General features: G+C 45.3%; 23 protein-coding genes across 23 annotated transcripts; 15 read left to right on the plus strand and 8 right to left on the minus strand.

The window, feature by feature from the left end:
* Positions 1 to 13896: 13896 nt before the first annotated feature.
* JR316_0008592 (uncharacterized protein) lies at positions 13897 to 18573 on the plus strand (the record flags this gene model as incomplete). The annotated part of the gene is made up of 9 exons (XM_047894305.1): positions 13897 to 15204; positions 15257 to 15427; positions 15613 to 15780; positions 15833 to 16002; positions 16051 to 16156; positions 16389 to 16898; positions 16947 to 17551; positions 17597 to 17950; positions 18372 to 18573. 9 exons carry the CDS (start codon positions 13897 to 13899, stop codon positions 18571 to 18573), a joined length of 3594 nt encoding a protein of 1197 aa, XP_047745764.1.
* Positions 18574 to 18665: 92 nt separating this feature from the next.
* Positions 18666 to 19049, minus strand: JR316_0008593 (uncharacterized protein; the record flags this gene model as incomplete). The annotated part of the gene is made up of 2 exons (XM_047894306.1): positions 18666 to 18979; positions 19037 to 19049. 2 exons carry the CDS (start codon positions 19047 to 19049, stop codon positions 18666 to 18668), a joined length of 327 nt encoding a protein of 108 aa, XP_047745765.1.
* A 4236-nt stretch (positions 19050 to 23285) lies between these two features.
* Positions 23286 to 23971, plus strand: JR316_0008594 (uncharacterized protein; the record flags this gene model as incomplete). Its single annotated transcript, XM_047894307.1, has 3 exons — positions 23286 to 23317; positions 23363 to 23577; positions 23880 to 23971. The coding sequence occupies 3 exons, from the start codon at positions 23286 to 23288 to the stop codon at positions 23969 to 23971; spliced, it is 339 nt and encodes a 112-aa protein (XP_047745766.1).
* Positions 23972 to 30215: 6244 nt separating this feature from the next.
* Positions 30216 to 34874, plus strand: JR316_0008595 (uncharacterized protein; the record flags this gene model as incomplete). Its single annotated transcript, XM_047894308.1, has 11 exons — positions 30216 to 30258; positions 30312 to 30465; positions 30545 to 30651; positions 30707 to 30933; positions 31097 to 31292; positions 31351 to 31482; positions 31538 to 31594; positions 31662 to 31832; positions 32187 to 32529; positions 32572 to 34783; positions 34839 to 34874. The coding sequence occupies 11 exons, from the start codon at positions 30216 to 30218 to the stop codon at positions 34872 to 34874; spliced, it is 3678 nt and encodes a 1225-aa protein (XP_047745767.1).
* A 1718-nt stretch (positions 34875 to 36592) lies between these two features.
* On the plus strand, positions 36593 to 36960 carry JR316_0008596 (uncharacterized protein; the record flags this gene model as incomplete). Its single annotated transcript, XM_047894309.1, has 2 exons — positions 36593 to 36790; positions 36850 to 36960. 2 exons carry the CDS (start codon positions 36593 to 36595, stop codon positions 36958 to 36960), a joined length of 309 nt encoding a protein of 102 aa, XP_047745768.1.
* A 9455-nt stretch (positions 36961 to 46415) lies between these two features.
* JR316_0008597 (uncharacterized protein) lies at positions 46416 to 47203 on the minus strand (the record flags this gene model as incomplete). Its single annotated transcript, XM_047894310.1, has 3 exons — positions 46416 to 46919; positions 46981 to 47034; positions 47138 to 47203. The coding sequence occupies 3 exons, from the start codon at positions 47201 to 47203 to the stop codon at positions 46416 to 46418; spliced, it is 624 nt and encodes a 207-aa protein (XP_047745769.1).
* A 2678-nt stretch (positions 47204 to 49881) lies between these two features.
* On the plus strand, positions 49882 to 51078 carry JR316_0008598 (4-O-methyl-glucuronoyl methylesterase; the record flags this gene model as incomplete). Its single annotated transcript, XM_047894311.1, has 1 exon — positions 49882 to 51078. The coding sequence occupies one exon, from the start codon at positions 49882 to 49884 to the stop codon at positions 51076 to 51078; it is 1197 nt and encodes a 398-aa protein (XP_047745770.1).
* A 469-nt stretch (positions 51079 to 51547) lies between these two features.
* On the plus strand, positions 51548 to 52654 carry JR316_0008599 (uncharacterized protein; the record flags this gene model as incomplete). The annotated part of the gene is made up of 1 exon (XM_047894312.1): positions 51548 to 52654. The coding sequence occupies one exon, from the start codon at positions 51548 to 51550 to the stop codon at positions 52652 to 52654; it is 1107 nt and encodes a 368-aa protein (XP_047745771.1).
* A 720-nt stretch (positions 52655 to 53374) lies between these two features.
* Positions 53375 to 54540, plus strand: JR316_0008600 (uncharacterized protein; the record flags this gene model as incomplete). Its single annotated transcript, XM_047894313.1, has 3 exons — positions 53375 to 53494; positions 53554 to 53729; positions 53790 to 54540. The coding sequence occupies 3 exons, from the start codon at positions 53375 to 53377 to the stop codon at positions 54538 to 54540; spliced, it is 1047 nt and encodes a 348-aa protein (XP_047745772.1).
* Positions 54541 to 55263: 723 nt separating this feature from the next.
* JR316_0008601 (uncharacterized protein) lies at positions 55264 to 56261 on the plus strand (the record flags this gene model as incomplete). Its single annotated transcript, XM_047894314.1, has 6 exons — positions 55264 to 55372; positions 55427 to 55481; positions 55538 to 55804; positions 55865 to 55914; positions 55969 to 56092; positions 56153 to 56261. 6 exons carry the CDS (start codon positions 55264 to 55266, stop codon positions 56259 to 56261), a joined length of 714 nt encoding a protein of 237 aa, XP_047745773.1.
* A 925-nt stretch (positions 56262 to 57186) lies between these two features.
* JR316_0008602 (uncharacterized protein) lies at positions 57187 to 58978 on the plus strand (the record flags this gene model as incomplete). The annotated part of the gene is made up of 7 exons (XM_047894315.1): positions 57187 to 57689; positions 57746 to 57870; positions 57931 to 58035; positions 58090 to 58144; positions 58201 to 58467; positions 58528 to 58572; positions 58633 to 58978. The coding sequence occupies 7 exons, from the start codon at positions 57187 to 57189 to the stop codon at positions 58976 to 58978; spliced, it is 1446 nt and encodes a 481-aa protein (XP_047745774.1).
* Positions 58979 to 61835: 2857 nt separating this feature from the next.
* JR316_0008603 (uncharacterized protein) lies at positions 61836 to 63465 on the plus strand (the record flags this gene model as incomplete). The annotated part of the gene is made up of 4 exons (XM_047894316.1): positions 61836 to 62007; positions 62067 to 62123; positions 62174 to 62707; positions 62774 to 63465. The coding sequence occupies 4 exons, from the start codon at positions 61836 to 61838 to the stop codon at positions 63463 to 63465; spliced, it is 1455 nt and encodes a 484-aa protein (XP_047745775.1).
* Positions 63466 to 66576: 3111 nt separating this feature from the next.
* Positions 66577 to 68613, plus strand: JR316_0008604 (Arginine--tRNA ligase, cytoplasmic; the record flags this gene model as incomplete). The annotated part of the gene is made up of 5 exons (XM_047894317.1): positions 66577 to 66801; positions 66854 to 67180; positions 67295 to 67706; positions 67757 to 68132; positions 68181 to 68613. The coding sequence occupies 5 exons, from the start codon at positions 66577 to 66579 to the stop codon at positions 68611 to 68613; spliced, it is 1773 nt and encodes a 590-aa protein (XP_047745776.1).
* Positions 68614 to 69100: 487 nt separating this feature from the next.
* Positions 69101 to 71074, minus strand: JR316_0008605 (Cytochrome P450 monooxygenase virE; the record flags this gene model as incomplete). The annotated part of the gene is made up of 8 exons (XM_047894318.1): positions 69101 to 69332; positions 69397 to 69501; positions 69554 to 69702; positions 69762 to 69920; positions 69976 to 70238; positions 70291 to 70391; positions 70445 to 70968; positions 71024 to 71074. The coding sequence occupies 8 exons, from the start codon at positions 71072 to 71074 to the stop codon at positions 69101 to 69103; spliced, it is 1584 nt and encodes a 527-aa protein (XP_047745777.1).
* Positions 71075 to 73123: 2049 nt separating this feature from the next.
* Positions 73124 to 74409, minus strand: JR316_0008606 (uncharacterized protein; the record flags this gene model as incomplete). Its single annotated transcript, XM_047894319.1, has 5 exons — positions 73124 to 73333; positions 73393 to 73745; positions 73798 to 73876; positions 73932 to 74089; positions 74316 to 74409. 5 exons carry the CDS (start codon positions 74407 to 74409, stop codon positions 73124 to 73126), a joined length of 894 nt encoding a protein of 297 aa, XP_047745778.1.
* A 3868-nt stretch (positions 74410 to 78277) lies between these two features.
* JR316_0008607 (uncharacterized protein) lies at positions 78278 to 79502 on the minus strand (the record flags this gene model as incomplete). The annotated part of the gene is made up of 6 exons (XM_047894320.1): positions 78278 to 78427; positions 78481 to 78833; positions 78897 to 78975; positions 79050 to 79267; positions 79319 to 79360; positions 79409 to 79502. The coding sequence occupies 6 exons, from the start codon at positions 79500 to 79502 to the stop codon at positions 78278 to 78280; spliced, it is 936 nt and encodes a 311-aa protein (XP_047745779.1).
* Positions 79503 to 83474: 3972 nt separating this feature from the next.
* JR316_0008608 (uncharacterized protein) lies at positions 83475 to 84026 on the minus strand (the record flags this gene model as incomplete). Its single annotated transcript, XM_047894321.1, has 2 exons — positions 83475 to 83648; positions 83703 to 84026. 2 exons carry the CDS (start codon positions 84024 to 84026, stop codon positions 83475 to 83477), a joined length of 498 nt encoding a protein of 165 aa, XP_047745780.1.
* A 1250-nt stretch (positions 84027 to 85276) lies between these two features.
* On the minus strand, positions 85277 to 86580 carry JR316_0008609 (uncharacterized protein; the record flags this gene model as incomplete). The annotated part of the gene is made up of 6 exons (XM_047894322.1): positions 85277 to 85504; positions 85559 to 85698; positions 85797 to 85932; positions 86099 to 86256; positions 86395 to 86436; positions 86487 to 86580. The coding sequence occupies 6 exons, from the start codon at positions 86578 to 86580 to the stop codon at positions 85277 to 85279; spliced, it is 798 nt and encodes a 265-aa protein (XP_047745781.1).
* Positions 86581 to 88474: 1894 nt separating this feature from the next.
* On the plus strand, positions 88475 to 88990 carry JR316_0008610 (uncharacterized protein; the record flags this gene model as incomplete). The annotated part of the gene is made up of 1 exon (XM_047894323.1): positions 88475 to 88990. One exon carries the CDS (start codon positions 88475 to 88477, stop codon positions 88988 to 88990), a length of 516 nt encoding a protein of 171 aa, XP_047745782.1.
* Positions 88991 to 90378: 1388 nt separating this feature from the next.
* Positions 90379 to 92659, plus strand: JR316_0008611 (uncharacterized protein; the record flags this gene model as incomplete). Its single annotated transcript, XM_047894324.1, has 6 exons — positions 90379 to 90590; positions 90853 to 90992; positions 91075 to 91504; positions 91563 to 92386; positions 92452 to 92540; positions 92609 to 92659. 6 exons carry the CDS (start codon positions 90379 to 90381, stop codon positions 92657 to 92659), a joined length of 1746 nt encoding a protein of 581 aa, XP_047745783.1.
* A 2319-nt stretch (positions 92660 to 94978) lies between these two features.
* Positions 94979 to 95401, plus strand: JR316_0008612 (uncharacterized protein; the record flags this gene model as incomplete). Its single annotated transcript, XM_047894325.1, has 1 exon — positions 94979 to 95401. The coding sequence occupies one exon, from the start codon at positions 94979 to 94981 to the stop codon at positions 95399 to 95401; it is 423 nt and encodes a 140-aa protein (XP_047745784.1).
* A 6562-nt stretch (positions 95402 to 101963) lies between these two features.
* Positions 101964 to 103149, minus strand: JR316_0008613 (uncharacterized protein; the record flags this gene model as incomplete). The annotated part of the gene is made up of 5 exons (XM_047894326.1): positions 101964 to 102080; positions 102132 to 102493; positions 102545 to 102623; positions 102678 to 102922; positions 103071 to 103149. The coding sequence occupies 5 exons, from the start codon at positions 103147 to 103149 to the stop codon at positions 101964 to 101966; spliced, it is 882 nt and encodes a 293-aa protein (XP_047745785.1).
* Positions 103150 to 106133: 2984 nt separating this feature from the next.
* On the plus strand, positions 106134 to 108846 carry JR316_0008614 (putative transporter; the record flags this gene model as incomplete). The annotated part of the gene is made up of 7 exons (XM_047894327.1): positions 106134 to 106274; positions 106379 to 106459; positions 106564 to 106639; positions 106693 to 106804; positions 106865 to 107039; positions 107091 to 108280; positions 108648 to 108846. The coding sequence occupies 7 exons, from the start codon at positions 106134 to 106136 to the stop codon at positions 108844 to 108846; spliced, it is 1974 nt and encodes a 657-aa protein (XP_047745786.1).
* Positions 108847 to 109221: the final 375 nt, after the last annotated feature.

The raw sequence follows: 109221 nt of genomic DNA on the forward strand, positions 1-109221 counted from the left end.
TTGCTCGACAAGGAAACAGGGCGTATATTCACGTCCCGGGACGTGATATTTGAGGAAGGAACTCCCCATCGTACCACCAGCACCACCGACGACGACGATGATATCGATATCAACTTCGGTGGCCCATCAGAACCAGAAGAACCAGAACTTGACAACCCGAACGGCACACACCATGAGAAATCCGAGGACATTGCTTCTACTCCAACACCATCCTTACAACCCTCAGTGCTCGTCGATGAACAGGCCACTCCTACAGGCACGGTTACTGCGGCTGCTGGGTCTGAGGAGGGGACTGTGACGACGCCGACAGCCAACGACCAACCAAAGACCTCGCGCCCACGAATCAAGTACCCACCTGCGTCAAGATCATCCGCTAGGCTCAGGTCCATCAATACAGACCAGTCACCACCTTCCATTGACGACGGTACTGGCAACTCCTCTATGCCAGGGGAACTTGCAATGGCCAGCCAGGCGGCTGACGACGAGACGTGGGTGCCAACATCATATAAGCAGGCGGCGCAGCGACTGGACTTATGGGGGCCAGCTATGGACGCAGAGATGGAGATGATGCGACGCATGGGCGTCTGGAGACTGACTGAGCGGCCCAAGGGTGCTAGGGTCATGGGTACAACATGGACATTTGCAGTCAAACTGGACTCCGACACGGGCGCGGTAATCAAACGCAAAGCGCGAATGGTGGGTCAGGGCTATACACTTGTGCCAGGGGTACACATTGCAGAATGCCATGCAGCCTCCGTGCGGAATGAATCCCTACGCGCGAATATAGCGGTTGGAGTCGTTAGAAGAATGTTCATATGGCAGGCCGACTACACAAGCGCATACCTGAATGCTCCAAACAAAATAAAGATCCTTATGGAACAACCTGAAGGATACAAGGTCACGTCGCTCTGTGGTTACATCCCATGTCCTGACAAGGTCCAGATCCCAAATCCTTATGGGCCGGTTTACGAAGTCACCGCGTATGTCCCCGCTGGAGGAGAAGTTCACAAGGTCGTGGACAACCCAGGTTACTCCGCACCGGCAGACGCTGAGGACAAGCTCGACCTCGTCGCAGTACTAGACAAGAGCCTCTATGGAGTTGGGGACAGCGGACGGAACTGGTTCAAGACCCTCCACAAGTCAATGTCCAAACTTGGTTACTACCAATCCCGAGCAGACCAATGCGTTAGGGCAAGGGTAATCAATGACGAACTAACCATTACCTGCACCTACACCGACGACGTTACAGGTATGAGTGACACCGAAGAAGGATATAGGAAGGCGGTGGAGGAACTGGGAAAGGACTTTGAATTGAAGGATTTGGGGGAGCTGAAGAGCGTGATAGGGTTGGACATCAAGAGGGACTGGGACAACAATGCCATCACCATCTCGCAGGAAGCATACATCAAACGATTCCTGAAGAAGTACGGTTTTGACGAGGCGAAGCCCAAATACACTCCCTTACCTCCGGGAATCGTTCTCCTACGCAGCCAGTCACCAAGCACCGACGATGAGCGACAATTCATGAAGGACAAACCGTACCGCGAGATTCTGGGATCCATCATGTATGCCCAGATGGGAACGAGGCCTGACCTATCCCATGCCGTAGCCTCGCTCTCGCGATTCGCATCCGACCCGGGTGTGGAACATTGGAAAGCACTTACTCATGTATTACGCTACCTGCGGGCCACATCGCACTTCAAGCTTCGCTATGGAGGACCGAACGTCAACTCCTTCACTCCCTCAATATACGTCGACGCTGATTATGCAGGAGATTCCGAGAAACGGCGATCTATGGACGGGTACATTGCTATGCAGGCGGGCGGACCAACATTGTGGAGTGCTAAGTACCAACACACAGTTGCAACATCAACCACGGAGGCGGAATACATGGCGCAATCGAGGGGTGCCCAACAACTTATGTGGATGTACTCATCCCTGGACGAGATCGGTCTCCAACAACCCCGACCCGCGCAGATGTACGGAGATAATCAATTGGCTTGCCACATTGCGAACAGCAGCACGGGAACATCGAAGGTCAAACTGTTGTAAGGATAGTGCGCAGTGGTGGTAAAAGGTATCAATGTTCACGACGTAACTATACACCTGTACCTACAGTAGCTACGGAACCTGTAGTAGAATGATCTAGAAAAATATGATAAGATAACTACAATAGAAAGATAATGACTTAGCGACGAAGTCGCTCGCCGACTATCATTCCAACACTCCCCCTTAGTCGGCCAAAACTCCCAACTGCAAAATGAAACCGTCGTGTGCAACTCGAGGTAAGGCCTTTGTAAATATATCCGCCAAATTGTTTGAAGTGTTGATGTAAACCGTGTCGAGCGTCTTCTTCTCCACCAAGTCGCATAGGAAATGAAATGCAATGTCAATGTGCTTCGTACGGGCATGGAATTCTGGATGATGCGCAATCGAAATGGCTGCCGTATTGTCGGTAAAGATGGTTGACGTCGACGGAATGTGGAAACCGAGCTCCGTAAAGAGTGAGTGGTGCCATAAGACTTGCTTCGCCGCATGCGTTGTGGAAACGTATTCTGCTTCAGCGGTTGAAAGTGCGACCGTATTCTGTTTCTTTGAGCTCCATGCCACAGCGCCGCCTGCTATCGTAACCACGTATCCGCTGGTTGATTTCCGATCGTAGTTTTCAGCCCAATCGGCGTCGCAATAAACATTGAGATTTACGTCCAAAACTTGCAAATCGCCGCCGTAAGTGAGTTTGTGATTGCGCGTGCCCTTCAGATAGCGAAATATACGTTTGACAGCGGTCCAATGAGTCGATTTCGGCTTGCTGGTGAATTGCGCAAGTTTGTATACCGCAAACGCGATGTCTGGACGAGTTCCGAGTGCCAGATACATGAGCGAGCCGATGACCGTTGCATAACTGAATCCTAAACGCGAATTAACCTCCCCCTGACCGTCTCCATCCTCCCGAACACCTTCATCCTTATCCAATCGCACGTTTGGGTCCATAGGCGTCGAAACGGGATTTGCGTCTTGTAAACCAAACTTCTCGAGGAGTTTGTCGATGTAGTGTGCTTGCGAGAGCGAAATGTAATGGTCCTTTTGCTCGAGCTTGAATCCTAGCATCATCGAGGGCTGACCCATCGATTTAACGTCGAATTTCGAGCCTAATTCTCGCTCCAGCTGGTCGTTGAGCGAGTCGTTCGTTGAGAAACTGATTATGTCGTCCACCCAGGTAACTAAAATCGTAAAATCGCCGTTTTCAGCTCGACGGATGTAGCAGCAGTAATCGCTCTTGAGTTTCGTAAAACCGAATGAAGTGAGAGCGTTATCGAGTTCATGGTTCCATACGTTTCCTGCCTGCTTGAGACCGTAAAGCGAACGAATGAGACGGCATTCCTGACCAGTGCCATCGTCATAACCGGGTGGTTGGACCATATAAATCTCCTCCGAGATGTAACCGTGCAAATATGCACCCTTTATATCGAATTGACGCATCTTGAGATTGTGTACGGCCGAATATGCGAGTAGCGAGCGTAGCGTGTCGAATCGCATGACTGGTGCGAATGTTCCGTCCTTGCTGTAGTCTGTACCAGGTCTCTGAGAGCATCCCTGAACGACTAGTCGGGCCTTGTACTTGATGACGTTCCCGTTTTCGTCCCGTTTCTTCGCGTAGACCCAACGGCATCCAACCAGTTTCCTTCCATCCGGAATCTTCATCATCTCCCAAGTACCCATCCGTAAAAGCGTCTCGATTTCTTCGTCCATAGCTGCCTTCCACGCAGCTGCCTCACAGCTTTCCAAAGCTTCTTCAAGTGTCCGAGGTACGTCCGATTCGCGCATGGCGAAGACACGTTCCGAATCGTCTAAAATCGCGCCCCACAGCTGTTCTTTGACAATGTTTGCTTGCTCTGTTGCTGTAGACTTTGCGCTCGAGGTCTCGGTCGATTTTGTAGCGATTTGTGGTGCGTTTGGAGTCGTTTGGGATCGTGTAGTCGGTAAACGAGCATTCGGGTTGTTTGCCTTCTTGTAATCGATGAAATTGTGTTCACGAGCTGATCGACGTATGCTGGGCTGTGGAATCGGTGCTGTAGACGAAATAGGTTCGTTCTTGACGGTTTCTGGCTCGTTTTCGCTGGATTTAACGTCTGTCGATTCGTTACGCTCCCCCTCAGACAATAATCCAGGAATTTCGACGTTCTGCGGCGTTTCGTTTTCATTAAACGATACGTTTCGCGATGACTTCACTGTGCGCGATTTGGGATCGTAATAACGCACAGACTTCGAGCCTTCATTAAAACCAACGAATACCTTCTTCTTCGACCGTGGCTTGAGCTTCGAAAGCCCCTTCGTCTCGTCTAACACCCATACATCGCATCCGAACTCCCGAAGGTGAGAAACATCCGGTTTCTTATTGTGCCAGCCTTCATATGGTGTCTTGTCGTCGAGTGCTCGAGTAGGCGCGCGGTTGCGTAAATAATTCGCGTAATTGACCGCTTCGTCCCAGAGAAAGAGAGGTAAATTCTTCGCAATAATCATCGCACGTGCTAGCTCCAACAGCGTACGATTGTAGCGCTCTGCGACGCCGTTCTGAGATGGGGAATATGGCGCCGTCGTCTCGATTTCAATGCCTCTCTCCGCCGCCCACTTCTTAATCCGCTCGTTCACGAGTTCCTTGCCATTGTCCATGCGAATGTACCTCGGATACTGCCCAAACCTCCTCTTCACTCGCTCCCCATGATTCTCAATCGCCTTCGCCGCCTCCTTCTTGTCCTTCAAGAAAACCACGCCGTTGTATCGCTTCGCGTCGTCCATAAACGTAATGTAGTAATAAAATCCATTTACCGAGCGTGTTCCGATAGGACCCCATATGTCGCTCATGGTTCGCTCTCCAGGAACCGTGGATCGATTTTCTGCTTCTCCAGGGAAAGGATTATGCGTCTGCTTCGCTTGGATGCACGCCTCGCACGATGGGGATGGAATAGATGTTTCGTCCACGGAAAGACCAACGACGAGATCGTTCCGGACGAGTTTCTGCAACGACGACACTGAGATATGGCCAAAACGACGATGCCATTGATCCCAGGTGAGTTTTGGCGAGACGTAGTTGACCTGTTCCCCTGAATTAAGCTGAGCGCGAGCGTGAAGAATATACATCTGACCGCGTTTCGACCCTTTTCCAATAACCTTATCCTTCGCATCCATCAAAAGAACCTTCCCATTCTTAAACGACGAGCTCCTCCCATCCCTCTCAAACCTTCCGAGCGACATCAAAGCATTTTCGGCTTCAGGGATGTGTAAAACGTCTTTCAAACGATGAGTAATCGTCTGCCCGTCGACATCGAAGTTGAGGATGACTGTTCCGCGGCCTGCAATGATAGCTGGACTCTTTCCGACACCACGAACGGAGGAATTAACGAGTGGCATATACTCGATGAAGGCTTCACGGACGGGACAAACGTGACTGGTGGTTGCAGAATCGTAAAGCCAGTCGTAACGAGAAAAGTTCGACGTCGAGTACGTGTGGTACGCAACCTCATCGTTGAGCGTAGTGTTGACGTCCTCCCGAGCCTGATTCGTCCGCCCTCTATTCTTCGTCTTCCGCCCCCTCGGACCCTTTCCTTCACGACCTCCGCCCTTCGCCCAGCAATCCTTCGAAATGTGCCCCATCTTGTTGCAATTATAGCACTCCTTCCCGCCGCTGCCATCCCTCGAACCATTACCCTTTCCATCCGACGACCCTTGACCTCCACGAACTTGAAGCGTAGTCCCTCCGGCACCATCACCTCCACGCTCCTTCCGACGACGAGCTTCTTCAAGAAGAACACCAACGAGCTCCTGCGAAGTGAGAGTAGGTCGGTTCCCACTCGAGCCCAAGAAAGATGACGCATAGTTCTCCCAAGATTCCGGCAGCGAGGTGAGCAAGATCATGACGAAATCTTTGTCCGAAACAATGCTGCCCATGATGTGCAGCTCCTCCTGGAATTGACGTAGCTTTGCGATATGCTCTGCCATGTCGCATCCCTCCTCTGCGGTTGCCCGGAAAAGTGCTCGTCGTGTCGCCAAAACACCAAGTCGTCCCTTGGATTCCTTCACTGTGCACAACTGCGTCCACATCTCGCGTGCCGTGCGCGCTCCCAGGACGTGTACCATTTCCGCATCGCTTAACGCGAGTTCGATCCTGCATCGCGCTTTCGCATCTCCCTTATCCCACGCTGTCTGAGCTGCGATTTCTTCCGCCGTGGGTGCGTTCGGTTTCGCTGATCCTGGTCGAAGCGACGTGCCGTCCACGTATTTCTCCAGTCCGAGGTCCACCAGTACTGCTAGCATGCACCGCTTCCACGGCATCCAATTGTGGGCCTTCAGTGTGTCGATGCGATATCCGCCGATGTTGACTTCCGCGGTTGTCGAGTCGGCCATTTGACTTCAAGTGCGAGTTTAGATATAGATCGATAAGAATAGAACGAGTTTAAAAACAAAGCAAGCTTTAGTTATGACCTTTCGGGGCCCATAACCTGTTGTAAGGATAGTGCGCAGTGGTGGTAAAAGGTATCAATGTTCACGACATAACTATACACCTGTACCTACAGTAGCTACGGAACCTGTAATAGAATGATCTAGAAAAATATGATAAGATAACTACAATAGAAAGATAATGACTTAGCGACGAAGTCGCTCGCCGACTATCATTCCAACACAAACACATCGATATACGGTCACACTACGTTCGGGAATGGGTCGAAGAAGGCGACATACGAATCGACTACATTCCTAGCGAAGAGAACTTAGCCGACCTCCTAACAAAACCATTGGGAAGATCACTCCACTGGAAATTCTGTGCTGCCATGCGTCTATGCGACCCGAGCGATCCACTTATCCGCCGTACTGAGGATTAGTCCGTCGGGGGAGTGTTGTAGGGACTGTCAGGGCAACACTATAATCAGTGTGACAAGGCCACCAACAAAGATTAAGCAAGAGAGAGAAAGAGAGAGCAGAGGGAGAGTAAGAGAGCAAAGAGAGAATAAGAGAGTGAGAGAGATTCAATGGTTCTAAGAGATCACACCAATGATAGTGGATATCCTAAGAGATTGAAGCTGAAGCTACAGCTACCTACAAGTCCAGTATTTATACTCTACAGCTATTCTAGAATATTCCCTACATTACATCATAAAGGAAGGTTAAAGAATAAAAGTGACATCATATAGAAAAAGGATGAGTAAGACTAGGAATCATATAGAATTTACTAGAAAGAAGTGGAGCAAGAAGGCTGTGATGAAAGAAATAAACTATCTAATCAGATAATTGATAAGATAATGAAAGAATAAGATAATTCTGTGAAGATAAAGAGGGGAAACTGGAGAAACCCTGACATCACCCCCTCTCTAAGGCACATTTTCCACAATGTGCACATGGATGGGTTAGTTTAGAGGGTTTAAGAAGAGGAGGAGGTTCAGTAAAGTTAATAATAGGAGTGAAAGAAAGTCTATCAAAGGTCACAGCAGAAATCCTTCTAGGTGCTGAAGGATGTTTGGCATGGAAGTCCTTGATAGCCTTAGAAGCATTTTTCAAATGCTCTGCAGGCTCCCAAGTGCATTCTTCATTAGGATAGTTCTTCCACTTGACCAAATATTGAAGTTTGTTTCTAAAAAGTCTGCTGTCCTTGATAAATTCAACTTCCCACTCAGGATTTTCTCCTTGAATGACAGGAGGTGGTCTAGAAGGAGGCTTTCTTCCTACAATATCTGGGTGATAAGGTAGAAGTTTAACCACATTGAACACTGGATGGATTTTTATGGTAGATGGCAGCTTAAGCTCATAGGCATTAGGGCTAATAACTTTGGTAATTTTGTAAGGCCCATATCTTTTATCATCCAATTTCTTGGAGGGCCTATCAGTTTTGAGGTCCTTGCCATCTAACCATACCAAATCCCCAACTTTGTACTGAGTTGGAGTACCTCTGTGTCTATTATAGAATTTAGCCATGTCATCAGAAGCTTTTCTAAGTGCAGACTCTGCTTCTTTCCTGGCTTCTTCCATATTTTTCACAAAGGTATCCACAGTGTCCATTTTACTATCTCTAAGGGGTTCAGTGCCCATTCTGGGATGTCTGCCATTATTGAGCATGAATGGTGTCTGCCTGGTTGAAGCCTGAACTCTATTGTTATAAGAGAATTCAGCTAGAGCTAACCATTCAACCCAATCATCTTGTCTATGGTTTATAAAGAGTCTAAGATACTGCTCAATTTCTTGGTTAACTCTTTCAGTCTGACCATCAGTTTGGGGATGGTAGGCTGTAGATGAGGCTGTCTGGATACCAAGTATTGAGTTGAGTTCTTTCATAAACCTTGAGACAAACTGTGGACCTCTATCACACAGAATTTTAATGGGTAAGCCATGGTGTTTCCAGACATAATCTCTGTATAGTCTGGCTGTCCCTTCAGAAGTGACTTCATCTGTAGTAGGGATAATGTGGATCATTTTACTAAGTCTATCCACAACCACCATAATAGCATTATACCCTTGACATTCTGGTAACCCCATAATAAAGTCCACAGAGATGCATTGCCAGACATCAGAGGGAATCTCAGTAGGAATTAAAAGGCCAAGAGGTTTGGCTGGAAAGGTTTTGGTTCTGTTGCATCTATCACAACCTCTGGTATAGGCTGCAATAAAATGTGACATTCCTGGCCACCAATAATTCCTAGAGACTAGCTCAATTGTCTTCCATTTCCCTGGATGTCCAGCAATGAAGGCATCATGGTGCAGTTCCACAATCTTTCTTCTAAGATCTTTGTCCTTGGGAACATACACCTTCCCCCTGTAGAGAATAAGGCCTTGTTCTTCTGACCATTCCTGTCCTTCAATCTTCTTGGTAGAAGATTTCTTGAGCTCCTGAACTGCCTTGACCACCTTTTCATCCATCTCCTTAGCTTCTCTAATCTTCTTAAGAAGATCATTTTCTGCACCAGTAATGGTAGCATGACCCTGCTTGAGAGCCTGGATTTTAAAGTAGGAAGGTTTGAGGAGAACTACATTTTGGTTATCATTCTCTCCCTTTTTATGATCTGGTCTCCTAGACAAAGCATCTGGCTTAAGAGATCTTTTACCAGGCCTATGATGAAGAGTAAAATCAAATCTGGACAGGAAGAGTGACCATCTGGCTTGCCTTCTGCTGAGCTTTTGGGCAACCATAAAGTACTCTAAGTTTTTGTGGTCTGTCCAAATCTCAAAGGAATGTTGGGTTCCTTCAAGATAATGTCTCCATTCATCTAGTGCTCTGATAATAGCCAGCATCTCTTTGTCATGGATCTCATAATTCCTTTCTACTTCAGATAGACTCTTAGACATAAAGGCTACAGGATGCCATTTCCCATCTGATCCTTCCTGAGATAAAACAGCCCCAGTAGCATAATCTGAACTGTCTGCTTCAACTTTATATGGCTTGTTATCATCAGGGAAAATCAAGACAGGTGAAGAAGTGACTTTCTTCTTTAACTGGTCAAAGGCTTCCTGCTGTCTAAGACTCCATCTCCAGACTGTTCCTTTCTTTGTCAATTCATGAAGGGGCTTAGCAATGTCTGCAAAATCCTCTATGAACCTTCTATAAAAATTAACAAATCCCAAGAATGATTGGACATCCTTGACATTTTCAGGTTCAGGCCATTTAGAAACTCCCTCTACCTTGACAGGATCCATCTCAATCCTGCCTTGTGAAATGATTAGTCCAAGATATTCAATCTTTTCCTTTTCAAATTCACATTTCTCTGCTTTAAGGTAGAGTTTGTTCTGTTCTAAGATTTGCAGAACTTGCTTGACTACCTCTCTATGATGATCAAGAGTCTCAGTGAAAATTAAAATGTCATCCATGTAGACAATGACAACATTTCCATCAATGAGCTCAATAAAGATATCATTCATCATAGTTTGGAAGGTAGCAGGACTATTGGTTAAACCAAAGAACATGACCAATGGTTCAAACAGCCCTCTATTGGTTCTAAAGGCTGCTTTCCATTCATCTCCCTTTTTGATTCTGACATTGTTAAATCCCCACCTAACATCAAGTTTGGTGAAGTATTTGGCTTTGCTGAGTTTGGTGATGATGTCAGAAATCAATGGAAGGGGGTAGGAGTTCTTGATGGTCATTTCATTCAGTTTCCTATAGTCCTGGACAAGCCTAAGAGATCCATCCTTCTTCTTGACAAAGAATACAGGGGAGGCCATAGGTGACTTGGAGGGTCTAATCCTGCCAGACTTCAGATTTTCCTCTAAAAAGGCATCAAGTTCCTTTTGTTCATTGGGAGAAAGAGGATAAATCTTGGATCTGTAAGGTTCAGAACCAGGTTTCAGCTCAATAGCATGATCCCAAGGCTTTCTGTCTGGTAGCCTATCAAAAGATTCCTTTGAAAAAACACCTTTAAACTGATGATAGTGCTTAGGAACAGTTTCTTCAAAGGTTTTCTTAGGGGAATCAGCTTGCTGATGAGACTCTTCTGCTAATCTTTGAGACATAGTAGAAGTAGCATTAATAGACTGCTTCTGAGGATGAAGGTATGAGATAAAAATTCTATCCTCAGGCTCAATCTCAGAATCAGAAGAATCTTCAATAGAATCATCTTCTTCTTCATCAAATTGAGGGAGTTTCCTCCTTTTGACTGCAGCTATTCTCTGCCTCTTTCTTCTGGCTCTTTTGGCTTCCATTTGGCAGTCAGAGGGACATCTAATAAACTGGACATCCCCTGTCTTCCAATCAACATCTGGATTATGGTGCCAAAGCCAAGTATGTCCAATGATAGCAGATTTGTCTCCCAAGTCACAAACAGCAAAGGTGGCCCTTTCTGTATGGTTTTTGTGTACCATAATTAAGTCTACTTCCTCATGGATAGAGCCACTCTTGTTGAGAGTACCATCAACATTATAGACTGGAATGGCTCTAGGAAGTTTCCTTGTGTTGAGATTATGATACTTCACAAAACCAGAATGCAGAAAGAGGCCAGTAGCTCCAGAATCAAGCAAAGCATCAACAGATAACCTTTTCTCTGTGTCCATTGTCTTTAAGATGACAGACAAATGGGTAGAGGTTTTAGGATTATGGTTGAGGATGTAGATCTTTTCAGGGAAGGTAGAAAGAGAGGAAGAAGAAGACATGATTTCTGCACCAGAATCTGAAGACTGAGGATCAAGTCTGTCAATTTCATTTTCTAGTACATTAAATCTATTCCATTGGGACATGTCTTTCACCAATGGTGCTTCTAAAAATTTTTCTTTTCCTCATCTTTCTGCTCCTTGCCTTCCAAGATTAATTTCCCAAAGTAGTCAGCCAGTTCTTCATGGGTCATAGCATTGATGTTAACTGATGACCTGCAGTTTACAGCCTTATGACCAGGCTTTCTGCACTTGAAGCAAACAATTGGCCTAACTGACTTCCATCCAGAGTCAACCTCCATGGGAACTACATCTGGTTGCTTTGCCTGAGCACCAAAGGTCCTTGAGCTGCTGTTGGAAAAGACTGGAGGATTTGGAGTAGGCTTAGGAACAGCCTTGGGAGTTGGGGCTTTAAGGAAGGGAGAAGAAGAGGAGGAGGAAAGAGACTTGGTAAAGGCCTCACTCTGTCTCCACTGCCTATCTAGCCTAGTACTCCATTTAATCCATCCATCCAAGGTTTTGGGCATGTCAGGAACATAGTAGACTGCATTCCTAAGATTTTCATTAAGCCCAGCCTTGAATTGGTCTACCAAAGCAGCATCATTATACCCAGTATCTGAGATCAGAGCCCTGAAGCTAGCAACATACTCATCAGCAGTCTGTCTGCCTTGCTTGAGCATGTGCATTTTATGCTTAGCTGTGTTGGAGGGGTCTGGATCTGCAAACACTTCCCTAAATTCATAAACAAAGTCAGCCCAAAGACCTTCTTGGGACTGAGCATTGTCTATTACTTTAGTCTTCTCATATGCCCACTTCCCAGCAGTACCTCCTTTCATATGAGATAGAGCACAAATAACTTTCTGAAAGTCATCTGTAATCCCTTTCCCATAGAAATATAATTTAAGCTGACTGAGGAAGTTTTCTGCCTTCTCCATAGAACCATCAAATGGATCTGGAGGTGAAACTTTAATGGCAGAGTGTGAACAGGAAGGGGCAACATGAGGGGTAGGGAAAGAGTGAATATCTAGAGCAGCAGGTGGTGGTGGTGGTGGTGGTGATGGTGACTGACTGACTGGTTGCTGAGGGTGTGGTGGAGTGGATAATGACTGCTGCTGCTGTCTAAGAAAATTCAACTCTTGGGTAAGGAGCTGGACCTGATGCATGAGCTTTTCCACAGAAGGAGTGGTGGGAGGCAATTGGGAGGGGTCCATGTCCATGGGTAGGGGTAGGTAGGCTCTCTGATGTGTGTGTGGGAGAAGCTATCTACTGAAAGTGCCCTTGAAACTATACTAAGTATTCTAAAAAAATATCTATCTACTGGATACCCAGTTGTCACACCACTCAGGGCTCTAAACCTAGGATCACAGGGTTACTGGATATTTCCTAGACCACCAAAAACAGAACACTAGTAGGACTGTGTCTGCCCCAACAGTTGGTATCCCTATCTACTAAGTTCACACACAGCACACAACAGAGAGTAGGAAAGATGATGAGCCAAAAGTCTTGAGGAAAGGTCTTGAGGAAAGGTTTTGAGGAGGATGTTGAAGATTGGTGGAGATGTAGAGATTGGTAAGAAGATTGGTGAAGAGGTTGATGAAGAGGTTGGTGGGTTGGAAGTGGAGGAAGAAGGTTGAGGTGATGGTGTTGAAGAGGTTGAAGAGGTGAAGAGTTTGGTGTTGAAAGAGAGATGGTGGAGTTGTCTTGAGAGAGCTTCAATCTTCTGTCAGGGCAACACTATAATCAGTGTGACAAGGCCACCAACAAAGATTAAGCAAGAGAGAGAAAGAGAGAGCAGAGGGAGAGTAAGAGAGCAAAGAGAGAATAAGAGAGTGAGAGAGATTCAATGGTTCTAAGAGATCACACCAATGATAGTGGATATCCTAAGAGATTGAAGCTGAAGCTACAGCTACCTACAAGTCCAGTATTTATACTCTACAGCTATTCTAGAATATTCCCTACATTACATCATAAAGGAAGGTTAAAGAATAAAAGTGACATCATATAGAAAAAGGATGAGTAAGACTAGGAATCATATAGAATTTACTAGAAAGAAGTGGAGCAAGAAGGCTGTGATGAAAGAAATAAACTATCTAATCAGATAATTGATAAGATAATGAAAGAATAAGATAATTCTGTGAAGATAAAGAGGGGAAACTGGAGAAACCCTGACAGGGACGTACCAATCCAGGGTACAGCGCCTATCAAAAGCACAAGCGGACTTGGCGTCGCTATATGTGCACGGCAGGCGCATCAAGCGCCTGCATCCAAAAAAGGACAGTGAGGATGATCGGGGAGGTCTGCCTCCCCAAAGGAAATTTTCATCTTTGTTTACTATTATTTCTCAGTGACTGCTTATAACCCCCACTCAGTCTATTCAACCACCTCAGTCGTTTACCATACTGACTGAGGTGGGCTTTACATTATCTTATCCCATTCAGTATATATTTACTTACATCTTACTACGTACAGTGCCTTGTACAACAGGTAGTCTAGATCAATATTAGTCGTTTACCATACTGACTGAGTGCCTTGTACAACATACCCCCTATCCAGGCTCATTGCTGGGATAAGGGTGTCGTTCGCCTGCCCAGGCTCATTGCTTGGGCAAGGATTTTCTACTCCCTATCCAGGCTCATTGCGTGGATAGTTGTACTTCAGCAGGCCGTAATTATGTCCGACGAAAAAAGACCCTGCTTAGGGTGCCATAAACTCTTTGTACCAGGTCGCTTCTTGAAGCAGCATACCAACAAATGTAAAAAATATCCTGCTGCAATGAGCAAGGTCCTGAAGGGGTTCCAGGAAAACTTCAGCAGGCAGAATCAGAACAGTAATGTTGCCAGTGGTTCTTCGCACCAGGCAACCCTGAATAATGAGCCCGGGCCTATGGACGTTGATGTCCATCATGAGTATCTTGATGTGGATATGGTACCACCTCCAATGCCCCCTGCGCCTCCACCTAAATCACCAACACCACCACCACATCCCCCGACACCACCACCTCCCATTGAACGGCCCAGAGGACTTCCTCCACGCGTTATTAGATTGCCACAGCGCTTCCGAGACGAGGTCCCACCCAAACCTCCTCTAATTATACCACCAGTCGTGGAGGAGGAACCACCTCAGCCTCAGGAACCTCCATCTGTGGAGAGTCTGTATCGAACACCAATGAATGGCTATGGGATATTTCGAGAGTATACCTATGGTCCCCCTTCTATTACTCCTGACGAACATTTCACACTGTCATCAGTGTCCGATTCTCCAAATATTGCCAAAGACCCAGCCGACTCTTTGAGAAAGGCGTCAGAGGGAACACCAATGGCCCTACCTTCGGATTGGTCCTTGGATTCTGAGCCAAAAGACGACAAGAGCTTGCTATTCAAAAATCGTTCTACTCAACTTATCATGTCTTGGTTTTACAACGGCCACGGTACTAAATCCTACGCTGATACCGACAAATTGATTCACCAAGTCGTACTGGACCCGGATTTTGACCCCAAGGACTTTGATTCCTCCTTTTCTACTGCTCGAGAGGCAGCGCGTCTGGACGAAATCTCTACCCAAAAAAATTCTACAGATCCTACTTTGTCAGAAGTGTGTCGACCGGAAGCTGGGTGGATCAAGGGCAGCTTTTCAATACCAGTGCCATGCGACGGTTTCATATTCGATTCGGAAGAGGAGGCTCCTCAATTTGTTGTTGAAAACGTCATGTATCGAAAACCTCTAGAAGTTATCAAACAGGCCTTTGCAGAATGCACCTCTGAGACGTATATGACCATACCGTACAGAGAATTTTGGCGTCCCTCACCCGACGAACCACCCAAACGCTTATTCTCAGAGTCCTACGTGGCGGACATTTTCAATGAAGAGTATGAAAAGATCAAGTCAGAGCCACGCACAGGTCCCCACAGACACCTGGAGCCCTTTGTCGTTGGTATCGGGATTTTTTCAGATTCTACCCACCTGACCAGTTTTGGCGATGCTTCTATATGGCCGATCCTTATGTATATCCTCAACCAGTCAAAATACACCAGAGGGAAACCTAAAGAATTCGCTGCGCATCATATTGCGTATATCCCTAAAGTAAGTTTGTATTGACTGGCATGTACTATTCATATTAACGTTTGGGTCATAGCTCACAGACACTTTTCAAGATTGGCATCAGCGACAGTTTGGCAAAGCTGCGACATCTGAAATGCTCACCCATATGAGACGCGAGGTCAATACAGGCGTGTGGGGGCTATTACTTGATGAGGATGTCAAACGAGCGTATGCTGAAGGAGAGGCCGTAGAACTGGCCGACAGAGTATGTCGAGCTATGTATCTCCGTTTTATTTTTAGTTCAAATGACTACCCCGAAAAGTAAGTCAACATCTACTCGTTATTTCGTTTGATAACTAATGTACAAGCAGAATGCTGCAGTCCTGCTGCAAGTGTCGCGGCACTTGCTTGTGTCCACGTTGTTTAATTCAAACTATGAATGTCCCAAAGGTTGGATCAAAGATGGATATGCGAAACCGGCTCAAGCTAGCTCGCGTTGACAGCGAAACTCGTCAATTTGACATCGAAACTGCCCGTAAAGCATTGTTCTTGGGGAAAAAGGTTAACAGCAAGGCGGTTAATGGCTCGCTGCAACAGACCTCTGCTTTTCCAACTCGGGTATATTTTTATTTCCTCATATCTACGTATTTTGTCTAAGAATATTACATAGAACGCTTTTTCCAAGGCTTTATTTGAATATGGCTTCAACTTTTATCGGATGTTTACTGTCGACTTCATGCACGAAGTGGAACTGGGTGTCTGGAAGGCCCTATTTAGTCACCTACTCCGGATTCTTTATACCTCTAGCAACCAGAACGCCATTGCAACTCTGAACGAAAGGTATTGTCGTGATATCTCGATTCTTACTCAAACTAACTATAGATTTAGATACCGCCAAGTCTCCCCTTTCGGCCTCACAACTATCCGACGTTTTGCTAGGAATGCTTCAGATATGAAGAAACTGGCAGCACGGGATTTTGAAGATCTCCTTCAGGTAGGCCTCAATTGCGTGTGATGTTTGATTTTAATTGTTAATGATTCCATAATAGTGCTCTATACCAGTCTTTGAGGGCTTGTTGCCAGAACCTGCACACAATAAAATTATTCAAAACCTCTTGTTTGAAATGGCAACATGGCACGCCCTAGCCAAGCTTTGACTTCACACCGATACCACTCTGGACGAGTTGGGGAATTCGTGTACTCGGTTATGTGATCTCCTTCGTCAGTTCCAAAAGGAGGTTTGTAGTCAGTACGCCACTCGCGAGCTTCCATCAGAAACAGCCGCTAGAGGAAGAAGACAGGCAGCCAAGGCCAAAAAGGCAGCGAGTGCGGGTCTGCCAGTACCTCCGACTCAACCCAATGAACCCAAGACCCGCACGTTCAATATGCAAACGTACAAATTGCATTCCCTTCCCGATTACGTCGATTCCATTCGCCAATTTGGCACCACTGACGGCACGAGCACTCAGATGGGCGAAAGCGAGCACAAGAGAGCGAAACTCTTCTACAAACGGGTCAAGAAAGGTGATCATATTCAAGGTATCGCCAAACACATCTACCGAGAATGTGTGGTACACCGCACTAACCGTGTCGAGATACGCAAGCTGCTGCGTGAGGACAGGGAGTTACTGGAGCCCACTCCTCCTGATTTACATTATCACATCTCATCAGACGTGCGTCGAAAGTTAGATATACTACCCTGGATGTCACAAAACCAAAACGATCTGGCAACAAGGGTAAGCCGGATTTTTTGCTTGTTTTTATATACTCAATGTCGTATTTAGGACTTTATGCTTCGTCTCAAAACTCACCTTTATGCCCGCTTATCAGGGGTAAACGAATTCAGTGATAGCATTGGTACCCATGAGCGACTCCAAATCACAATACTCGATGACCGAATTTACAAACATCAGGTTCTACGCATCAACTATACTTCGTATGATATGCGTCAAATACAAGATACCTTGAAGCCAAACTCTTCCCGATGTGACATCATGGTACTTGCTAGCAACAAAGGTGCAGATCAGCAGGTTCATCCTTATTGGTATGCCCGTATCATTGGAATCTACCACGCCAATGTGGTAATATCTACCCCTGATGATTACTACCGTGCCTCCAAGCACAAAGTGGATTTTCTTCATGTCCGATGGCTGGGTGTTTGTGAAGATTGCCATTACGGTTGGAAATATAGAAGGCTTCCACAGTTGGCGTTTGGTGATATCAATGACTCTGCGTCGTTTGGTTTTGTGGACCCATCCCTCGTAATTCGTGCAACCCATTTGATCCCTCGCTTCATTCTTGGAAAAATACCGACTCTCGGCCCATCTGTAGCTTATAGAAGCAAAGAAAATAATGAAGGGGAAGAATGGGAGAGATATTATGTCAATTTGTGAGTACATTTAGTCACTTCTTACCCTTTACTAATTTTTTACAGTTTTGTGGATCGCGACATGGTCATGCTGTACAGAGGGGGTGGAGTTGGCCACGCTAGCACGCGAGCCGCTACCGATTCTCTTAGGCAAGACCGACGTGCAGACGACATTGCCTCTCGCAAAAAATGCCGCGAGGCACATGAAGCTCCCGATCCTGATCTGGAACCAGATGGGGCCTCAGACCAGGAGCAAGACGCTCAGGACCAGGCTGAAGTGGCACCTGAAAACAGCGCCGATTCTGATGACAATGAAGACGACAGCGACCAGCATACCGATTCTGAAGAGGAGGAGGAGGAGGAGGAGGAGGAGGAGGAAAGCAACGAGGATGAGGTCCGGGGTGACCTAGATGAACTCAGGTTCGCTGAATACTAACTGTAGCTTCATGTGAGTCTGTCGTGATTTCTCTTGTACCTCTACTAACACCTTTTTAGATGTATCCTTGTCTTGGCGAGTAATACACGTATCTTTTCTTGATTTTCGCGTGATTCGGTAAGGAAGTGTATTGATATTTAACTAAAATTTTATTGTAACTTGCCTATATTCGCATTTGTACACTCAACCAAACTCGCACTCAAGTCCCCACATTCCATCGCATTCACATCCACATACTTTACAACAATATCCACACACGTACGCGTACCCACGCCCTCAATCACAGTTTCCGCCTCCTTCAACCCAGAACCAGAACTACAGGACAAGCTCATATGTGTCCCCACCCCCACATCCTCACTATTCAGAGTTTGACGTCATGTCTTTGTCGCCTTCTCATGAATATAGGGGGAGTGGGAACGGATATGCATCAAACGCGCATGCGCGCGTCCACGCGTTTGATGCGCATGCGCATGCGCGCGCGTTTGATGCGCGCGTCCACGCGTTTGATGCGCATGCGCGCGCGTGTGATGCGCATGCACGCGCGGAGTCCGTTGAAGGCCTGGCAGAGTGTACAGGACATATCGAAGGAGGACGCGCGGGGTTATAATGGCTCTCCCCAGTCTGTTTAAACGTGTGTTGTATTCACAAGAGTAGATTTGGAAAAATAAAATGATATTTCATGGTTGTACAACGGACCCTTTACTCCATCTCGATGTCCTGATCATCCCCCTCCCCATCGCGCATCTCGACGTCGCTGTCTTTGACGGTCCCCGAGTTCTCGATACGATTTTCGACTGCGACAACCTGTTCCTCCCGCTCTCGAATTTCGCCGTGGGTCGAAACGACGGGTTCGGTGTCGACTCGCCCGGTTGCGGGCTCTTCTACGCTGACAACGATCTCGACCTTGTTGTCGGTATTGACGTTGACGCCGATTTTTGCGTGCCCGTTGCGGCCATCGACGGCGACGTTGAGCCTGAGGCCGTCGCGATTGATCGCGAGGCCGAATTGTACTCCTGGGAGTGCAAAAAAAAATTAACAGTTAGTTCATGCTTTTAATATTGAAAACTCACCATTCTCATCCATTTCCAGTCTTCGGTGATCTCGTTATATGATGGTGACGAGTTGCTGGCGCGCTGTGGCGGGTTTGGTGGTGGTGGTGGTGGTGGTGGTGGTGGTGGTGGTGGTGGTGGTGATGGTGTTGAAAAAAAGAAGCGCGCCGCCATCGTTGACGACTGCGGCGCGCTTTTCCACGCCCGTTTTGGTCATCGTCGTCGACGATGAGCTCGATATCGACGATTTTTTAACGGATTAGCGTGTTTATTTTATGTATACGTATGGAAATACAACGCTTACCGTGTGTGAAACTTCAAATGAGCGATCATATGTTATATTTAATACACGCGCCGGGGCAAGACATTCGGCCCCTATGTTGACCGGTTATGTAATGGCCGGTCAACCGGACTTGTCGTAAACATACGAAAATTCTTACTTGATTTTGCAGGGTAAAACAAATAATTGTTTGGATATTGTAAAGCTAATAAAAATATTACTTAACATTGTAAACCGGGCCCCGAAATTTGGGTGCATTTGTAAGACAAAAAATTTATTGTATTGGTTTACATTGCTTTGTAATCTACTGTCTGTTTAGTTGATGTAGGTGTTTGGCTCTCGGAACCAGTAGAACTTCAATGAAACAATTTGGTGTTTAGAGGGGCCATACAAACAATGAGCTTGTGGGACGGCTTGGTATGCCGTGTCCCTCGGCGTGGCCTTGCAATAATCTCCGACTCCGCAACCAAGATTTGGCAATACGATCGGCAACGGTTTATGATCGGTAATATCCAATCAAACGGTGAACTTGGAGAAAAACAACAATTTTGTCAATTTGGCATGCAATTCATGTTGTTGAACGACCACCAGCGTGACACCACAGCACGCTAGGTGCACTCAATTGCACGCATTTACCACGCAGGCAGCACGCGACCCACTTTCCCACGAGAACGCGATGGCACGCGACGGCACGCAATAGCACGCAACCCAATTAAGTGCGTGCAATTGGCACGCAAACAACTGTAATCTGCACGCGATGGCCCCGCAAGCAGTTTATTCTTGCACGCTAGTACGAAATAATGCGTTTTGGGGTAGTTTAATGCAAAAATACGTCCGGATGTACCATTAGATAGATTGAACTTTGATTTTGGCATTAATGTTGAATGTTTGAAAGATCTCAAATAAATTAAAAGGTGAAACTCAATGAATTCGTTAAATGAGTATCTTGTGGTATGCATTTGTGTTCCTGTTTGGGATCTATGTGTCTTGTTCCTCGAGTTTCACTACCTGATAGCAGACAAGTCTCTGAGTGCAGGTATAAGCTCCACGCTCAGTTTTTTTACACTATGAAATGACAATGCTTTATTTTGAGCGAGATGGAAGATCTTACTCTTTCAAAGAAGCCTTTACACAAACGAATTTGACGAGGAAGAGGAGTTTTGGCAAAGCATGGATCATTCTGTTATCCCGCTCGTTTAATTCATCTGAAGAACAACAAGGATTTATTTGGCGTACGCTGGTGGCGAGGTTGCCAATTCAGGATCCTGGAGTAAAACCTGATACTGTGAGATTTGTGGGTCAATCAAATATAGTTGAATCTTTGTGGGGTGATAGATACAGACTTTGTGAGATCCAAGTCAGGTCAATTTGGGAACAAGCATGGAAGATCCCCACAGACAATGATATACTGTCTGATCCATCATTAACTCTTTATTCATGTGAAGTAGACAAGGCTCTTACACCGGCAAAGAAGAAAATGTATGACCTTCTAGGCGACCCAGAAAAAGTTTATTCAAACCTTGTTCCTGCAAAAGGTTGGCTGGAAAGCAAGAATAAGGACATCTTCAAAACCATTATGTCATACAAAGTAGGATGACCATTAATTACTTAGTCCAACTGGATGCATAGCATACTACAATTCTTGCAGAAAATAGCTTACTATACACTACTCTTCATGTGAGTTTTATACGGAATTTTGCACGCAAATAGCACGCTACCTCAATAACACTGCACGCGTTTACGTTCCATGCACACGCAACATGTAGCATTTCGCACGCAAAGTCATGTGAAAGACACGCAAATTTGCTGATTCGCATTTATGCGTGGCACGCAAAAATAGGTCGCACGCGGGCTAACCACGCTGATTTCCTGGTGCCCCGTGGGATCCTGTGCATTGAGTGATTCATGGTGTTTCTACAGATGGTGCTATGTACAATACAGTGCTATTGTTCTCTTGAATCCACCCTACTGTAGTCGTAAGTAGCGGAAAGCGCAGTTGAGCATGACTTCACCCCGAGTACTAGACTACTCAGCATACAAAGAATTGATCCACGGTTGGTCTGCAAAGTGTTGGAGATGGAAAATAGTTTGAACAGGAAGTGAGTGTTGAAAAGCGTACAAAGGGAGATGAAGTGAGTGTCTTCTGTGAGCTCAAGTGAAAATGTATACTGACCAATTGTTGAGTGCCTTGGCTGATTCTGCGTACAGAGGTAATGTGTCACAATGTTTATTATACACCCCGTACTCCCGTTTAACTGATGTGAGTACATTACACGGTGTACAAACAGTAAGGAGCAGTAAAAAGACAATTGGATAATTACTACGCAGATGAGAATGTCAAAAACGCTGCCGATAGCGCAACCTTAGTGCCGTCTACTCTTCCTCCCAGATGTTTCACTCGAAAACCCATGCAATTCATATTTTGTGCCCCAATTATAAGACTAATTCAATCCGTCAGATACTGCTACTGCGTAAACTGTGCACAGCGCGTCGCCTACAAACGCAACGCAAGTTAAGAGGGCAAGCTCAAGGCTGTTGGCATGGCCCGAGCGCGTGAACATCACCGGCTGACTAATCCTAGCCTCGCGAGCCAGGCCTTCTGTGAATCTCGTCTCTTTTCTAGATAAGGCAGGTACCGAGTGATATGTTTGTACAAATGTTGTCTTTATTTATGTCGTCAAACATTGATCGGAGTGCGAAAAGAGAGAGATTCACAGAAGGCCTGGGACAAACGGTTTGGATTTGAGGGAATCCTCGTTTTGTGACTCGGACTTAGTGAAAAAAACACGATTTGCCTCAACAACAACCTTCCACAACTTAAAAAAAAGTTGTCTACAGAATCATTTAGATAGGTTTCTTTTATAATAAAATTCATTTTTACAAGGTCACGAAAAAAATTTTTTTTGAGAAAAAAATGACTTGTAATTTGAGCCAAAAAATCATATATCATGGCGCAGGTGAACTGCTTCTAAGATTAGATGGCAGGTCCGGGCGGTTAATGAACCCAGTCTCTGCAGATAAAACAGACAATGAAAGGGACATACCTACACATCCCACCTCCATCAAAATTGAACCTCTGGATACCCAGATTGTCCCAAATACAGTCTCTACATCCTCTGTAAATTCAAATTTCAAATCATGCTTCAGCTTCAGACAGTATGGGCGAGTCTAGCATGCAGGGTTTGACCTTGACATGGATCTTGAGGAAATAGAGGAGGAGTACGATGTTATTGAGGATTCAGAGGATTCAGAATTTTGAGGGGGAGGAGGACGGGTAGTGGTCGCAATCGAGTACGACGCGGGGTAGTTGGTGACGTAGTTACGAGTCTTTACGTAAGTAAAGATGAGTTCTTTTATCCCCACAACCCAGCGAGCAAAAATGTCCTCGCCAATTGTCCCCATCAAAATATTATTGATGCGATCAATGTCGTTACCGCTATTGGTATTTTCCTTAAGCGGTCACCGGACCCCCTAAGCAACCCCTTTCCAATTCATTCTACGACTTCTTTTTACCATTGGTTACTTTAAAGGTTGTTTTTGATTTGTTTTGATCGCAATGTGAATGTGCGTTTCCATAAAATTAATTATACCCAACAACAATAGTCCTACTCAATTCACTTTTTTGCATTGTTGTTTAATTTTTAAAACCATGTGGAACCGTCTAGCCAACGTGCTTATATATTGTACTAATACTTAGAGATGGAACAAATGCACTCTTTGAACTATGGGTCTGAAAGGTTGGAAATAGAACTGTGCAGGCACACACGTTCCTTGATATCGGTAGCTTCATCAATCAGAGTTCAAATAGAAATAATTATGCGTTCTTGGGTTCTGGGCGTTCTGTACTATTTGAATTTGATTTTCTGATTCATGATCGTTTCTCACGCATACCAATTTGTTCTTCCCCTATGTCGGGCGTCTATCGGCTTACGGTTAATATATTTATTGACGTAGTATAGACAATGCACTTTTCTCCGCACTGTTTTACCCATGGCTTCCGCGTTATCCCCCCGTTTCCAACAGTATGTTCACTGTTTTATCTCATTTGGTTATTACTTATTTTTTAGAGTCTTTCCGCCTCCCATGGACGATGTGTACATGGATCAGATGGATCTGAAAACCCTCTACCGTTTCTCTTGGACTTGCAAGGAGCTAAACAACCGCGTTTCGGGCTATATGCGCCGCGCCTTCCGTCCCAAAAATTTATTTGCTCTTATCTTCAAACCCAATGAACATTTGCTGTTTCGTCTTCTCCAGTTCAAGACTGGCCTGGTTATTTCAGGTTCTACCGTTTTGCATTTTACTTGTTTTAGTGGTCCAACGCAAAGCGTGGCATGACAAGACTTTACATCTCACAATTGTATAAAATATTTTTTAATCTAGATTTATATAACATAGTTAATATATATTAATATGTTCTGAATGCACAGCCAGATACTGGGCAAGGTTATGATTAATTACTATGACTTAGGTCTACTACAAGCTTAGTTGTGTCAGACACAAAAAATAGCTGCACAGGTTATAAGGCCTAATTGTAAGGAAGAACTTGTCTATTATAATTTTCATACCTGCTAAATATTGAAGAATTCCAGATCTGCTGGGAGAATCCCGTATGGAAAACTGATGGAAGAATGCTCATGTGTATGGCTGCCCAAGTGGGGACATATTTCCCATAAATATAATTTTCTTATTTTTGAAAAGTGCATCAAGAGTGAAACAATATTGTGTGCAAAAACATTTGTTTGGTGCGCATATTTCTTTTTGGCATAGTTTGATGTTGCTGTGAACACAATTGGCTGTGTGAAAACATATTTCAAGCATAATTTGCAAGTGTTAGTGCATTATTTCTTCCCCAAAATACATTCAATGCATGGAAAACATTATTCAAAATGACCATCTCTTGACTAAAGTGGCCAGTGCTCAATGCAAATTGAGTGTAGTGACCGTGGGAATATCCTGCGTACAGTGTGCGCAGGATATTCCCACGACCTGCTTATTAATTCACGGCCAGTACAAACACCACAGCAAGTAAAATATAATAAGATCATCTAAACTAGGACTGAAAATAATTATTATTGCCAAAAATACTTGTATTTTACCTAAAGTATATGCAATGCATCTCAGTAATATATCAGGAATTACCAGAGAAGTTCAAGTTGCTCAATGCAAAGTGCGGCAACCGTGAGAATAACTTGCATACACTATATGCAAGTTATTCCCACAGTCTGCTTATTAATTCATGGCCAGTATGAACAGCACAACAAGTTTAATATGACAAGTTATTTGAAGTGGCATTAAAGATAATAGCTAGATACATAATGTTTATTATTCTTTATTCTATGCCACCACAGTCTGCTAGTCATTCATGCTAAATTTTTTTTGATAACAATAAAGCATTCTATTTACCTCTACTTGCCGTTAGAGGTGTATAAAGCATGCAAAACAGTTGGTATGTAATTGATTGTGACTAATTAATGGCCTTAAATCAGTTGAATGAGGTCATTATTATAAAATTTTTGGTTATGAGCGATGATTATCTGCGTCAAAATGTTTAACTTGCAATTAAAAAGTCATAATGTAATGGTATCTAATTTTGTTTTCTACCATATGGCAGCTAACCTATCTACCTAGCTAATATCTAGTATTTTAATTTCCATATCCCCTTGGTAGGAACAAAAACTAACAGAAATTCTATGATAGTAACCGATTATTAAGTCAAGCATACCGGTTAAGTAAAAAACCGGTATTAATCACGCAATTTTGATGGCATCAATGATTTACTGATGGGGACAATTGGCAAGGACATATTTTTGTACAGTGGGTTGTGGGGATAAAAGAACTCGCTTTACTTACATAAAGTTTCGTAATCAATCGTGCTAATATATGGATTCCGGGTGACATGGACATGTATGTCGAGCACAGATATGCTCTTCCCGTTCTTTCCTGGATGATGTCCATTGGATTTACTATCATGCCGCATCCCAAATATCCGGACAACACCACAGCGGAAAAAATTTTGAAAATGGAAAAAATCGTCCTTCAGAAACATCCTCTTCATCAACATTACAATACCACTGGAGTGGTCGTTAACCTATGGTGCCAAGGTTCTTTTGTCCAACTGATTACGACTTGTCAATCGGTGGTAGAGTGCATTTTGGGGTATCATAGCAGTATGTCCCCAATGTCATGTGTCAAAACAATGTTAACTTCAATTTTGTTCTACTGCAGCCAGCGTCATGAATTTTGTTACCTTTGAGAAGGTGTACAGCTTGTATCCAAATGCTACCTTTGGACATCAAGTCTCTCTGTTGCAATCTTCCGCCGACCTCAAGCGCGCGCAAAAATTTCTTGCAAAATATCATTCCCGTGGCTTGAAATTTGTTCTTTCTATTCCATCGCAAACTTTGAAAATGGACTGCCATATCCAAAGCAGAATACAGTCTATCAGGGACAACATAAATGTTGGGTATAGTTCATCTCGCGGTCATGTTCTCGTTGTGCTGGATTACGATCCTTATCCAGAGTTGTTCTCTCCTGGGATTAGACGGGTTGGCAACAGGCATTGTTGGGTTTATTCTTTGCCTCTTTTACCCAAAGCAAATCAGACTTCCTTTGTTGAAGCCAATTCGTGGGCATTGTTGCTCAATGAATTTGATTGTTTGCATTTTGGTGTCCGTCGCATCAGCGGTATCGCATTAGATTTTCACTACACAGCGGCAGATGTTTACCAATTACACAAGCGTGTCAAAAAAGCTATCAAATCCTGGGAAAGGGGTATAAGGTGTGTGCTCTTTAGTTTTAATATTTGTCAATTTAATTCCTGTAATGTAGGCAAAAAGATGACCGTGTACATGCAACTGTTTTGTATTTGCTATCCAGAAAGGCAGATATTTTTTGGTTGCATCGCCCTCAACCACAAAGCCTCTTGTGGAATGGATATTTGTAATTTCTTCCATTTTTAGTCAAATTTTTGTTCGAAATAAACTTGTGTTCTCGTCCTCATTCTTTTTGTCTTAATTTGTAAGTTTGACTTGCGGGTGAGCGTGGGAATATCCTGCGTACAGTGTACGCAGAATATTCCCACGGTCAACCTCTCCCGATATTCAGCCGAGTGTGGGAATATTCTGCGTATAGTGTACGCAGAATTCTCCCACGGACTTCCTCGCCGATATTCAGCCGAGTGTGGGAATATTCTGCATACAGTGTACGCAGGATTCTCCCATGGGGTGCCAACTAAAACGCGTCGTCTGTCTCGTCGTCTCGTCTGGCTTCAGCGGCGCCTCCACAAACGACCCTTCGTTATTAGTACGTGTCCTTTTGGTTCCTGTTTTACTGTAACTGATATGTCTGATTTAAATGTCCCCTTTTCGAAAATCAATATCTCCACCGCCTCTTCATATTCGACTAGGGATAACTGGTGCATACAAACGCAAGAATAACGGTTTCTGTTACGATGCACAATGTATACACTACCGTGTATGCACCCCAAAACGAAGCTTGAGCCATTCTGTGCGTGTTTCTCTTTTTTCGCACTCTCCGTCCGTTGATTTGGCCATAATACCAGCCTGTACAGGCTGAGAAATAACGATAACAATGTTCTGGAAAAACCAACAAGACGACCACTATCGCGAAGGATATGTTTGTGCTGGAAGGGATACCAGATGCAGTGTGCGGTGAGCTCTTTTCCTTTTCTCAATACAAAACCCCCATCCAAAACCGCCCACATCACCTACACTTCTAATGAAATCCGCACGTCCCACCAATGCCCATCATCTGCGTACCATCCATCCCATCCCGATCCTAACACTTTCCGACACCGGGATGCTCTCACACCGAGTCATCTCGACCTTCATTGTGACCAAATCGTGTAATAACAGCGCAACCTTGAATTGCGTTGTCGACACGAAGTGGCACGCTTTGCAGCTCGAGAAGATTTTAGGAGGGGAGCGCGGGGAACTACGTGTGCTCAACGGCGTGCTGCTGCACAAGATTTTACACACCCGATACATCACCCACGGCGGAATATTCTTCCAGGTTGTCTGTTCGAGTGCGGGAAGGGGATCCAACCGAACTTCATGATCACGGAGGAGGATTTATTTGGTGCGTATCTTTGCCTCAGCTTCTCTCTGAACGATGCATATTGTATGCAACAATCGCTTAGTGCATTTGTGCCACGTATGCAAGTTATATAACACCCGCATAATGCTCTGTGTTGGGCCCACCATTATCAACACCCCAAAGCGCTAGTTCGAACAGAGGCTCAAGCAAGAGAGCGCGAGCGCGAGCGCGGGTTGATTTCAATGGAAGAATCGGTTCTCAACAAGGACACCAAGCACACTGATAACTCACATTAACGCTCAGAAAAACAGCTCTTTGGAATGCTGCATGTACGCACCACCTTCATCGATCCAACGTTCCACCTCCACCACCTCTGTTTCTCTACGTCCTCGCCCGACCTGGCCCTCGTCAACTGCATTTCCACATCCTCCCCTATCCCCTGTTCTTTTCCTCGGTCTCCCTGGCCATTTCAGTTAACGGGAACGAAACTGCGAGTATGAACGAGAAAAGGTAAGTCGCGCAGCCAGACTCCCCGAAGTGCTATGAACGCATATAGGCACTGAGATCTGAGTCGACGGGTTGTACGCGAGTGTAGATGCATGTAGATGCGTGTGGGCCTGAGGGGGGTTAGAATGGGGGTAAAAATGCAGTAAGTTGTCGATCTTGAGGATGACTCGGGTGTTAGCCCACGGGTTTGAGAGAGGGAGGTATGCGTGTTTGTGGGTGATCGTAAGTAAGCCTTTATACTCTGTCTGATGCTTATAATCTTCACCGCTATTCCCCGTCTTCAAATCTCCTTCGCATGCGATTTTTCATCATTCAAATTTGTCTCACCGAGTCTGACACCCACACGAAAGCCAAGGAAAACACTCGAGCAGACTTTGTGACTTAAACAAAACGTCCAGAAGAGCATACATACGAATGCGACATCATTGAGGTGAAAACGACACCACACTCGACCCTCTCCCTCTTATTTCCATCACCTGAGGTCCTCTCCTGTCGGAGGAAGATGGGTGTGGTGCAATGAAGTTGTGGCGCTTTCGTGTCAGGGACGAGCTAGCTGGATTACAGTGCCCGTAAGCAATCTCGACCAAACACTAAACCCTTCCACTCCATTTGAAGTTTAACCCATCTTCTACACCACCAACACCACTTCCTCTTCCATAACCTCGTCAGCTGCGCCTCCTGTAGCATCACGCTGCTCTCGATCCCAATCCCACTCCGCCCCTTTTTTGTTGTCGGGGGTATACACTTGATTCAACATTGTTGTTTATCAAACAACAGTCCACTCCCACTAGAATAGACGAGGTGACATATTCTATTACTGTCTCGTTGATGAGAGAGGTGAGCGTTCGATTAAGTTGAGTGTGTTCGTTGGTTTCTTTTTCTTTTTCTTTGCAGGGAAGTGTTGTCGTGTCGTCTTGCATTACGTTGCGTTGCATTGCAGTGCTTCTGGATCGTTGGTCTGGTGAGCCACATTTGTCTTTTTCCACCAACTTATAGAGATGTAGTGTATCGATTCGATTGTATATAACCACCACTAACTCTTCCTCTTGCTTCCCCTCCCTCCTTATCCCGCTCATCTCATATGTCCTCTCATTCAGCTGGCAGGGTTCTGCAAAAAATTTGTGGCATTGCCTGCAACGTCCTGCAGGCATCCAGGTTGGTGCATGGTGCGCGCTTTGAAAAGTATCACGAATATTCTCATTGTTAAGAACGTGGGTTGTTGAGAGGCGGAATAAATGGTATGTTCTTCAGTCCTCAATTGTTGCATTTTTGCAATATATGTTCACGGCATGAAGCCGACTTTGAGTCATACATCTTGCTGTGTCACGTATATCACACAGTGCGATTTTGACGCTCGGGTTGTCCTATCACATCGCACCAGCTTATGCACATTGCTCACTTCAAACAATGAGCGTCTTCAACGGTGCGTGCGGCGAGTCTTGTACTTGTTGTGGCGCATTTGCATTTGGCGGTTGTATACTGATGGACACCTGTTTCGGTCGCTGGTGTGTGGGTGTGTGGATTTGGGTGTTTGTGTGCAGGAGGGACATATAAGGAGATGTAAATGCAGAGGGTGAGTCCGAGGCTGATTTACACGGGTTGCTTATCCTAACCTCAATATCAGCAGTACCACTCATCCCCGCTTTTTAAGCAAGCAATATGCACTGCATAGTGTGAACAATGAGCGTAGAATCTGCAGGATTATGTTACTAACTAGGTTTGGAACACGCAAAGTTCCATTTCAAGTTGTACATTTCGAGGTTATTACACGGTGATTACTGTCTACCCATACCGTGTCACAGGACTAACATGAAAACATGCCCCGTCCTAAAATTATTCGACCTCATCCCCTCAATTTCTCCCTGCCACTGTCTCCCGGTCGCTTCATCTCGGCATCCTCGATGACATGTGTGTCTCCCCCCACAACAATAGATAATACGTTGTGGCTATATATACTCACCAAAATCACACAGGCCGCTGTCCACCGCCCGTCTCAATTGACCGCAAGTTTTGCACGCCGTGAAGCTTTCCTACCGTGATACTAGGGTTATTGTAGAGACCAGTATCCTTATGTATTCCTTGGTGTAGAGCAAAAATTCACTATTGCTTTGAGATACAGTTTATAGTACATTGCAACTCGGTTTCTCACAGAAAGAATAAAAATATGCCGTGCGACATAACTTAAAAATGAACGGGTGAGCATCGCCTCGAGGTATCCTCATGACCAACACAGCCTGCGTGTAGGTCTCCCACCCTCGCTACGGGCCTTCCTCGCCTTCCCTCCTTCCCCTCTAGCTTCCACCTCCCCCCACACATATTTCTTGCCTACCTGTATTTCCCTCCGTCTAGCTGAGTATGCCTCCCGGAAACCACCTTCTCCTAAGTGGAATTCTATCTCGTAAGAGAGTAGCCGACATTTGTTGCCAATAAATGCACTAATTTGCTATCTAGACATCGATATCAAAGGCGATATATTGAATGGCAATAGAAATCGATCATCTTATTGGGTTCAGATCTACGTCGACAACCAAGAAATCATCAAATCGGATAAAATCAAGGCTCATTCTGGGAAGCTTACGTGGAAATGGGATCTGGGTACCAAGATGTGAGCGCTTTCAGTCAATTTTGGTTGGTTATGTCGCTTAGTTGCGTCTCAGTCATTTCTCACCTTCCTCGGTAGTCAGAATTGAACTCTATCGCGGGTTCAAAAGCACCGCCATAGGCAAATTCCGTCAGTTCCAGGTGCACGTAGCACAATTTGAGGAACAAATTGTGCAGTTGCTCGACAACGGTGTGTATTATGATCTTACAATTGGGATATTTTATATTGAAAATGTTACCTACAGGTTCCACATCATTCGCATTGAAAGATAAAAAGGATCAAAGTGTTGCAGAGATCAAAATGTCTCTTTTTCTGTCAGAGACACCGAATGAGTTCATCTCGGACTTCATGAAGAAGGTTGAGCACGATGTTGCCAATCTGAAAGACATCGACGGCGTTACCAAACAGGTATTGTCAGTCCTTGGGCCTGTGCTGAAGAGTACGAAGACCATGATGGATACCTTTGCTGATGTGAGTGAATTGTAGCTGGCATAGTGTTACTGAAAACTCATTTATTGACCCTACAATTAGGCGCATCCGATACTCAAGATATCATGGAAATTTATTTCAACTATCTACGATGTATGATCCTTCATATGTACAAGGTATACAAATTAATCTGTCTTTATAACAGGATACACAGGAAACGGAGATCCGAGACCAATCAATCCGAGAGTTGGCAGAAAATTTACGTGAGATGCTTGCTACTGCAAACGAGAAACTCGACCTGCCAAAAATCCCAGAGGCGGTCGACATAATCCAGGAAATTGGACAGCATTCCTTGCAGGTTGCGTCAATCATCCACAAGTACACTCAATTGCCTTACAATGGTAATTTTCTCAAGCCTTGCATCGATAATTCCAATTGATGTTTGACGTTTGTACACAGAAAGGACATTGACGTTAAGCACCGGTAATCTGGGAAAACGTATCAAGGAGTGCCAAAGTAAATTCCTAGCTCTCAAGGAGAGATTCTATGAGCGAGTACAGCTTGAGATGAATAAGGCTGTTAAAGAAAATCGTATGTGTATTCCATGTTTAATAAAATTTGTTGTTGAATTAAATTTGTGCTGCAGAGGATATGATGAAGGATGTAAAGAAAGAGGTTACCAAGGTCAAGGACGATGCCCTAGGTATGTGATTGTCACTTTTTGTTCTTTATACGCGTCTAATACCAGCTTTAAACTTAATAAAATGAAGAAAAAAAGATTATTGAGTGGCTATGGCATTCCGCCCCCCCACTCAACTTTTCCCAAAACTACAATGAAGCCAATAAAAAGCGTCAAGGAGAAACATGTTCCTGGTTTCTTGAGGATGAGAGATTTGGACAATGGTTACACCATTCTGGCTTTATATGGGTCTATGGAAAAGGTAAGTATCCTTATGCTATAACATGAGGATGTCATTGATTGGGGGAGAATAGCGGGATGCGGAAAGACAATTTTAATGTATGAACCAAGGTTTTGCAGATAAATGACAAGTTAATTCATGAGTTACTTAGGTCCTTAATTATCAAGAAACTCCCGGACGCCAATTCTACGACTGGAATTTGTTATTTTTTCTTTGATGCACGAGATGGAAAGACAGATTTGCAGCTACATATGAACTTCATACGATCTCTGATTCACCAGCTATCTGATTTCCGCCATGGAGGAATTCCACAAGACTTGGTCAACCTTTACACAAAATGTGGGTCTTTGTAACCATTGGATGAACAATTGGAAGAAACACTGCAAAGGATCATGGAGGGATTTGATGATGTTTTCATGGCCATTGATGCGCTGGACGAGTGCTTGGATCGCCAAAGGACTCTTAATTGGATCCAAAAACTCCTTACCAAGTTCCATGGGCAAACCAACATTCATCTGATAATCACAAGTCGACATGAGACAGATATCAGCAGTGTTTTTCATGATCTTGGGGGTGACCACATCGACGTCCTTAACTCTGAAAACAATGATGTTGAGGGGTACATCAGGGAGAAGATGAAATTGGGCAAACTACAGCAACTCAATGAAAATTATCGGTCTGAAATAGAGCGTAAATTACTGGATTGTGCCGACGGATCGTAAGCTCTATCCTTTCCATTTGACAATGATACTGATAATAGCCCAAGATTTCGATACATTGCACTGATGCTAGCCGAGGTGGAAAAATGTTCAAATCTGGCCATGTTGGAGACAACATTGACTGAGTTGCCAAAGGATCTTGATGAGATATATGGACGAATTCTGCGTAAATGCGACTCCAAAAAGGCTTTGGATCTTCGAAGATTTCTTCAGTTTCTTGCATTCTCCATAAGAGACATAACACTTGAGGAACTTGCCGAAATTATTACAGTTGAATTCACTCCAGAAAATGAGCCAGTTTACAATTCCAACAAACGATATTTCAATCCTATTGATGTCCTCGAGCTATGTGGGGGACTAGTAGTGACAGTAAGAAATGTCAAATCACACAACCAGAACAAGGACTATATCAAGCTGTCCCATTTTTCGGTGAAGGAATACCTTATGTCTAGTCATGTCCAAGACGTGTTTCACCTGGCCAAGACCACGTCTCAAATTGAAATCTCAAAAACATTGCTATCGTATCTTTTGGAGACTTATGCCGCCACCCTTAATATCAACAACCTTGGCCCTTCCAACTTCCCACTCCAATCCCATGCTATAAGACACTGGCATTCATATGTCCAATGCCAGGGTGTAGACAAAGACAACATTGTATGCAAGCTGGTAATCTCTCTCTTAAGACTTGGAGATTCTACAGGATTTAACAACCAAGTAATCAATATCCTGTATAATAAAGAGTTGAAGACTAAAACAGCCGAGTCTAGAATGATTTGCCAGGCATCAGTCCTAGGCCTTTGTGGTGTCGTGGAAGTCCTATTGAAAGAGGTGAATGATATAATCCTAACAAAGAAATCCATGGATGGAAAAAATCTACACCAGGAAAGGGTAAATGGGAAGTATAGTGATGCCCTGCAGGCAGCATCCTGTATGGGATATGGATTGGTGGTTGAAACCCTGCTGCAGCATGGTGCAGACATCAATGTTGTGTTTGGTACTTATGGCACTGCACTCCAGGCGGCATCCTATATGGGCCATAAATTGTTGGTTGAAATTCTTCTGCAGCATGGTGCAGATGTCAATGTTGTGGGTGGCAAGTATGGCACTGCAGTCCAGGCGGCATGCTATATGGGGCATAGATTGGTGGTTGAAACCCTCCTGCAGTATGGTGCAGATGTCAACATTGTGGGTGGTGATGACGGAACTGCACTCCAGGCGGCATCCTATATGGGCCATAAATTGTTGGTTGAAATTCTTCTGCAGCATGGTGCAGATGTCAATGTTGTGGGTGGCAAGTATGGCACTGCAGTCCAGGCGGCATGCTATATGGGGCATAGATTGGTGGTTGAAACCCTCCTGCAGTATGGTGCAGATGTCAACATTGTGGGTGGTGATGACGGAACTGCACTCCAGGCGGCATCCTATATGGGCCATAAATTGTTGGTTGAAATTCTTCTGCAGCATGGTGCAGATGTCAATGTTGTGGGTGGCAAGTATGGCACTGCACTCCAGGCGGCATGCTATATGGGGCATAGATTGGTGGTTGAAACCCTCCTGCAGTATGGTGCAGATGTCAACATTGTGGGTGGTGATGACGGAACTGCACTCCAGGCGGCATCCTTTTGGGGCTATGAATTGGTAGTTGAAACCCTCCTAAAGCATGGTGCAGATGTCAATGCTGTGGATGGTGAGTATGGCACTGCCCTCCAGCTGGCATCCTATAAGGGCTCTAAATTGGTAGTTGAAACCCTCCTAAAGCATGGTGCAGAGGTCAATATTGTGTGTGGTGAGTATGGCACTGCACTACAGGTAGCATCCTATATGGGATATGAATCGGTGGTTGAAACCCTCCTAAAGCATGGGGCAGATGCCAATATTCTGGGTGGCAAGTTTGGAACTGCACTCCAGATAGCATCTTATGCGGGCTATGAATTGGTAGTTGAAACCCTCCTGCAGCATGGTGCAGATGCCAATGTTCTGGGTGGCAGTTATGGCACTGCACTCCAGGTGGCATCCTATATAGGCTTTAATTCGGTAGTTGAAACCCTCCTGCAGCATGGTGCAGATGTCAATGTTCTGGGTGGCAAGTTTGGCACTGCACTCCAGGCAGCATGTTCCAAAAACCACGAAAAAGTCATTCAATTGCTCTTGAGCCACGGTGCTAAAGTAACCTCACTGGATTATCTGGATTGTATTAGCAATCCCGCCCTTCAGGTAGAACTTTGTATTGCTTACTCTGCACATAAAGAAAGTGTAAGTTTGTATTTTTCATAAAGTTGTCTTCTACCCTTGTGACTATTATTTATAGATATCAAACCCACTTCAAATTATGCCTGAAAACTGAGCAATAAGGTGTCAGCTTCGGCCTTAGTTAACATTTCACCAATTTGCTGTACATCTAAATAAATACTATACAAATTATCTGTTTCTCATGTCGGAAATTGACAGCCAGATGAAGCGTTTACCTTATACAGTGAGGAAATCATACACAAATTACGGGCATACAGAAATCAGCGTGACTGCTCGCGTGCGTGCGTTTTTGCGTGTGCCTGCGTGACACGCATTTTTGCGCAACAACTGTGTTCTGCACGCATATTGATGTGCACGCAATGTCACAGATGTGTCACACGTAGGATTGCAATGCAACAGTGGTTGTTAGCGTTCATTTACAATTGTTTGGTGTGTAATAACGTATTGATAGTATGCCCTTGTATTACATTAATTCCATGTTCAGCCTTGTACCACTGTGACAGGTATCAACCAGGTAGGATGTAGAGATTATTACATGGTTATACTGTATTTGAATTAATCAACACATATTCCTTTAAAAGTCTACAATACATGGTAAGTTTAGATCTTTGAGGCTTGGAACCAGTAGAACTTCAATGAAATATTTTGTTGTTACAGGGACCATACAAACAATGAACTCGAGGGATGGTTTGGTATGCCGTGTCCTTCGGCATGTGCCTCGCAACAATCTCCGACTCCGCAACCAATAGTCGGCAATAAAATCGGCAACGGTTTATGATCGGTAATATCCGATCAAATTGTGAACTTTAAGAAAAATGTCAATTTTGTCTTTTTGACATGCAACTTATGTTGTTGAACGACCACCAGCGTGACACCACAGCACGCTAGGTGCACTAAATCGCACGCATTTGCCACGCAAGCAGCACGCGACCCACTTTCCCACGTTAACGCGATGGCACGCGACGGCACGCAATAGCACGCAACCCAATTAAGTGCGTGCAATCGACACGCATACAGTTGTAATCTGCACGCGATGGCCCCGCAAGCAAATTATTCTTGCACGCTAGTATGAAATAATGCGTTTTGGAGTATTTTACTGCAAAAATATGTCTGGATGTACCATTAGATATATTGAACTTTGACCTTGGCATTGAAGTTGAGTGTTTTAAAGATCTCAAATAAATTAAAAATTTGAAACTCAATGTCAATGAACTCGTTAAAGAGTATATTGTGGTATGTAGTTATTTTTCTGTTTGGGATTCATGTTCCTTCTTTGTGGGGTGATAGATACGGACGTCGTCAGATCGAGATCAGTTAAATTATGTGGCTGAAACAGTCCTACACATACTCACATAGTTGTAGCTCGGAAAATGGGAACAAGCATAGCAGATCCCACAGAAAATGATATACTATCAGATGCATCAACAACTCCTAATTAATGTGAAGTAGACAAGGCTCTCACACCAGCAAAGAAGATACTGTACAACCTTCTATGTGACCCAGAAAAAGTTGATTCAAAGCTTTTTCCTGCAAAAGGTTGGCTGGAAACTTGAAAGCAAGAATAAGGATATCTTCAAAACTATCACACCATACACCGGTCCACTCACAGTCATTGAAAGAGCAAAAATATCCAATTGGTTTGAACCTAAGATCACGAGGACCGAAAGGTTAGACGATACTGGGTTTCTCTTCTGTCTTTGGCCCATACACACGGTCTACATAACATCTCTCATTTGGAAAAGTCAGCAGAAGGTTGACAACTCGCTTCTTGATTGTGCTTGGGACGTACAATGCAGTCCAAATCCACTTAAAATGTTTGAACGGACCGACATTGATCTGGAATGTCTCTCTTTCCTAGAAGAGGAGATGTTTGAAAATTCTTTGCGTGCCGGAATTTCTGGAAACTATCAATGGGGATTAGATGTTGGAAACCACGAAGATGACTGGAAGCCTTATTTATGCAGAGATTGGTTCATTGGATACCAAGAGGTCAATGAAGATGAGATACTGGTATGTGTTCATTACAATCTTTTGATAGTATGATCATGTTTTTATATCTTTGTATGAAGCCGGGTTCAAAGTACATTGATCAGCCCAAAATGAAGGTAGAAGCACAGCCCAAGAGACCTCGTTCTACGCCTCGGCTTATTCCAAAGAAAAGGAAATGGGATGATCATTAATTATTTAGTACAACTGGATCCGTAGCATACTACATTTCTTGCAGAAAATAGCCTAATATACACTGCTCTTCATGTGAATTTTATACAGAATTTTACACGCAAATAGCACGCTACCTCAACAAAGCTGCACGCATTTACATATCATGCACACGCAACATGTAGCATTTTGCACGCAAAGTTGTGTGAAAGACACGCAAATTTGCTGATTCGCATTTATGCGTGGCACGCAAAAATAGGTCGCACGCGGGCTAACCACGCTGATTTCCTGGTGCCCACAAATTACAGACAATAGTAAGTAAAAAACTTTGATAGTAAAGATATCAATGTAAGGTTGAGTGCACAAAAAAATCTGCGTAACAGCTGAGTCTCTTCCATTCAGCAAACAATCATTGACAATAAAGTTTACAGAGGGAGTGGTGGATATTATCGATAGCCTGCAATATTTGATTAGACGCCCAAAGGCTCTTACAAAGATGCTACACGGATAAGTTCCATGGATGAGTGAAAAGGAGGGATAAAAGATGTCCAAAACACACAATACAACCCTTCCCCCTGCGCTCCAAGGACGCTGATGCAAAACCTTACTGAAACTCTGTACCTGATTCACCAACACCTCACCCATTTTTAACCACAATCTCATACTGCGCATTGTGGAGGCTGGGGTGCGTGGTGCTGATGATACAGCTACGTTGATTTATGTATGCCCTAGTATTCATACTTTCTGCTTCTGGAAACCCATTTAGTTCGTCCTGTATAAAGTGTGTGCAGCGCGCCAACTAAAAAGGCCCCAGAAGGCAACACAAACGCTGGCTGGAGTAGCCCGAGCGTGCGAACATCACCGGCCGACTAATCGGCAAAAAACGTTGTCTCGTTCATCTCGTCTTGCTTCCAACAGCTTCATCTCCATGAACAATTCTTCGTTTTTAGTGCGTCCCCTTTTGGTTCTTGTCTTATTGTAACTTATATGTCTGCTTTGAACTCCTTTGTCTAGGCTCTTTCTTTGCTGTAAAAAGCACCACAGTCTCTTCACATTTGCAGGGGATAATTGGTGTATACACAAAATGGTACCTGCGACAACGCACAAACTCCACGTTAAAATCTCTCTTACGTTGACCAACCCGTCTTCTCTATGCCCACTCTATTGGCAACCATGTCATCAATCGCCTTCCCGTATCAATTTCTCCGTCCACCCGCGCACCTGTTGCCCGCCGCACTCTACGTGCGAGATTCCTAAGCCTCAATATGAGGGCATACGTTGTTTGTAGGAAGTCGGGGTGTTAAGGAAATGGTGTGGGGGCGGGTGGGCTGGATGATGTGTTTGAGAATTGCAAGATACATTCGTTACTTGCCTACCAAAGCTACGTCGTGTTCCTTGCTACAGTCATCATCTCGACCTGCTTCACACTATTCACATACACTGCCTCTGAGTCTCCCTTGTCCTTGTCTTTGCCCTCCTGAACTTATTTTCTTTCACCAGGTGTATATTCTCCACAACCCACTTCATCCGTCCCTCCCTGACCATTGTATTCTCCTCACCGGCCCATCATCCACGCATGACATGGACAGACTTGTGACATCTCAATTCAATCCTAGTTGTATGCGCTGAAATTCACGCGTATTGCTCCCAGAATGAATACGAAGTGCAAGTTGTCATTTCGAGCAAAGCAACACAAAACCTCTCGTGCAACAGTGGCCCCGCTCTATCCCTATATCTCATTTAACATCCCAAAAGACAGCGACAACAGTCTCGTCCCTCGGCCAAACCATCACTCGCGGAAGTCAGCGGAGATTAGTGAAATGTATGAACCGACTGACGGTGGTACGCAGCGCGAGTTATTGAGTGAGTTTCATAGCATCTTATTTCAATCAATGGTGACGATCAGTTGTACTCTCGATGTGTCTTGACTACCTCCACGCCTCCACCTCTGCTTCCGCAACTTTGACCGTTTCTTGACCCTTTTACCACCCTTCCTCCCGTGAAGAGATGCTGTCGTTGTGCCCCTGCTATAGCATAGATTGTGGGGAACTTGCAGAGGCGCTGAACCCTAACTGATACCACCGAAAAGAGAAGTTGGACCAACACAACCCAACCTCTCTTGCACACAGTGTTCATCGCGTGATAGCGACTGGTTAGCCCTTTGCGGCGGCTCACAACGCTCACTGCAATTCTGGTTTTGTTCGCCTCTGATGACATGTCGCTCTGGTCTTTATCGTCGACCACTTAGCTTGTGTTCTTTCCTCTTTGACCCCCCCGTGTCGTGCTAGGGACTGACAAGCCGGACAAGCCGCACATACGTGTTTTTGTATCCGGCTGTGGCTTGGAGTCTATGAACTACTTCAGGAACACCACACCCCGCTATCATTCCCCATCCCTCTGCCATACAATGGTGACGCTCCACATGAGCTGGTGCTTCTTCAAACATACGGCGATGGATCAACTATGAAACCGAGCGTGTGTGTGTGTGTGTGTGTGTGTGCCTACGCATATTTTCTGTTGTTGACCACAGGCAGACAAATTACATGTCCGCCGTATCGCTCATATCTCATTCCCTTCTCTGTGTCTTTGCTTACCATCTGACCTTTGACTTGTGCTGGTGCCGGTACACTTGGATTATGCTGTGTGGGAATGCTGTATACCGTGTGCCTAGTGCTACAATATCGACATGCAGGACTTACGCTTCGTGTTCAAGTTACGACCACATCACAATTTCGAGCATCATGACTTTGCGCTTTCGCCGAGGGATACCTGCCTGATCCACCCTGCATCCTCAATCGTCAATTGGATCGGTGTCGCGTACTATTGGATTGCATTCTCTGCTTCGTCGACGTTTTTCTCGGGTGTATTCCGAATCCAGAGACTGATACAATGGCTCATTCTTCCCTCCACACGTTTCTTAACCTATATATGCCTTGAAATTCTAGACAGATTGTCCATCCGGGTTGGCTGTCCTTTCACCACCGTTCCTTCAGGGATTTCTTGGAAGTAGGTTCTAGATTTGGGCACTTGGTGGTTGACACAAAGCCATAGATCTGCAGGCAGACTGCTGCAAGGAAACGCTGATATTGAACAAATCATTATACAGCATGAATTTCAATCCAATCACACACCTCTGAATTTCTACCCAACCCCGTCCTCACCCATGCACCCCCAGCATAGGGAGTGGCACCAGCAATATAAATTACCGTGATACCTCACCCATATGCCAAATCTCTTTTTCCCTGCCTGAAGTTTGATTCTATACGAATGTATATAAATAAATGAACCCGCAATATATAAGCACCGACAGTTGGTCATTAAGACAGAGTAGGTAGTAAGCCTCGGATATATCTCTTGACAAAAACGCTTCTGCGGTTAACTGGAGTTGAGAAAATATTACACAAATGACTTTGACGAACTAGTTCTAAAACAACACGTCTTTGATGCTGGTATTCTATACGAATGCATAGACCCTTTAAATAACTGCTGAAAATTTGACACATGATAAGTAATGAGAACACAAGACTGTCAGCTACACATTCACGTGCCTCCGTCTTGAAATCGATGCAGAAAAAAGGGGGTGGGAATGAAAGAATATACGGCAGTCTGTGCCGAGTGCTGTCTCTGACAGAGAAACTGCTCAACATAGTGACCGTTTGATGAAGCACCGTTTACAAGGCAGGAGCTGGAAACAGCGTGGCATGGAATACATTTGTCGATAAGCAACCAGTTATCCACGACCATTCTAAGTTCCTTTCCATGACTTGACATGTTCTACCTATTGAGAGTATCAGGTGAAATCAGTGCATGTTTCCCGTGTCGTTATTGGCCCACTGAAAACTTAATTAAAGGAAGCTATAGGACAGGACGTTGGTGACCAGAAAACTGGCTGGGTTCACACGAAACTCTAAATCTCCTCGGACTTGTTATGGTTCGACAAATAACTGATAATTTCTCTAAGCAAGAGTACGGAGTCACAGCGATGGCGTTTCATACCAGCATATTGTATGACCGATAGTGAAAGGTACCCACAGGCATTCATGTCGCTAATATCGTTATGAATATCCTGTACCTTATTGATAAGTGTGATCCGCCTGGATTAGAAATACGTGTAGTTATCTTTGGATCACACCCACCAACGCCTTTGGCACTTCTCAACATGGGATATGTCTTTCCCTTTACGTGAACAGTGCCATATATTTTGCTTCGCCAATAGAAACATAACATGCACCTCCCTTGGTATCCTCTTTTTCCACCCTGCCTCTCTCGCCGGCCATGCTTCCCCTCGACGCAGAACTTCCTTCACTAGACACTCAGAAACGCGTTATCAGCGCATTCCTCAACAGCATTATGCTGCAAAATCTACTGATGGGTAATATTTAGTCTCAGAAGGATCTTGCCGTGACGTATTGACATTTTATAGGGATCTATACCATAGTATATGCTGGAACAATGTATCTCTACTGTACGTCACTAAAATGCAACTTCCATTCAAATATCCATTAAATATCAATACAGCATTGAACAAAACATCCAATGCAAGCCGCCGCATGGTTCAGAGCACACTGACAGTCCTATACTTTGTATGCTTGGGAGACATTCTGGTGGACTGGTACTACCTCGACTGGACAATCATTGCACTTGGCGACACTCGCTATTCCATGTTTCTGTCTTCTCTCGACGCTCCGATTCGGGTGGTCATACCAATTGACGTGTTCTTTAATGCGACCTTTATAGTTTCTGATTGGGTTTTGGTGCGTTTTATATCCGTATATTCTTGGAGAGTCTTAATGCGTTTGAACAGATATGGAGATGTTATCACGTTTGGGGGAGGTCTGTTAGGATAGTAGCTGCTCTATTTCTCTTTCTCCTTGCCGAAATTGGTAATGACTTTGAAAAGATTATATCCATAACCTTGTACTAATAGCGGAGATATCTGTAGCTTTAGCAATATCTTTTACAATACTGGAAGCCTCGGACGGACAGCTACAAAACAATGGAAATGGACAACTAACCAATAACATATCTGGATCCTTCGTGCTCATTTCAGCCGGCACAACAGTCATCACTACGCTCCTCATAGCAGTCAGAATCTCGTACAATCCGCAGATCAGTACGCGGCAGCGGAATATTTACCACCGGATCATAGTGACGATAATCGAATCCTCTGCGGTTTACTCTCTGATCCTCTTATTGTACGGTGTCATCGTGATCTGCCCGTTTTTCAACCTCATCGACTCTCCGTTGATCGAGGTGCAATACTACGTTCAGCAGGTGTTGACCGTAATTGCGGTATGATCCTTTGATTTTTAGATTAATATGAAGACCTTATCTGAAATGTATATCCACAGTGCATGTCGCCGACTGTGATGGTAGCAAGACTCGCTGTGACAACTTCTCGTACGGCTGGCACCGAATCCACTCCAACAATCACAAATACATCTTCAATGCGTTTCAACGACTCTCAGTCAAGAATCAGACAAAGCAGAAGCATGAGAGCCAGCGAGAACTACCCCACTACACCTGTTGATAAGAACAGTGACGATATTGAGGTACCAGTGACGATAAGAAGAAGTGACGATATCGAAATAAATAATGAACAATCGTAAAAATGACGTGTTTCTAGCAGATTAAGGCTCCACCGTACAGTAGTGAATTAAGAATTGTTACAGATATAACTTTATATATCAACAAAAAGCGAACCCTGAATCGACACGCCACCTAGATCAAGAACGAGGTCCGGCACCCTTCTATCATGTATTCCATAGAAGACCTACACTCTCCACAGTATTTCCAATTTTCATACCTTTCTACGGGGAACTGAAATACTTGTGCCCAGGATGTTCTATTTGTGCTGTCAATTGAGAAGGTCCTCTTTAGCACATTGCGCTGTTATCACACTTTCGACAACCTTCCTGTCCCGGCGTATACACAATTACCAGCTATCGTGTACTCAAATGCTGATTTATTCCGTGATTCAACACAACAAGTATTCAACGCGTTTGGAAGTGTCCAGCAGCCCTCAACTTAATCGTAATCGCCGGCTTTGCCTGGGCTTTGGCAAATCTTTGTTGCTCGCGCTCTCGGCCGAAGTCATGCATCATGTCACGTGAACCTCGGGAAATTAGCAATCCGGATCAACACGCTCGGAGGATTTTTTTGTCAACTCATCTCGAACATATCCTCTCCATCGAATATTGCTCCGGACTACACCCCCTCTGACATGTTAACATGTACTACTCCTGAAATGCACCAACTACACTTTTTCTAGACCTCAGAGGTGCGTAAAGTTGATCTCCACCAACAAAAATACAGACACTTTATGTTGAGCTGACGTCGTTTTCCGAGGCCAACCTTGGTCCAGTTTCAGGCTCTACGTATATTCGTTTCGATAGACGATCACGATTTTGCTCTTTTCCCTAGACGGATCATATTGCTCTAACGCCCTTTTCTCCTCCTGCACAAAGCTTGCTTCTTGGTCCACTTTTCGTCGATGCGCGAAGGCTAGGGCGCTAGGGTTTTAATCCGTCTCATGTTCTTTGCCCTGGTTAACATCAGCGGTCTTGAATCTATGTCGTTGATCATGTTGGATCCATGTTTCTCAAGTCTCCAAGCGTCATTCTGTTGTGGTCTCTCGGCCGACGCATGTCTCTAAGGATGGTCCACTTTTGATCGTGTCCCAATGTTCTTGGTGTTGGAATTCGCGCTCTCTAATACCTGTTCCACTGGCGAGATCAGCAATCGGCATCGAATCTTTCTTTGGTCTGCTATCCTCAGTGCTCATTCCATCGCACACTCACTCTAAAAATTTGTGGAGATGATTTCCATTGATGATCTTTCCACTTTCCTGTGCTCCATGCCAATCTAAACGGTAATAAAACGTACTTCTCGCTGTTTCACGGTTTTCGCATTGCATCCCGTTTGCGGCCTATATTCGTCTTCTATTCACGATGCCTGTTAATCGCCAACATGATGAAAGTGACCCTCAGCAGGATGTTACTCATTCCATGACTTTGACTACGTCTGAGGACGCGCCCATCCTCGGTGGCTTATACAAGAAATGCATATATTCTGATATGAACTCTCGCTGCCTGTATGTTATCATTGTCAAACAGGAACAATTTACCAACCTGTGCGGGATTCGTGTCGGTTCCGATTGCCCTCCTGAATTTTCCGAAGAGAAGAATAAGATTCTAAGCTAACTACTCATTCGTGTGCCTTCTTGGCGAACGACAGCTTCTAACCTTTTACATGCTCTAGAAGTACAGCGAATATTTTTTAGTACGTGCCCCTGTATATAAATATACCAGACTACTAGTGCATAGGCGCGATTCAGTCGCAGGGATCGATGATGATTCAAGTCAAGCTTGAGCTGCGAAGTTTTCGTCGATCCCAAACCGCGAGGGCCATGTCATGAAGTGCAGCGGAGGCTTCTAACTGTCAGTCTTTTGCATGATCCTATGATTCGTCAGTTCAATCATGACACGCTTAAGTGAAGGCGTAGTTTCCTAATGTCGGTAGATTGAACGAACCCTCTGGCTCGACTACCTCAAACCAAATGACGGATATCTTTGGCAATATCAAAGCGCATGGTATTCTCGGACCTGAAATGAAAATCACTCGCCACTCTTGGATGACCCACATCCAATTTTGCTACTCTAGTACCGCCCTTATGGATTCAAAATTTTACGTCCTCTCTTTATGGTTTGGCATCCAGGTACCTGCCAATAGGCTCCAGCCTAAACGATATTAACCATTCAAATATTTAAGGAGTACGTTATGTACAATATGTATTGGCTGAGATCCAAATGAGCTTCGGGAGCTAGTCCAAAGCTAGCCTGAAAGGGGCGATGATTGCTCAATTACTTTTATATAACTCGAAGACCACGCTCATTGCAAACAATTGTCCCGGAGATAGGAGAAGCGATATTTCAAGCATCGGAACCAATTACGCGTCGGTGTTTTCCACTGCTTGCCCTCAACATGGGAAAAAAAATGCAGTAGCGTGGCCGTGCTCAGCGGCCGTGGCCGGCGTGTTGGCCATGACGGAGCCCATGACGTTCACACGAACGAATTGAAAATCCACAACTTGGGTATCACTTTACTCATTTTTGCTTGCTAGGTAACGTTCTGTCGCGACAAACGTTTGGTCATATGCATTCCTCGCTCGTATTTCCACCATAAGAATTGAATGAGCACGTTAGACCCAAATGTCATGACATACTCCGAAATGCACACTCGGTACATTTCCGACTCGCTGCCAAGGAGCATGCACGTCGCACGCGCAATCTTGCAATATCATTGCCAGCGCCGAAGACAAGATAGTAGCAGATCACGATATATAACACTAGGCATTGACTTGGTTGCCCGTGCCAGCGCGCGCGCGAGGCGGTACTCTGAGCTCAGGGTGACCTACGTCCCTGTAACACTAACGTCCCTGTAACTCTAAGCACAACGGACCATGTGGCAGCCTTGAGGATGAAGTCATACGTTACTTACGCAATCTTTGCTCACTTTACTGTTTCTCACTCCTCAAGAAACATATGTGTTTACAGATATCTACTTACCAACGCAGCATCAAAATAGGGATATAACCTGTAAGAGGCGGTGCTTGATACATACTCAATGAACTTATCCCTCCTTACGGGCACCAGTGAGGGCTTTGCAAGAGGTTTGTGTTCTGTCCGCCATATTGTCATATAGTTTGTTACGTTTAATTGACAGGATACTGCTCCGAGAATACAGGAAACATAGACCGACTCCTGCCGCAAATAAATTGATATGAACTCTGCATTCCCGGTCTTGCATGTTATTTCAAAACGCTAACGTTCTGGTGCGATACAGTTGTAAAACATCGTTGGATGATGTTTTGCAAAGCTTCAGTTCACGCGTGGTGTTAGGGAAGGTCCTCCTAACTGAGTACTGTACAAGAACGACCAGTTAAAATAAACGCGACATAATACGTTTGTGATGCCTAACACCGTTTAGGCTTAATCATCACTACAGAAAAGGTGTTCAATCTTTGAAGCTGTGATACTATACTTGGCCTTAATTTCAGTATGATGATGTGTCATCGCCCAGAACAAGATTTCTCATCGAACAAATTGAACTAAAAGAACGTTTAAATTCCAAAAAGCGGTACGGTAAACATAAGAATACGGATAAAATAACTACTATCTAACAAATCCCAACAAACTGAAGCAGATACAACGGGCGAAGCGGTCTTCAACACCCATCAGAGAAAAAACCAAGTATACAATATTATATCACCGACACCGAAACATTGAGCCAAAAAAACTTCAGATTCCTATCACGCAACCCTATAACCTGAAAAAAGGTTTCAGAGCGCGAGATGAAGAAAAGCTGAGAGATGAACGTTTGATATATTATAGGTAATCTTTGCTTGGGAGAAACCTCCTGCACTGTCGTTGAGCTCATGCCCAGAATGCCCAGGCCTCCGCTTCACCCAGTCACTCCTTCATGCCGAGTTACCAGGTGCTACATCTGGACCAGCGTTAGCACTGGCTTCCCTTTTCCATGGTCGATTCGGTGGAGTGTCGGCCCTTCTCCAAGGGTAGATAGGATCCTTCCGCCTCCAGTCACGGTCTCCGGGGGTGGGTACTGGAGACGCATCTCGCCTCCAATCACGATCTCCAGGAGCGGGGGCAGGAGACGCATCTCGCCGCCAATCCTTGTCGCCGAGGGGAGCAGCATCAGCGACAGCTTCTCGCCTCCAGTCCTGGTTTGGTTGGCCTCGCTTCCACGATTGGTTTGGTGGGCCTGCAGCATCACGCCTCCAATCGGAGTTTGGGGGTCCTGCGCGCCTCCAATCACTATTAGGAGGGCCTGCATGCTTCCAGTCCTGGTTAGGGGGTCCTGCAACGTTGTCGCGCTTCCAGTCGCGGTCTGGTGGTGTAGCTTCCGCAGTTAGACCTGAGTCCTCAACGTCGCGCTGTACGGTGTGCTCGATGCTATACACGGACTGATGGATGATGTGGAAGCTCAGCATGTGAGGCGCAAATGAAGGTGAGCTAGCTACGCACCGCAACATCCCTCTCCACACTAACGACGTGGCGAGCGTCGTGGTCTACGCTGATCTAGATCGGCAAACGGCAAATTAGAACCAGTCGTTGAGCGAGGATGGCGTCGAAAACGGAGAGACGGGTGTTAAGAGGGATTTCAAAAGAAAGGTATACGCACAGGAGATGCTAAAGTAGTTGTAAGGAGCGTGAGAGCAGCGAATACAGTGAGGCTGGTAAAATGCATGATAGTGGAACTGGGGGAAAAAGCTCAACTTCGGCACATGTTATTTATATACATGCCTTTGCTCCTTCGTCAATAGAATTGTCTTCAGGGTGCACTGACCGCAACTCGGCGTGCCTAGTATCTGAGGAACCATATGCACCGTCGGCTTAGGCAAGATGCGCTACCCCATCTGGAGCATGCTTTCCGATCAATCAGCGAACCTTAAGATGCCCTCATACGAACTGTCACCCAGTGGCTCTGTTGTCGTCCCGTCTATGGTAAACATGACCCGCTCCAAGCTCATTCTGAGCTCTAAAGCGAAGATACCGTGCTTCGCTTTACCACTCGCTACCTAATGAATGCGTCATCTCTGGCAGCATGGTAGGAGCAAGAAGGAGACGGCGATTGAGCCTGAGGGTAGGACTCAGCCGAGCCGAAAGTATGCAGCATGCCATAAAGAATTAACGATATCCGCGTTCCGAGCCCCGTGGTTCAGCACAAGTCCATCGGGTGGAAAAACACCGGCCAAAAAGGCATGATGTGGGAAAATGCGGGGAACAGGTCTACATCGAGGCAATGAGGGTCCGGATGCCTGTTTCACTTAGTCGAATTGACTGCATCTCAGTTTTCTGCAAATCACAGATGATCAGCGGCGCGTGGGGGATCCTGTGCAGTATCCATGAGTAGGGACCTATAGTCTTTGTAAATGTACCACTCTAAAGTCTATTGCTTTAGTGAGATCGGAAGGCTATACCCCGTATAGCCATCGCGTTCAGGTCCCCGCAGCGTGCTTGACCGGCTAGTCGAAGAATTACAAAGTGAGTCGCGTCAGAACCTCTCTTGACCCTCCCACTACTCTTCTACCGCCATCTACTGAAATAAACTGTATAAACTGAAAATTTCATGACATCGAGTAGTCGGCGATAACGGAATTAGTGAAATACAGAGTGACACGCTATGCGTATGTTCAAATTTCTTCGTCAATTTATGGTCTAGTGCCAGAGAACCAGCACAATTCTTGAGAAAACATGAACACGTTGACAGTAAGCCGAGTCACTGTGTGTATGCCGCATAGGTGATATATCCAAACGAAGTAGTAGACTGCAGTTAATGGTAAATTACCTAGTGTATCCTATACGACATTGATCATAATCGGAAGTTAGTCACACAATGAAGTACCCTGATGCGGATCTAGTATCTTCGGGGTACTTTACTCTGGCAGCGCTCCAGCAGAAGTGAAAGGTGCTCATGTTATCTTTAGACTACAACTGTATAAAATATTTCCCTATAGTTAAATTATGGTCTAAAGATCAGTTGAGTGTTCAATGCTTAAATTCTTAAACAGATGCACACTCTTTTCCATCTTGAGTTTCTGTACATGTCGCAATTCTCATCATGGCACTCGTTTGGAATGGTTGAATGAAAACAATGCTCAATATTTTTTCTTGAATTGCTTTGAATTTGCTTGAACAGTGACCTCAAAACCCTTTCAAACAAAATAAACCTGAATTCTGAGAATTTAAATGTGACCATGCTGTTCTGATGAGATATATCCCGAAGTTGTTGTGCAAGTTGGAAAGAGTTGACTCGAATTGAAAGTGACCACATTATCTTATCTTATCTCCCTCGCCGGCACAGCCACAACATTAGGTAATCCCGTTAATTTAAACCCCGCTGTCTTGACGTTTCGTTCCGCTTCGTGGTTTCTTCCTATTCACAATCCAATCCTGACTTTATAAGTTGACTCTGTCTGTGTTCCTCCCCTTTTATAAGAACACAATGAGACGAGATGTTTCTAATGGAAATATCGTGGCTGAATCCTCGTTTGGACTGCTTCTGCCGTTACGAACATGGTTGTGCGCTGGCGTATAACGAAACGACTACCCCCCCTCTATCATTGGTCATTCTGCCGTTTGTTTTTCCGTGTTCCTCAAATACGTTCAGTCTAAATCGATAATTCGGGTTTTATGACGTGAGTAACAACATAAATTTCGTTTTATTTCAATGTTGAGCGAATAACGACGTCTAGGTTCATACCTTCAGCTGTATCTATCTGAGCGTGGACGGAGTTGATCGATATCAAGTGGTCAAGTACTCGATCAACCATACCAGAACAAGTGTACTTTTGTGCAGTTTAACTTGACGCTATATGGCTATGTGTGCTTCGCAATTCGCCAATTGGACGATGTCATAGGTTCAACCCTTCAAACATCATCACTGTCGCAACATATACGAAGTCGAATGTATGTTGCACAGGGCATTCCTGATGCTCCGGACACCACTTGACGTCGACTGCCACCAGTCTCTGAATACCAACCGGCCCGTCCCATATAAAGTAGCAGGTTGTTGGTTGCTCTTCTCCGATGCTTCAAAACCTTCAAAGCCTCGGTTGTCAATCTTAACTCATTCCATGGAGTCCAGGGTAGACATCTGACGCCCCGTGCTACTGGCATGTACTTCTATTCTCAAGATATAGTTCTCTCTATATATCACTCACCGTCCTAAAGTTATCTCACCTTCAATCCGATCTGCGGCTCGCACACGTCCATGTGATCAATACATCTCCACTGTTCAACACGTACGATACACCATCGAAGGACACGTCTACGGGCCGCTCAAGGGATCTCCTATGACAATCCAATAGATGCATTGTTCAGCAAATAAAAGCATTGCACAATGTCTCGAATCACCAAGTCTCAATGTTTCAATACCTCGTACCATTTTTGCTTCTAGCAGTGCCTACTCTTGCGCTTCCCGCTCCAGGCGCATGTACCACTCTCCCTGAAAACATCGATTTCACGACAAACCCCGCCCTCCCAAATCCCTTCGCGTTTCTCGATGGTACACCCGTCGTAACACCTGAACAGTGGGCCTGCCGCCGCGAGGAGATTGGCCAACTATTCCAGCGTTTCGAACTTGGTACTCTCCCACCTAGGCCAGAACAAGTTTCTGGATCTTTCTCCAACGGTGTCCTCACCGTCAACGCAACCGAGGCCGGGAAATCCATTTCCTTCACTGTCCCCATCACCCCACCCAAGAACCTGACACTGGCGGGTAAAGGTCCTTTCCCCGCTGTCATCGCCGTCGGTGGAGCTAGCGTCCCCATTCCATCAGACGTTGCTCTCATCAACTTCAACAATAACGATATCGCTCTCCAGAACGATCAGAGCAGCCGAGGAGTAGGCAAATTCTTCACCCTTTACGGCTCAAACCACTCTGCGGGTGCCCTCATCGCGTGGACGTGGGGTATCGGACGCATCATCGACGTGTTGGAGACCACACCGGGCCACAACATTGACGTGAAACGGCTTGGAGTTACTGGATGCAGTCGTAACGGCAAAGGCGCGTACGTCGCTGGTGCCTTCGAGGAGCGAATCGCGCTCACGCTGGTTCAGGAGTCTGGGTCTGGCGGCGCAGGGTGCTGGCGCATCTCCGACGACATGCTCAACAAACAGAACATCACCACGCAGACTGCATCCGAGATTGTCCAGGAGAACGTTTGGTTCTCTCCTAACTTCAATCCATTCGTGAATGAGGTCACGGTCCTCCCATTTGACCACCACATGCTCGCTGGCCTCGTCGCTCCCCGCGGGCTGCTAGTGATCGACAACACCGGCATCGACTGGCTCGGTCCCGAGTCGGTGTGGGGATGCCAGACAACTGGACACCTCATCTACGAAGCACTCGGGATCCCTAGCTCAATGGGAATCACTCAGGAGGGTAACCACGACCACTGTGCACTTCCCGCAGACGAAGCACCCGACGTTTCCGCATTCATCAGCCGATTCCTCAAGGGCCAGAATGTGAATACCACTGTTTTCGACACTGATGGGCCGAACAATGTTGGCTTTGTTCCATCCACCTACATCAATTGGAATGTTCCCAAACTTCATTGACGCGTACGCATTTGTAACTAGGCTTGTGTAGCAGAGTCGTGCATGTTTGATTTACTTTCTTCAAGAAAAAAATCTGAACGCATTTGGTTCGTATGTAGGTTGCTCCAATGCTTGACATGAGGCCCGACATAATCATATTGTATTGACCATTAGATCCCTAAGTGGGCCTGTGTCATGGCCTCAGAAATTTTTATCATTTTTCGAAGCTTCTAATATGTTCTCTTTTGAAAATGGTAATCAAGGCACTACCCATCAACAGTGCCAACACCGCATGCGTCAGTGTAAACAAACTGAGTGCCATTACTAAACTCACTATATAATATAGCTCTTCAACGGGGCATTTTATTCCCAATCACTCCGTCCCTCCTCAAAAATTATTTTATCTTACTCTGCGGGCTAACCCATATTGTTACTTGTTTCTATCATGAATAGATTTGGTACGCCAACTCGAAGGCACTGCTCATCGCAGATGAGACCTAAAAGTCCACACTGGGATAGCCCAAACTCTCCGACAAAGCGTCCCGCTGCCTTTTACGGCAACAGCGTCGACTACAGAGGCAATCCTTCATCTAGCAGGCTTCCATCGCAGGTTGATCTTCTCCTCTCAACGCCATCTCGAAGGTCCCAATATCCAAATAATACTGCTGTGTTCTCTGAGGCATCCCTGAACATTGAAGAATGTCGTGAAGAAGTAGGAAAAATGATGAACTTGATGTCCACCGCTCATACACGCCTTGAAAATCTTCCGTATGGCCAACCACAAAGCTGGATTCAGTACTGGAAAGATGAACGTGCAGCTGCTCTTGTCGCTATTCGTCGGATGCTTGGAAATATGAACAAATCAAACAATATGACCCCCGCTGAGTACTTTCTCCAGGAGTTCTGGCGCGATCCAGAGAACGGTGTCGCACTTGTCTTGCCCACTGTCGCATACACTGATGCATGCAACAAAGGCATCGGATTCTTCATGCCAGCGCCAGGCGGCCACCAGCAGGCTCTGGGGCTGGCCTGGTCCTGGAAGACAGGAAAGAACTACATAATTCCGCGCATATTGGACGGGTCAGTATATGCCTCATGGGGAGAGTTGATCGCAGTGGAGATCACACTTGAAACTCTGCTGACTCTTCATCAGTACGAATCCATCCAATCCCGGAGATACCCTCCCGATCCCCCTTGTTTTGTCATTCTTTCAGATAACCAAGATGTAGTCACCTCCCTCTCAAGCCAAAACAGGTGGGTTGATCGACGAGCCGTCTTTTTGGAGGAGCTCGATTCTGTTGTGGGCAGGATTGGGAAAACATGCTTAGATCATAATGTGCAATTGCACGTTCGTTGGATTCGCGGAAGCAACAACTACGCAGACCCATGGTCGCGCATGGAGTTCTCCAAAGAAAACGCTGACTCTATGGAGGAGTGGCACGAAAAGATAAAGATGAAACTGTTTGATCACGGAATTACTGTGCCAGCCGTCCCGTATCATCACCGTCTGCTTCTAGAACCTTGCTGGTTCAAACACCGTACCCAATCCTTCCGTGGGTCTCCCCGGAAGAGCACCCGGTCCTTCCATCCGTATTAAATCTGGCCGCAAATAATGCTTAGAATGATGTTACTACACGCTCGTTATATTGTCTATATATTCTTATATTGTTACAGGTTAGGTTAAGTTAGGTTTTAGGTGGGTTAACCGCCGATAAGTAAGTTTGCGATTTCATAGCCGTCAGTCCAAATGGTTCTTCATCTCCAATGCCATCGGCCCGAGAAGCTCTTAAACTCTGGGTGGCCGTTGAGCAGCGTCATGGCGTCAAAAGCAACAGGAACGTTTACGTGATTTTCGCGATGCCATCTTGATCAATGTGCTCTTGTGAACGAATATCACTCATTTCAGTATCTAGTTCAGCTGAAGGAAATATCGATCAATAATTAGACTACGATAGGTAATTTGAACGTAACGGACCTTCATATGACCAGTCCACGCTGTCATTGACAAGATAGAAGCACTGGATGGAAGCTCAAGAGTAAATGGGCGCCTACTCCACGGAAACTTGTAATGGTGATTTAAATACCGTTTTCGCTACAGCATATATATCCCTTTACAATTCTTCTTCCATTGACACACCAGACATGTATTAAGTTAAACTTCTCACCTTCTATATTAACATCCGATTACTCATTGTGAGCGAAAAAATCGATACGACTATTGAGCCCACACTGATGAAAGCGAAAGCTGTCTGTGTTATTTAATGTGAGATACAGGTTTTTCATCATCCAAAAGCACCCCACGATCTATTTGCTCTCAATGGATACTGGTTCCCCCCGCTCCCGTCCTCACGAACAAGAATGCGAAAGGGAACTTGTTCGATTATTGGTAGAACACGGCGCTACAGATCTTGAACGCTTGATTATCCTGCAAGACAAGGTAAGTCCTCCCGCAGCTACTCATTCACCCATCAACGAGAACTTATGGTACATCCGCAGGGATGGAATGATACCACTACAGAACTTCATTTTCGCAAACAGCGCCACACTTCTGATACCTGCTCGCCCAAGCTCAACCTCATCTGGTTTAAGAGAATGAAAATTCTGTTTCGAGAGATAGATAGTAATGTTGATGTCGTTTCCTTTACCCAGGATTTGGTCTTCCTCGACTTGGGGTATCTATGTTTCGATCGCATTTTAGCAGGAATACATGGACTAACTGATCCTTTACCCAGGTGCTCTCCTGGTGGATTCTCCTCGTACATTTTAGAGAACAATCCCAACGCCATTGGTACAGGTGTATCCCTACCTGTAGAAGAGGGCGGACATGAGTTTTTACTGGAAAGTGACTACCTCACGCGGTTCCACTTGCTCTCAGCCAACCTCACCTACTTCGAGCTTGGTCCACACTGCAACGACACAGTTGAGCTCCATCGTCTGCCGATGTACATGTCGGTACCAGTTTTCGATCTTGTACTGTTGGACGGACACCAACTACGCACCCAGACGACCTCCGTCCCGTGGGATCGTGACAGGCTTCTGATCTCCCAGGTGATAATAGGGTTAAAGTCAGTCAGACAAGGTGGTACGCTCGTCGTTAAACTTCCTCTACCGCATCGCCATATTGCTGCACGGATCATCTTCCTCCTCCGCATCTTATCAAACGAGCTGGTAGGATGGAAGCCACTTTGCATGCATGCCAACCGCGGTCAGTTCTACGCTGTTGCGAAAGGCGTTGGCGAAGGAAAGTCGGGTGGAAATTTACAGAATTATGTTGAAAAACTAGGCTTATTATGGTCCGCGTTGACATTTGGAGGGGAGGATAACGTGGGGAGAGCCATGGTTCCAGAGGATTTAGACTTTATTATATCGATGAACGATCTCAGGGACCATCACCTGGAGTGGTTGTTGGAATACGGTAAAGCATTCTGGAAAGTTCAGGCAAATGCTATGGAAAGGTTCTACTTGAAGAAAGGTATATACTAGCATATGTATACCTTATTCAACCATTTGTACCTGAAGGGCTGTGGCAGTGATATTGTAAAAATTAAAATGCGCGAATAATAGCTTGGAGCTCTGGTGATATATTGGGATGTCGCGTCGCGACATGGTGAAATGGGGGATGACAGGGCAGGCCGAGCTTATATACGCAAGCTGATAAGATTTCTCTGATTACCCACGGATGTGCACACAAAAACGTAACCACACAGAGTTGGATCTTGTTATCTGTTGTCTAAGATATTATCAGGCTTTTTGACACTGTAACAAATCCGTACTTTTGCCGATGATGAAGATTCGAGTCAACACCCAGTCCTTTAAAACACCCTTTAGTGAGCTCACTACGATCTACAATCATTTGGGATATAGGTCTGATATGTGTGATCAAACGAGGTCACTTCATTGCTGGAAATGAGGTTGACTGGGGGCGACTTCAAGACTGAAACGTGCATTGTTCAAGGATGTATACTCAGATCACAGTGGTAAGTGCGCGCTGTGGTGTCCTGCTCCGGTTAAAGAACAATTATGCATGTGAGTCGATTATCAGATGTTGGTCATATCAACACGTTGTTAGACAAATCAGAGCCCAGTTGTTCGGATTAAGAGATGGAGCCTGGGATTTTCCATACACACATTAGAGTGCCATTGTTCCCTTTCGACAGATTATTCCTCCCCTCTTCCATTACCCGTCAACCGCTCAAGGTCCAAATCATGCCATATTTCTTCAATTTGTCTGATTCAGAAAGCATGGGAGTTACTGCCCGCAACACAGCACCCGATGCCGTCGACGGTACTTCCTATCTTCTGGATAACGGGACAAGTAAGTTTGTTCAACTATTAACCTAATAACCATTACCAATCTTGTCATTCCCAGACCTAATGCTTGACCAGCATACGGCGCCCGTCGAAAACGCGGATGGCAATAAGTTGTCAGTCTTACCAGTACATTCACAACTTATTTCGCTTAAAAGACCATGATTTTCAGGTCATCTTTCCTATCTCCCCACATAGAGGGTTGCGCTGATGCAGCCCAACATCAGGGCTTATTTTCCGACAATGCTCGGCCATGGTTCGAGTTGGGTGAGGATTCCAACACCCATCATCCATCAACATCTTTGTCCACAGAAAGAGAGGAGAAAAAAAGGTGTACAAGTGAATCTATCAACGATGGACGCGAAGAACTCCGCTCCAGGCTCACAAACGAGCTTGTAGAGCGACAAGACGTCAACGAAGCCCAAAGGAATGATGGAGGGTATGCCGTTTTTTCCTCCACTCTATGAAGTAGACATTGACATTGCGTTATCATATGCAGATACGGCGGGCGGAGAGAGATAGGGCCCAGCCAAACAATTGGAAGGTATGGTCAGCAGCAATGACTTCAAGGCTGCGAGCTCACGAGGAAAATGTTCGTTCTAGGGGTGAAAGCGCGCCTCGAATCGAAGAGACGACGCGATGAGTTGGACTCAGAAGGCTATCGCCGATACAAGAAGCCCAGGACGACAGAGTCCCCAGATTCCGCGTGTGGTCTCGGACAACAGAGGTACTGGGCATTCCGCATCGTCCAGATAAGATTGCAACTTACGTGCTGTAGTTATTAAAGGATTGGGAGCCCCGAAGTATCCAAAAGAAAGGGTCTATGGGATGCAAAAATTCAAAGGCAGCTCAGTGACGGGGTATCGGTGGAACCAATCGTCTACGATAGTCTGTAGGCAGTAGGGTACGTCGTCGACGGTAGTGAAAGCCCATTTTTTTATCTTATCAGTCTCGCTCATCGATGGGCGGCATTAATTTCTCACGGTAAATTCCGGCGCATCAATGTTCTTATTAAAAGCAAAGTTGCTTGTCTTAATTATACGTGGATTTTTTCCTGTAATCCTCTTCATGATTCCATTTCTCGGATCTTTGTGGCATTCAGAAAGCAACACTTTCCTTTAAAATGGTCATTTATTGCCACTTTATTGCCACAATTATTGACATTTGTCCTTTCTGACCTTTTGACTACTGCGACGAACAATGTCCCAGGAATCAACAGTGAAAAAAAATATTGTCTTCCAGCCATTACTCCCAGGTTACTGCTTACATGCGCAAACTGATAAGATCTCTCTGATTCCCCACGGATGTGCACACAACAACGTAACCACACAGCATTGGGTGTCGTTATCAGATGTCGAAGATATTCTCAGGCCTTTTGACAGCGTGACAAATTTATACTTTTGCCGACGACGAAGATTCGAGTCAGTGCCCAGTTCTTGAAAACACCCTGTAGACCGATTTTCAGTAGTTAAAAGATAACGGTGCGAGTTAATCAATTAAACAAAATCACATCGTTGTTCGCTTGAGGTTGAGTGAACGAGACTTCAGACCCTTATCATGCGCCTTGTTCAAGGTCAGTGTAAACTCAGAGCGCAGTCTTGCATATACGTCCTGTGCACCGGTAAAGAAGACTCTGGCATGGGAATCGATCATCAAATCTTCGTAATACTTACACGTTGTAAGCGTAAGCCATAGCCCAGTTCACCGGATTAAGAGCTGGAGCCTGGGACTTTCTACACACATATTTGAGTACCATTGTTCCCTTTCGACAGATTATTCCTCCCCTCTTCCACCATTCGTCAACCACTCAACGTCCTAATTATGCCATATTCCAACTTCAATTTGTCTGACCTGCAAGACTACGTGCCACATAACCCATGCGATGACAACCGCGACCTTGTTGCATTGAGTGGCGCCTCGTATGCAGCCGGAGACAGTAATCCCGTCGAGGCCATCAATGCATCTCTTCCTGACCCGACTTTTCAATTCTGTGCGGATGTGTTGCGCAGTATATCGCGACTTTTTCCTGGCCTACCCGCCTACCATGAAATAAAAGATGAAAGAGGGGCTCCCATTGATAAGATCGACGTACAAGCTCTATCCAAGAATGGCGAGAGCTCGAGACATCAGGATAATCACCAGCCAATCCCTGGTGAAATCGAGGATTCACACCACCGTCATACTGTATATGCCACTTCTTTGGCATATAACAGCAAGCAATATGAGGGACTATCCACCCCAGCGGTGGTACCTGTACACATGAGCTCCTTTCCGGTGCTAATGAATTGTCGGGATACGACTTCTTTAGGCAGTAGGCATGAACCGTCAGTCCTCAAATCCCATATGTGATATCCCGATTGACAACAATTTTCTCATTTAGATCAGCATCACCTTCAATACCGTCAATGGGACAGCCAGGTCTCTCTAATTGGCATCAAGGTCAATTCGACGAGCCGTTCCAGCCATCGATTGACCGGAGTGTATGGCCGGAGCACGATATGGCGGGTGCGTCTTGTGGTGATTTGTTTTTTAAATATAATTACTCATTAATTTGTATACATACAGCACCATCCGCGCTTCACCTGGATTCAGAAAGGGCGGGTTTTCTTACCCACCCAACAGTACCCGATGCCTTCGACGGTACTTTGAGTCATCGGGATAACGGGAAGAGTATGTTTGTTCAACTATAAGCCTAATGATAATTGCTACTCTCATCATTCGCAGACCTAATGGTTGACCAGCATACGGCGCCCGTCGAGAATGTCGATGGCAATGAAATGTCAGTCTTACCAGCACATTCGCAACAGATTTCGCTGAAAGGACCTTTACTTTTAGGTCGTCTTCCCTATCTCCCCACATAGGGGGTCGCGCTGATGCAGCCCAGCACCAAGTAATATTTTCCGACAATGCTTGGTCATGGGTCGAGTTGGGTGAGGGTCCAAACACCCATTATCCAACAACATCTTTCTCCTTATTAAGAGAGGAGAAAGAGAATTGCACATCTACATCCATCAGGGATGGACACGAAGAACACCGCTCCAGGCTCACAAACGAGCCTGTAGAGCGACAATACGTCGACAAAGCCCAAAAGAATGATGGAGGGTATGCCATTTTTTCCTCCTCTCTATGAAGTAGACATTGACATTGCGTTATCATATGCAGATACGGCGGGCGGAGAGAGATAGGGCCCAGCCAAACAATTGGAAGGTATGATCAACAGCAATGACTTCGAAGCTGCGAGCTCACGAGGAAAAATGTTTGTTCCAGTGGGGAAAGTGGATCTCGAAAGAGACAACACGAGGAGTCGGACTCGGAGATTGAGTCTGCTGGAGGCTCCCATAAGCCCAAAAAGTCCAAGGTGAAGGAGTCCCTGGACTCCGTACCAGGAGACCGAAGCACAGGGGTGCAGGGAGCCAGGGGGAAGCGCAGAAACCTGAACCCGAGGGCTCCAGCAATGATGAAGTCGTACGCACACGACTTAACGCCGTTGGCGACGTCGGAGGCCAAGCAAGGTGGGTTCATCCCATTCGTCGCCGCAGAGACAAAGGCGGCTAGCAAGGCGTTTGCTCACCATCAAATGTCCGTCAACATGGAAAATATGACAATAGTGTAAGTGCTTTCTTGATTCCGCATCGCCCAGATAAGATAATGACTCATATGCCGTGATTTTCAAAGGACTGGTCGCCCCGATGCACCACAAAGAAAAGGTTCCAGGGGACGCCGGAAGTCGAAGGCCACTCAGTGATGTGGTATCGGAGGACACCATCGCGTACGATAGTCAGTAGTCGGTAGGGCACATCGTCGACGGCGGTGGAATGCCATTTTTTTCGATCTCGCACTTTTTATCACTCCCACTCATCGATGAGCCGCGTTGATTTCTCACGGTGAGTTTCGGCAGCGATGTTCGCTGCAAAAATTACCCATTACTTATTCTTCGTGACTTTTTTCATTGATTATCTTCTTGATTCTGTTTTACCTATTGATGTGAAGCTATGAAAGTCCTTAAATTACCCCCCGAACGCCAGCTAGACATCACGATGCAGTATGCTGCCCTGAAGAAGTTTCTCAATCACTTGATTATACAAGACGGTGAAATAAAAGTTGGAGTAAAGTAACAACGCTGAGGTACTATATTGATTTTAACTCGTAATTGTAAAGGCTGCCGAACAGTCGTCTTCAATCATGACTTGATAACTTTTTGAAGTCATGGGTATCTAGTAACTCGTGGGAAATTGTTCACTGCTGATTTTCGTATTCATGATGTCCGCAATAGTGATACGTCCCACAAGAATTGTCGGGGATATTCCCTGGGTTAGGTTAGTTATGAGGTGAGATAAATAAAATTTCAACTCACTGCAGTAATTGGAAGCACTACGGCCAAATAATATGTCAATTGGAAAAGTTTTGGAGCATTCAAGTCATTAAATGCTGGTATAACAGAGGTAATTCCATTCATTAGGATAATCAAGGTGTAGCCAACGGATGACTCGATTAAGAGAAGAATTATACGCCTAAAAACCTTTTTGCGGTAGGTACTGATTCCTCGTGTCGTCCAGTACATCTTATATCCAATGAGCGAAGTCGTCAAAAAAGTGACCCCCAATGATATGAATGTAAAGGCGCCATTGACATTATTTACCAAGGCCGGGCTCTGTATCGTTCTGGAAGCCAGTACAGTGTCAGCTATTACAAGGACTATATGAAAAGGATTTATTACTGATCTGACGTAAGAAGTATAAGACATACCAATTTCTACCGCAATGATTACCAGGGTTATGCAAAATACTCCAAGCTTTTGGTCCCATAAACGGTAGCATCTCCACAGCTGTTAAGAAAATACATATTGATTTTGTTCAAACACGTAGTGCATTTGAAAGGAAATGCACCCACCAGTAGACCATCAGCTACGATGATCGATGAATCGTTCACAAATTGAAGAAACAGACTGTTCTTTTTTGTGGGATTCATTAACAATAAAAATGACAATGCTATGCTTTCTGCTTGAACAACAGACGAATTGGTCCGGTTCCACATGGTCATGACCGAGCAGAAGGAAAGCAAGTATAACAGTGATACCACAATTAAAATATATCGTCGAATACCCTTTGCGGGTTGCTTGGTGTCTGAAGAATTTGTCATCCTTTCCAGTGTTCAAAACGATATTCAAAGGGCTTACAATATAGGTAGACAGTCACCAAAAACACCACAGTGTATACGCCTGTCTGAAATTGGTAGCAAGCTCTAGAGTGTGAATACATAGGAGATCACCTAAGAGGAAGCCCGCAAGCATCGTAGCATTTATGCCACTGGAGATGACAGCAACTTGCGAGTCTCGATGGATGGTAATGTTCATTTCGACAGGAGAAAACCCTTCCATTTACACGATTCTGCTCTCATAATATAGTACTAGACCATTTGATATCAATCCTCGTGTTATGTCACCATGGAGAGAAGATAGATGTCATCAGGAACGAATACCTTGATTCATTGAGCACATCAGTGATGTATTTGTATAAATCAGAAACGTCGTATTTTTAACTATTCAGGATGCCATAGTAGCTGTGATCATAAAATATCCATCCTAATATGTGAGTCCTCTCTGCGTCTGTACCTCATCAATCACAGCATAATTCCGTTTGTGTTTCAAAACAAAACACAAAGGTTCTAATATATGAGGCCTCTCTGTGTCTGTACCTCATCAATCACAACATCATTCTGTTCGTGTTTCAAAACGAAACACCAAGGCTGGATGAAAAACTTTGGAAGGTTTTTGATGATGATTTTACAGAGCATGGAAAACATTGAGTCGGATAAGTTTTGGAATAGTAGGTTGAGATTTGCACGTCTGCTAGTTATTGATGTGGGCCTCCTCAAATTAAACCTTTGTGTTGCGATTAAACAGAAAGGATATCTCCGGAGTGCACCGAACACCACTGACCTGTCTGAGTAGATGGCCCAACAAGAGGACGTTTTCTGGAGCAAATTGCGAATATTAGATTTTATACTTGAACTTTGGCTGACAATTCCCCATCAATCGCGATGATTATTCTGCAAAATATTTCTTTGAAATGCTTTGAGGTGACCTTTGAGCGACAACGGCATCTCGCATGCCGAACAAAGGTCACGTGTAGTTTGAACTTGGCAAAATTCGCATTGAAATGCCCACGAATCTGCCGAATCTCAAGCTTCGTCGTTTCCAATCGTTTAGGAGAAGGAAGGGCAGACGGCTCCGCTGGCTACCAACCGTCTCATGCCGGCCATGTCTCCTTCTCCAATGACACAGCCTTGACCCGCGTCTTGGGCCTCTGCAGTCGACAACCTGTGTTTTTCCAGTGTAGACCTCTACTTGTCTGCCAGCTGCGCAGGTATGTGGGTTATACAAGGATGCGCTGCAGCATAAAGAAGGCCTACAAGCTCCCAGTCATCCTTTCCTTAGCACCCACCTCTCGTTGGGAGCACCAAAGCCAATGATGTTCCAAAATGCACGCAACATCCGCATATCCGGCACACCTACTTTCCAGAACATAAACGGCTCCTACCATTATCACGATCACACCTCAAACACGACCAACAACAACACAACCACCATTACAGGCAACGACTTTTCGCAGACCGTGCACAATCATAACACATACACAATTGGTACGTTGCCTCTTATCATCATCGACTCTCTGTCTTTTGACTAACCTAACTCTATATAGAAGGAGGGAGAAGGTCGTATAGTCAGCCTGAGGAAAGTTCTGGGGTTCCACAACATAGTACGCCGACCATTTTTTGTTCACATTCACTAGACTAAGCGTTGTCCCAGCCCCTCAAGCCCCCCGGCCGCCTACAATCCACTCCCTTCCCAATTCGCAACACATTTCCCCTCCCCCCGACACCCAAGTATTCCACATGCAACCGTACCCGCACCGATTTATTACTAAGAACCCCATGTCGGCCACCATACCGTATACGTACCCTTCCCTAGGCGGTGCCGCCTACGGCTTCCACGAAGGGCATCATATGGCCGCGTCCATTCTCCCAGGACATATCGTGGCGATGTCGCCAGAAGTCAGCTTGAGCCTTACACAGTTCTTCCGCAAGCTCGAGGATCAGGTATCATGCGAGAAAACGCGGGACGCCGGTACAATAACTGACACGGACCTGGACATGGATGGGGATGGGGTTAGGGATGGCAGTGGGGATGGGGAACAGGTGTACCAGGACACGGTATACCAGTCACACCCTACCACCGCACCCCCACCGCAGCTCACTTTTGAGAGGTCTGGTGCAGCCCATATCGGTGTTTGTACCCAAGTACCACAAACAGGAAACCAGTGGGAATGGGCTACGCCACATCGTGAGTGGCAGTCGCAGAATCCATCCTCACCCACATGTCTGCATAACTAATTCTATCTTTCCATAGAACCAGCACAACAACCCCTTCCTCAAAACTCGCACCTTCAAAACCAAGATAACGACACCAACGCACCCTATACATCCTACACTCCGGTGCCTAACCAGTTCAACCTAGCAGATCAACAGCCTAACGCGAACTCAAATTTGAACGCAAACTCAAACTCGAACTCGAACTCCAGTAGCAATCACAATCATAAAAAGAACCCCATTCCCCCACGCGTCCGACGAACGCTCCAAGCCGCATTCACATTCAACTCGCACCTCGGCGAGTCCTCCTCCTCCACAACATCCAGCACAGAATACGACTACACTGCCGCATCCAAAAACACCACCTCCCTCCCCTTCGCCTACACACACTCCCCCGAAGCAGGTACAACCCATACAGACGCGGTAGCACCGCGTATGGAGGTGTGTGACGGCACAGTCGTCGAGATGCGGCGCGCAGAGAATGTGCATACGACCTGGGATGTGCGTGGGGACGATGTGGGTCGGGTACCGGTGCATGTGCAGAGGCTGTGGCATTGTGAGGGTGAAAGTGAAGGCGAAGGCGAAGAGGAAGAAGGAGAGGGAGATCGTGGGGATGGAAAAGGGGTGGTTTATGCTGGTGAGAGCGGCGATATGGATGGAAGGATGAGATGGACGGGCAATAGGTCACCTTTGGAGTCGATGCAGATATCGATGGGGTATTTGAGGGTGTGAGGTCCTGACTTCGTCGCTTTCTTTGACCCTTTGATACATTAAAAGCAATTGGTCTGTGTCATTCAAGAAGCTCCATGGGTCTTGGAATACGTACTATAGAGGTATGTTGTTCCAGTAAAAATCACTGTATATGTTCCTAAAGCTTTTCGTGAACAACGAATAATATATTCAGTTATCATATTATTTCATACCCATTAGAAGGTTTAACAACATTGCGGGGTGAAGTCCTGGAAAAATTGGACCAGTATCTTCATCAAGGTTCTCTTCAATTGCAAATGTGAACTATACGGTTTTTGCAGCCATAATTGGTTTGAGCAGAGGTGACAAAAAGAGGGCCGTAGTCAGCGCTACCATCCCACACCTATATACTTTTTGTGAGGTGGCATCTGAATCTAGAAGCTATGCGGGTGCGGTATTTACAGCTGAACCGTCAATCGACAAATTACTGGTTACTATGACTCAAAATCGCATCTAGAACCAGACTCTCTGATATGATATGATCTTATAGCTAGTATGCACGTAATGAAACGGTTTTCAAAATGCAGAATACGTACAACGAACTCATCTGATTGTATAGACACATATGGTAGAGGAAGGCTTTCCATGAAGCTCAGGTACGAGAAGGGAATATTCATATTTCTACATTACATCTTTGTAATCATGATATATTGTGATGATACCGCTAACTACTTGGCAAAATTATGTTCAGCCAATTTGATGGTATCGGGGTACCTGGGAACGTAATGAAGCAAGATCACTATCTTTAGAAATTATTACATGATATAAATTTAAACCCGACAGGCCAACGTGTCCTTAGTAAAAATTGGTCTTGTCAACAAAGGCTCTATAGATCTACTTAATAAATATACTTACAGGTTGTATCTGTATTCGTAATCTGCTGCAATAAGAATCTGCAGCCTGTAGGCGCAATGAATAGACGAATTCAAACCTTCAGTCTACTTCACTCTATATGTAGAATGCATATCGGCTTCCTCATCCTTCGTGGCCCCCAATACAGCCTTGTCTTGATCAATTTACTTGATAACCATTTAAGTCATTTCTTTTGCCTGGAACGATCATGAGATTTTCGCTATACTGTGTAATCAAGGCAGGTATAGAAATTCTCACGTCACTGTGTTGCTGGAGTCAAAAAGAATCAATCTGGCGACCATGATCGTTGGTGCCATTCCCTTGACCAATTAATCATAAATATATAATTGGCGAGTGTTATACGCATTCTACTCACAGAAGTAATGATTACCAGCCCTTGAGTGAAAGGGGCCATTACCTTGGGCACAGTCGAAGATTGCGGGAATGGTTCGAAAGCCATGATTAGGGCTCCAATAACGCCATGAAAGATGAGAAAAAATGAATAAACCCCAGATGACTCGATAATCGCGATGATAATACGACTATAGACCCTTCCAGATACCGGTGTGGCCGAGATGTTGCTTTTTGAGGCAGTGAAGATTCGGAATGCGATGTAAAATGTAGTGTATGCTGTGGTTACGAGAGAGGCGAACACCACGGTATCCTCTTCAAATGTAACAAAACTAAATTGAGCTAATACCGCAAATACGCTCATCCCTTCATCACACGCCTTTAATATGGCAATGAAATGTGAAGTGTGACTGTATAAGTAACGTACCTAGTTGAAGAAAAAGAGCAAGCAAGGGGAGTGTAATTACTGTCCATGATTTTGCTGAGACGTGATAACATCTCCAGGTCTGTAAGTGGCTAAGTCATTGCACACTTAGCAAAATAATGATCAGCGAACCAATAGAGCATCGGATATGACCAGAGAAGCGTTAAATGTGAATGTCTTGAGAAATTTGACCGACAGTGGCGAATTATTGTCCGTGCCTATGGGGTCTATCCAGGCGCCATCCATGACAGGGGGGTGATCAAGGAGATACCATTGTGAAACGAAGTAGAGCAGGGAGAAAAGGTACAATAAGCACAGCGCCATGAGCACAGTAATATGTCCAGAATCGTTTGATTTCTTCGAAGCTTTGATGTATAAAAAAGTTGGTCCGAAAAATTTAAGGAGATTTGATTGTGATAGAGCACGTACTACAAAAGAATACTGTTGCAGTAAAAACTGTCGTATATGTTCCTGGAGTCTGTGGTGAGTAATGCCAAAATATCTGCTTGCCCTGCAGAAATACCCATGAAAATGTTCAAAAACATCGAGGAATTAAGTCCTGGACCAATTGAATCAATATTCAAAAAGCTCTCATTGTTGAGAGAATAAGGAACCGATGTGATATGGGAAGACATGATGGGTTTGGGGCAGCAACGAGCGAGTATTCTGAGGGACGTGGCCACTGGTGTTACCACCCCTGCTTATATTGTCTCTGAGGTGGCATATAGAAACGAAAGTGATACAGTAATTACATATCCATCAGTAGATAACTTTCTGGTTGCTATAACAAGCATTACATCTCAAACAAGAATCTGATCTGATCTGATTTTATATTTGCCAGGTGGTATAGGTGTAATGACAAGGTTCATTGGTAGGGCGCACGCAGAATACATTCAATACTTAGCAGTTTTAAAGGACAAAGATTGTGGAATGATATGTTTATGCAGTTCAAAGTAGAGAAAGCAGATTATAGTATGCTTCGTAAGATTACCTGTCGAAACCATGTTCTGTTCAACAATTTGACGGTATCAGTAACAAGTGATCAAACATGATTTCTATCTTTAGTTATGCATAGACGATAAATGTTCTGACTCGTTTCAGTTTAATATCTCTCTCTGGAGGTCCTACTCCTATTCTCATAGTTGTTTAGCCATCACATAGCTTTGCTTAGCTTCGACGCGACTGGGAGACGCCGAAAGGGGCTAGCGCTTTCGCGACATAGATCACGTGACCGAGCACATCGAGTCATCGACAATTAATAAAATTCCTTCAAAAAAGTCTTATCGATTTTCAATCTGGCCGTCTTTTCATTTTCCCGCTATATTTCTGTTCCTCTTTCGCCTTTTAACTATCGCAGACCTGTTCACTTGATTTCGTATTTTCGATATTTTCACTTACCAGTATCCTACACGCCGCTAACGAAGGCAAATCGAACAACACGTATAACCAAAAGGATGGCCTCGACAATGCCCTCGCTACCTTCAGTTCCAGGAACGGATCCCACAAAATGTGTTTTGGACTCCTTCCGGATAGCTATTGCTCAGAAGCTTTCCAACGCACTACCATTGACGTTGGAACAAGCATTTTCTGGAGTTGACTACGGCAAGAAGGGTGAGGACTTTACCGTTGCGCTTCCTCGGTTCAGAATACCGGGAAAGCTCGAGGAAACAGCTGCGAAGGTGATAGACAGTGTGAGTATCACAACTAGACTTTTATTTCAACGCTCATGCTTTAAGCTAACAGTTCCAATCCGACGAATGGGTCGAGGCAGTCGTTCTTGACAAATCTTTCCTCCACTTTCGCGTAAACACGAAGAGCATGATCCGTGAAGTACTCAACCAGATCGACAGCCTCACTCGCAGCTCTCCAACTGGTGAGGCGACGTACGGAACGAACGATTCTGGCAAGGGAAAGAAAGTTATCATCGAGTATTCGTCGCCCAACATCGCCAAGTCTTTCCACGTTGGTCATTTGCGCAGCACCATTATTGGCGCATTTCTTGCGAATCTATACAAGGCGTGTGGATGGGAGGTCATTTCGATGAATTACTTGGGAGATTGGGGAACTCAGGTGAGAAGTCTGTTCTTGGCTTTCCCATTGCCCATTTGCATCCATGCTCTCCCTCGGTTCAATGCCCTAGCCCTTTTAGTTCCTTCCGTACATTTAAGTTGACTATTTTTCCAGTTTGGTCTGATCGCCACCGGTTTCGAAAAATATGGCTCCCAAGCCGAACTTGAGAAGGACGCCATCAAGCACCTCTTCGATATCTACGTCGCCATCAACAAGGATGCAGAATCCGACCCCTCCGTAAAAGCCGCCGCAGCCCAATGGTTCAAGCGCATGGAAGACGGCGACGAAGACGCACTCAAGAACTGGCGTGTGTGGCGGGAGATGAGCGTGAAAAAATACGAGAAGGAGTACGAACGGTTGAATGTCAAATTCGACGTGTATACCGGCGAGAGCAAGGTCGGCAAGGAGTCGATGGACGCTGCGTTGGAGAAGTTGGAGACGATGGGTTTGATTTCTGACAGCGATGGTGCAAAGTTGGTAGAGCTCGAAAAGTGGAAACTGGGCAAGGCTGTCGTTCGCAAGAAAGGTGCGTCATCCATTCTCGTTGTTTCCGGTCTCGTACTCAGCCATGTTTAGACGGAACCTCGATTTACCTCACTCGTGATATTGGTGGGGCCATCGAGCGATACGAGAAATACAAATTCGACAAAATGATCTACGTTGTCTCATCTCAACAGGACCTCCATCTCGCTCAATTCTTCAAAGTCCTCGAATTGATGGGCTTCCCTTGGGCGAAAGACCTTGTCCATATCAACTACGGTCTGGTGCAGGGTATGTCCACGCGTAAAGGCACAGTCGTCTTCTTGGACCAGATCATCAAGGAGGCTGGAAATGTCATGCACGAGCAGATGATGAAGAACGAGGAGAAATACAAGGCTGTCGAAGACCCGGAAGAGACTGCATTAGAGATCGGTATTACGGGTGTTAAAATCCAGGACATGGCCGCTAAGAGGTACGAAAACAGCATTCAAATCTTTCTTTCAACCTAAACGTTTCACAGGATCGGCAACTACACATTTAACTGGGACCGTATGAAGTCCTTCGAAGGCGACACTGGCCCATATCTCCAATACGCACACGTCCGCCTTGCATCCATCGCGCGCAAAAACCCCACCCTGACCCCGCTCCCACCCTCATCCGAAATCCAAACCGAGCTGCTCGCGCAATACGCACATGCGCGCGACATTGCCTTCCTCCTGGGCACTTACCCCGACGTCGTCAAGGTGGCGATGAAGACACAGGAGCCGAGCGGGGTGGTGACATTTGCGTTCCGCCTCGCACACGCGATTAGCAGCGCCTGGGACTCGGTGATCGTGAAGGGTGAAGAAGACCTGGAAAAGGCACGCGCGAAACTGTATCTGTACGAGTGTGCGCGTGAAGTCTTGGGTGCGGCCATGAGGTTGTTGAGTTTGAGGCCTTTAGAGAGGATGTAGTAGGGTATTGATACTGGAAGTGGTATTTGAATTGCTTTCTTTGACTTAATTTATATTCTTTTGCTTTTTCTGTCTCCTCTTTATTCAGTGATTTCTTTTGGTTCTGTACTCCGTGGTATCCTTCACTCCGACTGTGGATGACAGTGGTGGTGGTAGGTAGAAGTTCTAGGTCAGCCAAACCAGCCCGGTGAAATGGTTCCCGTGGCTCATGGCGAATTCGGATGACGTTAATGTCGGATAGGAATTGGAGGCTGGAAAAACCAGTTTGGCTAGAACATTCCCGTTGGGTAGGCAGATATATGGTCTCGTGGAACAATTAGGACCTTTTTGGAGAAAAGAAGAAAGGTCGAGTGCCTTCAAACCTAGTTATTAGGATCCAAAACAAAAATCAATTGGCTAATATAAGCAAGATATGATACAATGGTAAGTATAACATACACATTACAATCAAGGATATACGCATTATGGCAAGGGTACAGCAAGATAATCAAAGGTAAAAAGGAACATCTTCGGCGCTATCCAAAATCTTAGAAACGCCTTCGAAACGAGGGGTCAAATGCACTCTAAACGGCTTTGGAGTACGACCAGATAGTCCATCATATTCCTCCAAACTAATTGGCTCGTTCGGAACGGATTTGAAGTTGAACGACCAGAGTAAACGTGAACACACTAGCCATAGCTCGCGTTCTGCCGTTTGAATTCCGGGACATATTCGCCTCCTGAAATATAAATAGAACTTTATGAGCGTCTATTTGAAGGAAATGTAGAGGGGTTAGCGCCTACCCGGCTCCAAATGCCCAATGATCACGAGCCATTGGATCAGAGAGTTTTGAAGATTCGTTACAGCTAAGACCGTCATCGAGATACCGGTCAGGATTGAAGGAAAATCTTGCGAGAAAAGTCAGAACATATGTGGCACAGAATAGTAAAAGCAGCTCACGGATCAGGATATCTAATTTCATTATGATGGATAGTATAGCAGTTCAGGATCACGACAGTGTCTTTGGGTATATAGTGTCCCTTGTAGGAGAAATCTTCGGTTGTAAAATGAGGTGTTGCATTCCAAAATGGCGCGTGTAGTCGTTCCAACTGGTGGCATAAATTCATGATGAGCATTGTTCCGGTGGAGGAAAAAATTCTGAAGTCACCTCTTTGATTATAGCTCGGACATATGGGAGATTAAACTCGTCCTCAATAGTAGGCCAGCGATCACGTCCAATTACTCTGTCCAGTTCTTCTTGCGCTTTTGCACATATTTCGGGATGTGAAGGGAGAGTTGCAATAAACCATTGGATCATTCCAGAAACCTGGGGAACGATAAAGTTAGGGCCTATAAAGATAACAATGACAGATACACCGCACCGAATGTACTCCTCCCAATGTAAATACAGCTGACAACATGCAGATATCTTCCCAGTCGAGCTTTTCCGACTCCTGATTCTCAAGAAGAGTTTTGATCAAACAATCGGGAACTTCCTCCCCGGCTAACATCTTGGTCTTGAACTGGAGAAGCATTGACCCGTAGGTGTCCACCATATCGGCATATAGTTGATGTCCTCTTGCTTTTTTTGGAGTAGGAATGTACTGAAGAATCTCGAAGAAGTCAATTACATTCGCCCACGGTCCTGCGTTAGCTAATGAGAATGGGCGCTTAAATATTTTTGGATTATTACAGACCAGTAAGTTCCATAAATTCCATAGTCAGTCTCAGGGCCTTTGCAACCAAAGGATCGTCCAGTGAGGTAGTTCGAATCCCAAAGGAAAGTATGAGCATGTTACTAATATAAACCCGTCAGTTTCATCAATTCAAACCAGTGATTGGTCCACGAACTTCAACGCATATCTTCCAGTAGCTTGTGTCGTATTCAATGGGGTTGTTCCTCGTTGACTTTCCTCATAAAGAGCTTTCATCAGCATATGAGCCTCGTAGTCCATAATATCTGCATGTCCCTCCATTGATTTGGGACTAAGGGCCAGAGTCGCAAGACGTCGATGTTGTCTCCACGTGTTCCCATACGGAGAGCCAGTGATAGCGCGTCCTCTAAGAATAACCTGGCTTTTCATGAAGTATCGCTTCCGGCTCGAAAATATTGCTCCGTTGGTGACGAACAGATCCTTGGCAACTTGCGGATCCGAGATGATCACAAATAGTTGACTGCCCATCCAAATGGAGAAGAGGTCCCCATACTGCTTTGCCCAACTATCCAGTGCACGCTCAGCATATTTGCGCAGGTAGGCGTATCGTGTTGGGGGGCCGGGAGGGATTGTATTTCCGTCTTTGTCCTTTACAAAGCGACGAAGTGCGATGGGGCTTAGAAAATATGCTCCAATAAGCAGTATACATGCAAGAGTTGTCTAGCAATAGTTTTATTATCAGTAGGGCCGACATCTCTGGACAATGCAAATTTACCTTTAGAGCTAGGTTGATGGACTGAGTCACAACAGTTCCAACTAACGACATCGTAGCGCAAAGATATTAAGAAAGTTGTCTGTCGTGTGCTGGATGGTTTCTCCGTCCTTTTATACTTATATTGTACGCACAAATCGATGATGAAATGGTAAATTGGTTCCCATACAACCTACATGCCACCATTCCAATGGTCTGTGCCTATACCATAGTTGAAGAACATTCCTTTTCTGATAAGTCCGAATGAGCTACCATGAAGAAACAAACATCTCCAAGCATTGTTGGCATCGGTTATACGACTAATCTGCGGCATGCTCTCGGTATTGCCTCTTTTGTAAAACCTCCCGCCCTTTCTATCGTTTGGCAATGCATTCTAGGATATATAGTACGTCCTGAAATGTGTACCTAGACTGAATCTGCATAGTGTAATGACATTAATGAGTCGGGATCGGACAAGCGGTCGGCGGTCCGGGATCAGAGTTATAAATTACATCGGTTACCTGCTCTTTGACTTTGAGACGGGTAACACTGTGGACTCTGGCGGCCGTCAACCTCTCACAAAGCGCCGCGGCAGGGTCCATCTCCATCGTTAGCTTCAGCGGCTTTTAGATCGCAACAATAGCTAGAATTCAATTAAGCAAGTCTGCACTGTAAATAATCACGACACCGGAGATACCGATGGGCGGTCGTTACAGCGCTTAAATATAAGGTTAACCTGACTTTTGTTCCGGAAGATTGAATGTAATAGGTGTACAATGGAGTCAGACTCAGGCTGGCCAGCGCTATACTGGTATATATAAACAAGAGACATCCTAACTTCTGTGCCAACGACGGCATAAAGTAAAGCTCCGAGAAACGTAGAGCCATGAGTGACGGAAAACTCAATTTTGGTTGGGCTGTACCCTATGTACAATATTAGGGGCTTTACCAATGGGGATGTGCATCAAATTTCTACATAAATTTCGGTAATTAGCGCTGCTATAAATAGTTTGGACATCGCCACAGTTCCCCAGACTTTCACCTCCAAGATGGCAGGGAAGAGGATGCTGCGAGTTGACGGTCATCAAATATATATAACGGGCTGAGAAACAAGTGAGACCGAGCTTTATGCACGCAATTATATTTTAGGTCAGACACTCAGGATCTAGGACGTATATTCAAGATGCCTACCTGACCAGCAGTAGATGTTTGTCATTCAAGACGCAATGTGCTCCTCTAAACGAGCAACTCAACCCACTCGTAAATGAGCATGAAGGTGGTGCCTGCTCTCCGTCATCCGGGATCTACGCTTGCTCCCCGAGTGGGATGCTGGCTGGCTGTACGGGATGCGCTGGAAGGCTCATGCAAAAATGCGCGGCTGCATGCATCTTTTTGATTGGGCATTAATTCATTATTAGAAAGTCTCCATAACATTTTATACGGGATATATGAGGAATTTAATAGGGATATAGTTCAGACGCAGACAACCAACAAGGTATTGACCGTAAGGTCACACAAGGAGGGTTCATAGGTGGATAGATGGAGCGGATAGGATTGTCCACAGAGCTGCTCTTCGGAGAGGTCAAAGAATGCTAGTGCATCGCTGAATTTGAATGTTTGAGTGATGCAAGGCTCGATTTGCAAAAATTCTATGAATATTCGTTCAAGTATAATGAAGCTTTCAGAAGATAAATGATTCTGTAAGCAAAGATTAATTGAGAAAACAGTGCTTTGACTGGATCATCTCTTCGATACATAGAAAAGATAGAGCTGCAAGAGAACAAACAACTTTATGCAGGCGCGCATCGTTGGGGTAGCAACGTTTAGGGCAGGTTTGCACGTGATTAAAAGCCTTTGAACCTCATGAGTACACATCGAGGCATGGGTTTAAGTTGATTCAAACGTTTTCTAGATGCCTTCGACATATCAATCCAATAATTAAAAAATAAGTATCATTCGATAGGGGAGCATACATGGCATTTGGCAATATGACATTTGGCAATCATAGATAAATTACGAAGTCTATTTGGAGGAACACATTCATCAAGAGATCAAGCTAAGTGCTATCAGTGAACGAGCAAAAATAATCCCGTGCTACACTACTACTACTCGGACAGGGAGCCGTCATACAATCCCATGGTGGACATCCTTTGTCGTTACTGATTTTTCTATGGCTAACACAGCAGATGCAATAACGTCCTGGCTAGAACCTGCACTGCCATACTGATGATTGAAGTACAGATTTGATATTGGTGGTACAGTCGTACTGCAGTTATGTGAGGTTTCGGGCTCCTCCAATGCTAGTCGGGCCACCATTACAGTTGGAGCCAAACCCTAAAACATACATCAGAATTACCAAATATCAAGTACAACGGACTGTGGAAGATACTTACAGCACCTACAGTCAACACTATTTCCACATATGGGACAACCTCAACCAATGGAGATTCTAAATTGTGGAATATTGGTATGACCAGAATAATCCCCCAGAAGAGGAACACCAGTGAATACAGTGCTGCAGACTCGATGACAATCAACACTATGCGATTGTAGAATGACTTGAAGGATAGGACGTGCGAGTTTGATAGAATATGAACTCTGTATCCAATGAGAAATGTCGCAGAGAATGTGGTGCCCAGGGACACAAATGCTAGAGCTGTAGAGATGTTGTTGGATAGAGTTTCCCTAGCCTTGGTGGCTAAAATGGGAGAAGTACCGTCAAATATTGTGCTTGTAAGTGATAGAGCTGATTGAAGAACGATGAGTGTCATTTGTTAAACTCCATCAGAGTGACATACCAAGCTCTGCAGTCAGAAAAATCAGAGAAATGGAAATCATCTTGATCGACTGACCCCATACGTGATAACACCTCCAAATCTAGCAAAAGCAAATCAGACACATTCAATCTATTATCACACAGTGATTAACTAACAAGTAGTGCATCAGATACAACAAACAGGAGGTTGAATAAAAATTCATTGAATATGTGGAGCCAAGTCGGAGACGACAGAGATGCCACAAAAATTGAATTTCGAGTGGATCCGTTGACGACGATCGACCAGTTGAGATAGTACCATTGAAGTGAAAAGTCTAAAAGACAAATCAAATATAATAGGGAAATGGAAAAGACCACAATGTTGCGGCTTGAATTCGATGTTTTTCTTGACACTGTTAGCAGAATCAGAAATAGTAACACCAAAAATGAAAGGAGAAAATGCACAGTAGATATACATCGTTCCACAGTATACCACTGTATATATGCCTAATAAACGTTAATCAATATATTGAGGTCAGTATAGTTCTGTTAAGGCCTTACCCATTAGCAAATTGAACGTCATAGAGCTGTTGAGATTGGAACTAATTGCATAGTTCTCGACATTTACTGGCACCGAGAGATTTGGAGTGGTCATTTTGGAGGGATGGAAGAATCAGTACAGTGTTTACAGGGCAAATAATGTATAATCACTCTTTTATAGCTGTACAGGTAAACCCAGAACACGGTAAATGTGCATAAAATATCTTCTTTGATGTAAGGTTTGACTGACCGCTCAGTGCTTACTGGCAGGCCCATAGTCAATCTCTCAGTTTTCTTGGGAGGGTGTATCTACTTATGGCGAGTTCCTGGTGAAAAAATGATGTCTTTTGTAAGACTTTGTATCATTCATGATACTCCACTCGTCAATATGCCAAAGTAGACTGATACGCAATCTCCCTATGCATACCTGTTGTTGCCATCATTGTGTCGTCCAAAAACAGACTTGTAAGGTGGGCCGTTGCTACGCACGGCAGATATGAGTCCTTGTGATCAATTCCTTTGGAATTTATAAGACATGTCGTTTAGGAGGGGCATCATCCAGTATATTATATGATTGTAATAGCTCCATCTAACTTGAAGACAAAGACTGGACTGAAATGAATGAAATCACTAATGTTTAAGTTGTCCTATTGTAGATAAGCTATATAGGTAAGTAAGCCATGAATGCAAGGGTAATGAACAACTGGTGAATTTCTTAGGTCTACATAAATAAGTAGGCCTTTAATGATATAGTCATAAATAACTATTTAGTTGCTGTAGGTAACTAAGTAGGCCATACAATGCTGGAGCAACAAGAAACCTTTGAAAATTCAAACAGCTTTTGATCAATGTCGAATGGCAAGATATTTGAAGTTCCGACTTCCTTGCCGAGCCATTGCCGGCTCAAAAAGCGTTTCATTCCCTGCCAAAAGCCTGGATTGACAGGCTTTTTGACAGCAACTGAAATTTAAACACCGACGTTGAGCTGATCGATCGCCGGCCCATCAAAACAGCGATTCTTGTGCATGTGAACGGCCAAAATCGCTCATTCAATCGCCGATCAAACCCTGCCGATTGATCGCCGGCTCATTAAGCGTTTCACGATTTTTCGGATATACGTCGAGTTCGATATAAAAACGATTCCTCCAAGGGAGGACTCGTAACATGTGATCATACCAGGCAGTATTTATAGTAAAGGAATCGATTTTGGGGCCATTTCGCACCTTGAAACGACCTCGATATTCTGGAGGAGCAGGGAGACCAAAAAATTGGAGTGAAAACCGGAGTTTTGTGGAGTTAAATTGTTCAACACGTTGATGAGCCGTTTCTTGTTCCTGGTTCAGAAAGATTGGGGAAGGCTCACAGAAGGCCTGGTGCTGCCTGGTTTGCAAGGCTGAAAATTTGCTTTTGTTTCGCTTCAAAGGTCCGAGGATAGCTTGTAATTTATCCTATCAGTATCATAGAGGTCATGGTTATGAAATGCAGCTCGTCATTTCCATTATCCTACTCTCTTAAGGAGGAAAGATAAGCGAAGCGGGATATAGTGAGATAGTGAGATAGTGAGATAGACAGGTTCTATGATATGATAGGTGAAGTCTCAAGGAGAGCGTGTGCTGCTTTCTACATGAAGTTATGCATCATCCTTCACTTTCTTTGTTTTAGATCGCAATGATGAAACGGTTTGTAATACAAAGAAAGAATTTTAACCTGCTATTCTACAAAGTCCGACTTGGAACTAATCGTACAAAATTACACAATATGGAAGAAACCTGACGCATACTCAAATATCAAACATGACTTATTTTAGAGGGTACATCGTCAATACTCTTCGCTCTCCAAAATTCGCCTGTTGAGTTCAGTTGTTCTTCATTCTCAATACTGACTGGCGAAATGATGGGTCTTGCATTGCAGAGGTTATCGCTACGTGTACCCCAACTGCACCACCGCGTTGGCCCATCAAATTGTAGTCCAGAAATGTGGGAAATTGCGGCCGCCACAGTGGCTGGCCTACTGGATGCGGTCAAAGCTAGTCTGGCAACCAGTATTGTCGGCGCCATGCCCTATACATGTCTTAGGACCATACACACATGGGACAACCCTTGAAGGTATTAAGTACCCACCGAACATACAGTGAGAATTGCCCTGACATAGTAGCTTGCCTGGAGTACAGGGGACCCAGCTGTGTTGAATGACGGAACGACGGCCATGACAGCGTAGACGATGAGCAGAATAGAATAGAGGGCTGCAGACTCGAGTAGCATCACTATAATATTATTCAGCTTTCTCTCCGACGTGAATCTATGACCCATTTCCTTGACATAGTGGTGGATTCGGTATCCGATCGCGAACGTCGTGCTGACGGTTGTTGCCAGCGATGCAAAGAGCAACGCGCTCGTGATGCTATGGCAAAGTCGGAATTTTGCGTCACTGCTCATTGAGCTGTTGATTCCGTCTAAAAGCGTGATAGCGAACGAGAGACCTAGATTACCATTCAATCAGAGAAAATATATGTCGATGATGGACTCGATTACACACCACATTCAACTACCAGTAGAAAAGATGGGACAACAATAATCCTCCATGATTTACCCCATACGTGATAACATCTCCAAATCTGAGGTGGTTTTCAGTAAATCTGGAGATAAAGCATGAAGTTCCCTTGCAGCGTACCAAGAGCACGTCCGATACCACAAATAAGCAATAAAACAGAAAATTGTTGAGAACCCACATCCATCTCTTTCCTCCAACAATAATCCAGTTAAAAATACTTTCTCTGGTGTCTCCATTTGACACTATGAGAAAATTGAGAAAGTACCATTGAAGTAGGCAGTCTAAAAAGCATAGGAAGTAAAGCACAGAAATTGCCGATATGACAATGTGGCCCGTTGACTTCAAAGACATTTTGGACACTGTGGAACTCTTAGCATGTAGCATACCAACGAGTAGGAGAAATCCAGGTTACTGTAAAGGTACATGGTTCCACCGTACACCATCGTGTATATTCCTGAGTTAAAGTTAGCATATCAACAACATCGTAGATCAAAACAGAGAGCAGACCCATCAGAATGAAGAATAAAATGACTGAATTGAGGTTCGCACTGATTCTACCATCCTCAACAGTGGCTGAAGACTGGGTACTGGATGTAGGCATCCTAATAGAGGTTATGAGGTATTACAAAAGATGCTCTGGTGAAGTAGGCCCTTTATATAAGAAAATATATTGGACTGTTAAGATATATGGTAGACCCTGCTTGTTCATGGACCAGTTATCTTATTTTAAACACCACGAAAAGTCATGTGTGACACTTCTGTATGTATGAGAAGGTACCCCAGATATGCCAATAAGCTGTATAAGGGTACTATTTACAGTCAGCTACAACCATCCGAGTATAATCGATGCCATTGTACAGGTCCAAGGAATGAACTGAGTCCTGAGTCTATCCAGGCTGCTACCCCCACAGTAATTGCATGACTCAGCATACGTCAAATACACAATTCCAACACGAAGAACGTCACCATGTTCAGCTATACCAGTGTCGTCGCACTCGGCCAGGGGGTCTGTGCTTATACGAACTATGTCAACTTGAAATGAATAACACCATGGCAGCCGGTCTGTACAACTCAGCATTGTGCAACGTATACGCCATGGAGTCTTTAGAAACAACTTTAGGGACATCGTGACCATGTGAGACGGGCAATACGACTGTGATATGATGTTGGGAACTTGTTTAGTGGATAAAAACAAGCGTGTCAACAAATATAGAGCAAGGATCGCCAACCTTGGGCTAAAATTAAATACGTCCGAGGATCTCTAGTGCGGTAGCCCTCTGCGCTGATTATTTGGTGATAATCCTGTGGAAAACCTCGAAATCTTTATCCCAAGTTACATTTTGCTATAGTAATCACATAGCTTAATGCAAAAATGTTTAGATAGTCCCTCTTTGTTATTTCCGACGCGGTGACATGTAAGAGCACCAGAGTGGCTAGCCACTACTAGAACTTTCTTCATCCCCACGATCCCCAGTTTTAGAGGTGAATTGCAGACCGGAAATATTGCCGATGGTTCCCGACGAAGCCGTAGTACTTCCACCAGTAAGTGCAAGCCTCGCAACCATAACGGTTGGTGCCAGTCCCTACAGGAACTCATCAACATTGCCTTTTCTCAACCCTGAAGTGGGCTACATACCGCGGAAATTGACAAAACTGCACCAACGTAGTACGTTGCCTGAATCGACGGCAACTGGAAGTTTTGCAACTGGGGAATTACCCCAGTCATGGCATAAACCAGGAGGACAAGTGAGTAGAAGGAGGACGATTCTACAATTGTTACAACAATGCGCTTATAAGCTGCTCTCGAACCGAGGATGTTGTTTTTGGAGGCGCTGTGGATTTTGTACCCGATGAGTGAGGTTGCGCATACCGTAGTCCCAAGTGACACGAAAGCCAGTGTTGTAGCAATGTTATTGAACATGTACGTATTGGATTCACTGGTCAGTGAAGGTAACATCGCGTCCAGTACGGTTGTTGTTATGGTTAGGGCTGCATATTATAATAAATTACAATGTAATATCCATTTATACACGTGGTAGAGACGAAACATACCAATTTCTGCAATCAACAAAAACACAGGAATCGCTATAACCTTACGAGAGTCACCCCAGACGTGGTAGCATCGCCAAATCTGCGGAATGTTGATGAGCATATCATAACTATTTCAAATCGTCAAGAGGATCATGCCAGAAGTCCATCGGCCACAATGAGCAAAGAACTGAACAGGAAATTATCCACTGCTTGATACCACACAGGTCCTTGTAGAGAAGACCAAAAGATGGTATCTCTGGTGATCCCATAGGTGATGAACGACCAATCTAGGAAGTACCACTCCAAAATTGTGTCGGCCAAAGTAAGTAGGTACAATGTCGATATCATTGCAATAACGACGCGGCGACTTTTGTTCGAGGATTTCCTGGACCCTGCAGTTGAAATTAGGAAGGGAAAAGCATAAATGCGCGCCAGTTTCTCACAGTAAAGGTACAACGTTCCGCCATATACAACCGTGTACACCCCTATGTCTGAATCAATATACAGCAAATCTGTGGGTTAATAACACACACCCAGCAATAAATTAACCAGCATTGAGGCGTTCAGGCTCGCGCTTAGTGTATATCCTTCAACAGTAGATGAAGGGAAACTGTCAGAGCTAGACATGGTGGAAATGTTCAGTATGAGAATGTAAGTGTACAACGACTCGAATTAAATATCTGACTCTGAACAGTGGCTGCGCAAGGCACAAGTTCGCATTATGTACAAACTGGTACCCAACAATCAAGAAAATGCCTCGCATAACTGTTTCTACGACAAACTGAGACCTCTCCTCGCATGCGATCAGGAATACAGCTGTCCATTCTTAACAAACCACAAAGCCAGTATATTATTACGTTCCAGAGAGGTGATATGGGTAGCATAAACTAAGTTGCCGCTTGTACATCAGTCTGCCCGATAATCTCAATATACAGTGGCTTCATATGTGTAGTTATATCCTAAGTTGCGTTATATACACTGAAAACAGATCTCCACACTTCGTTCAAACATTCGAACAAAATTTTCTACTACTCTACAACGCATACTGATCCTACACGTGTTAAAAACCAGTAACCAGGGCTCTGATAATCGTGGGATGGAGAACAGTTTGAGGCAGACAGTATCCCGTAATGTGATTGCAATGCTACGTGCTTTGCTGACAATCTAGGCGCCCAAGGAGTCTGCTTATCATTGCTGGAATATCGAGGTGAATAGGCACCGCTCATGTCCAACCACCCGCCATCAAACGATGTGATACATCTTATCTGTGGTTTGCGTTGGCACAGCATCTTTGATGGAAAATTGTATTTGAAACGCCAAATATGGAGCTTCAGGGAGAGCATGTTGCGACAGGCAGAATCTGAATGCGGTGGATGAATATGTTGAAGATTGTGGGTAGTGCTCCCTGTCGATGAAATCATCAGGAAAGCCGATTCGTATCCAAGGATGATTACGCCATGTATAGATGTTCAGCGTGGAGATGGAGATGATTTGACCACTGAACTCTTTGAAATGTAGTCGCTATAATACGACAAAATGTCACGCCGCGACGAAGTTCGGCATCGAACAAAGATACAAGAGTCACCAACAAGAAGACGCAAAAAAACATCTTTAAATCACGCCCTGTAGTGTACCGCAACGCGGGATGAGGCCCGTAACAGAAAACAGAAATCCTGGTAAACCGTAGCAATCACCAGGACGAAAGATTATGGACACCAGCACGATGCGCGATTGACTTTATGTCAGGGCCCAATATTCAGAGCCAAAGGTCGCTGACTGGGGTGATGTTACGTACTAGAAGAAGGCATGTATCCTAGAAGCTGTGAAGTGGACGACTTTGTTCTCATGAAGGTTCCAATAAATGAAGACTATGCGTACCTGACCCACAATCCTCCCGTAGGTTTCATCTACACCTCCTGACTCGCGACGCCGTATTGCATTCCAATCCATACCGTTCAGGCAACCCAATATTGTACTGCATCGCACGTATGTTACATCTGAGGATTAATCAGCGAAATGGATTTAGATAAGAGGAACAGAAAACACACAGAGCTGTCAAACAGGTTCGAGTTGAGTTCGAGTCAATGCTCCCACAGGCTCTTGTGCCGGATCGTTCCAATAGCTATGTTTGGCATCATGTGCACAGCCAAATACTTGCCATTCGGACTTTAAAATAACATCTGATGATCAATGACAAGGGGATCGAGTCCGGGGCAGAGCATTTCTAGGAATTAGTGTGCACTGGCCATATTTCGATAGGTCACAGAAAATATTCATAAAAATTGTACAGTAGTCTACATGTGCGAACATTAAACAATAGTTCCGTCCACTTGTAGGCTTTGTTGCTAGTATCTAAACTGTCAATTGGGGCGTTCACATAGGGCGGATGGACCAATGATAATATTGAGTGGGTGCGTATATTAGCGGTAATTAACCATGGTCATGAATCGTCTACCCCTGACTTCATCTTACTGGGGTTTGCAATAGCAAGAAATGCCACTAAAATTGTCGGGGATGCCCCCTAATTGATTTTGGTCAGAGCAATTCATGCAGATAGGTCAATACTCACTGCAACGATTGGAAGAATTCTGGCAAAGTAATATGTTACTTGGAGATACCCAGTTGAATTTAAGTCATTAAATGCGGGTACGACGGATGTAAATCCATTAAATAGGATAAGAGATGAGTAAGCTGAAGACGACTCAATAAATAGAAGAATTATGCGTTTATAAACTCTTCCCGAGAAAGTATCAACTTTTCGCGTGATGCAATGTATCTTGTAGCCGATGAGAAATGTTGTCAAAGTTGTGGCACTGAGTGATGTAAATGTAAAGGCGCCATTGACATTATTTATCGAGGCTTCTTTGGTTACTGTTCTTGAAGCCAGCGCAGTTTCGGTGATTACAAGGACTGTTGAATTGAGTTCATTAGGGATGTGGTGCAGAGAGTGCGAAACATAGTACCAATTTCTGCTCCAATAAACACCAAGGGCATACAAATTATGCTAATCCTTTGGCCCCATATATGATAGCACCTCCACACCTGTTAAATGCACGTTAACCATAAAATTACAACAAAAGTATATGCACCAACCAGCAGTCCATCAGCTACAATTATCAGTAAATCATTCACAAATTGTAAAAAAAGACTGGTTCTTTTGGTGGGTCTGATCAAGGAAAAAAACAATGATACTCTGTTTTGTCCTTGGTATACAGTGGAGGAATTAGCCAGGTACCACACTGTCGCGACCGAGCACAAACAGAGTAGGTATAACAAGGATACCGTTGGTATGATATATCGACGACTAGCCTTTGTGGGTTTACTTGTTACTGAAGAATTGTCATCCTGTTTTGCTTTCAAAACTTGTGGGAAAGAGAAAGCGTACAATACAGGTAAACAGCCACTGAAAACACCACCGTATATGCACCTGTTTGACGTTTGTGGGAAGTTCTACCATTTGAACATATGAAAGATCACCTAATAGAAATCCTGAAAGCATTGTAGAATATGACACGATTTTCCGTTGAAAATGCGAAGTGGCTGTCATCTGGGTTTGGTCAGTACCAAAATAGCAAGTCCAGAACCTTAGTACGTACATTAGTGTTAGGTTTCGTAATGTGCTACTTAGTTCTTAGTGCATACACCCTGAGTCGAACAACACACTTTGGTGTGGTCGTACTTACTACTGGGGCCTTGGTCTGTACTAACGTATGGAATAGTTTTCGTAATAGCAATACAGTACCATAGGGCTGACATCAACATAAACCAAGGCCAATTATCTTTTATACAACCCTCATGATTATTTCCCAGATTCCCTGATATTTTCTCATTTCCAATCTGTCTCGTCTTCTTTGGCTTCATAATGGAAAATGTAATTGTACCGGAAACATCCACGGCAGGATGGATTTCCCAGCATTATGCTTTGCCGTGCATAGGCCGATAGAAAGTCAGAAGAATGGCAGATTTTTTGGAATAAATAAAAGCTTAATTATCTACTGAAACGGCTGCCGTAGGTATGCAAACATTCAGAGGGACCCTCCCTATATCATTACCTACCTGTAAGCCGTAGGTTTTTATCAAAACCACGACCTGACCACGACCTGACCACGACACAAGTTTAGATTTACCACGGTCTGTGCTAAATTTAACTAAATACCAGGTACCTGGATGTTCACACATTCAAAAAGTAAGTACTGCAGTATAATGAAAGGCCGGAATCTAGTCAGTACAATGCTACTTCTAAATGTTCGCTTTTTCAACGGAAAATCGTGTCATAGTAGAATTTATGTCAGCGGAGATGACAGCGATTTGTGAGTCTGGATGTATGGTAACGTTCATTTTGACAAGTAAATACCACCCAGTTTGCAGAGCTCTTCTCTTATAACGTACTAAAACGCTGTTAGAAATGATGTGTATCGTAGTCGCATCGTTGTCACCATGGTGAAAAGATAGATATGATGTGGAATCGCATCACCAGTAAGCAGTTAAGTGATGGAACACTTTCCCACGAGGGCGTCAGACAAATATGAACTGGATCAAAGCCGTTGGAAGATGGCGTTACCAACTATCAGAATGAATTATATACCAGAAATAATACACCTATATGGAATCTATATTCCTAGAGTCAACTGAAAGTCTCCACCGACCAATTTCAGTGGATACGCCTGAGAAACCGGCGCTTAATTCCGTAAATTGAGGATTCGCCGTTTGCGATTTGAGCTGGCTTGGATCTGACACCGTCAATCGTGCGACCAATATTGTGGGGAACAGACCCTATTTTGCACTCATAAAGCTGCTCACATTGGTAAAGTGTATAGAACCACCTACCGCAACAATTGGGAGTATTGAGCTGACATAAAACGAGGCCTGAATGATACGTTCGTCCCCTTGGCCGTGACAACACCCTTGTATAGTCGGAATGACAGAGTAAACAATCAAAATCATCGAATAAGGCGCTGAAGAGTCTGCAAATATTCGTATAATCCGCATCAACAACGTCCTGCTGCCCTGCAGCTCTACTTGTGTCACACGGTAGAGCTTGTATCCGATGAGGAATGTTGTCAGAAATGTAGTCGCTAACGATCCGAATGTCAAGGCGTTGACGATCATGTTGAATCGGTCAATTTTGGTTGAGATAGAAGCTTGGTCCATGGAAGAATTCTGAACAAATGGTGCCAGCGATGTAGCAGCAATGAAAAGAGCTTTATATATCAATATTAATTATTGGAACAGTTGAGTTTGATTTGACGCAATTTTATGCTCACAGATTTCAGATACCCATAACACCAATGGAACAGATATTATCCTAAATAATCGGTTCCAAATCCAGTAGCATCTCCAAATCTAGACAATGTTCAGTAGGGACGCTCTTACAAAACGAACCGATACTGACAAGTAATCCATCAGATAAAACGACGGCAAAGTAAGTAAAAAATGTATTTAGAGCCTCTACAAGCGGAGGGACCGCGATTGTTGAGTAATATGTTGATTTCCTGGTAGTTCCGTGGGTGATAATGTCCCAATTAAGGAAATACCACAGGATAAGTGTATTACATAGGCAAAGGAAGTAAAGCGATGATGGTAATAAAATATTAGGGACCCAGTTTGTCCAATGATTTGAGGTCCTTTTTGTCACTAGAGGTGAGATTTCAGTATTTCTTATGAATGGAGGAAAAGGTGGAACTTTACATTGGATGTACATTGTACCAATGTAGATAGACGTGTATATACCTATCCGTTCAAGTAAGTGACTTTATTTGCCAATTTCGCTACGGGAATTATACCTAAGAAGATGCTAGATAGCATTGAAGAATTAAAATTCGCACCAACGGTGCTTCGTTGGATACTTGCAGGCGGTAGTTCTAGGGAAGACATTTGAAGCTAGCACATCATTCATCTTGCTTTTTATCAGTCTGTTATAAAATTACAAGTACTAATTCTGCTAATAACATCGCAGGGAGATGGATTCCGCTGTGAAGAAGGAAGAGTGCTATAATTAAAATGTATAAATAGCCTCACTGAATAGCCCCAACACGACATCTTTTCTTAAGATACTATGGGAATCATGGGTTTCATCCTATTCAACTTGAAACACCTTGCATGCAGGGTGTATCCAGATTCTCGAATGCAGAAAGCGGACTGTGAAAGCTTCCTTAGGTATATGTCTAATATAATAAGGCCTCTGTTTTAATGTTGCTTTCAAAACGACGCAACCCGCTCACATTGAAGAAGAATTGCCCTTCTATGTTACAGTGGATAAGGAACCCGACATTGTAGGCAAAAGTAGTGGCGAAGGTCATCAGCTGTGATTATCACCAAGATCAAATGCAGAAGCAAAGAAGACACAGACAGTATTGATTGAACTAGTGGTCAAGCGAACAGAAGGAATACATAAACGCATTCTAGAGTTGTTCTTCGTTGTCTGTTGGAATCTCAAGGCCGTGTAAATGTTGATTGAGTGACATTGCCTCGATCTGCTCTCCATCACCAACCTGCAGACATTCTTCTCCTCTATTCCCTCTTTCCGATATGGAATCAGTCCCAGATATATGGGTTATCAGATCAGATGATTCAGCGACTTCTCGAGGTGGAAGTGCCAGTCTAGCGACCATAGCTGTAGGTGCCATTCCCTGATCACGTCTGTCAGCACCTCTCCCCCCAAGAGTAAATGTGATGAAACGAACCGCGACAATGAATAGCAGTGTTGCAATGTAGTACACCACCTCGAGCGTAGGCGACATAACATCAGAAAATACAGGAATTGATAGCGTGAGGGCATATACAAGGAGACCCAGTGTATAGATGGAGGATGATTCGATAATTGCTATTACAATGCGGCGTTTGCGCTTTTTGAACTTTTATCTGCTGTCTCAGATGTGTATATTCTATACGCAATCAAGGATGTTGCAGCGACAGTGGTACCTAGGGATAAGAACCCTCCTGCGGTTTGAATGTTGTTGGTTAACAGTGCTTTGGTTTCAGTAGTGTACTCTGAGATAATGCCATCGAGAACGATGTCAGTAAGAGCTAGCGCTACAATTGTTCTCACTTCAGGTATCTTCAATGACAAATGGATGGGATAGAGTAACCCACCAATTTCGGCAGAAAAAAGTAAACATGGAGTTGCTACTATCCTCCAGGATTGACCCCAAACATGATAACACCTCCAGATCTGTACTATGCCTAATTAGTCGTGTTCGTTGTAAGGTAATACATGTACTGACGAGCAGTCCATCTGAGACGACAAGAACAAGGTCGAACATAACATTATCGATTAGATACACCCATACTGGAATGTCGAGTGTTGCCTGAAATGTCGTGGCTCGAGTATCTCCATTCTGGACAAGGGGCCAACTTAGCCAGTACCACTCGACAGCGAAGTCTATAAAGCAGAACAAGTATATAAACGATATTGACACCAGAACGACGCAATGATTAGTGCTTGAAGATAACTGCTTCTTAGTTGCTAAGACAAAAGTTTGTAACCTGATGCCTGTCAATGATACATGCTTATACGTACTGTATAGATACATTGTTCCTCCATAAACCATTGTGTATATTCCTGGAAGTAAATCAATCGTCAACGAATGTCCATCAAACGAGCAGGCTTACCAATCAGAAAGCTGAAAAGCATCATCGAGTTCAGATTTGCACTGACCGTGTAGTTTATCGCGTTCACCGGGATCGATGCATTGATTGCGGCCATAATTCTTGAAGGGTCTCAAAAGTGTAGTTAGTTGACTGCTTTTACAGTACCATATATATATCAAAGTCGAAACTCACCCTTTCGCAATAAAAAACCTTAGATGTGTAGTGTACTCATATCCAAAACGTTGTAGGAGATTATGTCGTGCCGGTGCTTCGGTCTTTACCAATGGTCGGAAGTCGCGAGGTGACATTCAAGTAGCCCTAGTCCTAAACTAGCGTTCAATGGTTTTGGATCTCTTGGAAAGCCTACTGTGTTTCCGGTGGCTTGTATTCCGGTCAGTCCATCAGCCCATGCTTCGTCTGATACGACCGTCTGATGGCAAGTATGTTGAAGTATGTACAGCATTTTGATATATGAGGACGGGGGCGTACTAGCCACTTTTAGCAATATCGACGCGTCATCCATAGACAGCCAACATGTTGGAGAAGGCAAATCGAGTCGCAAAGTCAACCAAGTGCCACCATGTGATGGAATCGATTTTGTTTCATGGGATCCCAATTATCGTGGTGTTGAGTCTGTACCTCATATCCGCGTAACCATCCGTCCAATCTGTACGGAAAATGGTCATCCCAAGTGAGTTAAGCCACCCAATTGACACATTCTACCAAGTTCCTTTACTGTGCATTACAAAGAAACATGAGTAGCCAGAGAGTTTGCATAAATTCAAAATGAACAAGAAAGACCTTTCAGAATACCGTCAAATTCTTCATATTGAGAGGTATATTATGAGCAGTATACATCAGAGAGGTCGGACTTCAGAGCTTCAGAGCTTATGCACTTGGAGCAGGGATGTGTACGAGATTGACAAGAATGTGAGATAAAAAGATGTATAAAGCATTCCCGGAGAACGCATGAACGCTAGAGTTGAGAAAAAGACTATCATCGCTTCTTGACCATGAACCACCATGTTCAACAAATTTCCCACGGTAGAACGCTGGGGAAGGTCGAGACCGAGGATAGCGCAAGCTCACCTCGGAAAGGAGACTTTGCGATCCAGGACGAGAAGTACCAACCTTAGAAAGTATACCTAATCTCTAAGAGAAAGGAAGTAGGAGGGATAAAAGACAGAAAAAAGAATTACTGAGTACCAAGAACACGGAAAACTAAGCACAACCACACCACTGAAACGAAGGCGACGAAACACCAGAGACCTCAACACTAGTCTAACAGGAGGGACAACAGTCAAACCAAGTATGACATGACGGAGCACCCGACTGGAAAACGCTAGGGAACTAACCCAGGAAGAACAGCAAAATGAAGACAGGACAACGGAAAAGAATACTCTACCAGACCACACATGTAACCACAGCTCAAACAACAGATGAGGAGTGAGAAACATAACATACACTGGTAAGGAATAGTAAACCCAACGAAGCCACAGAACCCAAGCCCCCTCCAACTCCAACGACACCAAACGAACACGAGACAATAGGGACAATGAAATCTAGGAAAAATGTAGAGGAGGCACAAAGCAGGCGTAAACGAGTTGCGAAAGGACTTACAACCCCGAAATGCGACAGCCCAGGAACACGCACTGCGCAACGAACAGGAAAGGAAAAGCGAGGCGATGTAACACATATCCCAAAGGAACTACGACCATGCCCGGGGAACTCAACACCGAACTGACACTGACCCAATGCCCGAAGGCACACACTAAAGAGAGTAATGTAACGTCACTTAATAAACCTTCGGGTTCCCACTAATGTCATGTACAGCGTAACAAGACCAAGCGAAACTTACCCAGACAAACTGCGAAAACTGAGGGACAACGGGGAACCGGGGCGAAGAAGAAGCAATAAAAGAGAACTACCAAGAATACAACGAATTGTAGCGGACACCCCAACATACACATACATAAGACCGAGCCCAAACAAGGAGCGGTAGCAACGTGATGCAGAGACCCGAAAAACGAAAAAGGGAGAGCGAAGAAACAGGCTATAAAAAGAAGACGAGAGAGGATAACCACAAGAATATTGCCAGCAAAAAAGACGATGATGCCACTGACCAATTCACCAACGAAGAAGTCCAAAACCAAAACGACGCAGAACCAGACAGCGATGACCCATACTACCCATGGGACTACGAAGAATGGTACAAAGACTATTACGACGCCCCGAGCCCAGATCAACAAATCATACGAACCATAACGGATGAACAAAACAACTCACCAAACACACAAACACCCGAGCACTACGTACTGTGGAACCCCTTCGAGAAGAACCCCTCATTCGCCCCACCGGGCAACGGGGACATCCTCCTGAAAACATACCTAGAAGAGTTCGAAAAACAAGGCCGTAACACACCGAAGAATAACCCATTCCATCACCTAGGATATATTCCGCGATTCACGAGAGGGAAAGGAAAGGAGCTACCACCATGCCTCCAACGACAAGCATGGAGGAAGTAGCTTGTTTCCCCTTTTCTCCCTCCTCTGAAAAAGTAAACACAGCTACATAGTAGAAAAGGCGTACCAAACAATGTAACGATCTTAACACAAAGAGAAAGACACAAGAATGTGACAAAAACGACCTCCACACTGGACTAGTCTACAAGAAGGTAAAGCAAACGAAAGACGGAACACAGACACGGCTAAACCGACACATGGAGAAAGCACACAGCACCCCAAAAGAGTACTTAAACAGGAAGTAGAAAATAAGGACAAGAGATAGTAACCAAAATAGAACAACGAACGAGACGGATATAAAGCAAAGCGAATTCACGAAAGAACTGCAACCTATGCAAGGCTGCCAAAGGCCCACCAATCCACAATGTCGCAACAAACCAATGACCCCCGGGAAATAAACACGCCGAACGCGAGGGAAAAGCGATTCCGAGAACTCCAACACAAACTCTTTCGAATATTAATCAGCATGGAAGAAATACCCGAAATGCCATGCGCTCAAAACATACCCACTCTTGGGAACATCAAGGAATACCACGAATGCAACGAAGGACCAAGCTGGGAAACCCTAGCCGACTACTTCCCCTACATAAAAAAGATACACACGAGTGACGAACTAGCATGGACCCCAAGCAGACACAATCTTCTCACAGCAACCATGACCAAACAACCTCAAAGTAACACGAAGATGTCGAGGAATGATTGCAAAGCAATTTTTAGGGACACCCTACACGATATATATGGCATTCTCATGGAGGAAGGGATCACAACAGACTACCCACCGACGCAAGCTATCCCCAACATTCGCGAATTCCTAGATAGTGAAAGTTAATAGTTACACGCTAAGAATAACGAAATACATGAACCCACGCAACTACCCCGAACAAAAAGCTAGAGTCGCAAAACAGAAAAGGCACAATGGGACGACCACATGGCAACACAAGTAGCTATGGTAAAGAGAAAACCAAGGATGGAACACACCATTCTAGCACCGCGCACCCGAAGCGTAAAATGACAAATGACAGGGCGTGTAATAAAGTCACCCAAATGACAGGAGACAGACGATACCTGCGTTAACACACCCAATCCAACCCCGGATGAACGAGACCGAAGCCAATGGGCAGTAAAACCCGGCGAGGAACCACAAGTACCCTGCTCATAAATCACCAAATGCTGTTCATAAACGAGCAAAGAATGCACAACCTAACAATTAAAACATAAGAATGTCATGCCAGAAGGAGGTGCTAACGGACAGGAAATTGTTCGAGAGAAATTAATTTATACGTACCAGAGCGAACCCCAAGCAACAGCAAGCAGCAGAAAAGCAAGACCCAGGGCAAGAAGAATTCCGTAAACTACAACACAGAATGAAGGACGAATGGCACCAAAACTCAATGGGGACATGGAACCCCACAATAACACCAGAGACACACCGAGAAACAGGGTCAGAGAGCGTAGAGGAAAAGAAACACGGTGAAACCGGCCAACCGATGAACCACAACAATAGCCCACACCCAAAACAAGGAACCAGACGTAACGAGACGCAGAAAACGCCACAGCCAAGGTGCTACAATGCCCCATTAACATCCAATATGCTCACTAACAAGTAAGAACATGCAAGGAACTAGGAACTCACCGAATGACTGAACAAATCCTGATCAATGGTACGGGGGTGGACAGAAACAAGGAACGTACCAGGGGAAGAAAATAGGATGAGATGAACGTGAAAGCGAAAGTACACCATGACAGAGACCGGCCTAAACGATACGGGACAAAACAAGACAGGCTCCTACGGTGAACATATAAAAACCACACGAAAACGAAGACCGACAAAGAACAACTCACTCTCTGAAAAAATGCCCAAACAGAACTCCAACAAACGCCGTCAAGGGAGTCCAACTCCCATGGACACCCCCCCCCGCTGAAGGTACGACCAGCAGAAAAGAGAACAAAGCAGCAGAGCCAGGGCCCCGCGCAAACACAGGCGGAAACGGGACGAGAAACGAGAGTAAGTCGGACCATTGCCACAATACAGCCACAACCTAACAAAACCAAACAAGTACGGAGGACTAGGGACCACTTCTCTCCAGGGTACCACAGATCTGCAGCGAAGCGATTCGACACCGTAAACAGCTTCCTACCTTTGACCTATGCACAGGTCCTGTCCTCTCCTCCGCGACAGACAAAAGCACTCACTCAAGACAACAACCGCATCAACAACCCCTCCCCAAAGGCGGATGACCCGTTCAAAGACGCGCTCGCTGGCTCCTTAACACAAAAAGAAAATGGACATAACGAGAACACCCCCGAACCTGACTTGAGTCTAGAGTACGTCGACCCCGAAAGTCCTACACCTGCCCCCAAAGTCAACAAGAAAAACAACAACATAAAAAGAAGAAGCGTGCCCATGAACGGCAAAAGGGACCCCAAAGAGCGCCTAGAGCTGGGAGTAGGAAGCCCTAACGGTGACCAGAGGGAGGATGGGGATGAGAGTATGCACTCTGCCTCACCAGTCACGAGGTTAGTACATTTCAAGATTGATTAAAAAGAGAACTGAGGCAAGAACTACCCGCACTAGGCAGGAGGCAATGTACCAGTTGACCTCGCCCAGAGCCCCGACCCCCGCCCACCAACAGGCTCAAGCGCGTCGCTTCAATACTGATCCTCCAAGAACGGAAGGCATGGAACACCGCTTTAGGTTCGCACCGCACCCACCGCGAGGGTGGTCAACTTCAATCAACGGAGACAACATGGGGGACCAAAACACCTTCACGACTGCAAAGGAGCAGCTAGAGAAAGAAAGGAGGGAGGAAAGAGCACTGGAGGAACAGATACGCCGCAGTGAGTTTCTACTGGACCAGCCCCGCATTGCACAGCTCCAGCCCCAAGTAGAGAGTAACCAGAACCAAGTGGAAAATGAAGTTGGGGAACGGGCGATCGACAGCGCCTTCCACGATCCGATCGGGGGCACATTCCCTGAAGTCCACGGCCTCGACGAACAACGCTGCAAAGAACTCATTCCCAAAGAACAGGTAGAATACTACGACGACCAAGCCCTGAGAATTGCAACCCAAGTGCTATTGCTGCTAAGAAGCCACGACAACCCTAGTATGTGCCCGACAGCGAGAGCCGCCGACGTACTAGCCATAGTCAAGAAGGCACTGCCGGGACCAAGCAACTTCATAATCGGGTCCCCAAACTACCCCCTGAAGCCGAGAAGTGCGCAACACGTTCTGGTCCCTTGCATAGGCACGAACTTTACCGAGGAGCAAGCCGCGGTACTGCTGGAGAGAAGGTACTGGGGAACGGACAAGACGTCAATCTTCATCCTTCCATGGAAAGGCGCAATGTCAGCCTATCTCTTCTCCATCATGACCTTGAACGTTGATCCAGACCACCCAAGTGAGTAATTAAAACCCCACAAAGCATCATCATATAACAGATGGATAACACCCTTTGTGACGCAGACATGGAAAACCTCCCCGCCATATGGGTGACGAACGAGCTCAAGAAGAAGAAAGCACTGATCGACTTCCTAAACAAGCATGGTGATAATGTCCCGCAGATCCCCAACCCCCCAACAAACTACCGCAGTGACTTTATACTTAACTCCCTCTCGTCCAGATTCATCTCATTAGCGAGGACCGCGCAACAACCCGACCAGATTGTAGTTAACGTCTACTGCTGGCCACCAACGAAACAAGTCATTCCAAACAACACATGGCTGAAAGCGGTGCGTAGTTTACGCTTCTTCATGCCATATGGGGAAGTCGTCGCGTCGACACCCCTGTCCTGTGGGTGGTGTTACGCCCTGGACCACCCCACGGGGTTGTGCAAGTACAACGACTACGGCCCCAGTGACGACACATCAAGCTCTGACTTAACGAGCAACAACTCCATCACCACGGCCCGCCGCAGACAATATCCGGCGTATACCATGCGCGAGGACGTGTTAGCGACCTCACGAAACGCAAGAGGAGCACGGCGAGGAGCTACAGGAAGGGGCAGTGGCGGAAGAGGAACAAATGGGAGGGCCAGGGGCCGAGGGATCTAATCCCATCTACCCCCTAATGTCGTAGCCATGCTTTAGTACGATTGAACGCAAGCCCGTGAGGCCCTTTATCCTATGTGTCAACAACAGAACAGCCCAGATTACTGAGTAGACAACAAATGTGCGACAAACTCTAACTATAACAGAGGAAAACAAATGAGGTATCCCAAAATGCGAATAAGAGTTGAAACCACTGTACCTACACAAAGGGGGAAGAATGGCCCACCAAAACCCAAAATAACTCATATGAAAATGTAGATTACAACGGAAAACAACCCCGGCAATCACAACGAATCCCGAACACCGAAGCGTACTACAATAAATGATGCTCAAGTGAGCTAAATACCAATAACCTTAGTGCGTAAGACACATACGGACCGGAGCGCAAAATAGCAGAAGAAAACCGAAGTCAAAAACCAAAGTAGAAAACACGCACTTGGAAGCGAATGTCATACAAGGAAAGTATAGACTACTAAAAAAAAGGCCCGAGCACAACAGAAAGACCACAAAATGTGTAAACAAAATAACAGATGGAGACACAGAGGGGCAGGTGCAACTCCGAAACAATGGAGCAACAAACCAATAAGAAAGTTAATCACGCCACCGCACAGGCCCCGCTTTGGAGAATCAGATATCAGACAAGCGTAATAAAACGCAAATCCAAGAAGGCACCAAGAGACGACAAAGTAATCAGTGAAAAGTGAGACACGATAAGAAAGAAGAGCCACACCGACAAACCAGAACCAAACCAGAGTGGAAAAAACGGAAACTGAGGATAAACCGAAATACCTCAACATTAACCCACAGGTACGCGCCCAGAAACGTAAGACCACGTCAGACCCCGCGGCGACCTTGGCCTAACATGTTTGCGCGGGCCACAGTAATAAACTAAAACCTACCACACCTCAATGCAAAACAAGCATGTACACAAGCGATGCTTGACAATCAAAAGGGCCTAACAGACCACACAACCTGTGACCACAATAGCAAGGCCAAAATACCAGATTCGACGGTGCACACGAACCGACCTTACAAAAACCTGGGGGGGAAACAGGTCGACACCGAGTCTCAAGCAGGAAACAACAAAATGAAGAAATGAATGAGTACAATAATATCCGAGTACACAAACATACGGAGGAACCTAACAGACCATGCGGAGACCAACGTAAGCACCCACCCAACGCCAAATAGAATCAAGGGAGGGTGACGGCGGCAGACGGACCTCACCTCTCCATGGTACGCTACAAGGGCTGAGTCGACCAGGACACATAAAAAACGGCCCCAGAAATGAATGACCCAGACTAAGACACCAAGCTTAGGGGGCAACACCACAATGGAAGACCTACGTGAAAGGACAATAAACCCCGTACCTAACAGCAACAAACAAACGTATAAACAAAGGATTGAGGCACAAAACAGCAACACAACATACCGACCAGACGCACACAATAAAGGAGAACCATAATTACCACTACATATAACGCATCCCAACGCACAACAAGTACTGCACAACAAAGAACAGAACTACCGAATACACACACAAACCCCCACGACGCACATCAGACCTGAGATGACCACGCCCCGCCATAGCAGAGTATGCGAGATGACAGGTACCAGAAGTACGTTCTACACAACCACACACTGCAAAACCCAAGGGACCATGTGGAAACGGTATTTACTACGAAGATCTAACATATCACCATACACCCTAACAAATCAACCGTAATGCCGTATGCACCCCTGCACACTAGTAAAAACTCTCCCCTATATTTACGTAAAAACTCCGCACAAGCAAGAAGACGCCAACGCCACTGCCGTATAGCCAAACCGTCTAGACTACAGACTACCTACAAGGCACCCCAGGAGACCCTATAAAAGGCGCCTAGCCGAGACGTACCCAACCAACACACAAACACCTCATACCCTCGATTGAACCAGAATAGATGTCTCTCCTAAAGAAAATACTTGCGAAAGTGCGGTCTATGCCAAACATAAACGACAAAAGGCAAAAGGAGGCAGAACCATACCCCCCGCTCCCAGACTCAGTTCCACCTGGCGACATCCGCCATCTAATACGTGACGTGTACTCTGGACGGTACTTTGAAAGAATGCGCGAAATGGAGGAAGAATGGGCCAGGGCCCCACAAGGGACGCCACACCCCAAGACAATGCCAATGCTCCCTGTGCCCCCACCTGCGCACTTGCCAGACACTCCTAAAGACTCAAAAAGGAGGGAGCGCACAATGACCACGACACTGCACCCTTCTGCTATAGGCGAGAGAGATGGAGGAAGGCGGACACGGGCCGAAAGGGAGGAAGAACGTCAACAATGGCAACATTTCCAGGATGTGGGACTGGTGCGATGATCCACAGGAGAAGAGAAGATGAGGAGAAGAGAACAACAAATGATAAAAGGCACACTCCCAGAGGAGGAATACCCGTTAGTTCCTTCAAGGGAATGGGAAAAAAAGCAACGTCAGGCCAGGTCACTACCACCTCAAGAACGATCACGCCACACAACTGCCCCCTGGGCCCCGCGAATAGTGATTGACAGGGACATACAGGTCCAAGGGACCCAGGGTCAACGGTTGAACAAAACTAGGTCCACGCAGGACCTAACAAAACTGTCGGTGCCCACACCAAATTACTAGTAGCCAATGTCCCTTAACGCCTGTTACTATAAGAAAAGAAATACACTGCAATTTTTACAATCAAACCCAGACAGTAGTGCCCTTACACTCTGCCCTAAACAAAATTGGGTGGGTAAACCTGAACCAGCCTATGACAAGTATCTCCCGATGCACGGCCCAAATATACTGGCTGGCACCACGGTGTCAGAGCAGGAAAGCCGAGAAAGGACATAGGCTTAACAGCCCTTCAAAAGGCAAAAACGGGGACCTATTTAGGTCTTGGAGTCCCGTGCTGAGAAGCTGAAGCTAAGGTAAAAGTCTACGTCCCCATAAGGGGGTGGGACGTGGAAAATAACCTTAAGCATATCCAGACAGTGGAAGCTGAGTTATCCATAAGCTCCTGGCTCCAGCACCTGGTCGTGTGCGGGGTTTCACTGAAAGCGTACTGCAAACAACACTAACAACACTCACATGCAAATAATTCCGGGGTTGGCGGATCAGTATACCAACCATGAGGTAGAGGTCTCTCTTCAAACACCAGAGCTGGGGACAGTGGAATCCACTGGGCCACGCCCATGCAATGAAGGTGATGAAGAACAACACACCAGTGAACCAGGAAGATCAGTTGGTTCTGCTATCCAGTGTTTGGAGAGGGCGCCCGGACCACATAGAGGAAACCACCCGAGTGAGGTCGAAGCGCACCTCGATGAAGAACATCGGAATAGCAGGACTCCACAAGCTACACCAAGCTGCCAAGAACAACGGCAAAGCCCAACACTTATACACACACAAATGTTTGGGACCCAAAGGCCAGAAACCCAGGGCGAAGGCTCCCCACAAAGAGCAGACCATGATAGAACTGGATTGGAACATGACAACACATGGAACCAATCGGGTGAGCAGATCACGACCCAGACAGAACAAATGAGGACAAAGAGGACAAAGGCATCTCTAAAAATTGCATCCCTGAACATCAACGGGTACGGAAGTGCAACCAAAGAGAGAAGATCAAGTGATAAATGGTTGCATTTGAAGCAGATAATGTACGACAAAAAGATAGCCATACTAATGATCCAGGAGGCACATCTGGATGACGCTAGAGAACAAGATGTGGAAAAACTCTTTGAGAACCAACTGACCATAATTAAATCAGCAGACCCGGAGAGGCCACGCGCCCGATCAGGAGTAGCATACTTAATCGACAAACGCCAAGTGAAGCGTGAGGATATAGGAGTAAGTAGACAGATAATACCAGGCAGAGCAATGTCCCTGGATATCAACGCACACGAAGGCCATCCCATCCGGCTACTGAATGTGTACGCCCCAAACGACAGAGTTGAGAACAAAGAATTCTGGGGGACCTTGAAAGAACACTATGCGACGCACACAAGGGACAGACCCAATGTAATGGGAGGTGACTTCAACATAGTAGAAGATAAAATAGATCGCCTCCCTATGAGACTCACCACGGACTCTACACAAGCGCTACAAGCCCTGGACGCACTGAAGAGCTTACTGCTACTGTCAGATGGATGGAGAAGAACGTTCCCTAGCACAAAGAGGTGGACCTATCGGCAACAAACAGAGGACGGGTCACAATCTCGCATCGATAGAATTTATGTTACAGATAGAGTATTTCAAGCCGCGAGGGAGTGGGCAATACTGCCATGCCACTTAAGTGACCACGACATTGTGACAACCACGGTAGTTAATGAAAACTCCCCAAGTATTGGGAAAGGGAGAAGGTCTGTGCCTCGACATCTACTTAAAGACAGCTGGTACACATCGAGGATCATCAAGGAGGCAAGGAGACTTGAGCAAGCCATACAAGCAATTACACCAGAATCAAGAGACGATAACAATAACATTCAGATAATGTTCAAAACTTTCAAAGACAACCTCCTCCAGTTGGCAATACAACGAGAAAAACAAACTGTACCTACAATCATGCTACAAATGAAGGAGGCAGAGGAGGAAATGGAGAATATTAGCAATGACAGTGACATGTCGATGGCAGAGAGGATCAGGAGAACGAACGACGTCCAAACAAGACTAGAACGCCTGGAACGGTCACGGCACCAGCACAAACGAAAAGAACAGGCCGCCACGAACCGACTAGAGGGAGAAACTATAGGCAGATACTGGTCACAGATTAATAAAGCCCGGACACCAAGAGATACCATAAGGGCACTAAGGTACCCGGACCCAGTGGGGCAACAACTAGCTCATGTAGAGGAGAACATGACTACTAGATCTCAAGCCCCGCTTCTAGAAAAGGACTCGCAAAAAATGGCCAACATGATGAGAGAATTCCACCAAAAGTTACAACAAGAAGGCAGCGAAACCCCAATGCAGGACCCAGAACGCCAAAAGTGTATGGACAAAGCCCTAGAAGCACTGAACACCTTCCTAACAGATGACCAGCAGAAAGAGATGGCGGAACAAATATCAAAGGATGAGGTGCGAATGGCTGTGACAGAAGCAGCGAACTGGAAAGCGCCAGGATTAGATGGTATTCCCAACGAAATCTGGAAATACTTGACGAAGCAAGATACTAGACACAGGGCAAGGTCACTGGACGTAGGATCCAATTCAGGAGAGCCAGCGCAACCGGACATGCTACAGATGCTGACTGACCTATACAATGACATAGAAACCCATGGAATATGTGATGGAACGGGTTTTACAGATGGGTGGATGTGCCCCCTGTACAAAAAGAAAGCAAAGGAGGAGATGGAGAATTATAGGCCACTAACGATGCTGAACACGGACTACAAGATACTCACCAAAGTTCTTTCCATAAGGCTAAGTAAGGTAGCCACAACACTGATCCACGAAAACCAAGCAGGCTTCATAAAAGGCAGAAGCATAACGGACCAGACCAAATTGCTAGAATGCATGATAGATCATGCGGAGCTGACAAGTACCAATGGGGCCATTATTGCTCTGGATCAAGAGAAAGCATACGATAAAATAGCCCATGATTACTTATGGATGATCCTGAAAAGGTTTGGGATACCAGACACCTTTATCAGTCTGCTACAGAAACTATACAGCGGTGCAACAACAAGGGTGATGATAAACGGCCACATGAGCAAGCCGTACAGCATCCGAAGAGGGGTAAGGCAAGGCTGCCCATTATCCTGCTTGATCTTTGACTTAGCAATAGAAGCCTTGGCGGCCATGCTAAGAAAATCACCAAAGCTGAAGGGATACAAGATACCAGGGCTAACTGAAAAGCTAATTGCCATCTTATTTGCAGACGATACATCAGTCTTCCTGCAAGCGACGGATAAGTTCAGTGACTTAGAAGACATCCTAAGGGAGTGGTGCACTGCTTCACAGGCAAAATTTAACCTTGAAAAAACAGTACTCATACCTATCGGGGCGGAGGAGTATAGGGAAACCCTGATCAGAACAAGATCAATGGATGCAGATCAGATCAGATTACCGGACCACCTGCACATTGCAAGAGATGGCAAAGCAAGCCGCCTGCTAGGGGCCTGGATAGGCAATGGAGTAGACATAACAGGAGTGTGGACCCCAGTCCTAGAAAAGATTGACAGGAGTCTAGCGCAGTGGGCGAAGAGCCACCCAACAATGGAAGGCCGCCGGCTGATCATACAGATGGTGGTAGGGGGAATGTCACAATATATGACACAGGCCCAAGAAATGCCCAAAAACGTTGAGCGAAGGCTCGACAAGAAGATACAAGACTACCTGTGGGGAGATAGGCTGATAAGAAATATTAACGCAGACACACTGAAGGGCCAGATAGCTCGAGGAGGACGAAAGCTCCTGGACATCGAGGCCAGAAACGAAGCCATAAAAATTACAACGCTCAAATCCTACCTACTCCAGGGACCAAAACGCCCAACATGGGCATACGTCATGGACGCCATACTGGCAAGAGGAGCGGTCCAAAGAACGGCACTACCGCAGCACTTAAGATCAAATATATTCCTGCAAAAATGGGAGGCTTACAAAGGGCAGAAGAGCACTCCGACAGCCAGACGACTGTTGACAACTGCAAAAAAACACAACCTCCAGCTGGACACCACCAACTTACCAAACTTGGTCATAGACAATATACCAGCTTGGCACCTGAGAGACGCAGAACCCGCGATGCTACGCATGACCTACTCAGCAAGAGGGAAATGCCTGCATGAAAGACACCAGTTACTCACCATTGGCCAAATAATGGCCGAGGCCCAAAAAGCGGAAGGCAGTGGTCATACCAATGACAATACTTGTAAGTGCACAAACTGCACTGAAACAGCCAGTAAGCATGGATGTGACAACCCAGCGGCATGCTATCAGACGGCAATGGAATTGATGAGGAAACTGCCATCCAGATGGCAAAGACAAGACAACCACCTCACACCAACACCACCTAGAAGAACACAAACACCAGCAACACCCGGTGTCGACGAGACGCATATAGGAAGAACAAGGGACATTGCGACAGGCTCAACTATGCCAACTGCTCTGGTGGACGCCTTCCGGATATTCACGAAAGGGATACATAACAGGAACAGACCAAATCAGATGCTTGAACAACGGCCCAAACCTGATGATGAGAGGTTGATAATAGGCACTCACTACGGCAGAAAGAGACTCACTCCATTTGCCGGACTAGCTGTGGTGCGGAAAACGAGGAATGGAATTACATCAATCAAGAAGTTTAAACTGCACCCACTGCAGAGCAAGAACAAGACGTCCACCGAACTCGCGGCCATTAAAACGGCGTTAGACATGGCCCCATTGGAAGCGGACATCGAGATAGTGACAGAAAACAAAAAGGCCTTCAACCTTCTAACGAGCTCGCCAGCGGGAAGAGAAGACAACGACTACCTCGGGATCCCAGGCAGTGGACTGCTGCGGGCAATTGTGGCAAAAACCAGGATGCAACCAGGAAGGAGCCAAATCACAATTGCAAGAGCGCAACAAGGTCGTGAAACAACGATCGCTAAAAACTTAGCTAAAGAAACTGACCCATACACAGTGGGGAAACTGGTACCCACGTCAATCAACCCAGACTGGTCCACCACAGGAGCAGTATTAAGCAATATGACGCAAGCACAAGCCTACAGACACCTGCGCGCTGCGAAAGACACAAACTCTATGGAAAGGAGGAGCACAACACTTATTGTGGCGGCCGCATTAGAACAGACTGAACAGCTGAATCCGGTCATTGCACCGACCCCGGAAGACTTGTGGAAGGCGATAAGGCACAAAGACCTAGCACGCACGACTAGGTACTTCCTGTGGATGTCACTCCATGACGCCTACATGGTAGGCCGAAATTGGCTACGAGGGAGTTTTAGTGAGGAACTGCAAATGCGGAGCCAATGTGTACGATGCCAAACAACGGAAACGATGCAACACGTACTTTTTGAATGCTCTCACCCCGGGCAGGGAATGATATGGGCCTTGACCCGGACAATCTGGGAAGAAAAAACGACGGTCCGACTCCCAGCAAGTTGGCCCCAGCAGGGCACACTAGGAATGATTATATTAGGTCACCGAATATACGTCGCCAAAAGCTCGGACAAAGGGAAACAACGAGGAGAAGAACGGCTGCTGTGCATAATCTTGGCGGAAGCAGCACACCTGATATGGGAAGATGAGGTGCGAACGTGTGATAGCTCGACAAGGTGAGCCGTTCTCTGACCAAGAGGTGGAAAGGAAACACAAAAAGACATTAGAGGAGAGACTACTCCTGGACGTACACCTGACGCACCGCAGGTTCGTTAGAAAAGCACTTCCCAGAAAGACGGTGGAGGCAACGTGGAGAGGCACAGGCATAGGGGAGCTTCTGTTGCCCAAAAGTTGGTCAGAACAATCTGACGGAGTTTTAGTGGGTATTGCAAGCACTGATGACGATGGCAGGACGAGAGACAAATAGCGATCTGCACGAAAGAAAGCGAGCCCCACACGACGTGCGTAAAAGCATTTCTCCGTGGTAACAACACTGACTGACTACAACCCTAAAAAACAACACACAATTCGGGTTTAATGCCCCGAAAACTATAGCGAGGCTCTTGAAGCGGTGCGACCGTGGACGAGAGCCCATATCCAAACGCTCCACCAAAAAAAAAAAAAAAAAAAAAAAAAAAAAAAAAAAGAAAAAGACTATCGAATTGACAACGTGCAGAGTTACTTAAGGGCAGGCTTCGCACGTGATTTTCCCCCCTCCAACTCAGCACGGTGCAGCCTACTCCTGTTCGACTTCCGGTTGAAAAGCAAGATATCTTGGACAGAATGTGATAACTGCCCTATTTCATCACTATATCTATTATATCTCACTTGTATTATTGAATTCCAACTCTTCTCTTAATGGCTCAGACCGTGCGGCGGTGATATGAGGAGATATCAAGCCAAGCCTTGCCACCATAGCTGTCGGAGCCAATCCCTGCAAATTTTTTTGAGAATTACAGTCCACATCATTCAAGAGAATACGTACCGCAGTAATAACCAATATAACTTGCAGATAATACTTCGCTTCCGACAAAGACAAGGTAACCTCGTTCAACGGCGGTACAACCCCGACAATGGCAAAAAGAAGTAGCACGAGCGTGTACAACGCCGACGACTCGACTATCGTTGCTATAATACGGTTGTACCTGGTAATCGACGTGACGCGCAGGTTGTTTATCTCTTTGTTTACCTGATGGATTCTGTAGGCAATGAATAATGTTGCACAGGAGGTGCTGGCGAGCGATGTGAACGCGAGGGCGGTGATGAGGTTGTTGAATGTCATGGCTCGGTGGTGGCTGTTGAAAAGGGGAAATATCCCGTGAAATAGGGCGGTAGTAATGGATAGACCTTGAAGAACATGAGTGTCAAAAGAGTTACAATTTTTACACCTGTGCTAACCGGTTTCTGCGAAGAGGAATAGCAATGGAACCGAGATAATTTTCCAGGACCGGCCCCAAACGTGGAAGCAACGCCATATCTGTTAGAAATGATATCAGCTTGAATCATTGCTTGAGCGAGAATAAAACAGTACCAAGAGAGCATCGGCGCAGACTAGCAACAAATTGAGAAGAACCTCGTTCAGTATCTGAAGCCATATCGGTGCACCCAGCCCCACCGCTGCCCGGAACACGGAATCTTGTGTCTTTCCGTGCTCAATAAATGCCCAATTGAGAAAATACCAGTTTAAAAACAGGTCGATGAGGCAGAGAAGGTAAAGTGCCGATATTGACACAGACACGATACGGCGACCAGAGTTTGAGGAACTTCTTGCAGATACTGGGCAGTTGTGGCTTTCAAGTGAAGGTTTATAACTATAAAGCTCACACGTACGGTGGATATACATTGTGCCAGCATATACGACTGTATATATTCCTTGGATATTTTTAATTACTTCACCTCTGATTCCTGTTGAAATTTGACGTACCCATGAGAAAATTTTGAAGCATCGAGCTGTTTAGAGCTGCGCTGATAGTATAATTTTCAGACTTGCTCTGGTCGGCCATGGCTGCGTCGTAAGCTATAATTCTTCAAGTTCAAGTGGTTCAGTGATATATAGCCAGTCAATGGTTACTCAGAGATCCGACCTCTTTGGAGACATACCCGTAGCACATGGCTATTTGTTAGGGAACACAATGAACTGGACAAGAGAACATCGATCTACATCTAAGTAGGTATGTTGAAATAGACCTGACTATGTGCACTTGAGTCTTCTACGTCAGTTTCCCACATGTCACATTGATCCGTGGAACGCACAGTAGAACATCATCCTCGTCTCATTATTATCAATATGTGTATCAATGGATTTAAACCGGGTGCATACCCATTCTGTGTGCTTCTAGCTGGACCTCACTGGTGATACATGTCTAATTTTGTTACAAGCCATGATATTTCATTTTTATTTAAATTAAAATGTCGGAAAAAACATCAGGGCGTGAGCTGCAACACAATACCGGGTGGTCGAGTTTTTAATCCTTGGGCCTCTTGGGTATATTTTCTTCAACCTTTCTCAGCATTGTTGATAAATGGCCGCTTTTATTCCTGTACAGAATATTACCGCTTATTTCATGTATTCCGTACCGTGCTTCACCCCTAGTGCTATATTCTAAGAAGATGTCTACAAGTTAAACTCGTTCAATCAGTTGCTTACAGAAATCCGTTTTGAAGCGGCTGGTCCCCGAAGATGCTTCAACGTCATAGTGCCCGGCACTCGAATATTCTTTGTGGTGTCGATTGATCTGTGAGCTCACTGAGGTAATACCCCACTCAATGAATGAAGGCCCAACTCGATACAACACATGGCATTGCCTGCGCACACGCCCCCTATATACCCTAACTTCCGATCGTGATTTCTTTGAGCGAGTGTGATCCCCTTCGGGTGAACACGCCTGCACCTCGTGTGAGAAAGGATAGCCTGGTGCAAGGTGTCTAATTGACTCCAAGTGACCCCGTCGTTGACTGAGAAATTACTTAAAGGCGGTTATTAAGTCTACAGGAAGGATACTACAGTTGAACCCCTCTTAACCCATACCTCTCAAAACCCATAATCCCTCATAACCCATAGCCCCGGCTGTCCACCAAGTTGGTTCGCAGGAAATTGCACACCATAACACAGGGGGCAAAATCCCGCACGGTAAAAATTTCACCGTGCCCGACACGGTTACGCCACGGTTGACCTACGGTTGACACAAGGGAACCAAAAATTGGCATGTATGCAGTCATGTGACTTAATTAGCAGCATGACTCCGAACAAAGGGGGTTTGAGCGCTGTGATTGGCTGGGTTGAGTTGAAAGGAAAGGCAATGTCAACGGGCGTTTGTTCACTGTTGATTAAGTTTAGTATACATTTTTTTGTATTTTTCTATTCCATGCTACTATTCTCAAAGGAATTGTTTTTCAATATGTATAAGGTATGCAACAAATTCTATCAATACTGAAACCAACCCTAAAGATAGCCTAAACACCTTAGCTTTTTTTCAAGTTCTGCAGAGGTGAAAAGCTTTCATCTGGTATGGCATAGAACCATACCCACGCAAACCACCACTATATGAAAAAAACAGGTATATATGACATGGATGATGAAAAGTTAGACACCAACCTGTGGTCCATAAAAATACAAAAACACGGTGAAGACCTCAATTAAAACCTCCTTATACACCCAGCATAAGACACCCTCCTTTACCATTAGTTTTAATTCTACTTTGACATTCCTACAATAAAGATATTTCATTTCAAAAGGTAATAAACCAACCATATCTGTTCTGCCCCCTTTTTCTTTCCACATTGAAGCCTGTTTTCCTAGATACACAGTGCAAAGAAATATTACTGACCACTGATCAATACTTCGTAATAAAACAGTATTACTGGAAAGCCATATATTATAGTGATTCAATTGCTTCATGCAAGTTAACAAATCGAGTACAAATAATCAATGGAATTGGCTTGCTGACGCAGGTTAACCTTCCAAAAGCAAGCTTAACATTGAGTAGGTAATTTAAGTATTTCGTAAAAAAATAGTGCTCAATGGTACCGTTTGCTCACCGCGATTCCACCGTGGTCCAACCGTGTCGATCACGGTCAAATTTTAACCGTGCCGGAGTTTGCCCCCAGTGTCACCAATAACCCATAACCCATACCCCTTCACTCTCAAAACCCATAGGTTTGACCTACCATATATAGGCTGGGACCTTTATTTTTGTTTCAAAATTTAGTACGCTGGTGGCTTATTTGGGTAATGTACCACTGAAAACTCCTCGTAGCTACAAAAAAATGAAAATTTTTCGCCGGAGGCTCGACACACTGGCTTGGAAACTTCGGCAATCATTCGGCAAGGAATTTTCAACCCCGCTCTGTTATTACCAAATACATCAGCGACATAAACAATCCTACTGCCCGTACAATTGAAACACTTTTGGACTCATTAAATAGAAAACTGCACCTTGAAGAGACCAGAACAATAAAGACACTCTAGTGTCTGATTATTTTAGATCATAGCTAGTAGTACCTTAAATGTATCTAATTGGTATCCGTCTTATCATCGTGGAATTTTTTGAGTATTTTTAACGATTTTTTCGCCAATTTTCACGCCTGTTTTTAAGCATACCTCCCTAAACCCATAACCCCTGATAACCCATACCCTGAGCCGTCCACCGAGAGGTATGGGTTAAGAGGGGTTCAACTGTACCCCCAATCTTTGGACATTGTATCTGCCATCTCTACAAACGTGTCTCTCACCTAGACCCTGGCTTGGCAAAGTCGAGGCTCCGACGGAGCGTGTATGACGTTTTTGTTTATCCGAAAACATTACATAAAATTGCATCAAATCAGAACAGCCACCGAACGCGTTGCTTGTGCCTCTTTCCTTTGCTTTGACACTCTTGAACTACGCACAAGTGCCTCACCAATATTCTCGCCTCTGCTTTGCATATTCCTGAACAACACAAAACAGACATCTGTGATAAAACTTTCGTCAGCAGAAGAAGAACAGTATATGGCACTGGAGCATGTCGTGAGACGCGCGATACACCTCCACGTACAGGACCCAGCATCCGGCGGTGCTGGGTACCACAACTATCTGGCGCAGCGGGACGGAGAGACACCTTTTGGAGACCTCTTGCTTGCTGTGTTTAATGTGAGTTTTTTCTTTACGAACACTGTCGTCGCCGACACTTATCAATTTTGAACCCCTTATCCTTATCGCCTTCCCGACAACAACGATACGCACCTGCGTCGCAGTCCATCCTTGAAGTCTTCATTCTGTGCGCGGCTGGATACATCCTGGCTCGCCAGGGTATTTTAGATAAGAAGACCCAAAAGGTACGGTGTATTCTAGTCTATTTTGGGGGGCGCAATACGCGGAGGGGCGCTTGATATAGCATCGGGACTTGACATTGGAGAATGATACTGATACACATTTATAGCAAATCAACAGACTCAACGTGTCTCTCTTCACCCCCGCGCTACTCTTCTCCAAGGTTGCGTTTTACTTGACGCCAGGTACGTCGTTGCCGGTTCCTCTATGCCAAGTTGTGTTGACGAGAGTGGTATAGAGAAGCTGAAGGAGCTTTGGGTCATTCCGATATGGTTTATGATCGTTACTTTGACATCTATGGCGGTGGGACGAGTTTTGGGCTGGTCGTTCGGGCTGAGGAAGTCGCAGAGGTATGTCTTGTCTATGATTCTCAATCACCATCTTTCGTAGTTGACACACGGACTTAACAGGAGCTTTATCATGGCTGCAGCAATGTTCATGAACTCGAACGCACTTCCCATTGCACTGATGCAGAGTTTGGTCACATCCGTCCCCGACCTCGCATGGGGTAGCGACGACAACAAGAACGCAATGCTCGGCCGCGCCTTGACATATTTGACGATGTATAGCACACTAGGAATGGTGGTAAGTTTGCTCTATGGATGTGTTGAGGACAGTGAGGTCATACCTTCCCAGGTCCGTTACAGCTATGGCGTCAGCCTCCTCTCGCGCGCCGACACTATTCTCACCCCAGCAACGATCGTCTCGTCCACCGTAACACCATCCACATCGATACTAGGCCTCGATACTGAGACAGGCGAACGCACACCGTTATTAGTAGACTTTGACGATGATGAGACAGAGGCTGGTGGTGAGCATGATCTGAAAACTCACCCGTCGACATCGACACTCGTGCACTCGACATCGACCCCAAAGGACAAGAAGGGGAAGATGGTAAATCATTTTACAGAATCCCCTACATCCTCCGTTTCATCCTCACCGCGCATTGGCGCCTCGGGCTCGGGGGCGGACACAGGAGCTGGGATCACAGCAACAGCGGCAACGGGAGGAAGGCCGCCTCGTCTGACTCCTGGAAGGCGGAATACTACGTTCTATAACTCATTCCCAAACAGCCCCAACGAAAGCCGCGCGGACTTGCCTGCATGGGGTGTCAATGGGAGCTCAGGGGCCCCGCCAGGTATTGCCACTGATGGGCGTATGGAGCACGAGAGTGACAGTGAGGAGGAGGAAGATGAAGTCGCGCACAACCTCGACCGTACCGCTGCCGACCTCGAACATGGAACGCACCATCGCGATGCCGCACGACCACCGTCCTCATTCTCAAAGTTTGTTTCGTCCGTCTCTGCAGCTTTGCAGCCTGTGAAGAAATATGTTCTCCTGCCTATTACATCCTTCCTGCTCGCTGTACACGCGTTCATGACTGTTCCCCTTTATGCGGCGTTGCTGTCGCTCATTGTGGCTCTCACACCGCCGCTGCAGTACGCTTTGGAGCACAATGAGGTGTTGAGACCTGTCAATGGGGCAATTGGAACGTGTGGAAAGTGCGCTGTGCCTATCACGCTGGTTGTTCTAGGTGGTTACTTTTGGAGCGACGAGGATGGTGCAGTTGATGCTAAAGATAAAGCAAAGAAGAAGAAAAAGCCGAAAAAAGATAGGAGAAGCTACCTTCAGCGTGTCAAAGAGTTTTTGCATATCTCGACCTCGGAGGATTCTGGTTCGACTCCCACAATTGAACCGGGCAAGAAACCTGGTGAGACGAAGACTGTGATGCTTTCAATTCTGGCAAGGATGATCATTACGCCTCTGGTGCTTACTCCCTTGATGGTTATGGCGACGATGAGCGATTGGCATGCTGTGTTTGAGGAGTGAGTCTTTTTTCTTTTTTTTTTCTTTTTCTTTTTGCTGTGGCTATAGTGGTGCGCCTTTCTCCATTTAATACGCGTATGCGTACGTTCTCTCTTCATTATTTTGTCCACTTCTGCACCTTGTAGTGTGCTGTTCAGAGTAACGTATGCTTTCGGAGCTCTATGGCTCTCCACTTTTTTTTATTGCTTTGAGGATCTATCATGTGGTCCATGCGTCGTGCCTCTTGAGCATTTTTACCCCTCTGCACACCACTCTTCAATCACCCGCTCACCCACTTGTTCTTATTACACCGCTATTCTACTATTTTTGCACAACGATAACCTAATTCAATTTACTGACACGCTTTCCTCTCTTCTCTGTACACAGCCCCGTCTTCGTCGTCGTTAACACCCTTCTGCTGTGCTCACCCCCTGCCCTTACCCTTGCGCAGATCACATCTGCGGGCGCGGGCGGTGGTTCGTTCGAACGGCTCATCAGTCGCACGATTTTCTGGAGCTACTGTGTGATGACGCCTGTGGTAATGTTGGGTAGTGTGCTGGGTGGGTTGTGGTTGGCTGAGCTATGAGTTGTGGTTTGTGGTTTGGTGGATGAATTTTGAGGTTAAAATTGAGGCTCAGGCCTCAGGGCCGGTGGGTCGTAGAACATGTAGCGGATCTAGTTGGGGATTTTCTGGATGTGAGCTAGTTGACGGGTTTGTCCTAGTCTCTTTCTTGGTGCCAAATCTCTTCTTCTTGCTTTTTCTTCTTTCATTCAATCTCTCTGTCATTTTTCTCTCTGCTTTAGTTCACCTACGATTTCAGCATCCATCATGTCCTACAATTTTTCCCTTGCATTTTCTTTTTCATACAATTGGCACAACTCGTTCATTCTTTTTCGATTTTTTGGTTGTCTCATCTCTTACTTACAGTATGATCCAATTACTTACTCACCAATATAGCCG

Source organism: Psilocybe cubensis, chromosome 8, assembly GCF_017499595.1.
Source record: "Psilocybe cubensis strain MGC-MH-2018 chromosome 8, whole genome shotgun sequence".
Lineage (NCBI taxonomy): Eukaryota > Fungi > Basidiomycota > Agaricomycetes > Agaricales > Agrocybaceae > Psilocybe > Psilocybe cubensis.